Here is a 136,955-nt window from a genome sequence, read left to right as displayed (position 1 = left end):
GATTTTTTTTTTTAAGCTCATACCAATCTAAAGACAGATTTTTACGGATCAAAATCCCATACAATTTCAAATAAATTGTAGATTCTTAAATTACGAAATTTTGGCATCGCAAAAGTTTATTCTTCACTTTTTTACAACATAAAAAGCAAAAATCTGATGAAAAATATACTTATTTCTTAACTGTAACATGTTACATTTTTATGGGTATCATTTTTTAAGCGTTTCGATATTTAAAAAGGGCATAAATTTTGTAATTTTATCATGTTAATTTTTTAAAAAATTTGTAAGAAATTAAGATCCAATTTTAGTTAATTATATAACAGTTTATTAAAATTTTTTTTTTTTTTCCTTTTTGGGTCGAATTATAAGGTCAGCTGGGAGTATGTGTTACACGCGGAAAAGAACAAAAGATTCCAATTTCATTTTTCTTGGAACTTGGAAAGAAGTGCAGTAAATGCTTTTTCTCAAATCATAAGATACTTCTATGCTTTTGATGCATGTTTCCTTTTTTCTTTATTCTTTTTTTTTTTCTAAGAGAGAGAGGGAATTATAGTGGATTTGTATATTCCATGAAGAACAATCTCTGATCACCATGAGGACTTTAAGCATTTTATAAATTAAATTCATCACATGCAAATCCAAATTGTAGTTATTCGAAGCAAAGATTTGATGTGAATCCCTGCTATTTTGGTGTGCTAGCTACTTGGTAATTGTGCTTTTGTTGTTGGATTTTAGCAAAATCCTATTAATAAACTTAATTAAAAAAAAATTAATCAAGTTGTTGGCATCAATAGTATAAATGGTCAAATTAGTACTGCTGCTAGATATTTTACCATTTTTATTACTAGTTTTTCACTTGATGTAACAATCCATTTAATGTTTATCTTCTCGATCAATAAAAAAATTAAAAACTATGATGGTTTATTAAACAATTTAGTTGTTTAGTTATTGTTATTGATGAAGTTAAGTGTTATACCGACTCTCACGTCAATTATGAGTATTAGAATATTCATTATACGATTAGATCAATTATTTTTTATTAGTTTAAATTTTGAGGATAAATGATAATTTAAAAATAAGGAACTGAGAGCATCTCTGGCAGATACTTTAAAGTATTAGCTAATACGAGTCATTTTAGCTCTCTAACAGGTAGTAGATGCTTCAAAGAAAACTGTTTGCTACAATGAATTTATATTTTGAGCGAATATAACATTGAGGGCAATTGTTTATTCTATGTTTTTTTATTGGTTTTCTCTCGCACTTCTCCCTCCTTGTACCACATTGAAAAATAATAATTAAAGAAGATAAATAGTAGAATAGATAATTTGTTGAAGTTTGTATTGAAAAAAATAATAACTAAAATAGGAAAATGTGTAGTTTGACTTTTGAGTAGCTAAATAACCATTACAGCTGGAGATGCTAATAAAAGTTGTAGTACTCAATTTTCCTTCGTTAAATACAAATCTTTGCATGCATGAGTCAAAATTAGGAGTAAAATTCGCTAACCGCTTATAGCGGTTAATTGACTAATTGATTGAACTACCCTTGGAGACACATCTTGGCAATTTTTTTTTTTTTAAAAAAAAAAAAAAGCAATGTCTACATCGGCATGATCCTAGCTAGAATGGCCTAAAAAGAAAAACCAATTTATATATATATAATATTCTTATAGTATCAATTACAAATACAACATTTTTATAAGAATATTCTTATACTATATATATTCTTATATAAGAATATTGTAATGGTCGTATTAAAAATGACCACGTACATTTTAAACCAAATTATCCTTAAATCTCTATATATTAATCCAATAATATCGTCCCACGTGCATTGTTTTTTATGAACGCAAATTAAATTTTTGAGAGACCACCTTATAAAAAATATAAATTTGAAAATTTTAATAGGGCTTCCCTACTCATAATCAAACCCCAAATTCATACTATGATTTGAAAATATATATTAATTGCTTAATTTGGACAAAGGAGACTCTAAGAGCTTCTCAATCTTAATTAAGCAACAAATAAAATTAATCAACCATATATAGTTGACCCATCACATCACACCTAGAATCCCTTTGATTGATACGACTCCGTATTGCCCTATTTTGATCCATCAAGGAGTTAGCATCCGTACGTTTACTTGGTCTCAAATGGGTTTGAACACCATTAACAATTTCTTTAATATATATCACTAATAAACGGTCACGTGTATCCATATCAAGTGTGAAATATGGTGTTTAGAATATGAGAATTATATATGTATTTTTTTTTTCTTAATATCCAAGAAAGGTTAAGCTATATTATCGTTAAAGTATTTTTTAAGGGGTCCTACTACTTTTACTCTAAGTTTCTAACAAACTAACATGATAATTCACATGATACCTATCACAAGAGCCATTAATATGTAGACGGTCACGTGATAGTCCACATAATATTTACAAACTAACGTGACAATCCACATGATATTTATCACGTCAACTACAAAATTGTAGATTATCACTTCAATTTGTAAGAAATTTTAGTAAAAAATGTGCAAACTAAATATTTTCTGAGAAATCATTGTTTGTATGATGGCTCCATCCGCTCATTTTTGCAGAAATATCATTGGATCTGTGAGACCTATGTAGTACTGCAATCCGATGAATGTGAAAAAAAAACAAAAAAAAAGAGCAAGTGTGAAAAGATGTGACGAGTATCATGGAATGATCGAGATCAAGACCAAGTCCGGTTTACCCCACCATTCATGAAGTTTTCACTCGTCCTTTGTATTATCCATAAGGAGTCATGCCGGCTTCGAGTATGTTGATTGAAAAATAATACCCCTTTTTGTATGTTTCTTTTCGTTTTCGTTAGAAAAATAATGCCCGTGGAATATGAATTTACGTATGGTACCTTTCATGCACAGAAAAAAGAGGATCCGACCCTGCGGAATATGAATTTATGTACGAAACCTCTCATGCACCCAAAAAACATACGATCTGAAATTGTTTCACGTGCCTTAACTCTTGTGTTCTTGGCATTTTCTTTAGAAAACAAAAGAGAGATATTTTTATTCATCTTCGATCACACTAAAAATTGCTATTCGCTTGTTCTCTAACACACCCTTTTTTTTCTTTTTTTTTTGAGAAATGTATTTCGTATTCCTTTGTCATTTTTTCATCCTTCTTCGTTGAAGTGACAATGTTAATTCACTTTGACTTTTTTTTTTTTTTTTATTTAATATTGATCTAAGGATGGATTGATAATACCACTTCAGAGGAGAAGTATGGGAGGGCGTTTACGGTTATTGATTAAAATAGAGAAGTAGCATCTAAAAGTATGCCCATTACATACTCTTCATTTACTGTGTTTTTTTTTTTTTTTGGACATGTATGCACAAGAGGGGAGAGGGAGATTGGTTTATTTATTGTGTTGAAGAATGGTTATGGACAATCCACTATGGGCGCCTTGCATTTGAGGAATGCTTTTTTTCCTTCTCATGTCCAATTCCCTTCCAACTCCATCCATGTTATTATTATTTAAAAAAAATATATAAAAATAAAATAAAAAACCTAAAAAAACTACCATTAAATCTGTTGGACTAACACGTGATCATACAGATCCAATGATAAATTTAAAAAATAGCTGAATGAGAGATAGACAAGAGTTGAAAAAAAGGTTGGACAAGAGATGGACAAAAGTTGGAAGAATAGCAGGTCTTCTTGCCGAGGCATTAAAAAACTTGGAAGTAATAGAAATCATATTTTTGTCTCACAACTATCGCACAATACTAACTGGCAATCCCAACAAATTCTTGAATCAATTTTTTCTTTTTCTTTTTCTTTTTTTTTTAAAAAAAAAAAAAAAAACAAAGATTAATTGGGACTAACACATCAACATTTTAAAATAATTATAAAATAAAAATGTGGTTTCTAAGATTTCTCAAAAACTTAGCTCGTAACGTGAGTTATCTTTCTTAATTTGTTGAGTTATTGGAAAACATAATGGACTCAACCTAAGACTTGACATTCTCCCTATACATTTTGGAAGTGGTCATTAGCTTAATTTTCTTGAAGCATTCAAAACATTTTTCTTGTTTATATATATTCAAAAATGGTCTTATCATGTTAATTAATTCAATTGGATAATAAATAATGATAAACATAATCATGCATGAAACCTTCATCAATTGTGTCATCATTGAGTAAAATAATGAAAATAATTGCCATGGAAGATTTGAATGTGACATTTCAATCTTCTTTTATTTTTTTTATTTTTATGTTTTTATGTTTCCAAGATCTCATAATCAGGTGGTTGTCAAAATTGATGATGATTGAACGGTTGGTCCAAAGAACAGTTGCAAATTTTATGAACCGGCAGATATGGGCATTGAGATGAAAGTTTCAAAATGAAAGGGGTCACGTTGTCTGCCAACAACCATGCTAATCTTAATTGTTTAGCCCTTCACGCAATTTGCTTGATTCGAAATTGACTGAATAATTGACACACACAAACACTCAAAATTGAAAAAAAAAAAAAAAATTAAATTAAAAGAGATAAAAATTTTAAAATCTTTTTTTTTTTTTAATTTGCAAAATTTAAACACTTTGTTTTGTCTACAACAAGGAGAAAAGGTATATATATAAATGTTTTGTATTTTAAATTATTTGTTAGTGTATTCGTCTCGATAACATAAACAAACCCGCCCATATGCTTCGTAAGACCAAGTACTACATGTTTTTACCTTAAAACACTTGAGTGGTAAGAAAAAAAAAAAAAAAAAAAAAAAAAAGGAAAAGTTCATATACCCCCCTCAAATTATCACCTAATTGACAATGTCTTCTCAAACTACCAAAACATTGACCCCCCCCAAATGACAAAACTACCTTAGTAAAATAAAATTAAAAAAAAAAGAAAAAGAAAAAAAGAAGATCATTTTCTAGATCTTGTTTCCCTCACTAGATCTATGATTTCTGTAAGAAAAATGCTTTGATTTTTCCTGGTGTTCTCATGATGTTACATGGATATTGTTTTTTTTAAATAAAAAAAAAAGGGACAATGGGATAATTTTTTTGCTGCTTTTTTAGAAAAAAATATACAAGTAGGATCAAGAACACACCAAAAGAACACCAGGTAGAACAGTAACATTCCTCAGATGACATGTATTATACACCCTATAATATGTTAAAAAAAAAAAAGGAACAAATGAACAATTAAAAAAAAAAAATGCAGAGAATGGTTTAGAAAGAAGAGAATAAGATGAGAAGGATCAAATGAATGACAACAAACAAGTTCTTTCCACATTGTTGGCAAAGATGCCAATTGCCAAACATGTTGTAAAGACTAAAGAGACATTCATTTTTTATCACGTGTAGGCAATTTCATGGCCATCAGGAACAAAAATATAATAATAATTTGAAGAATCCAATGTTTAGAAACTATAGAAATTGGACATAACCTTGTGTTTGTTTTGGACCATATTGCTAAACTGTGATCGACAGGCAATCCAACCAAAAAAGTACCAAATCGGGGACTATAGAGGGGAACATTGTGTGCTATACGGTCGGAGAGTCCATAGTGAAAACAAATTGGCCGGTCATGATTGGTTTTGCTTGGAATCTTGACTGCTTCTCATGGGTGGCATGAGATTTTAAAACGTGGGATTATGAAACGCCATTTTTGAAAAATGCAATTAAACTTCTGGTAAAATTGTTTATTTTAAAAAAACGCGCTCTCTTGTTTAGGCAGATTTTTTTTTTTTTTTTTAAATGAACTCCAAAACGATACATTTTATGCGATTGGGTTTAAAATGTAGTTTCGGTTTGCGAAATTACAGTACTAAACAGACTAAAAATTAAGGTATTCTCTTTCATCATTTTGGACAAAACTTTTCTTCTAAAATAAGTTAGAGAAATTGACACAATCATTAAGATTATAAATTTCAACATATTTCATCATTTTGGACAAAGTTTTTCTCTAAACTGTATTGAAAAATAATTCTTATAACTCAGTCTATCAAACCTACATCTATCCTTGTAGCATGTGATTCTTAAGTGAATTTTTAATAGAGCATGGAGCATGCTCTATTAAAAATTCACATGAGAATGATATGATCTAAATATGCATGTTAGTTTAATAGATTAGGTTGGAAGAATTTTGAGGAAAACTTTGTCCCGTTATTCTTTCCTCTTAAACCCAAACTTATTAATTAAAAGGAAAAATTTACATTTTTGGTTCTTGTTGTTTAAGGTTTTAACAAATAGCTTACTAGGTTTAAAAAAATGATTAGTCACTCCCTAGGTATTTTATATATATATAACAACTAAAAGCGGAGGGAGTGTTTAAGCCAACCCTTTGGAGGAGGGTGACAAAACCACCCTTAATGGCTATAGGGGTGGTTCAACCACCCCCTCTAAGCATATCTGGAGGTGGTCGAACTATCCCTGGCTATTAGGAGTGGCTCGGCCATCCCCTTTTAACATTTTTTTTTCTTAGCCATTTGGATGGTTTCACTTAATCTTAATAGATTGTGCTCTATTAACTAGTAAAAATAAATGTTAGAATAATATGCTCTAAAGATTCAAGTTAAAGCATATATATATATATATATATATATATATATATAACATAATTTGGAGGAAAATTTTATTATATTATTCTTTTTGTCTCAAAACAAAATATATTTAATTTTACCATGTATACATTAGTAAGCATTGCTGAGGCACTATGTATGTAATAAAAATAAAAATAATTACATGGATACCATTTTTATGAACCGAACCAAATTTAATTTGCAGTCTAATGTATCAAGGAGCAGTAGACATGTCTTGCTATTTTTTGCATTAAACATTTCTCATTTGACTGAACTATGATTATCTCATTGTAAAACAATAGTGTTTTTATTTTTGGAAACAAAAACAATAATGTTAGTTTTATTGACGAAATGATTACATTACTGAAGCCAATGAAGTGATTCAGCCTCTATTCTAGTTGAGAGGAGAGTGACAATTAAGTAGCGTTGGCAGCAAGGGCAAGTCTTGGGTCAACTCAAAATTCAAAAAAGAAAAAAAAAATTATATATTATAAAAATTAAAAAAAATCTAAATTCTAAATTTTAGGTATTTTTATGAAATCGGCCCTCTAAAATTAATTTTTATATCCAAAATATTTTTCTTTTGGTTTTGTTCCCTTCTTAGGTAGTAGTTCGTGTTCATATGTCGAGTTCAAATTACATCAAGACATGAGTATAAAATTATGGTTGTGTTTGACATTGTGATTTCATAGATTAAAAGTGTAATTTTAATTTAAACCAAATCGCAACAAAATAGACTGCTTGGGATTGTATTTTTAAAAAATTGTGATTTAAATAGGTAGAAAATCTATATTTTCAAATCGCAGGTAATGATGTGCTTTTTTTAAAACACATTGAAAAAATGTTAGGTGTTCTTCTGGTCTCCTCCCAACTGTGATGTAACTTTTAAAATCACCGTTGAATTTGATATTATCATTATTGACTTTTAATTTATTGGTGATTTTAAAAGCCACATCACAGTTTGAAGAACACCAAAAAAACACCAGAAAAACACCTAGCATTTTCTTAATTTGAAAGGTTAAACTGCGATTTTGTCAGACGCTTAACTGTATTTTTAAAAATCATATTTTTAAATTATACATTTAATTAAACAAATTAGACCTCATAACCCACAAATTTTATATTAAATTCGTACTGACTCGTCAGTTAGTGTAACATGATATAATACTTCCAAGACCAAAACGTAACCCCAACGTCAAAATGACGTAGAAATGAAAATATTCACGACCGTGATGTTATTGTAACATGTTGTAATTTGTAAATATATTTATATATGTCTTCCAAATATCAAGGACGTGTACTGTATGTTGCACATGTAACATTGTTTTCAAGTGCACCCATCGTTCTCTTTCATCTACGCCATTGCAGGGAAAAATTTCAAAGTGTTTACCCCACCGCCATTAATACCACCACTTGCAAGATTTCTGACACTACCAAACAGAGAAGATGTAGGAGAAAACGAACGAATTTATTTCTGCACCTCTGCACCTCTGCCCTGCCCCATTGACACAAGAAGGGACGAGAGGTAAATGACAGCAAATGTGTGAGAGAGAGTTACAGGCAGGAAATTCCTGCCCGGATAGCGACTCTCTTGCTTGGACGGACAGAGAACTCTTGCCCGAACGGAAAATTTTTTATTTTCGGTTCGGACAACAACTCACCTGTTCAGACAAATAAACTCATGCTCGAACAGATACTATGCACGAAAATATAGGGGAGTCCTCCACATGGGGATCCCCATCCCACAGTAGGAGTTGGTGCAAGTTTTTTATCTTTTTTTTTAAGAGGTGTAAGTTGTTTGAGTTTAGGAAAATATGACGAAGGCATGATGGGAAGTTGATTTTGTGTGATGTTAGAGATCTCTCATCATGACGCAAACCATCCAAATGATGTATTAGGGAGACAAGAGTATAAGACAATCGTCTACTTGGACAGTTGGACGGTTGATTTCAAGATGAGAATTTGGTTAAAAATTGTATTTAGATTAAATTTTTTAAGAGTAATAGAAAGTATATATGTTTTTTTAGTGGGAATTTCAAGATTTCATTAATATCAAAATAACATAGCTTTCGATGCACATCATGAATAAAAGTTGGGTATTCTTCCATCAAAATTTGCTCTAGATATTACTGAGTCGCTCTTTTTGCTAACCTATGAGCAGCCATATTTGCATTTCTCTTTACGTCATGCTTTCGAACCAATGAAGTAACACATTTGCATTCTCAATCAATTGACCATAACGTACAACTTCAAGATTTTTCCTCCGTATGTAAAACATATGCAATCTCCAATCTCTATCGCATTTCTCTCCAACATTAAACTGATATGACGTGTTGTAAGTGAGGAATACCATTTAGTTATACGACTATCATATAACAGATATGACAGTCGTATAACAATCTAAATAGTATTACTTATTTTAAGTGACTTACACTTTTGCTTTTATTAAGTGATTGGCATTGTAAGCCACTTTAAACACACCATATGTCAGTCAGTGTAACATAAATATGATAAATTGGCATGAAGAGTATCATTATTAATTTTTATCTCCTAATTATTTCACAATGTTAACATGACAATCCTAACCAATCCTTGAACTGATCTTTGTTAAAAATAAAAATAAAAAACAATGACTGGTTGGTACTCTTACGTTAGATTGTGAGATAGTTGTGAAATAAAAATGTGATTTCTATAATTTACTTCTTCTTCTTTTTTTGGTTTTTTTTTTTAAAATAAATAAAAAAAATAAAAAATCTTGGTTAAGTCAACAAGAGAGTTGTTTTAAAAACTCATGTGAAATTTTCAACTTGAAATTTGTGAGCATTTTAAATTCTAAGATTAATATGCTATATATTGTAAGTTTTCTACCAAAGATTATTATTATTATCACCATTATTACTTTTTTTAATTAGTATCATTAGTATTGTTATAAGCACGATCACATTCATTTGCACCTTTACACTACTATTATTAGTATTGTTATATGTAATATCATCATCATTTATACTATTATTATTTATCATTGGCACAAGGAGAGTCGAGAGGGAAATGACATCAAATATGTGGGAGAGAGTTAGAGCAAGAGGGGGATTTTGTGAAGTAGGTCCCTTCTTCGGACAGAAAATTCCTGCCGGGTAGCGACTCTCTTGTTCGAGCAGAAAATTTCTGCTTTTCAATTTGGACAACGACTCATCTGTTCGAACAGATAAACTTTTGCTTGGACAGAGATTTTCTGCGCAAAGCCCCTCACACATTCCAAGGTTAATAGGAATTCCTCCACATGGGGGATCCCCATACCCCAGTAGGAGTTGGTGTAAGTTGTTTGAGTTTAGGGAAATATGACGAAGGCATGATGGGAAGTTGATTTTGTGTGATGTTAGGGAAGTCTCATCATGACGCAAACCATCCAAATGATATATTAGGGAGACAGTTGGACGGTTGATTTCAAGAAGAGAATTTTGTTAAAAATTGTATTTATAATTTTTTTTTTTTTTTTTAAAGAGTAATGCTACAAAATATATATGTTTTTTTAAGTGAAAAAGGTTGGGTACGTATTCTTATATCCAACTTTGCTTTAGAGAATGCTTAATTGCTCTCTTTGCTAGTTTATGAGCAGCCATATTTGCATTCTTTTTGACCTACCTCATGCTCCAAAATTCAAGCTAATGAAGTGTTATCTTTGTATTCTCGAACAATTGATTATAACGACTTCAAGATTTTCCCTTCATATGTAGAACATTTACAATCTCCATCACATTTCTCTCCAAAATTAAGCTAATATGACATGTTTTAAGTGAGTAATACCATTTACTATACGAATGTCATACAACTGAAATGACATAGCAGTAAAAATCAGCTTTTATTTTTTATTTTTTAATTCTATAATTGTTGATCCAATTGTTGACTTTCACTGTCATGTCATCCAATTGAATGACATCCATATAATAGTCTAATAAATAACATTGCTCATTTTAAGTGGCTTACACTTTTGTTTTTACTAAATGGTTAGCATTGTAAGCCACTTACACAATATATGTCAGTCGGTGTAACATAAATATGATAAATTGGTGTAAATAGTATCATTATTAATTTTTATCTCATAATTATTTCACAATGTTAACGTGATAATTCTAACCAATCCTTTGATCAATTTTTGTTATTAAAAAAAATAAAAAATAAAAAAGCAATGATTAGTTGGTATTGTTACGTCAGCATTGTAAGATAATTGTGAAATAAAAATGTGTTTTTTATAATTTATATTCTTTTTTGTTTATGGTTAGTTTTTTATTTTTTATTTTTTTCTTGGAAGTCAACAAGAGAGTTGTTTTAAAAATTCGTGTGAAATTTTCAACTTGAAATTTGTGAGCATTTTAAATTCTAAGATTAATATGCTATATATTGTAAGTTTTCTACCAAAGATCGATTATTATTATTATCACCATTATTACTTTTTTTTTTTAATTATTATCATTAGTATTGTTATAAGCATGATCACAATCATTTGTACCTTTACACTACTATTATTAGTATTGTTATATGTAATATCATCATCATTTGTACTATTATTCTTTATTAATGCCTTTGCCATCACCATCTATAATCGTCAACATTATCACCGCCAACATTTGCATTATTTTTTAAATTAATCATGAAAGCATAATTCAAGTGAGCATGAAAAGTATTCAATTTTCTATTACATGGATCAAGATTTCCTAGAATTTATAGGATATTCTACTCAATATATAGTTCTTTAAATCTAAATTATTGTTTTCAAATTAAATGATGAAAATTCTATGCATCTATATATCACTTTATTATTTATCACCTCATATTTACCATACCAAGTGATAAATTAGATAAATAATGAAGTGATAAATGCTGATAGATAACATAAATTTGAAAATAATAGATGAAATTTGAAGAAATTTACTCAGTATAATCCCCTGGTAAGCTATATTCGCGCATGATGCAGTCAAACATTACACATATGTATACTATATTATTATTCATATTCAGCAAACATTCTTTAAATTTTTATATTTCTCATACAATAAAATTCATAATTAGATGAAATCACAAATGAAAGTATATTTAACACCTGATGACGCACGCAGCCGTCAGCCGTGTGTCAATATAGAACACAAAAAAAGTACGAATATTGGTCAATATTCTGATGAATGCTGCAGCAATCAAAGAAATTGCAATAATGAAACGGAAGTAAGAACAAATTTGATGAAGCAATCAAACAACTGCAAACCACAAAATGCATGCATGGTCTTTCTCATTGAAGAAGGTGGATGCATTGGACCACCATTAACAGAATCTCAAACCTAGCCATAATCAAGATGCACGCATGTGGTATCCAAGCAATTCGAATCGAACCACCCTCTTGTGGGTCATCATGGGAGGAGACCCACGGTTAGCTAGGTCTCTTTCATGATAAGGGTGGGTGGTAAATTCGTGGTCATGTGATAGATTTGGGTTATATCGAAACACAAGTATATATTTCAAACATGGGTATTTTTTGATAATATGTAACAAAAAATTCTAACAGAATGCAGTAGTAATCGAAAGAAATTAAAAGTTTGATACTTTTAAAACACGTGGAAGTTCAAGAAAATTTTTAGGCCAAAAAATATATACTAAACTATGAATAAATTTTTTTATAAAAAAACAAAAAAAAATTCTTAGCTACATATAAATATTTACCCATAAATACATAAATATTTTAGTTATATATAAATTTGTAACTAGAAGGGGGAGGGGGCCATATATAGTCCTTACCGACCTTCCTCTCTATATATATATATATATTGTATTATTTTTGAAATGATATTATATATTGTATTATTCTTTGAAATGATATTGTAGATTTGATTGAAAATGATGAAATGCAACAAATCCTTAATTCTGCACATCTTGTTATAATCTTATAACTCATAAGATTAGGGTGGTGTGATTCGGTTGGTAGGATATGTTTGGCTTTGCATTTTGGATTTTTTTAATTATGTCATTATCATATATATCACTTCATAATTCATTTTCTATATTTAAATCCAAGATCTCTATACAATCAATGCTTCGTACAAACCCTAACTTTTTTATGCAACAAAACAAAGATCAAGAAAATCAAACCTTGTAACTATCTCCTGAATAATATGTTTTTAGTATAATGTTTCATACGCACTTGAAATGATGTTTCAACGTACATCTTTGTTTGGTTTGTTAATGTTTTTTCATTCTTTTTTTTTGTTTTTATTTTTAAAAACAAAAACAATAACAAACTACCTAAAATATAAAACACTCAACCTCAAGATGTAGCTCAATCGGTTGGGACCTCACTTAATGAAACGGAGGTCACTAGTTCAAATCCGGCCCCCTCCTCCCTCTTGTGTGGACGTGTCAAAAAAATAATAAAATATAAAATTATTTATGTGTCATATTAGAATACTTTTATATATATATATATTTAAAAAAAAAAGCAAGCGCCCTTTAAAAAATTTAACAAACGAAGTCGATCTTATGAGTTGGCGGATCTTTATATACAAACTGGCACCAACAAGAGATTTGGGCTTGATTTGTGTTTGAGCCCAACTTGTACCTACTTAATTTTCACAAGCACTTACATTTACATGTCTTATGTGGATACATAGGTAGTGGAAAGGAAAATATTTGGAATACTGTAATTTTTACTATAATTTTTTTTATAAATTGACATGATTGTTTGTAAATTTGTGAATTTTTTTTTTTTTTTTTTTTTTGAATAAATCATTAAGAGTGAATGGTTAGCAAGTCAACTACTAACTAATTAAATCGACAAATCAGATTTTTTTAAAAATCATTTTACTAGTTATAGACTATAACATTGGTTTGTAAATGATCTTATAATAAAAGTTGTAGTACTTCTAACAACATTTAACAAAAACCCATCTTTTGGGCTACAAGAAATTTGACCAAATTGAACTTTATTTTTTGTGAAAATAATGGTTAGATAGAAAATTAGAAATGCTCTTATATTATATGGCATAAGAAGTTTATGAAACAAGCATATTAGTTTGAAAATGAATCCAAACAAGTATGAATTGAAGAATAGCAGGCCCGAATAGGGGCCTTCTTTTGTCAAACCAAACCCACTCCATAATTCTATAAGGTAGAACAAAATGAACCCAGGCCCAGATTTTGCTTGAAAATTAGAAGAAGAAAAAAATTAAAAAAAAAATATTGACAAAATAAATTATTTTTCAAGAAATATTAATTATTTCTTTTATTTTTTAGGTTAGTATTAATGTGATATTAGAAATAATGGATTTGAATTTGAATATCATATCTTATGCTTTAAAGAAAGTAAAAGAGATGTTAGACAAAATTTTCAGATTTACTTTTCAGTTTTCAAATATCAAAATATACTTTCCAAAAAATAATGTTATACACTCTTAGATTTTGTCCATGTTCAAAATAGGTCATTTTGTCCCTAGTTAACGGTTTGTCAAATGACATACATATCTCATTCTCTTTCTTTCTTTCTATTTTTTTAAAGGGATTGAGCGATTTTTATAAATAGTAAAACAACATTAAGCACAACACTCTATAAAGATAATATCTAAAATACAATAGAGGCCTTCCTCAATAAGACCATGTTCCATGCTAAGAGATAACACTTCCTTCGCTAGGCGATGGGCTGCACCATTGAAATGTCATCTAATATGATTAACCTTTTATCTATGTAGACAATTTAAAACCCATTGTGCTTCCTCAATAAGGTGTCCATATCGGCTTCAACTTCTACTATCTTTCCTAAGTGCCTACACTACTTGGAGAGTGTCACCTTCCAAAACCACCTTATAGAAACGGTATATATTTAAAACCACCTTATAGGGTGGGTGGTAAATTTGTGTTCGTGTGACGGATTTGGGTTATATCAAAACACGAGTATATATTTAAAACGGTATTTTTTGATAATATGTAACAAAAAATTCTAACAGAATGCAGTAGTAATCGAAAGAAATTAAAAGTTTGATACTTTTAAAACACGTGGAAGTTCAAGAAAATTTTTAGGCCAAAAAATATATACTAAACTATGAATAAATTTTTTTATAAAAAAACAAAAAAAAATTCTTAGCTACATATAAATATTTACCCATAAATACATAAATATTTTAGTTATATATAAATTTGTAACTAGAAGGGGGAGGGGGCCATATATAGTCCTTACCGACCTTCCTCTCTATATATATATATATATTGTATTATTTTTGAAATGATATTATATATTGTATTATTCTTTGAAATGATATTGTAGATTTGATTGAAAATGATGAAATGCAACAAATCCTTAATTCTGCATATCTTTTTATAATCTTATAACTCATAAGATTAGGGTGGTGTGATTCGGTTGGTAGGATATGTTTGGCTTTGCATTTTGGATTTTTTTAATTATGTCATTATCATATATATCACTTCATAATTCATTTTCTATATTTAAATCCAAGATCTCTATACAATCAATGCTTCGTACAAACCCTAACTTTTTTATGCAACAAAACAAAGATCAAGAAAATCAAACCTTGTAACTATCTCCTGAATAATATGTTTTTAGTATAATGTTTCATACGCACTTGAAATGATGTTTCAACGTACATCTTTGTTTGGTTTGTTAATGTTTTTTCATTCTTTTTTTTGTTTTTATTTTTAAAAACAAAAACGATAACAAACTACCTAAAATATAGAACATTCATCCTCAAAATGTAGCTCAATCGGCTAGGACCACACTTAATGAAGCGGAGGTCACTAGTTCGAATCCGGCCTCCTCCCACCTCTTGTGCAGTCGTGTCAAAAAAAAAAATTTAAATTATTTCTATGTCATATTAGAATATATATATATATATATAAAGGAAAAAAAAAAAAAAAAAAGTGCCCTTTAAAAATTTTAACCAACAAAGTCGATCTTATGAGTTGGCGGATCTTTATATACAAACTGGCACCAACAAGAGATTTGGGCTTGGTTTGTGTTTGAGCCCAACTTGTACCTACTTAATTTTCACAAGCACTTACATTTACATGTCTTATGTGGATGCATAGGTAGTGGAAAGGAAAATAATCAAAATATTTGGAATACGGCAGTTTTTACTATAATTTTTTTATAAATTAACATGATTGTTTGTAAATTTGTGAAATAATTTTTTTTTTTAATAAATAATTAAGAGTGTATGGTTAGCAAGTCGGCTACTAACTAATTAAATCGATGAATCAGATTTTTTTTAAAATTATTTTACTAGTTATAGACTATAGCATTAGTTTGTAAATGATCTTATAATAAAAGTTGTAGTACTCCTACAATATTTAACAAAAACCTATCTTTCGGGCTACAAGAAATTTGACCAAATTAAACTTTATTTTTTGTGAAAATAATGGTTAGATAGAAAATTAGAAATGCTCTTATATTATATGGCATAAGAAGTTTATGAAAGAAGCATATTCGTTTGAAAATGAATCCAAACAAGTATATTAGTTTGAAAATCCAAACAAGTATGAATTGAAGAATAGCAGGCCCAAATAGGGGCCTTCTTTTGTCAAACCAAACCCACTCCATAATTCTATAAGGGAGAACAAAATAAACCCAGCCCAGATTTTGCCTGAAAATTAGAAGAAGAAGAAAAAAAAAAAAAAAAAAAGCTTGACAAAATAAATTATTTTTCTAGAAATATTAATTATTTCTTTTATTTTTTAGGTTAGTATTAATGTGATATTAGAAATAATGGATTTGAATTTGAATGTCATATCTTATGCTTTAAAGAAAGTAAAAGAGATGTTAGACAAAATTTTCAGATTTACTTTTCAGTTTTCAAATATCAAAATATACTTTCCAAAAAATAATTTTATACGCTCTTAGATTTTGTCCATGTTCAAAATAGGTCATTTTGTCCCTAGTTAACGGTTTGTCAAATGGATTTGGCTTACATGCTGTTATTTTAATAACAGCATGTATGCTGTAGTTTAATCAACGGTTTAGATTAAATCTTAAAGTTGACTTACCTTTAGAAGCATTTAATAAGAAAGAGAAAATGAAGAGATATTTTAAAAAATTCAATCTTGACCGTTGATTAAACTACAGCATACATGTTGTTATTTTAATAACAGCATGTAAGCCAGATCCCTTGTCAAATGACATACATATCTCATTCTCTTTCTTTCTTTCTTTTTTTTTTTAAAGGGATTGAGCGATTTTTATAAATAGTAAAACAACATTAAGCACAACACTCTATAAAGATAATATACAATAAAGGCCTTCCTCAATAAGACCATGTTCCATGCTAAGAGATAACACTTCATTCGCTAGGCGATGGGCTGCACCATTGAAATGTCATCTAATATGATTAACTTTTATCTATGTAGACAATTTAAAACCCATTGTGCTTCCTCAATAAGGTGTCCATATCGGCTTCAACTTCTACTATCTTTCCTAAGTGCCTACACCACTTGGAGAGAGTCACCTTCCAAAACCACCTTATAGAAAACGGTGAAACCCAGTTGATGAAAAAGATTAACGGCCTTCGACGAGGCAATGGCCTCCACAATATCCGGCTCGATGATGTGATATCTTGGTGCTGATAAGCCAGCACCTCTCCCATCTCATCTCTTACTACAACACTAGTACACATCTTCATTCTATTTTTATCTACGGCTACTGTTACCTGAATGATTTTTGCAAACAGGGGATAGATTATAAGTTGCGAGAAAATTTAGACCTTAGATTTTAAGGGAACCTATACCTTTTAAATTTTGAGGAAACCTAAAACTATTTTCAAACTCAAGATTTTGGATTAATTTTCTAATTTCTTTTTTTATTATTATTATTATATTAATGAGCTTGATGTTTTTAAATAAACAATTACAATGCATAGTGAAAGTAAAAGACTAAGTAAAATAAACTACTCTAATGATAATACTTATATCTAATATTTGAATTCTAATCCATATTATCCTAATGTATTTTAATCCTAAAATACCTCTATTATTAGACCCCCTAACAACCGCTTCCCAATTTACTTTAACAAAGTCGTTCTTAGGGGCTTTCTATCGGAGGTCATTTGTATTCACTCTTTCATTTAACACATCAAGAATACCCCAATGTAATGCCATGTCAACAAGTGCAAAGTCATTTATATATATATATATATATAAATTAAAAAAAAAAAAAAAACACAAAAAGCAATTGATCTTATAAGTAAAATTTAGAGAAACATAAAACCTAAAAACTCAAAAAGCAAACCCACAATAGTAAAAAATTTGGAATCCGATGATGTGCCATTGTATAGGGTGTTGAGATAAACGTTGACATATCAAATGAGACATATGTAATAAATAACAAAATGTTAACTTTGATGATAAAGCGATTAAGGATCGTATTCTTAAAATTGAAAATTCAATTACTAAATCCGAATCAGATAAAAATCTATGGACTAAAAATGATTTTTTTTTAAAAAAAAACTAATGTAGTAAACATTTAAAGGGCAAAAGAAAGAGAAAAAGAAAAGGACTATTGGACCAATTAGAAGAAGAGCGCAGGGGCGGCAAAAGAGGGCAGGCACCACTGGATTGATTCATATTGCTGGTCCCGCACGAGCGAAACGAAGGGAATCCCAAAACTCCGAGGAAGCTCGGATTCCTGCGTGTCCGTAGGGTTTTCAATTCGGATTACGTTATCTTCCTCTTCCCAATTCGGTTTCAATTTCCAAAAGCTTCCTCTTTTTCAATCTCAATAGACAAACAGAGAGAGAGAGAGAGAGAGAGAGATGGTTCTGACGCAGAAGCTTCACGAAGCGTTCAAAGGGACGGTGGAGAGGATCACAGGGCCACGTACGGTCTCAGCCTTCAAGGAGAAAGGCGTTCTCAGCGTATCCGAGTTCGTCATCGCCGGAGATAACCTCGTCTCCAAATGCCCCACCTGGTCCTGGTATCTCTTCTTCTCTCTCCCTCTTTTCTCCCAAGCTAATCACAAATTTGAAGAATTGGAGTGAATCTTCTATTTGGAAAGCTTAGGTTGTAGTTTTAGGAGCTTGCCAACCAACTTGCCTGAATTTAGGGTTGATAATATGGAGCTGTAGCTGATATCTTGTAAAATTTGGCCAGAAAATATAAAAAAAAAAAAATTATTATTATTATTATTATTATTATTTGATGCAGCTTCGGTAAAGTTTGCAATTTGCTGGTTTTCGATCTTTTGATTGCATGAATGAAAAGAAAAATGGTTTATGCGATTCTTTTGTTCTCCTTGTGTTTATGCTTTTCTGACCCCTTTCTTGTATGACTGGTCCTAGTGCTATGTGATATCCACTGCTGTCAGTGACTTACTGATAATGTCTATAATTCAATTTATGGTGTTTTTCGAACGTCTTGTTAAATTGTTTTCGTAATTATTTCATTTTGCAAATAAGATTTATAGGTGTTTTTTTATTTTTTATTTTTTTTTTATTTTTAAGTTTAATAAGATTGATTTTTTTTTAATGGATGTTATTATGTAAGGGAATCGGGCGAGCCAAGCAAGAGGAAGTCATACTTACCCACTGCAAAGCAGTTCTTAATTACTAGAAATGGTAAAACGCTTTTTACTTTGTCTTCTCCTTTTCCTCACTTTTTTTTTAAATCAGATGTCTTGTTCTTGGTAACAGCAATGATAATGGTTCTTTTGGAGTCATTTGACTATAATGATGACAGTAAGAGCAATGACATTGGCTGATGCTTTACACTTCCTTCTAAACTTTAGATAATAATAATAATAATGTTTTATCAACTCACTTTCTGGCCACAGTGAAAAGAAGAAGAAGAAGAGAAAACCCAAAAGAGATTTTCTTGGATCCCATGTTTTCTGCTTTCTAGCAAAAACAAAATAAAAAGTAAAAAAGGAAGTTAATTAAGCTGAATAGTTGTGTTAGACTCAGTGAGGAGGGATTTTTAGTTCCCCCAGGTCCTGATTGGCTTTCAAGAAATCATATCTGAAAGCTGACTATTTTAATTACCCTGTATTTTCTCTGCCACCAAACAGGTTGTAGTGATCTATTGATTGATGATTGAAGCAATGAAAAGAATAAAAAGAAAATAATGAAACAATACATATTAGGAGTGTTGCATGAAGAAATTTGGATGTGTCTAGGACACAATATATTATTTATTTTTTATTTTTTCCCTTTTGTTTGCATGCACATGCATTTTTTAAATGCAGTTGGGACATTTTCTTGGTAAATTGCAGATATTAGGAACAGCTTTGAAGCAGTATAAAACCGTATGCATACTAGGGAGATTAGAGTAAAAGCAATTTTATAAGAGAATGAAATTGCGTATTGAAATTGAATTAGTGAAAAATTTAGTATAAATTGACAATAAGCGGACAAGAATTTTTTGGATTATATAAATTAGCGTTGCTCTCAAGCCAACTGCAAACCTAGTTTTAATTATTTCTATTTCATGAAGCACTTGATGGCTGAAAATATTTTGCTGGACTAAAATTTTTTGTTTTCAAAACTCTTTTCCACTGGGCAGCTGCTCTAGATCTAAATGTGCTTAGTTTTTTTTTTTCAAAAAAAAAAAAAAAAATTCTTAACCTTCAGCTTAAATATTTGTCAATTATTCTTGAGTCGATATCTTTGTTTCATGCTTAAATGATTTGTTAAGGGGCCCAAGTTTTTGAAACAATCAGTTGGAATTATGCAAATTAGTGAGAAGCAAAAATTTCTTCTATTCTCTTTTATTGTGTGAAAAGTCTACTTCTAACTTCTTTGGAAGATAGCAAAATAATTATGAACTGCTCACTTCTTGTTCAGTCCCTTGTCTACGAAGGGCTGCATCCGTTGAAGAGGAATATGAAGCTGCTGGTGGGGAGATTCTTCTTGATAATGAAGAGAATGATGGCTGGTTGGCAACCCATGGGAAGCCAAAGGGTACGATACCTCTTGTAGTATATTATAATTTAAGTTCAATATATGTACTTATCCGTCTTCTTTCCTTTTTGAAGATAAAAGTGTTGAGGCAGAAGACTTGCCTTCTATGGAGACTTTAGAAATTAGCAAGAACAAGAATGTTAAGTCACTCCCCTCAGGCTTTGATGATCAAGATGAAGAAGATATTCCTGACATGGCCGATTATGAAGAACCTGACAACCTTATTGAAACAGATGCTGTAAGTTTTTATATTTTGCATTGTTCCAAATTGGTGCTTCTCTATTTATACATTGCTTGTGACGCCTTAATACTTAACTATACAAGCAAGCAATCGTGTTAAAGGATTAAAATCTCATGGCTGACCTTCATGTTTCTCTTCTTTTTCTGTTTGTATTATTATTATTATTATTATTATTATTATTTTAGAGGGGAGGGGGTAGCAGTCTGGTAAGTTAGCTAATATGCCAGTGTTTTGGAGCTAAATAGATTCAAAATGTTCATATTGTCATACTTTGCAAAACATCACACCTGAACAAGGATTTATTGCCCATGATACAGTCATACTGTCGTTGAATGTTGAGTACTAGTAGTTTGCAATGATTTAATACTTGATTTTACATACATGTATGGAAGACTAAAGTCAGCTATCAACGTACATTGGTTATGTGATGGTGCTATAGCCTTTTAGAATTTCATATTGGAATTTTATAGTTAAGTTTCATTCATGAGCTTACCCATTTTCTCTTTCTTCCTTTTGGTTGGAAGAAAAATGTGAGGGGCTTTTTTTTGTTGGTGGTCTGGCAATTGACTTAATATCTTAGTGGTGGGAGCTCAAGGGTTGCACGATAATATTCGTATCACTGTATTTAGTAAAGTACAACTTCATTTATTGATATTAAAACCATATCCTAGGTGATGCTAATTGTTGATAAGTGATAAAACTATGCTAGCATAAGACAACGCTCATTTGGTATAATCTACTACTTTGAACTACCTTCCATTTAGTCTCTAGCATTTACTAAATTATTATAATTAACTTAAGCTAAATTATATAGGCTAGGAATTGATTTTTCTGCTTCATCAGTTGTTGCATGAGCCATGAATTTATGTTGTTGTCTTGTACATGTGTGCTCTGCAGGCAACACTGCCATCTACATATCTTGTTGCTCAGGAACCCGATGATGACAATATTTTACGGACTCGAACCTATGATGTCAGCATTACGTAAGATATTTTATCTTCTGTTTAGTGCCATTTTTTTTCCCTTTAAGATCATGGAACCCCATGCCTCATTTTTGTTTTTGGTACATGTCTGACTTTGTGGTGATCGTTTCTTTGAATAGTTCGTCAGAAGGGAGTGGAATACTGGAAATGGAAATATATCATTCTTTATAATCCCCTAAAATTGATGTAGATTCTACACCCATGTCATGGCATTAATATCTTCACTCATTTTACCTGTTTTCCAGGTATGATAAATATTATCAAACTCCTCGTGTGTGGCTTACCGGATATGATGAGGTTCGTCTCAGTAATTACGTGTTTTTCCTTGTTTGTGGTTCCTCGGAATATTAAGATTTGCTGTTGGTTGCTGTATTGTTTGCTTTATTGCTAAGAGGTATTAAACAAAACTAGCAGCTTGGGCTATATTTTTTGAATTAAGACCCAGATAAGGTCTTCTGGCTGAGATACTAAAGAGCCAATTTCAAGTCTTGGTTTAGATTGGCATGAAATTTAGCCAAAGCTAAAATAGGTTTCAGTCTGTGACGCTGATCCCAAACTTGGCTCAGCATGGAATTAATATACTATTTATCTTGCTATTCTAAGGATCACAACCCTCCAATTATGATATGTGTTTCATACATGTCAAAGAAACTTATATCTTTGCTGATTAGAAGGCCATTATAGTTGTCAGTTGTCAGGGTCAGTGTATAAAACTGATTAATGTGTTTTTGCTATTGATAGTGAATATTAGTTAGGAAGCTACAATAGTTAAACTAGGGTGTCATTCATCATAACAAAGTGAAATAGAGAACAAAGTCAAAGTGAGTAGTCAAAATATATATAGAAGGACTTTCTTTGTTCTCTATTTCACTTTGTTATGATGAATGACACCCAAGTTTAACTATTGTATATATATATACATATATTTCCTTTTTTTCCTGATGTACGTAAGATAGAAATCCTGCTGATAAAGTACATTTGACATTGTATGTTATTCACAAATTATGATTTTTAAGTGCCTTTTTTTTTTTCTTTTTTTCATTTCATTCATTTATGATGTTAGATCTTTTCTCAAGCTCTTCTAAATTTTATAATGCGTGTTTAGCCTCTTTTGCAACGAGTGTTTGTCATTGGTTGTTGTCTTTGTGCTTTTTTAATGATATTTCGATTACTTATAAAATAAAAAGAGAAGATTATCTTGGGTTGAATCATTTTATCCATTTGACTATGTAAGTGTTCAGTTAACATATCCATTTATGTAACTTACTAAGATACCCTTTCCACTTGTGTTAGTCAAGGATGCTTTTGCAACCGGAGCTTGTACTTGAAGACGTTAGTCAAGATCATGCACGCAAAACAGTAAGTTTTTTCCTTTGAAATGGTATATTTACTACATGTATTTGCATCTCTCATCCATAAGCTGTATAAGACCCTCCTTGATGCAATGTCTACCTGACTCTTTCAATGGTGTCTGTTTTAATGTTATGACTGATGGATATTCCCACTTTGACAGTCTAGTATTAAAGATCCTTCGCAGGCTACAGTGATAATTAATGTTTCTAAAGGGTCAACATGGACGATACCAATTCATCTGTCTACATTTTCAGTTATCTGTTTAATTTCATGAGTTGGTCCTTTCAACTCAGAGATTGGTGAACTATTTTTTATCTTGTTTTGTATTTAATGAACATAGTTTCACCCTGAGATTATCTAATTCACCATCTTTTTTCCCTCCTCCTCATTATCTCTCTTTTACTTGCTTAACTTCAGCGCCTTTTCTTTTTATTCTTTCACTGGGGCAAAGATAAGTTGCAATTCAGTGCCATTTTTATTGCTCATCTGCTATTTTGGAATCTTTAGATGCCTGCTGTTCCATTTTTTCGTTGTTTCCAATTGCTTATTGGAGACATGAAATCATGTGTGAAACACACACATTGGTTACATTTGTCTTTAGGTGAATATATTACTATTAGCTGCAGAGATCCATTATAATTGACATTGTGATGCCTTTTACATCATGCAATTTCAACTTTAGACTCATGGTCTTTGTTGACTAGTCAGGTAGGCCTTTTACATGTGCTAAAGAAATATGATGGAGAGGTGATGAGAATGAGCATTGTGAGAGTCCATGAGCCAAATCTGCAAGTATCCAACAATCTAGTAGCATTACTAGAGAGTCATTCAAGCTTCAGTTCTAAATGAACAAATCCTTAGTTTTCCAAGAAGTCAAGTTGAATCTTTGCTGTCTTTGGCTCCAAAAGAAGTCTTGAATGTTCTAAGACACTGAAAATATGTCTTATAGTATGCTTTCAGGGTTAAGGAATGAAAATTCCGTTTAGGACCCTTGTTTAATCTTCAATTGCACTTAGTTTTGGGCTTTTGATTAGCTGTTTAGTCTTGATTGTTGTCTAGGGTTTAGGGTTGGAGACATCTAGGTGACAGCGAAGCTAATAAATATGGAGGGGAAGCCCAGTCCAATGCTTCATCTTGCACATCAATAAAGGGCCTTATTACACCAATGGTTCCTAAAATTGAGTTTGTCATTCCTCACAAATTCAATGGTCCTATTGGAGGATTAGATGTTTCATTAAGATCATTGATCCCTCCATTTATTAAAGAGAGAGATTTCAAGATTTTATCCCATGTGAAAGATGTAATTTCTGGAATTGTGAATCCTTGTATTTTAGCATGCTAAAACTGGAGGATGAGTTTTTGGTGCATGGATCACTGTTTCAGATTTTCATTACAGCGATCCAAAATTCTTCTAGTCAAACATTTCCTCGTCGGATCAGAGTTCTCTCCAATGGAGGAGAGTTGCTGGGTGTAAAAGCAGCTAATAAACGTAAATATAGTCCTTTGATAATGTTAATTCTTGGAGTATAAGAATCAAAGTCCACTAGTACCCAGTTGTCTAGTAGCATTAGTAAAGAGTCAATCATCGACTCAGTCAAAGAATCATCATTAAATTAGTGAAGGCATTAGAAGTTGAATCTTTACTGTCTTTAGTTCAAGGAGAAGTGTTGAATGTTCTAAGACTGCAATTATTCGTCTTTGTTTGCTTTTAGAGAAAATAAATTAAAATTGCAGTGTCTGATCTTTGTTTTCCAGAAAAAGAAAAATAAATAAACTTGTATTCCCTTCAGCAGCGCCAATACTAGATTTGAGCCAAAGTCTGTTTAAGGACGTGAACTCCTCTCACACTTCATTCCATCTGTAATATCTCACCCTTATAAACAACCAAAATTATTTTCTATTTTCCCAGTCTGGATCACAAGGTGTATGTCATGATTCTTTGTGAAAATAATATAGTTTTTATGTGTTCCTCTTGTACCACCCTGTTATGCAATTGTGCTTTAAATTTAATTTTCTGGGTACAGGTAACCATTGAGGATCATCCACACTTGCCTGGGAAGCATGCATCTGTGCATCCATGCCGACATGGGGCTGTGATGAAAAAGATCATCGATGTCCTAATGTCACGTGGAGTTGAACCAGAAGTTGACAAGTAATTTTCACTCTCTCAAATCATCCACTCAATAGTTGTATATAGAACTATGTTTACTTCCAAGAGCATAATATTTGACATCTTACATTTATCTTTCAAACAAAGGCGATTAGGATTGTTGCAATCATAGACAGCTACATTCAATTCATCATTATATGCGTAATTGTTCTGTTGTCTGCCCAATTCATTAAATTGTAATATCAGTGGCTTTGGCAGGAAACATTTTGCCACTATATTGAGGGAAAGTGCTTCTGTTAAACATTTAAGCTTGTTGCTTTTGCATTTTTCAAGCAAGGTATATTTGGAAAGAGAGGTGTAATAAATGTGGTATAACACTACTGAAATATTGCAATTAATATTTCATGCACATGGATGTCTGTTTATGTGTCAAATTTGTCTGACCTCTATATCTTGGGACATGGGGAACATGCCAAATTGTTGAATTGTATAACACTTGTTCTTCAATTCCCTAAGGTGATATAAAGTACATTTATTGACCTAATATGTAAAATACCAAAGTGGCTGACTTAACAGTTTGTCCAAAAATTTGCTTTTGGACAATGAGTTAGAGTGAATTTAACTTGGCATGTTTTGCATGGAGAGTGTATATTTTAGATTTAAAACAAAAAGTTGTCAAATCCTCCCTCTCTCTCTCTCTCTCTCTCTCTCATGCGCACACACGCACACACACATGCATGCAGACGCAGACGCAGACGCACACGAAGATGCATACTAAAGCAACTTCTTTTAAACATACATGGGATTTCTTTCTAACAATAAACTCTAGTACACGACCCTTCATCAGATAAGCCTTCATTCATCTTATGTTGTATCTTACACAGTTATTTAACGTACTTGAAAGTCTTTATAGAATAGCCTTTCCATATTGGTCTTATAAACATTTCCTATTTCTAATAATGAACTTAGTATTGTTGATTTTCTCTTCTTAATTACCAGCATATTTTTACCCATATGTTCAACATGCTTGCCTGTATCCTGCCATAACCCATCTAGTTATAAACACTTGCCTATCTACAACCTCCCAACTAAGGAACTAAGAAAAAAAGCCTTGTGCTCAAGTGCATAATATTGTGATACTAAAAGCAAGTGCATACACACTTGACTTGCAATTTTAGAAACTGCTGCTTTATGTCCATATAGTTTTTACATAATTCTGAGAAATGGTTTTCACTCCCTTATCAATTGTATTTCTATTTTTCAGGTACCTATTTCTATTTTTGAAATTCGTTGCCTCTGTAATTCCAACAATTGAATATGACTACACCATGGACTTTGATCTTGGCAGTTCCAGCAATTAATCCAAAGGTAAATTTAAAGTCAAGGTCCTTTCATTCCTTGCTTTAGGTCTATCTGAGTTTGGATGGATGCTTTTGAGTATATAACCTATTAAAGTTACCATGTAATTCCAACAACTGAAAATGACTACGCCATGGACTTTGATCTTGGCAGCTCCAGCAATTGCTCCAAAGGTAAATTAAAAGGCTAGGTCCTTTTAGTCCTTGCTTTAGGTGTTTGTGAGTTTGGATAGATGCTGTTGGGTCCATAATGTAATTATGTGTTGTAGAAATTAATTAGAATGAGTTTGAATGTACTAAGGAAATAAAATTACATCATTCCTTTTCTTGACCTTCAGTGGTTTATGTGTGGACATAAAATGGTCATTTTTAAAATTTAGGATCATCAAGTATGGATGGACATTGATTACATTTATTTATTTAAAATGATGCTGAAAACCAAATAAAGACGTTGCATCAAAATACACGATTACACGTTTCCATTTTTGTTGCTCATATAGATTATTCCTAATTGTTATAAGATTGATCCAGATGCAAGATGATAGTTAGTTTTGAGCTGATTTCGAGTGATCTATGGTTATGAAGTAAGAGGATGTATATCAGTGCTTTATTGACTCTGTTCACTGTTTAAACATTGCAGATACAAGCTACAACTTCAGCTTGAGATAGATTGGTATGAAAAGTTAAAATGGTGCTTTTCTTCCTCAATATATGCTTCCTCTTAACCCTGTAAATATAGTTTATAAATTATTTGATTAATGCTCTTCCAGAGAATGTGATATTTGGAGCCACTGTTCTATTTGTAGATGATGGTTTGATATACTCAAAGACATATCTATCTTATTCTTGTTAGAATTTATCACTCTTCCAAAACAATATACTGACACAGTAATTTATTGTTCTCTGGTTTCCTTCCTGTGGACTGATACTGTTTTACACGAATACTTTTGACTTAATTTCCCTTTGTTTTTGTTTTTCCAACCAAATAACCAAATTCTACATAAATGGATGCGCTGGTAAACAAAACATCAACGGGTCTAATTAATACAGACAGCCCAATGCGTCGTCCTGCGTGTCTATGTTTCAGCTGGGAAATGGATCTAGGCACGCTAATTTAGGGTCTGATTAGGATTGCGATTTCATTAAGTATAATTTTAAAAATTATGTATTTGAAATCGTTATTTTTTTGCAATCGCAAAGATGTTTAATAAAACATGTTAAAAAATATTTTTTTTATAAAGTACTTATTATGTGAAATTGTGATTTTGATTTAAATTCACATTTTTTCAAATGCACTTTTTAACCTACTTATAGAAATCGCAGATTTTTTTCTTATTTTAAATTAACTACTTTTTAAGAAGCAATGTCAAATGTCTTATATTTTACAATATTTTTAAAAAACGAAAATTATTCTTACAAAGCAATGTCAAACGTCTTATATTTTGTAATATCTTTTAAAAATACAGATTATTCTTACAAAATTGCAATCTCAAACTCATTCTTAAGTAAATCATACATAGGACTTAAAGTGAATATATTATCATCAGTTTGTTCACTCAGATTGTTCACCACATCAAAATAGAATGGAACGAACATCCAAAAATCTAGGTCCCTGCTTTGCAAGTTTTCTCTGCACAGTTATTACCTGAATGTTGAAACTAATATCCAGTGCTTCTATCAGAATTCACTATGACAACCAAGTTTTTACCGATAAGCTGAAAATTCCACTGCAAATAAACAATTTTTCTAAACTAATATGCTGTATACTTGAAACCCCATCTTCAGCATAGCTCAATATATCAACAGGACGATTGTTGGAACAAGTTGAAACCACCTCATTTGCCTTTACAAACCACCATTCCCAGCATCTTGCCTGCAAAGAAAACATCCTGCCTCCAAATAACCCTTTTCCTGCACATAACAAGAAGGTCACGCGATTTCTCTCTCTTCCTACCCTGATAAAGAGAAACAAAATCTGACTTTGATGGATACTTACAAGTTACAAAGCTTATGGGAACAACCAGACAACATAACACAATGTTGAGAAAAATGAGCTGCTTTGATATGAAGATCAGTTATACAGAATAGACTCTCTTTCTTTTACATCTCCTGTATAATGTTGAGTACAGTAAAAATTAAGGACGAAGGGTACAATTTGTGTATATATATATATATATATATATATATATATATAAACTAGTTCCAGAAACAAACAAAATTGGAACTAGCCTGTTCTAAGGTCTGACCAACATATATACTAAAAAATTGCTCTGCGAAACTTTCTGATATTGCCCCAGCTTTTTCAGCAGAAACAAGACGCTTGGACCCAAAAAAAAAATCCCATAAATAGCACAATACCCCAGCAATGCAGTAAGCACAGATGCTTCTATTAAACTTGGTATAATAAATTTTATTCATTTTATGATCATGCATCCTCCAAGGCCTCTGGGAATTAAGCATTGGGCTAATTCTGATTAATCTGCAATAAATTGAAAAATCCCAGGCGCTCCAAGCAGTTAAATGAGAAAACAAACATAATAAATACAATAACTCGAAGAAAAAAAAAATTGTAAAATCAACAATCTAGAACTAGAACCAGTAAAATTAAGATGATTTCCACTGGTTGCTAAAGGAGCAAGAGCTCGACTGGCTCCTGCCAATGTTATTTCTCTACAATTCTCTAATATAACAATACATGTGAACCTGTGGGTATCCACATATCAAGCCTTGGGTCATGTGCACCAGGTCATATGCACCTAAGGACAGCATTGTAGGCCTCCTCAAGAAGCAGAAAACGAAGTTTTCCTCAGTTTCCTGTCAGATGTAAACGGGTTTGACATCATTAGGCCCAAAACTTGTGGCACATGCTGGGCACTTGCGGTGACGACTTTCAGTAATTCTTTGTACACAGGGGTTGCAGAACAGGTGGTAGCATTTTGTAATAACCACCTGAAGGAGGAAAAAAAAAAAGCCTAAGAACAATTTTTAACAATAATTTGCTAAAAATGGCATAACTACTTCATACTGTATAAAGAATGAATTTCATTCCAAGCACTAACTTGAGTACTAGTGTACACTATAATTTCAAATCATCAACCAAAGCATGACTTCAACACAACCAAAACCCACTATTATAATAAACCATTGACATGGCCTTTATCCAAACTAATCATGACACTTCAGATTTATCTGACAAAATTATTAATACAGTTAAGCTAGACACTGATCCACAGGTAGTTGCCATCCATGGTTGGACCTACTGGTGTTGGCCGCTACCAACCAATCCCCAAACTACTCGTTCAGAGGGTGGGGGGCAACTACTAAACCATACAAACAGTCGGTGGTCAGTGAGTTCATGGATTTGTCGGTTTGAGTGGCACTGTCATGTAAAATCCATAGTTAGGGGCTTGAATGATATCGATCTGGTGTTTGGAATGTGAGCCAGCACCACTCAAACCACCAGCAGAATATGGTGTTTGAGGGCTGCTTTTTTTCAAGAGGGGGGTGACCGCTAAGGTTTGCAAATGCAAACCCTTGAAAAAAATTATCAACACAAACCAGTCTATTGGGTTGGTTTTCCGACACCCAAGACTTAGGTTTTGATCAGGTTGGTTGGCCAGGTCAAATTTTCGGGGTGAATCAGTGACCGCACATATTAATAACATAATATATGTGCAATAATAATTTATTGTTATTTGAGGATGAGTATCTAATGATCAATTTTGTCGATTTTCACACTGCATTTTATTGATTGATTAGCATTTAAGATTTGAATTGGTCTTTTGCGCACAGAAGAAATACAATGCACTATCCAAAATGGCATAATTGGATGCCGCATTGTATTTCTTCGGTGCTCTTTCCTGTTTTGGTGAATGGCACTCTTGATTTCTTCAACAGCTCTCACAGTTTGAAATAGGGTGATCCCTTCATCTCCTTTGCCATTTGTCATATTTATGGAGGCTCTGAGTAAAATGCTTTCCGCTACCGTAGATGGAGGCTTCCTCTCAGGCTTTTATGTGGGGTCTAGGAACTTTGATGTCATTCATATTGTCCATCTTTTGTTTGTGTATGACACCCTGCTTTTGCGAGGCAAGCCCAAAACTACTATGCTTTCTCGGTGCCTAATTCTTATGCTTTGAAGCTGTCTTCCGTTTGAAAATTAAATTCATCAAGTTAGAATTGGTTCATGTAGATAATGTTAATAATGTTGATGGCCTGGCAATATTCTAGGCTGCACAGTGTCTTCTTTGCCTATGAAGTATCTTGGCTTTCCATTGGGAGTTCCTCATAAGACCAACTGTATTTGGGATGGTGTTATTGAAAGCATTGAGCGTCGATCAGCTGGGTCGAAGATAATGTACTTGTCTAAGGGTGGAAGGATTACTTTAATAAAGGCCATTTTGTCCAATTTGCCCACGTATTTCTTGTCTCTTTTCCCTATTCTTATTTGTGTTTCCAGTCGCATAGATAGACTACAATGGGAGTTCTTATGGGGTGGGCTGGGTGATGAGTTCAAATTTCACCTTGCGAGCTAGTTCAAGGTTAGCTCTACACATTGTGAGGGAGGGTTGGGGGTCAAAAACTTGAGTCTTTTTAATCGTGCTCTTTTGGGGAAATGGTTTTGGAGCTACGTGCATGAGAGAGAGGCCTTGTGGACAGTTGTAGTGGATTCTAAAAATAGCAGCTTGTGGGACAGGTGGTGTTCTAATAAAGGTTCATGGGCTGTATGGGGTGAGTTGCGAAAAAATATTAGGAGGGGTTGGAAAGAGTTTTCTAGTCATAATAGATTTGAGTAGGGAGATGGCTCCAAAATTAGATCCTGGCATGACAAATGGTATGGGGATCAGGTTCGAAAGGACATTTTCTTGAATTTGTATAGTATTGCTTGTGTGAAGGATTCTTCCGTGGCAGATTACTTGGAATTATCCAATGATTCCCATTAGTGGAATGTAAGCTTTATCAAAGATGCTCATGATTGTGAAGTGGATGTCTCTGCAAGAGGGGGAAGTTTTAACGTTAGATCGTTCTATAACATCTTTTTACCTCACGGGGGGAAGTTTGATGTTCGATCATTCTATGACATCTTTGTACCTCATGATAGCACACCCTTTCCTTGGAAGAGAGAATTTGGCATAATAAGGTCCCCATAGAGAGCGGTGGTTTTTCCTTGAACCACCACGCTAGGAAAGATCTTAACCATGAATAAGTTAGAATAACCTTAGGAAACATGTTATTATGGTTGACTGGGGTTGTATGTGTAAGAGTGCGAAGTTTGTCAATTATCTCCTTCTCCATTGTGAGATTGCCACTGCTTTCTGGAATGCTACTGTCTCATCTTAGGGTCATGCCTAAGAGACTAGTAGACCTTTTTTTGCCTGTTTTAAAGGGTTTGGGAGGAAGTCTATAGAGCAGCACTATGGAAGATGTCCTGTCTTGCCTTTTATGGTGTCTATGGAGAGAGAAATTATAAAAGTTTTGAAGACAATGAGAGGACGGTGGCAGAACTTAAGTCTTTCTTGTTCAAAATTCTTTATCAATGGACAACTACTTTAGATTCTAATGTGCTTAATTTTCATGATTTTCTTCACTTGTTTTGTCTTTCTAGCTACGTGTATCTGTGTACTTGAGTAGTGCCTTCCTGCTTTTAATGATGTTTCGTTTATTTATCAAAAAAAAAACGGTCTTTTGCGAAGAACAATATAAAAATCAATCTAAATACAGTGAGATTTTTGGGATCAAAATCAATTATTTCCATGAGCACAACAAATGAACAAAGAACATATACTAAGAAATCCAAAAGAAAGGAATGCAAAAAAAAATGGCATCATTAGATGGAACTTTTGTTTGAACCAAGGAGAGGGGAAAAGAGGTAACTTTAATATTACTATGGTATTTTATAAAAAAAATTATAGGTAAGAGATGACAACATTAGAAACAGCAATCTAGTAGAAACTACGTCGTGTCATGGGATCTGAAGAACTGTAACCATATCTTTCCCCTAGCTTCGCGTGAATCCTGTCTTAATGCACAATGCTCTAGAGCCAAGAAGAAAGGGGAAAATGGAGCTTTCTTCCAAAAAAGGCTAGTCTTGCATAGGTAGATTCACCAAATGCATGATAAAGTGTAGCTGAAGCAATCAAAGTTCAATGTCGGTTTTATGAGGTTGAGCCCAATTAAAATTTATTTTCATCATGTTTTTTTCATTTCCAAGACCATCAAGGAAAAAGAAAAAAGCAAGGAAATGAAATTCAAAACTACCAAACTCTTCAATCATTCATATAGGATGAAAGTGCACAGCGAGCATTAACTCCAATAGTATATCTACTTCTTACAACTGGGAACCATAGCTCAATCATCACTACATACAATATAATCACAGAACAGCCCAAAAAATGTAGAATGGCAAGTGAAATATTTACCTCTTTTGTTCTCTCAAGGCAGATACTGCACTTCAGTATTTCCCGATATTCTCGGAGTTCCTCCTGAAGCTTTTCAACAACTGATGAGCCCTCTGTCTCTGCCCTAAGACGTGAAGCCCTTCTCTTTACTACCTCCAATTCCTCCTCTATTCTTTTCTTGTCAAACCTGATAAAGAATGAGAAATGGGTCAATGCCTGCCGCTTTGCAGAAATCAGAAGGGAAAGAAAGTACAATATTTTCTGTACCTTTCTCTCTCTAGTTCTATCTGCAGCCCTACAAGAGCTGCTCGACTTCTTTCAACCTTAGATTGTAATTCTTCCAGTGACTCCCTTGCTTGCTGAGACAATCTTTTCACATCCAATAATTTCTTTTGTGTATTTTCCAAAGAAAATGAACTATGAAGCTTATCATCTGCGAGCTTCTGAATTTGTTCTGAACAGAATTTCAACTGCAAAGCAAAAATATGGTTGACTCAAAATATTCACATTGTCCACTGCTATCAATTCGAATCCAAAAACATGGCTGGGAAATACCTGATCTTCGACTCTTGCAGCTCTCATGTCATAAAAACATAGAGATGCATTGGCTTGCTGAACCTCCCTCTCCATGGTCCGTTGGTCCATGAGTAGAGTATCCTGCTGCTGTCTCGCCCTAACAGCCTCTAAGACAAGCTAAAACAAAAATAGTAAAACCCATAAATTGACCTTCTAAAAGCAGAAAAACATACACACCCAATCCACAATGTAACATATAACATATCAAAATGTAAATCAGCAGACATCTTTACAGGTCTGAACAGCAAAAAATGCTATTGGTGTAAGCAATACACCAAAAAATCCCTCAACATATACAACTGTGCAATGTTGCAGATTAAACCCATTCCACTGAAGCCATAACATGCCAAAGTCTATTGTTATCTGACATTTGAGGCACCAGTCTATTGCCAGCAAACACATTGTGTCAGTTTTGTAATAATGAATCTTGGCAAAAGTTGCTGGGATAGACTTGATGAGCAGAAACTGTTGCACATTTTTGCCAAAAAATTGTTTGGCAATATCTTGTACAAGCAGCAACACTGAAATGCTTTGCCAACTGTTTGATAATCATTGTTATGTGTTGGGAATGTCTGAAATGGATATCATGCGATTATTGTAGAAAAATATAAAGGATTATCATGGGAATTTTGAAAAAAGAAATATGGACAATTTTGACCCCCCAACCTAGCAGCTTGCAACCCACACAGCAGCTTTAAAAGCAATCCAAATCACTGATTCCCAAATCTGTGGCAGGGCAGTAGTTGCCTCCCACAAATAATCTACTGTTTTCTTTACCAAACACATCGCAACTACTTTTCCCATATAAAAGCAGATGTAGAGGTACCAAAAGCTTTACAAAACAGGCATTAACACTAACATGTTTAGACTCTATTTCAAGCAAGATATATGTTTGTAAGCTGAAAGTAGTAGTAAGTCCAAGAAGTCCTTGACTAATAGCACCACAAAAGGTAAAGTTTGCGCCAATTTGAGATATGAGTAAGCAGGATATATGAAACACACAAACAGGTGCCCCAAGTGCTACAAGATATCAAAGCCACAACCCACCCCTTCAATTTTCTGTCTGTCACAAGTACAACAACACCTCTATAGCATGTCAACCAAATCTTGTTTGAGTAAAAAGTGAAAATTGATTTTAAATGTACAGATGCATTCAACACAAACACTTTTAACCCGATAGAGTGGGATAGTTTCTTTAGAATCATGCCTCATGAAGCATAGATCCATATGAAGAATAGTTTACAACTTCTGCAGTAAAGAAAATGACCATAGATGGGAAAATACTAGTATAAACAAAAGCAGCAAATCATTCCATGTTGCACTGTAACAATGAAGCACACACTAGAGCTCTTAATATCCATAAGTTAAAAGATCGCAAAAATTCAACAAGAAAGAAAAAGCCACTTCATATCAATTACAAGAAAATGGAGGGATAGATAATTACCTTAATGTTATAGTCATCTCTCTCAGTAATTTGCTGCAACAGATGTTGGTTTTGATTCTGCATATCATCATAAGCCTGTCCAATTGACTGAGGAAAAACCAGACCATGAATTAGAACAATTTCAAGATTGTTCATCAGATCCCATCCAAGTAAGATACCAAGAAAGTTACCTCTATTTCAGATAAGTATGCTTCATTTTCTTCGTTTTTGGATTTTAGGACAATAGAAAGTCTAGAAGTATCCCTGGAATAGCAGTAAACTTGACATTTAGTAAGAACTCCTTTAAAATAATTATTATGTTCAAACGATAGTAAGCTAATGGTAGAATATCAGCTTGTGCAGTTAACATAAATGCTACAGATCATCAGAACACTTAATGATAAAATGAAGCTTTTTTTGATCGGTAATGATAAAATGAAGCTTTGAAATCATCAAAGAGAATACAGAGCAGGTTCAGTTAATAAAATGAACCTCTCGTAATGATCTTTTGAATAATCTAACAGCTAATAGGTAACATTCTTTTCAAAGTGCCAAGGTGTAAATCACTAGTAAACTTAAAATATACAAGGGGACAATGAAAGAAGACACTTGACATAGTCATTCAGTCAAAAAGTTGTATTCAAAACATTATCTCAAAATTAGAAGCTTAATTTTGATCCCTGGTAACTCCAACAACCTCAAACATGCTAGTATCATCTCATGCCAAAAAGTCACATTACTTATTATATATAGCTACATCCAAATCATTCCACTTTACAACATCTCAACAACCACCCTGCACACCATCCTATATAACCGAAACAGGAGGAGACAAAAGATCTAATCGGAAAAGCTCCCTAGCAAAATTGATGGAGCAAAACAGGGTCTCTTATCTCTTCCACACAAACATCAATCAATAAAAACTTCTTAAGCATAATATAATTCTCCAGTTTCTTTCTTGAAAGCAGGTATCCACGCACCCAAAAATGAAAAACTTGCATACACTATTTATTTAGAAGATATTTTAATTGAAAATAAATAAATAAATAACGTAAAAAGAGGGTTCAACAGTAGCAGTAGCTTAAACTAAAATGTATCACTATCATTCTCATAGTAAATCAGACCTTTTAAAAGCTTCCAACTTCTGCCTCAGGTCACCAATCTCTGCTTCTCCTGCAGCAAGCCTTTGTTGGGATATGGCCTCAGCTTCATTTGCTGTCTTGACTCGCAATTCCAACTTGTGCTCATCAAGAGAGGATTTCAAAGTTTGAACATGAGTCCATGCCTTGTATTCCAAATCCCTGGCTTCCATGATATCCCTGCAGATATATAAACTTCTAAGAACAGTGACAGTATGACAATACGCATCAATTAATTATAACTCACATTATATGAGCAACCCATAACACGTAATTGAGCTGAATATGCAAAACTTAGCTTATGCAGAATTCAGTGCTTACAACATATTGACATTATAGAACCAGAACCAGTATTAAGTATGTTACATACGAGAAGATAACGCAATTAATTAAAAAAGAACCCCCTTACTCACTTAAGAAAATCATGGTAGATTTTGTTTCATTCCTATACACAATCACACGCATGCATACACCAGAAGATTGAATAAAGATTCCTCAGAACATTCAAAGTCAGCTTTGAATAAAGTTTTAGGCATTTAGCAAAGTATATCAAATCAGAAAAGTGAAGGAAAAAGAAAAATAGATCCATGCAGATTCTCTAACCTTGAATCAGTGGATTCACGTCTATACATTTCCAAAATCAACTTTAATTCCAGATCACTTTCCTTCAAATCTTGGACCTGCAAAAGAGAATAGGCAAACTTACTAAAGCCAAATCATTTACTTTTATGAAGAGCAGGTACACCCCCCTTGTAAAAACAACACTAATGATCAGACAACAAACAACTATATTCACAGCATGTATGTGCATGTAGAAGATTGCATCAGTACAAATAAAGCTACATATGGAAAACACAGTAATGAAACAAATCACCAGGCATAAGTTTTTTTTTTTTTTTTCCTTTTTCAAAAGAAAAAAAACAAAAACAAAAACAAAAAGTAGTTCTCATACATATAATCTCCCGTAATGGCTGCCCCCTTCAGTAACAGGGCGGCATCCTGATTTAAGATGTGTTTTCAAGGACCAGCACTATCATGCCTGATCCAGAAAACGGTGTTCAATGAGTCACAATGTCTTTGCTCCAAAACTCTACAAATAACCATCATAGCACACTATCAACCAGGTATGTCATGTTTACACAAGTATTACCTACAGAGAACTATTTTTTTCTCACATAAGTAGCAATTTACTCAAACCTGGTAATTACATGGCATAAATATACTTTAAAAAATGTATAGATGTCCATAAGTTGTACAATCCTTAACATGAGAACAGAAACGAATAAGAAATATTCACAACAATTGCACATCCTTATCCATATGATAGTTGGGGACCAAATACAAGTACCAAAAACATATCCTACCACAGCTTGTAACTTTTGCATCTCAGTAACTTGATCAGCAGATCTGGCAGACAAAGTTTCACATTCTTTCACCTGTCAAGGGAAAAAAGAGGAGCTTGAAGCCCTTGAACTACATCCAAGAATATCACTAAACAGAAAGAAAAAAAAAATCCCCACCTTCCTCTCCAGAATACTAGAAAGGGATTGTACATCAGCTCGAAGAGAATGAACATCTGAAGCAGCCTCTTTGTATTTACTTAATTCACTTTGCATAGTACTCATTTTCTCAGGAAATGAAGAAACCAAGGTTTTAAATTTTGCAATAATTTCTTTTCTTCCTGCAATGCAGAGTATCTTCATCACTATTGCAGCATAACCCTACAGTGATACCGAAGCATATGCTCAATGATCAAAGAAAAGCATCAGATTTCTTATAACCTGGTTCTCTTGATGCCTCTTTCAGCTTAGCTTCAATCATATTTCTTTCCTCAATTTGTCTCTGTATCACTATCTTCAGATCAGTCGCTCTGGAATCAGCAACTGCAGAAGATCTCCGAAAAACATCGACTATGTCATTTTTAATATTTAATTCTCTCTCCCTCCATGCAAGGTTGTCCTTCTCAACCTACAATTCCCAAGGAAAATTGATGTTCAGCATCAGAACCAAATCCTTGCAACAAAGATTATAGATGAAGGCATAAATGAAACTACCGACCAGTTACAACCTGTAGTTTTTCAAATAAGGCCTGATACTGCAAAACTTCTGATTTTGACATTTCTATTTGATCTCTCACTAAGAGGTAAGCATTGGAAGATGAAATACACTTCACGTTCTTCAATTTGTTCTGTCATGAAATATCTCCATTCAAATTATGTGACTGGATAAATAGAAATGTACTTGAATTGATCCTTTAGAAATAAATATTTCTAAGTATTACACCAATAGAGATATCAATGTTAAAGAAAACTAACCTGCAAACTAGATAACTGCTGTAATATTTTTATCCTTTCTTCATGAAGACCTTTCAGTTCCATTAGCCTGCACGAAGATTGGTCCTGTGGAGCTCAAAAAAATTAGCACGCTCATCTCTTCCAGTTTAAAAATTTTCAATTGTTGAACAAAGCTCAAACAAAGCCTGAAATGAAGGAATAAAAATAAGTCCCAAATCGAACAAATTACCATTAGTTCTTTGAGAGTGGACTCCATATCATGCAGATCTTTTTGTTTATCTTTGACCCTATCTCCAGCAATGTGCTTATTTCCTTGATTTAAGATAGGGAAAAATGCCCCTTTCGCAGCATCTCTCTGTGCTTTAAGAGATGCTAAATTGCAATTACTTTCTTCTAGTTCAGCCAGTGTAACCTCCAACTCCTCTTCAAAAACCAACGAAATTGAATATCATTCACTAACACTAATACGATTAACCAAGAAGAAAACCCTTTTTTTTAGACTTTTCATTTTTGCGGCCCCCACCCAGCTGCAGGGGATAGGAAATCTAGAATTCAAAATAGCAGAAGAATTCATTCAGATTTCATGTGTCTCATCATGTCGACTCAGTATAGTAGGCAATTCAAGGGATCAACCAATGTATAGGTACATATAGGTCTACATGTACGCGCTTATCTATCATTATTCTAGAGAGAGAAAGAAGAACGCAAAGGGGCAGCACTCAAGAATAAATGGTTGTGCTTGAGAGCTCAAATATTTAACTATTGCACTTGATGCTTGTTTATCGTTTATAACTAGCAAAAGTTATCTGGCATGCGGCTGCTTTTTGATATATACAACATTACTAATAAAAAAAAAAAAAAACTTGCAAAAGTAATAAGGTTTCAGTATTTCCGCCATGCAATGAACATTTGACTTTATTTTTTTGGATAAGCATGCCAAATACATTGACATTTATGAATGTAAAGCATAAAACTGCCTTTCAATATAAGTGATGTTAAGAAGCCTATATCTACTGTACTAAGTTCACATAACAAGACATTGACAAGAGGTACAAATCATTGCGAATTATTATGCCACGCATATCCAATTTCATCAAAGGATTTAATTCTAAAATTCTTTAATCTTTCACAAACATTCAATAAAATGTTCAGTTATTAGTAAATGGTAAACCGGTCAGATTTTCAAAGATTTGAATTATAGGTTATATAATAGGCATCTAACAAAAATTGTGACATGTAAAGCATAAAAGTGCCACTTGGATAATGATAATTGTAATGTACTTGGAGGACAGACAGTAGAAAACTCCTTTTTCTACTTCCTGAGTCAAGCTAAATGTGTTTCAAAGTTTGGACAAATCCAGCCTTGACACCCGCACCAAGGAAACTTAAGAAGGAATAAATGTGTTTCCTATATTCACACAAATCTATACATATGTATGCATCCAAGTACATAAGGGCACACATACAAATATTGAATTAAGAGTCTGTAAACCCCCAACCCCAAGTTGTGCCTTGAGCTTATTACAATAATGAAATATAAGTGAAAATGCCTTAACATGCCTTGCACAGCAATACCCAACTCCCTCTTTTTTAAAAAAAAAAAAAAACTTCTTTTTAGGGGTTGCTTCGACCCAGTTTTAAATGCTCACTTTCATCTTGAAACTGAGGCTACCCCACATTTAACACCCAACTCAATGAAATATATGAGAAGGGGTACACATATCATAACCCATAAATACTCAAGTTTCTCATTCAAGATTTGCTAATAAAATCAACAGTTTCAAAAGGTAAATGATCAATCATAAAACAAATAAGAAAGTTACCTTTTAAACGTTTAATCCCAGCTTTACTTTTTGCATCAATGTCTTGGTGTCTCCACAGTTCCCTTGCTAGTGATTTGTGCTTCAGATGAAGATCACTAAATTCCAATCTCAAGTTCTTAACTTCTTTCTCTAAGTCATGGGATGCGTTTTGCCTGCATGAGCCTAGAAAAAGGAGCAGAACATGCATAGATCTGAGGGATAACTCAAGAGGAAAAAATATCTCACAACAGGAAACATGTGAAATTTATCTATCCCGCTTAATTCTTACCATCTTCTGGAAGTTCCTTCGACACTGCAGCAGGTAATCCATCCTTCAGATACCACAAGTTATCAACAGCAGCAACTATATTGCGTAAAATGTCCCTAGTCTTCTCAAAGGCAGTTTCTTTATCTTCTTTCATATGATTTGTTGAATCATACGTAGAGGAATTTTCAGTTGCACCAGTTTCAACAAGTCGGCTAAGAAAAGCATCCTTAAATGTAGATGAAACCCCATCTGACAAGCAATTCAAACCTGCCTTGTCAGCAAGTACATTTGCACAATAACGCTTTCTTGACATTTGCTCGAAATACAAAATCTACAATTTTGCAGAGTATGAACCACAGCCCCCTCATATATAGAAAAGAGATATTGTGAAACCAGCTCAAAAATCAGACTTCAGTTCTATTCAAACAGAGAAAAATGAAGCAAGGAAATTATATACCGGAATAACAAATGGCAATGATTAAACTAAAATCTAGAAGAGGTAGAGCTTGCAATTATAAGAGAGCAGAAAATCATTACAGAACAATGCATCATCGCGTAAATAACATTTCAAGATAACCCCCCATGTAGTATAAAATTTATGCACCTGATCGAAAAAGAACTTGCACTTCGTATAAGAATCATCATCACATTGCAAATTGGTCATCTACACAAAAATCTTATTTTTCTCACGATTCATGCAGAGAAATGTTTAACAGGGTTGATGAATACAGGATAGATAAATGGATTTCATAGCCAAGTTCATTATATGCTGCACTTCCAAGAATTATAGGAACACTGCAAAGACAAATATAGGTCAAATGTCAATTCTCCACAAAGAAACCAGTTTTGCTAATCCCACCATCACTACCAGCCACTCTACAGAATTTCATTACTAACACCTCTCAACCTGCCTTTGGGTATAAAATGACAAGCACTGCTTGTTTATTGGAGAGCTCTGCTTGAGTTGCAAAAAAAATAATTTTTAAGTTTTTTTTTTTATGAGAAAATCAATTCATTGAAAGCGCAGAAAGGCACAATCCAAGTATACAGGAAGTATACAAGAGAAACCCCAAACTAGGAAGAAAAAGAAGAATACTTGGGGAAATGGTTATGGCATTTTTCCATCGAGAGGGAGGCTTTGCGAACATTGGTGGTAGAAACCAAATATGGTAACACAAGGGGAGGATGGTGTTCTAATGAGATGGTTAGGCCCTTTGGGAAGGGGATGTGAAAAAACACAAGGGGGCCTTTTCTAGATTTGTCAGATATGAGATGTGAGATGGGTCTAAAAGCATGTTTTGGCATGATTTGTGGTGTGGTCCCATGATATTTTTTTTTTGATAAGTAATAATGATATAAAGCAAAAGCGCAGAGCGGCGCAACCCACATACACGGGAAGTATAAAAAGAGAACGCCTAAGAGGGAGAGAAATGAAAGAGGAAGTCAGAAAAACTAATCACTAAAGGAGCAAGCCAAGCGGCCGTCCAAGAATAAAGAGTAAAGAAGAAAAGATGAGTAAGTTCCTCTACAGTCCTAGTGGAATTCTCAAAACATCTAACATTTATTTCGTTCCATATACACCACATAAGACAAAGAGGAATCATCTTTCACACTACCGCGCTTCGAGAACGTCCTCCCAACCACCAGCAATCAAACAAGTCCCTTACCCTGCAAGGGACCTTGTAGGGTAAACTACAATTGGGTTTTATACTAAACTACAACTGGGTTTTATAACAAACAAAGCCATTTTGATTATTAATATAATATTGAGAAAGCTCACTCAAAGCTCACTCAAAGATCACAAAATTAATTTCAAATTGCAACCATCTTTGCAGATTTGGAGTTCTAGGGATTCACTTAGAAAGATGGGAGATCTTCTAAGTTTAAAATTAAAAAACTTTCCCAGATATAAGGGATTCAAAAGCTTTGAGTACAAGGAGAAACAGTCACATAAACATACCCCACCATTATCAACTGAGTAAGTCATTAGTAAATGATGCATAAAAGGATTTCCAGAACTATATTCTTTTCTAATCAGTGAAGATCTCTGATCTGATCTTTGAAGAAATTTTTTTTTATGAATAATTATTTATTAGAAAAGGAGAAATTTTTTGATGAATAATAAACCCTTTGAAGAAATGAACTCTGGTTAGCCTCTATTTGCTTGTTTGAAGGTGTCCTCCACATCCTTTTATTGAACCAAAAGAAATATCATTAAACTAAACCACTTCTATATGAAAGTAGGTATCAGAAGAAAGGTCAAAACTGTTTAGCCAACCTCCTATTACATAACAAATTTCAACACTAAGATGCTATCAACAAACAAGAAAACTAATCCCAAGGCACAGAATAAATTAAGCATTTAATCAAATAGGAGTACCACCACAAAAGAAGCAACAAAACAACATCTAAGGCAGTTGATCCTCACCCTCCACACCTGGCAGATGTTCACCATCTAGTTCAATATTCGACTCTCTTGTACAGATGGAAGATGATTCCAAGTCATTAACCAGCTGATGTCAAAAATATGAGTCAAGCTACCATCAATCAATGTACAACTCTATATACAAAAAAGCCAAAAAGGAACTGCTGACGACTGTTAAAGAGCACAGGAATGTAGACATAAATTATTATTACCTTGTCCACGGACTTATTGATCACTGCTAATGTGGAATCATACGGTTGTTGCTTCTGCTTCAGTTGAGAGAATTTATTCTCAAGTGCAAAATACTCAACCTTCTGAGATTCTAACTTCTGTACAAGCCTTTGATTTTGATATTGTAGAACAGCAATATCAAGCTACATCATCGGAAACAGAAAACAGAAGTTAAAAAAACAAACGAGTTAATCTAGAAGACTACATTTTTTGCAACCCACTAGTAATATAAAAGTCGCTCAATGTGAAAAAAGTGCTTTTGTATTATCGTGCTATAAGTGAATGTTACTGCATAATGTTTAACTAGAAAAGTAGGAAGTTAATTCCAAAGAAGTGATCCAATTGTGGGTTCAAAATCCTAACAACTAAAGCCATTGCCTCCTAGTCAAAGAACTGAGTTTCAAACCTTTGTCAGGCTAAAAGCACAATGCTAAGAAAAGCATTATCACGATCTAACCAAATTCTAGATTCCAATAACGTTGAGCCGCGTAGACAACATTAATATCAAATTCAAGCATATAAAAGGCAATTGCTACCACCCAAGAAAATATTCATTCGAATTTCAGGTCATCCAATAGAGCATCCAACATTCATAACAAACACTATAAAGCTAACAACGGAAATTCTACGCTCCTGACAAGCTAACAACGCAAATCAACTCTAAATGCATGAACTTTTCAGATAAATTTAACAATCCAGATAAGCACAACAATAAAATTCATTTACCAAATACCCAGAACTTCAAAAACCAAAAACCCAAACAAACCCACAAAATTTCTTGACCCAAAGCACATAATTTTTGAGAAATTAGAAACAAAAGGAACGCGAAGATCCTACCTTTTTGTCTTCAGAAAGGGGCAAGAAGGGCTGCTTCTTGGCAGTAGCAGCCGCAGCCGCAGCAGCAGTAGCAGCCGTGGGTGACATGGAGCCAAAGTGACGCCGTTTCCGGTCTGGCTCACCAGTGCTCCCCATTGAACCCCTAGCACCCACCCACCACAAGCTCCACTCGCATTAGACAACACCAAAACTTGGCCACAAATCAAAACCCCCCCTTATGGAAATACCACATAAACAAACCCTAGACCAATCAATTCCTCAAAACCCTAATTCCCAATAGCCAACCCAATTTTTAATGTTCTTCTTTTGCTTCCAATCCCTAATCCCCCCAAACACTAATTCAAATCTCTCTCTCTCTCTCTCTCTTTCTCTCTCTCTCTGTGAGTACGGAGTTGAGGGTTTTCTGTCTCCCAAACGCTCACTTTGCCTGGCTATCTATCTGAAGTTCGAGGAGGAGAGAGAAAATGCGTGAGTTTTTATTTTTTTGGTGTGTTTTTTTTGTATAATAAAAATAGTGCTTGGAATTCTGTGAAAGTTAGGAGGGTAATTTCGGTAATTGGACGTGGCGGAGTTTGTGTACGTCCACCTGTTGGAGGAATCTAAGGGCGGTCATTACGTCAGGGCGAGTAGGGGGGAGGAAGTGAGTGACGTGGCGAAGCATCATTGATTGAGACTGTTGAAGGAGCGCTTGCGAGTTGGGACCTGCGTTTGACTTTGTTTCTATTGGCTGTTGCAGTAGGTCGAAGCTGCGCATGCTTCCACAGTGTTTTGCGGTTGGGATTGGGTGCAGGGGAAAAACCGCGTTCAGCTCTCCAAAAATATAAATATTTTAATATATATATATATATTATTTTTTAATGAATAAAGTCCCTCAAAATTAACATTTTACCCATCTAAAAAAATTATTATTTTTAAAATTTTTGTCTCCAAACTTAAATTTTTAATTCCATCCCTGGTTGGGTGGGTAAGTTTTGATATTTGTGTATTTATAGACCGACATCTGATAAATCACAATGCTTTTAAAAGCATTTTGGATCCATTTGTTTTTGTCTGTCCATTTATTGCCATAATCATTAAAGTTAATGTTATTTTTCTATTGAGTCGTTTTTGCTTAAAAAAAAAAAAAAAGGAAAGAAGACAATTAATATTGGCAATTTCGGATCAACCCAAAAGATTTCAATCAATTTTTCATTTGCAAACTCATGCTCAAGGTTAACATGTATTGAGAAAGTTGTATTTTTACTTTTATTTCAAGTGATCTATTTTATGCTCAGATTCTATTACCGCATAATAAATATACTGTTACATCATTTTAAATTTTAAATTTTTAAATGAGAAAACCTTGCATTCGAATGTGCTGTAAAACCCCAATTTTTACGGCCCTCAATAAACAGCTGACACGTAAGCCAAAAACATTACATAGAATACACATGAAACACACAAGATAGGATCTCAAAACCTATTGAAATTTTTTTGTTCAATGAGTTTGCAGAGTGACGCAGGAGAGGTAGGCGTCAGCGATGATGGGGAGGAAGTGGAGGGCGAGGAGATGGAGGTCTGAGCCAGTGAAAATTATGATCCAAGGCTGAGTCTGGCCAGAAACCCACGTAGGTCTGAACGCAACCCAAGTGGGTCACGATAGAGACCCGCCCAGGTCATGACCAAAAATCCACGCGAGTTTGGCCAAACCCCGTAGGCATGCTTACTCGTCTAGGTCTCTTTGTGACCTAGCCCGTGAGTCACCAGCGTGGCTATAAAGTTTCTAGCAACTTTCAATCTATGGTGGAAGTAGTTTAGGGGTTATTGATTGGTTCAGGGGTTAGAATGAAGAAGAAAGGGATGATGAGTAGGTTTGGTAGAAAAATCCAGTTTTTTTCAATCATATTCCATATAATGATTTTAGCTTATGTGTCAAATATATATTGGATGTTGCAAAAGTGGTATTTTACACAAAGACCAGATAGTAAGGGCTCTCTTTTTAAATAACGTAATACCATATACACCAATAAATACAACAAAATGTGAACCATAAAATAAATGTCCTCTATTTCACATAAAATAGAAAAGATCCTATCCCAGTGGACAAAGTTCTCTTGCTATTATTTATATTGCTGTCATTTTCATTTGTTTGCTTTCGTTATTGATTAGCCTCTTTACGTTTATTAGCTTATTTTCCCATCAAATTCACTTTATTAGAAAAAAAAGGAAAAAATTGCACCTCAACGGTTTCACCACAAAAATGAAAGCTCTTTCAGCTTGATTAGAGAAGAGAAACGTGTTTGATGATAACACGTTTGAGTTTCTAAAAGTTGACACGTGTAGTCCTAACCATTGTACAAAAATATCATCCTCAACTTAGGTGCATGATTTTTTATAGTTTTTTCAACGATTCAGATTTAATTTCACTATTTTTTTTTTTCTTAAAAAACTTGAAACTAAATCTAGACCATTGAAAAAACTATGTAATTTTTTTTAGAATGGAGAAGAGAAAGTAAAAACAATTAAGAAAAGAAAAAAGATAACATCATTACAATTTACAGCAACAACAACTTCATGACAATGAGATGGAAAGTGGAAACCAACCTCACTGCCCTCATTCATCTTTCATTGAAAGTTCATGCCTCCTCTTCTGCCCAGCCTCCACCAGTAACGTCAAAAGAGCCTCGCACACTTGGGAGGCGTCTGCTTCAGATGAGTCATCGTTCAATGATGAGTACACCATCCATGCATGGTCCAATTTTCGTTTCGGCCGCACGACAATGGATCCGGGGACTTCTGCGTCGCGGCACGTGACAAGGCCGTCGCTCTTCTCGCCGTACCTGGTTTGCAGCAGCTGGGCACACGCAGCCATTGCAGCACCAAGGGGAATTACCACTGGGAGTTTGGCAGGTTGTGCTGCAGATAGGGGAGCAACCACTGGGAGCTCAGCATGTGCAACGTGAGATAATGTGGCTAAAACGGCAGGAGAAATGCCAGCTTCTGTGTGGAATGAAACCACAGGGAGTTCTTTTGGCAATTGATGTTTTGTCAAAAATTGTCTCCTCTTCTCGTAAGTCAAATCTTCCAAAGCTTGCATGTCACCCTTCACAATAGCAGATGATATGTTACAACTCACAAATCATTAGTATATTACATATTAACCCAAAATACCATTAACAAAATTATTCATGTCTTAATATACACAATGCAAAGCAGACACATTGGAAGAGTGAATCAAACTCAAGTTAGATTCAAATTCAAAGACGCCACAGCTTGCCATGCCATTCTACCAATAGCATACAGAAAACTTTGATACGAATAAAGCACCAACTCACCTTAATCACTTTACAGATCAGAATCTCCATAAGTTTCCGTATATTAACATAATCGCCGAGCTGTCCTTCTCGCAAGATATCCGAAGCTATGGGGCTGCCACCATAAGGACTCTGTGCTAATGCTAATCCAGCAACCTTATCTTTCAAATCAGACCAATAAAGTGATAAAGCAGCAGCTGCATCTACTCCCCCTTTGCTATGTCCAAGAAGCAAAACGCGTTTTCTGGAACCCCAATAGATTTCCTCAATGTACTCTTTTATCTCTCTGGCATTTTTCTCAACTGAAGCCTGATTAGCAAATCCTCAATGTTTAGTAAAAGAATTAAAGTAACATGCAGGTGCAGACGAGTTAAACATAACCATTTACCTCGCTGTGAATCTTGGCAATATGACAGGCTAGACCCATCTTTGAGAAACTATTCTTTGTGTTAACAAAATATAGCGGTCCATGGTTGCTGAAAAGACCTGCCAATTGCGAAATCAGCCAAACTGATGAGCACAAGACTCATGCGGCCAAAAAAAAAGGGTACAAGAACCTCAAGAAAACATCAGAATCCCTCCACCATTAAATTCAACATGTAAATTGTATTTAGGTCCATGCATTGAATACTAAAACTGAAAGACGAGACCCTTATTTTTATTTTTGTGTCAGTAGTAGAAAATTAAATGTTATCAGCTCAGCTCACCAAAGTTATCTAATCTGATGTATTCTTGTATAAGTAATTTATCAAATAGATCACCAGAATGATCCATTCTCACTACATTGTGTAATTTTGTTACAGTGGTTTTGGATTCAATATGTTGAAGGTCAACACTTCAAAATCCCACATAAAAACTGTGTTGACAGATGATGAAGACTCCAAAATAGGAAGTTATGCTGTAGTAGAAGGACACTATGAAAATAATCCCTACTCCCTGCCACAGCTTAATTCCTGAGCTACCCTGCCAAAAACATGTCTTTTGGCCTGTAACAACCCATTTTCAAGATTCACCAGAGGTGGCCCCTAAATCTTCTAATGTCTACCACATCATGTAGGAAATAAAAAATGGCACAGCTTAAAATAAAAATAGGGGAAAATACACTAGGCCCCACAAACTACCACCCCTTTGGCACTTTTTTATAAAACCACCCCTTTTGCACTTCAACCACCAAATTTTAAAAAGTGACACTTGAGCTCCTCTAACTACCACACCATCACAAATTATACCCTTTATTAGCATCTAGTGATGAAATGTACGGAAAAAAGCCACATGATGTGCAAATGAATTTTTTTATTTGACTACCCAAATTACCCCTAAAAATTATTAAAAAAATATAAACAACAAAAAACTAAAGGGGGCAGCTGAAGCACCCCCATAGGCTGAGGGGGTGGTTTGGTCATCCCCAACTGGTCAAGGGTAGCCAAACCACCCCCCATGGCTGAGGGGTGGAACAGCCACCACTTCATTTTTTCAGTTTTTTTTTTTTTAATAATTTTTAAGGATAATTTGGGTAGTTCAAGTAAAAAAAATTCGCGTGTGCATTAAGTGTGGCATTTCTCTGTCCATTTCAATGTCATATGCTAACGGAGGGAGGGTGTAACTTGTAACAATATGGTGATTGGAGGAGGTCAAGTGTCATTTTTTAAAGTTTGGTGGTCTAAGTGCCAAAAGGGTGGTAGTACTAAGTGTATTTTCCCCACAAAAATAAGAGAACAATTGGAAATGCTACCTGGAACCAGCAAATACACCATTGAGTTTGGCAACTTGTGAAGACCATGCCTGACAGATGTTTGAAACAACTGATTTAACAACAGCATAAACATGCAATACAGATGTGGGCATGTGAAAATTGAAAAGCAGCAAACTCTACCGGACATTGTCAAGAATTTCCATGAATCTTCCGGTTCCATCTTCAACTGGTGGCATTCCTGAAGCACGTTGTAGCCAACCTATATCATCTGCAGACCCACGAACCGTCCGTCGTGCCCGGTCAATAAGGCTGAAATAAGCATCACCATTATTAATTAACCAATATCAAAAAGCCTCGAGTAGAATATCTCATGCATGTGCAAGGGAAAATCAATGGAATGTATATCACAGGAAGCAAGGAACTAAATAATCTTCCGCTATCTTACTGGTATCACAACCAGAAGAAGCTATTTCATGCATGAACTAAAGACAAGGTACTCCTCCCACCACCATCCCTTCTCTTCTCCCCCCCTCTTCTGCATTCCAATTGAGTAACAATAAGCTTTCTTATCACAAATTTAGTTATCCCATATTTACATGTTTTCAAGTAACCCCTACTAAAAATATTAAAAAAGGTCATTGGGATTCAGTATTGACGAGAAATGCCAAAAATTGTTTTGGATCAAATCAAGTAGACCATTACCAACTAATAAAATTGAAAAAATTGTTCATGCATATGAAACTTTCCAAGATGAAAGAAGTAATCCTTTAAGTTCAAGGTCTGTTAAAGCAGATGTACTCAATATATAAATTACATTGTAATTTTTCTTAAATTAACGTAAGGATTAAAGATCTTCATACTTGGTATGTAAAGAATTCATACCTTTTAAACATTGAAATTCCATTTTGTCCAGTATGATTTACATCTCCACTAGCATCTTGAGAAGACTCTCCCGCTGAGGTGCTTGCTATTTCACTATTTAGAGGAGCAGCAGCTGCAGCATTAGTGGTAACCACAGACCCCATAGTTTCTCCAGAAGAAAACGTTATTAATTCCTGTGCATGTACAATGGAATTCCCAGAATCTCTATAGGAGGGTTCTACTGCAAAAATGGCAGAAGTATGTAAGTCAGGAAATCCAAATCCAATGCCTATTAAGGGAAATGATACAAGTATCATATAATTGCAACAGCTGATAGTTAAAAAGAAAAACAATTGCAATCAGGCAGCTGAAGTACCTGAGCAAAGTGAATATATATATATGATGCATTTTGAATTCTTTACAGAAATGAGATTATGAACATTGTTCAAAGGATTCGTTCCATTAAATTGTTCGACTCAACCTATATCATATTCAAATCCAACATCAAACAGAATAGAAACATTGAAGGAAGATGTCTAACTAATAAGTTCAAACCTTAAATTCATTTCTGCCATCTTCTAATAAACTTATATATTGATCAATCAGCCTATGTGTCTACCTAAAAAGTTCAGTCCTAAAATTCTAAATATATATTCAAATCAACTCGATTAGTGTGACAAATAATAGGACTGCAATGTCCATTGCATTACATTTTTTGGGTTTTTTTTTTTTAAGGGGTGATGGGAGAAATCTTTTTTCCTCTCGTTATGGAAATTTCTTTATAATTTCAAAATAAAAATGTAATGAAAGGAGATGATAAATATGCATGCGGGAGGAAGCTTACCAGAATAATCAGAGAAACATCCAGTAAACAAAGAAGTTGTTTGTGCAAGATAAGAGGCAGCTTCATTGAGTGATGGTACAGAGGTAAATAGCTGGGGAATGAGACCATTATTTCTCAAACCGTCATTTGGCACCTGAAAGATGAAAGCCATTATAGACACCATTATATGATTGTAAAGCTACCAAGTGACTATATATTGAATATAAAAAAATCCTTATAGCAATATCTGAATAATCTGATGACGAGAGGAAACTTATTAGTTACAGCTACAATAGGATCTTTTCTTTTATTTACCAAAATATACGCCACAAAAATGACAGAAGCAATAAGAATTATAAATATTCTAATTTTGCTGCATCATCTCAATGAATATGAAGCAAAGAACTAACATCATCCCTGATTATTAGAGGATATATGGACAAGTGAGATTGTCAACCCCTAGGTCGGCTCCAAAATGGAACAGTAATAAAGGCTGTGAAACCCATGGGTTCTGTCATGGCATGCATTATAGTATTAAAGATGCAGAATTTGGTGTGGAATAAGTTGAAACCAGTATGTGATGTTCAATAAACCAAGTTTGCAAAAACATTCACATGCTCCTCCATTATTCTAAGAACAAATGTTTTTCTTTAAAATGCAGACACTTAATTCTAAAACAAAATTCTAACATCACTACTGTAAGCAGAGCCATCTTTCACAAATTCTCCATCAAGACCGGCCAAACCAAAAAATTAAATACCCAATTCTCATAAAAGGCAGCCAAGTCACCCAGCTTACTAAAATATAAGTAATTGACCCCAAGTGGAGGAAAAATGAGAGACTCGAACTAGTGACCCCCGCTTCATTAGACGTGGTCTTCAGCCAATTGAGCTACCCTTGGGACCTAAACATGATTTCCCACTACTTAAACCCTTCGGTGACACCTTATTCTCAAATCTAACAAATAGCGAACACATTTTTACTCAACCCAATTCACCTAGCTACAACTTTGGTGAAAAGCAAAGCAATATCGACAGTTCCTGAAGAACCAAGGGTTCACTTCAAGAAACACCCACATCAATGAAGTAACAGGGTATGATTCAGTGCATTGGCAAACAAGAAAAATGATATTTACTCAACCCGATTCACCTAGCTACAACTTCGGCGAAAAGCAAAGCAATATCGACGGTTCCTGAAGAACCAAGGGTTCACTTCAAGAAACACCCACATCAATGAAGTAACAAGGTATGCTGCAGTGCATTGGCAAACAAGAAAAATGCCAAATTAACAAACTTTTCTGCATAACTCTGAAACCACGAACATTTGCAAAGTAACACTAAAAGAATTGAAAATGACTGCTACGAAAAATAAATTCCAAGGAATTAAAAAATCCCGATTTCAAGGCCTATTTTCCAAGATTTCCACGTAAGGTCCCCTCACAATTCCATCTTAATCCAAAATCCAAAGCACAATTCAACACGACCAAACGGCAAACACAGATCCTAAATTACATCCAAATATTAATACTATTACAAGAAATTTACAAAAATTCTTGAAACTAACGACCGTCAAGAAAAGTTTGAGACGGTTATACTTACAACCAACGGTACGCTTGGCTCTCCCCGTTCACCGTTGATGGCTTCCTTCATTGGAACCAAATTCTAAAAATTCGATAACAAAAACAACATCAAAAAAAAAAAAAAATTAGGATAAACATTCCATATTTACAAACAATTAGCAATAACGCACTCAATTTTGGAGAATTTATAGATAGTAATACGGTAATACCTGAAAAAGAATATACCCAATTGCGCATCAAAGAAATGGGACAATTTTAGAGAGAATGATCGATTGCTTTATTCATTCCAAGAGAGAGGGGGGTTTCTTAACAGCAAAGGAATAACGACAACACCGAAACGTGTCGGTAAACGGCGTCGCGTCGTACGACTTTTTCCGGTCTTTTGTACGGTGGATTTTGGTTTGAGGTGATGATAGATTGTGTTGATTTCAGGCGAGGCCAGGTGTTTGTACGTCTTTTTCTTAAAAAAATAAAAATATTTATTTACAATGAGTTTGCATTTCCATTAAAGAGTTTGTAGTTCCATTTTTGTTTCTAGGCAATTCCAAAATGAGAAATGCTTTTTTTTTTTTTCATTTTCATTTTCATTTTGCCCTTTTGTGTCTATTTCGGATATATTTTTGTTGAGATGGCATGGTCGTTCGGTATTGATAATTTTTTTCTTTTTAATTATAGGCGAATGAAGAATGTCAACTCAGCGAAAATATACACAAAATGGACGCCAGAATACAAAAAAAACATTTCTCTTCCAAAATTATTCATTCAGTATTGTGAATGAGATAACTTATCATCAGGAGTTTGATAAAGGGTATGTCGTGTAATTTAAAAATAATTTATTTGGAAACACAATATTAAAAAATATATAGTTATGTGTTTGGTAAAATTACAGTTTGACCTTTAAAATTTTAGTTTAACCTTTAAAATCTCCTGTTTTTAAAAACAAATTATTTTCCTATGATTTGTAAACGAGCGTTTTTTACATTTTCAAATTGCAATTTTGTAAAACCCTACTCACAACCGATACATTTTATATTATTTGATTTAAAATATAGTATATTTTAGGAAACATTTCACATATTCCTCTTAAACTGTCACTCAATTGACTATGTTCACCCCAAACTACCAAAATTGTCAATGTCCCCTAATGATGAAAATACATTTACTAAAATAAAATAAAAATTCAAAAAAAAAAACCTAAAACTAATTTTTTTTTTAAAGAAAAACAAAAAAAAAAAAAGTTTGGAAATTTAAATAATTCTTGAATAATTTAAATGAATAAATAAATAAAAAGCTAAACAAATTTTTATTTGATTTTTGTCCTAAAAGAAAAGGCCAAAACACACATTTAAAAACATATGATTGCCATAGAGTTAAGATGATGTGACAATGAAAATTTACCTTTGAATCAACAAGGGCTTATAAAGAGCAAAATTAGCTAATTTTCACTGCAATATTATCATAATTGTATGATATACTAAGGCTCATTTTGTTTCGCCGTAAAATGATTTACTAAAAATGTTTTTCGTATTTTCAAATATTTGGTGCAAGATAAAATAATAATCAACGGAAAATATTTTTCCTTTACCCGAAAATTCTTCTTTAATTTTCTGACTTTAGCATCTGATTCTCAAATCGACGGACCCTGTCAAGACCTGCCCAGGACCTTGTAGGGACTTGACCAGGGCTTGCCTGAGACCCGCCCAGGACCCCGACGGGACCTGCTCGGGACACACCCGAGACCCAACTGAACTCGCCTGAGACCCGCACCGAGATCTGACCGGGACTTACTTAGGACTTGACTGAGACCTAACCGGACTTGCCCGGGACCCCGCTAAGACCTACTCTGGACTCACTCGGGACTCGACCAAGACTCGTCTGGGACTTGACCGGGACCCAACCGGACCTGCCCAGGACCCCGCCTGAGACTCGCCCAAGGCCCACCCGGGACCTGCCCGGGACTTAACCGAGACTCTCCCAAGACCCGCTCATGACTCATCGAAAAATATTTTCGGCGGAAAACATTTTTCTTAACAATGATTTCTTAAAAAACATTTTCCGGTATTTGGCATGTACAGAAAATCAAGCGGGTCCCGGTCGGGTCACCAACATCGGAAAATGTTTTCACTGCAAAACATTTTTCGGTAGTTGGTGTGTACGCAAAATCATATTAAAAACACTAAATTATTGTTAGTTAATTTGTATATTTTAATTAAACATAATTTTTAGTTTTATTTTTTAAAATTATTGTATATTAGTATTTTTATGTTGGGAATAAAAATTACATTTTATAGGTTAATATGATTAAATGAAAATATAAAAAATATTTGTGATTTTCCGTGCGCCGAAAAATGTTTTCATCGTAAAATAACTTCTTTAAAAATATTTTATGCCCAAACAAATGGAGCCTAAATAACATTTCCCTTTTAAAAAAGTTAGAAAATAACAATGGAAATTGAAAAAAAACGAAGGATTGAATTAATTCTGAAATGGAAATTATACAGAAATTCGAGATAATTATTCTCCTAAAAAGAAGTCTCAACAAAACTTCCACAACTCCCCACTAACTCCCTTTTTTTTTTTTTTTTTTAAATGAATCAATTCAATTTCATTCATTAATAAACGGGCATAAAGCTTAAATAATACAGAACAAAAGCTCTGAAGCAATCATAGTCGAAGCTACAAGGTTACAAGTATCAAAGATGACGTATTACATTCTAGACTCAAACAAAATCTGTTAACTTATGACTAATTTTCAAATTAAATAGAAAATCTGCGCCAAACAAACTCAAACCAATGTATAGGTAGCTCTTATTCTTCGGCATTGAAGGTAAAGAACCCCAAACCAAAGCTCACCATTCTCAACCCGAAAGCCAGGATAACGTTCACATCCACAACCCAAAGGTCTGGACCAAAGCAACAAACCCGAAGTGCATCATGCGGGCAGATCGAGAGAGATGACCAAGCATTATTACAAGCAAAAACAAAAACGACTACAAGAAAACAAAACAAGACAGAAAGAACAAAAAAAAAAAAGTCAAACAAAATTACAAGAAAATAAACAACATGAAAAGCACACCAAGAGGATGATAGCAGCCGGAAAGAAGAGCTGATCGCGCGCTTGTCGGAAACCAGAAACGGAAGGGGCGTTGGAAGCTCATAGCGGTGGGGACGCGAGAAAAGCCCAGCAGAGGACGGTGGGCGGCGGAGCACGCGGAGGAGATTGGCGGCACACTCAAATAGAGGGGGAAGTTTGAGTGAAACCCCAAGAGCATCACCAACAAAGTGTATCTAAACAAGCAGAAAAAACAATAAAAGCAAATACAAAAAGAAGCAAAAACAACTAGGACCAAAGGAAGGGGAAGAGGCAGAGAAGAAAGGGAAAGGAAAAAAATCACCCAAAGAGATAGGCGCATTAAGTAAATAGGCTAACTCACTAAGCGAAAGAGGGTGATGGGAGGGGAGGAGGGAGGCAAAAGAGGGAGAGGGGAGGAGGGCTAGAGGGGGAGAACAAAGGTTCTCCCCCTCCAACGACTGCTAGAGATAAAACCCTAGCTGAGAGAGGGGGTACCCTAATTCTGATTGTCCACAGTGACCATTAAACATCACTAACCGCCTATTAATATGATGGAAAATGCTAGACATCCAAAGACTTCCTTCCCAAAAGTTGGTTTCCAAATGATATGTCACCATCCCATGAGTTGGTGACACACTTCCCAAAATAATAAATCTCATGAGATTATGACACATTATTTGGGAACTAACTTTTTAGAGGAAAATTTGGGATGTGTAGTACTCCTCTAACATGATAACTCCCCTAAGAAAAAACAGATAGTCACATGCTGGTCACGTAACAATTGTGTGGACGGATGAACAAACAGATAACAAAGAATCATTACACACAAACATCAAAATTTCGACCAATAATCATTGACGATGAACAAACAGATGACCTAGCTTTTCGTTCGTTCTCTCGACAACCAAATAGGCCGCTTAGCGGAATAAAAAAGTTAGACCATTGCCGTCCTTGCCGGCGTCTTACTATTTTTGTAAATACCCAAAATAACGGGACCCGAACCCGAACCCAGAAAAACAAAATCCATCTTTTCCTGAACCGGTCTCTTCTTGGGTTTCCTCACCGACTTCTTATCGGTGATGGCGATGAAATCTCTTACAATCTCATCGTTCGGTAAAGCAATCAAACCTCTTTGTTTTATCTTTGAGACTATTGGCGCTGGCGCCACTCATATATTTTAAATAATATATATTATGGAGTAGGGTATATTGTCTAATCGGATGCTGACACATATATTTTAAACTCTCAAGAGGAAACCCAACTGAAATTAGGATTTAGAGATCTTCATCCATTAGATTAGATTTAGCAATAATTAATAAGAGGTTTGATACGGACACAACACAAACCCAACTCATGGCCAACTTCTCTCCTACGTGTAAAAAAAATTTGAATTTTAAACCAAATAAATCCAACTTATGGCTAACTTCTCTCCTACGTGTCATTTTTTTTTAAAAAAAAAAAATTGATAGAGAGGATTTTGAGATTCTGAAAATTTGGGAAAAAAAACAATTTATTTGGTTTAAAATTCAAATTTTTTTTACACGTAGGAGAGAAGTTGGTCATGAGTTGAGTTTGTGTTGTGTCCGTATCAAACCTCATTAATAAATATGTATCATATATATCTTAAGGATTAATTGAAAATTTCAAATCTAGCGAACCCATAAATATGTAAAGCTTTTATAGTTATGTTATTTTGCTTTCGTTACATCTAAATTAATTATAGGTAGCAAATTCTTTTGTGAAACAACATTTAAAATATGTGGTATATGGGACACGTGGCAATTAAGATTTTGGATAGAATATGGACGTAGGGGCAGCATCCATAGTAAACTAAATAGCCAAAAACTATTTTTCTCTATTTTAAATAATAACTAACATCACAATTTTAGCTATTTATTTTTATTATTACATTTAAATATTATCTTTTCAATGATTTCTTTATTCTTTCTCAAAATATTTATATTTTTGAATATTTGTCTTTCCCTTATCGTCATATTTTTGAATGATTGTCTTTAATTTTCTTATTGTCATATTTTTAAATATTTATCTTAACCTACCGGTTATATTTTTAAAACTTTGTCTTTTCTTAAGAGACATATTTTTTAAAAATAGTGAAGTACAATGTTGTAATCTACTTGTCTTGCATGTGGTAATATGAAAATAAGGTGTAATAATAATAATAATAATAATAATAATAATACTTTATGCGTTAATAAGCCTTTCCATCATATGATTTTTAACTATTAAACAGTACAAATATGCAATGCAAATTTATGATCATGTAATTTGCGTTGTGTTACATATATGCTAACAACAATACAATAAAAGGGACGTACGGTTTTTTCTGGTATTTTTTTGGTTCTACGTAGATAATTTTTTTTTTGAGGAACCGATAAGGTAAGTTTTTTTTTTTTTTTTTTTTTTTTTTTTTACTTTTTTAGAAAACAATATTCACGTATGATAAATTCTTTTGTAAACACAGCATTGATGTTATTAAGTATTAGAAAAATAATAGAACAAGAAATTGAAATTGCTCATAAATATTATGTAGTTTCACTTTCTGGGCTCTGATGCTTAGTGTCAAGTGTGTCATTAGCACCCTACTACGCACACACGTGCGATGCTTCACCCCGTACTAGAGTTTACGCACAAATGTATATACCTAAGCATTGTTTTAAGAAAAATGCTAGGTGTTCTCTGTGTAAGACCAAGTCAACATTAGAAAAATATCTTGCATTTCTCTTGTTTTGAAGCAATTGCTTTAAGAGTGTAGGGCTTTGTAAATGTCAAGTTGACTTTTCCTTTTTTCATGTATGACTTTCTCCATTCACTGCTCTTCCACACATTTCATTTAAAACATTCTCTAACCACAATATATATATATAATAATAATTTTGAAAATTATCAACATTTGTTTTATTTGTATCCTTTACTGCAAGTAAAAATGTAGTATATTTTACGTTTGCAGCATCTATGTAGGTTGATAATGAAGCAGTAGACTTTATTGAACAAAATTGGAAAATTTTACGTTCCTTTTTAATATTGATATTTAAATAAGCAAAAAAAGAAAAAAAATGATTAGGAGTATAGATAATATATTTAAATCCCAATACTTTAGAATTCCTAATTTCAAATGCAACATAAGAGTCCTAATATAAGCAAACTCATAATAAAGATTAGATAAAAAAAAATGTCTACAATATATAATATAATTCATTCTATTTTTAACCATTTTCGTAATAAATGGAAGAATCTATTATTAAATTTGTGTGCAGCTACTTGACTGCAAGATGTGTATTGGTGTCATAGTCCCTGACTGCAAGGGTGAGGTATAGGCTATTTTAGCTGCGCCAGAGGACTACGTAATTAACCTTGTAATCGTGGAAGCCACGTGCTCTTAGCATGATGCTCTTCAAGTGGTGCAGGCTTCGTGAAAAGAAGCTAAATATGACCATCTAATTGAGGCTCGAGATTTAACGTTTACAAATCATTCACATCCTCAACAATTTGTAGATAGTGGGATCGATTGTCTTGCAAAAGTGGCGCTATTTCTTAATGATGAAAAAGAAAGTTTCCCGTTGTATTCGTGATGTAATTCTCTATCAAGCAATGTGCTTGTTTCATTAATAATATTCTGCTCATTCCCTTCAAAAAAAAAAAAAAAGAGTTTCAAGATGCCATATTACTTGAAAATTTTAAATGACTTGCATGATAATATATACATCAATAAATTAATAAAATTTAATCATATACATAAAAGGATGAGTAAATGCTCTATAGTAAATTTATAAAGAGAAATGATAGAAATACTAAATTTTTTTACCAAAATAATGTTGAACTTATTAATTGAAGATGATCAAAATAACTAATAATGAAAAATACTATTGACAGCAATGAATAAGCTACAGATCAATTTAATCATTTCGATACCTATTTTTTAGTAAAAGATTTAGTACTTATAACATTTGTTAATTATAAATACTCATATTACTAGGCTAATGTGGCAATGTCATAATTAAGAAGATGGTGATCTCAAGCCTATTTAAGTAGATAAAACAATCCCTTCCTCATTCTATTAAAAAAAAAAAAAAAAGCTTTCAATTTTGCATTTGCATAGATGGATGAAGAAACACATAACAAAAGTAGAATATATATATATATAATCACTACACACAAACATAGAATTTCGGCTACTAATCACAAACATTGACGATGAGAAAATCTTTCCTCCGTTTTCTCGACAATCAAACAGACTGCACAGCAAAATTTAGAAAAAGAAAAAGAAAAAAAAATTATACCACTGCCGTCGTCTTACTATCTTTTGTAGAGACTCATAATAATAGGACCCAAACCCGAACCCGGAAAAAGATAATCGAGCTTTTTCTGAACGACCTTCTTTCTCTTCTGAGGTTTCCTCACCGGCCTCTTTCCGGTGATGGCGACGAAATCCTTTACAATCTCATCGTTCGGTAGAGCAATCGGAACTCTCTGTTTTTTCACTGAGACTCTCGGCGCCGCCGGTCGTACACGCTTGCTATGTTTTCTCTCTGGCTTCTTCACCACCATCGGCATATCCTCTTCATTAGATCCACCGCCGGTATTCGGAGCAGCAGTCTCCGGTGTCTCCTTCTCGTCCGGTATCCCGTAATCCTGATAGAACAGCGACGGCCAAGAAACCGAGCTCTTCCTGAAACGCCGGCGGCAGGCGTGGTGGCGGGTGGCCCACCCAGGGCCGGGCAAACAAAAGTTACGAAGACGCTGAGACAGGGCAACGGTATCCATTGCCCCACTTCCTCTCTCCACCAGAGAAAACCGATCGATCGATCGATGATTTCAAGAAGAAGAAGAAGAAATACAGCGCAGGTGATGGGGAACGAAAAAAAGGAGTATATTTTGGAAACTTCGGTTCTACAGAGAAAGTGAAGAGGCTGTTGCACAAAGAAGAGACATATATTATGAGTATGGGTTTATATTGTCCAATCTGATGCTGACACATATACTTTCAACTCTCAAGTCAACCCGAGAGATTAGGATTTAATTAGAGACCTTCATCCATTAGAGATCTATTTGATTTTGATCTTTTTGATTTGAGATAGAATCTAGTAAAAACTCTATATTTTGTCCTAAAAGTCAATGTGGCATGCCACATCATCTTTTTTTTTTTTTCACAAAAAATATGATGTGGCATCTTGCCACATGGACTTTTATGAGCAAAATGTGGAGTTTTTATTAGATTCTAGCATTTTCCTATTGATTTACCAATTTATGAGTTAATTAAATAAATATGCATCGTAGTTAATAAATAAATAAATAAATGACTCACGAGGCAACATCGCCTGATTTGCCATGTGAAAAGGGAAGCTAGCGGTGCAGCTCATAGTCTAGCTACAAGAGCTTTACAAAACGTTACGAATCAAGTTTGGATAGAAGAAATCCCGGCCCTCATTGCTACAAGCTCTCTTTTAAAGTTTGGTAGTAAATCCAATATTGATCATTTCAAAAGAGAACGGAAACGAAGCCGTAAAACGAACATATAGAGGTTACTATCATGAGTGTAACTTAAAAAAAATACAACATGTTATCAACTATGTGATTTGATCATAAATAAAACTTGTAAATTTTTTGATATGGTGATATGTTAGTTTAAGAAACTTTCAAGGAAAGAAACATCAAATTGCATGTTATTCCATACTTCCATAAATCTGAGAAATTAACTTCAAAGTTGAGAAGAAAAAGTCTGTAAGAGATAAGATTACAGGCTACGGATGAGAATGCCCTCAAAGGTAATGCCTGGTCCAAATGCTAAGGCAAGCCCCCATTCTTCCCTTCCTCTCTTCAACTCCTCTCTCATGTAGTCCATGACATAGAAAATGGTATTACTGCTGACATTCCCATAATCCATCAATGCCCTTCTACTGCACTCAAGCTTATCAGATGTTAATTTCAAGGTGTTCTGTAGCCGATTGAGAATTGCTGGTCCTCCGGGATGAACTGCCCAGAACAAATCATTGAACTCTTTCAAATCAGCCTTCAACATCAGCTTCTTGCAGAACTCCTCAATGTTTTCCTCAATCTTCTGTGGAAGGTCTCTTCCAAGCTTGAAGTTTATGCCCTCTTCGGAAAGCTTGCCGTCGATCACGTTATGCGTCCCCGGCAAGAATTGTTGGACAGCATAGTTTAGCTCCATGAAAGGAGACTCTTGGCCCGTTAAAGGGTTGGATCCAATAATCACAGCAGCAGCTCCGTCGCCAAAAAGTGCAGCCCCAACAAGATCATAAGGGCGTTCCTTGTTAGGAGGGCGAAAACCGAGTATAGTTGTCTCTGAAGTGGTTAACAAAATCCGGCTTCCCGGATTGTTTTCAGCGATATCCTTGGCAACCCTAAGGCCGGTGACGCCGCCGTAGCAGCCGAGGAAGTATAGCATTATGCGGCCAACATCGCTCTTCAGGCCGAGCTGACTGGAGAGGTGAAGATCACCACCCGGTAAGCGGATTTCGCTCGATGAAACATAGACGATGTGGGTGATGTCTTGGGCTGGCCTTCCCCATTCTTTGATGCAGGCAAGGCTGGCTTCCTTTGCCATCTCTAGGACTGCCGGGTTTGCAATTTCAAGCCTTTGTTTGATCGTTGGTGAGCCCTCAGTTGCAAGTTCAGGGTACTTTTCTAGGATCTCCTTGGACATTACTGTGTATCTTGTCTTCACAGTGGTGGTTTTACCTAACAAAACAGAAAAATTAAACAGAAATGCATGATGAGTCTAGGGGCATCATGAACCATTTTTAAGGGGTGCTTTTTTTCTTTCTTTCTTTCTTTTTTTTTAAGGAAAGTTTGGTAATGTTTTGATTTTTTTTTTTTGGTAAGAAAAAGAACCAATTATTTCCCAAAAAGGAAAAAAAAAAAAGCGAAGGTGAAATGTTCAGTTTTCTATACTACTGTTCTAGCTAGCCTCTAGTGCTTTGATCATTACAATTCCATTTAGGGTTATCAATTTTTGTCACCACTCGCGAACTCAACACAAAATTAGTAGGTTACGATCGAAAGGTTTGACCCATTTAATTAAATGAGTCATATTAGGATTGACCTATATAGTCTCATGTTAATGTCTTGACATGACGCGAACTCGATATACGATATAAAGACTGACAATTCTTGACATGACTCACTAGCCTGACATAAACTTAACATGAAATTCGTAGGTTATGATTGAGGAGCTTGACTTATATAGTCTTATATCTATACCAAAACATGATCCGAACCTAACATACGAACACAATTCGCATGCAACCCCTACAATTCACGTTCAACCATAAAGCACATATTTGCAAAGATGTCAAAACTAAGCCAGGACAGGTTAGAAACCAACAAATAAAACAAGAGATCTCCATGAACTATTGAAGTAATTTTTGCTTACACAGGCGCTCCAGCTTCTCTTTGATGGAGGAGTCAACACATTTTGTGTCTCGAATGTAGCCCTCCACCAAGCACTCCTGAGGAATGAGTTGGCTGGGGAAGGCCTTCCCCAAAGCAAGGATTGTTGCCTTCCCTGGGGAAGGAAGCCGTCTGGTTTGTGCTGCATGATATAATCTGTCAGGATCGCCATTGCCATTAATCCTTGACATGTTTGTGAGGAGGTGTAGGAGGAAGAAGAAGAAAATATCAAAGATGGGTTTGATGAGAAAAACTTAGGCAGATTTTTGTGAAATAGAGTGGAGAGTATAAATGGGGGAGCTTGGTTTATGATTTGGAGAGAAGTTGGTGCCAAGAATGAAGAGCATGAAAAGAGAGGAAATGATTTGTTTATTGGGTTTTGGCTGAGTTTCGGGTTATGGGGCAGGAAGTGTGAGAGTAGATAATAAGGTAACGATCTTTTTTCTTACTTTCGGTTGAGCACTCAACCCGATCTTAACTTACCACATGCATCATGATCATCCCCTTTTGCTTATTACAGGTATGAAAAGGCAAACGTGAAAAAGATAAATGCAATTGGTAGTTTTTTTTTTTTTTTTTTTTTGTTAATAATTGAATAAGGAAATGGTTATTGGGGAAGGGGAGATCATTTCCACTTCTGATCCGAAAAGAAGAAGTGAGTGATCCTAAAAATGAAAATGGGATGAGCTCCCCAAAACCAAACCTAAAACAAACTAAAAATGCAATTAGTAGTAGGTGTTAAAGTATTGATTAACTGATTAGATTTATATATATATATTTTTTATCAGTTTAAGTTTTTGAGATAATTGGTGATTTTACATGATATGAGTGCTAAAGATTCCGAGTTTGCACCCCACATTTAAATTAAATATTTCGCGTGTTGCCTCGCATGATTAAATTTAACTCTTCTTATCAGTTTAAACTTTTGGGATAAATGGTGATTTAACAGTTGGTACGTGACATCGACATGTAGGCATGGCTTTAATCGACCCAAGCCAAGTCGGGTATTAATTGTTAAAGTTTGGTTTGTTTAAATTTTTTTAACACGAGCAGAGCTCAAGTTTATCACCAAACAGATATATATATATATAGTAGGTACCATATTCTGAATTTTTCTATTTCCATCCCATTTTTCTGACTTAAGAAATCTTCCAAACAAATTGTGCCAGTTTCAGTTGATGCATAACCCAATTAAAAATAAGAAATACCCAGAATCCGGGATGTGAATTAAGTAAGCCATCTGATTTTAGGACAATTAGGATAAACACCTCTTCTGAAATAACAAAAAATATTTGCAACCAGTGGCTAGCTCTCCAATCAAATTAACAAGTTATTATTAAGCCAATTTTTCAAGCTCATAAGTTTTCTTGTGTTCCCAACCCGGTAAGAGCATCCCCAAATCTGGCTGAACCACATTTCTATCTAAAATTGCTAATTAAGAGCTACTTTATTTATTTTTAGCTAATGGCTTTTAAAATGCATCATTCATATAATTATTATTTTTTTTTTCTCAAACAGCCATTTTTCTAAGAGTCATATTTTTCATATGATTGCATTGTGTTATGTTAGTTTTCATTATTATGTCAATGAAACTATAAATCATATTTTTACCACCAACATTTAAAGGGCTTTCCCTTATAAAAAGACCAAAAGCAGCAGCTTTGAGAGTGAACTTGAAATATATGCACTTATAAACATGAGAATGCCATTGAAGAGTTGAAAACAGGGAGCTTCATATGAGTGATATGAGTCATTCACTTAAAACAATGGTACATAGAGTTTTACTTCCATATTTCATATGTTTTAGTAACATGACAAAAGGAACCGAAATAAAATTACTCACAGTAAAGTGCAGCAAAAAGTTTGGAGGCCCCAGGAACTCATTACTAGAATTTTTGGGACATTGAATAATTCCCTTGAGAAGCTTCTCAGTGCTTCAAAACAAGAAAAGAGATATGGGTGTTGGGAATTTGGTGCCTAGGGTTATACAATGGCATAACAGCAAAAGTCATACAGGGCTGAAAATCATATCCACACTCTATCCAGCATGACCTTCTGCACAGGAACACATGGGTTGTAATTCCAGATTTTGTGATATAGTTTCAACAATAAAACAGAGGAAATAAATTACTCACTGGAACTTAAAGTTCAGTCAGGCGTCTATCCACCAAATCACTTCAATTCCTTGGGAAAGTTACCCAAAATGGGTTACATGCTCAAACATTGAGCTTGGGTTCTCTCTGCAATCTCCCACTATCAACAATGGGCTAAATCAAAGAGTCCTGATGTTAGGAGCTGACATTCCATGCAGGGATTCCTGCTCTATTCTTGTGCCCTTCTAGGCTCCTAGCCTGTGAAATAGATTAAATAATTGTATCCTTCAGACACACCAACAGTTATAGTTCATTCTGTATGAATTCATGCAAAAGGGAACAAAGAAGATTAAAGATAAAACACTTACACACACACACACAGGACTTGGAACTGTTGAGTTTTCGACTTCTCAGAGCTAAACTTTGGAGCTGGTGTACCAAATGTTCACTGTCTTGGCATCCTCTTAGATACAAACCCAGCTTCATTTGATCTTCCCCCAGCGTCTAGGGCAGTTTTCAAATCATATTGGCAGGTCAACTGTTGATGGACTCCTTTCTCTGCCAATTCATAGTACAAACCAAATGCTTCTGAAAGTTTCTTCATTTTACAAAGGCCCATTATAACTGTGTTGCAAATTTTGATGTCAATATTTTGATTCTTATCCAAGCTAAATAGCAACATTTCACGTGCCTCTAACAGCTTTCTTCCCTGGCAAAGGAAACCAACCAAGTCTTCCATCATAACTGTGTACCCATTTTCATAAATCAAGCCAACAATCTGGAATGCTTTATCTTGCAGTCCACTACCAAAAAGTAACCTTATACAATTTGTTGAGAGATTAATATTTTGTCTAATTTTTCTCTCTAACATCAACATTATAACACTGGCAGATTCATGGGCACAGCCCTTTTCAATAAGTTCTGCAAGTATAGAATGGAAAGTGGACGTTTTCGGGAGATGAGAGCTTTTCAGCATCTTCTCTAGAGTCTGCTGAGCAAGAAGAGGTTTTCCCTTCTGCAGGAAACCACCAATCAAGGATTCATAGATCTCAAAATCAGGCACAAAATATCTTCTTAACATCCAGACCAAGAGTTCATATCCAGCTTCATATGTACCTTCCCTACAGTGCCCCATGATCAAAGTTTTGTATGATGGAGGGTCTTGGGTTCCCCTTTTCATTAGCTGCCTAAATATTCCCTCAGCTTTATTAGTTTTCCCACTTCCACACAAATACTCAAACATGGGGTTATATGCAGCAACAAGAGGCTTACACCCAACATCCCTGAACAGGATTTCCTTCTCTGATAGCTCATCAAACAACTTCTCTGCTCTAGCATAATCCCCAATCTGACACAAGCTACGAATTAAAACACTATATGTAGCTGAATCTGGTTGGACCTGAAACTCCGAAATCTTCCCATACACATTCAATGCTTCATCCAAGTTTCCAGAACTGCAATGGGCCTGGATTATTGTGTTGAATGTACATGTATCGGGAGTAAATCCTCCAACTTCCTTCATTCCCTCCAAAATCTCTTTTATCTTATCCAGCTTCGATGCCTCACAAAGCCCCTTAATTAGAGTATTATAGGTAATTATATTCGGTTTCAACCCGCGACTAGCCATCTCTTCGAGAACAACCAAAGCTTCATCAATCTCTTGTTTCATACAGTACCCTCTAATCAAAGTTGTATAAGTAACAACATTAGGATTCAAATCCATGCGTTTTTTCCCCATACCCTTCACCACATTATGCGCAATCCTAGCCTTCCCAACCCTACACAACCCATCAACAAGCGTGTTATATGATACAACATCCGGTTCACAATTAAAACGTGACATTTCCTTAAAAAACCGAAACCCTTCATCAACCAATGAGTTCTTACAAAACCCTCTAATCAAAATATTAAACGTATATGTATCCGGGGTAACACCATATGTACTAAGCATTTCATCATACACATTCTTTGCCATATTAGTTCGACCCCGTTTAAGCAAAATCGTCAAAAGACTGTTGAATGAAACAACAGAAGGTGAAACACCAAGCGACTTCATCGTCGTAAAAAGCTTTATAGACTCTTGGAACAACCCGGCTCCACCGTAGCTCCTAATCAAGCTATTAAAGAACCGATCCTCGAGCTTAACAGCTCCATTAGACCTCTTTTCGATCGAAAACAGCAAATTTCGTGCTACATTGAGATTTCTATTACGACCCAAGATTTCTAGCATCATGAAATACGACTGGTCAGTGTGAGAGAAACCCATTTTCTGCACCCAGTTGAAGAACTGAAAGGCTTTGGATGGGGCTGTGATAAGGCGGAGAGTCTGGAGCACAGAGGTTTTGGACAGTGAGGGCGAGAGTGAAGAGATAGAAGACTCAAGATCATTTGACCAGGGCTTGCAGTTGATGAGTCGAGCCATGGCTCGAGCCCTTCTGGTCTTGGTGGGCGGTTTGGGTTTAACACTCTGGTCCTGGTCCACTTCTTCGTCGTCATTGTCATCGTTCTCACTGTGGGTATAGGTCTGTTGAGACGAACAATACCTGGGTTTTGAAAATTAGTTTAAAAGAAAATATAAAGAAGTGTAAAGAGGTGTAATGCTACATTTTCTCACAACGTGTTTGGTTGGTGAGAAAATGTAGGAAAGAAAAAGAAAAGAGAAGGATTAAAAAGGGGTACCTGGGAGTTGAATGAGGCTGAAAACTGGACTTGAAGAATTGCTTTCTAAAGAGTGTAAATAATCGACTGTGGAAATTGGGAACGACGGCCATGAAACAAAATACGGGTTTTGGAGTTCAATTCTTTTCCAGTTTTCCTCCTCGAGAAGAAGACACACCTAGTTGGGTGTTTTATTTCCACGTATGTCAGATCATCAAACTTTGCTAAATTAGTGCTTTTAATTACGGTGACAAGACTATATAATTTATTTATTTTTGTCTTGGAGAATAAATAACTTAATTATATTTCAACCTTTTTATTTTTATTTTAAATGAATTATCTCGTATAACAATCAAATGGGGCAAAATGATCCATATAATGCCAAAGATACAGTCTCCAAGAAGTAGCTCAATCGGCTGTGAACCACGCCTCATGAAGCGGAGGTTACTAGTTCGAATCCCCCCTCCCCCTTCCCTTGTGTGGATATGTCAAAAAAAAAAAAAATGTCAAAGATGCAATTTGAAATCTTTATAACTCAAACATTACTTATTTGAAATCTTTGCTAAACAATATTTAACCTCAACCACCATTAGGGGTGGTTTCGGCCACCCCCTAGGCTCCATGGGCCACCCCCAATACCCACTGGGAGTGGTTTCGGCCACCCCCTTGGAGCCAAGGGGGTGGCCGAGCCACCCCCATCCGACCAGATGGGGGTGGCCATGGCCAAAGGCCACCCCCAAATGGCTAAGAGTCATCCCCAATTTTATTTTTTTAAAAAAAATTAAATGGGTACCACTTGTCAACATTTGATTGGTCCACGTGAAATTTCGTTAAGTTAACTGACAGAATGACTAATTTGGTCTATTATCAAAACCACATGGACCTCCTATAATAAAAATGAAACCTTATAGGGGAAAAAATAAAGTTATGAAACTCTAGAGGTATTTAGTATTTAACAAAAAAAAAAAAAAAATGCACGTGGAGGAGAGAGAGCCTTAAACTAGAGAGAGAGAAAAATTTAGTCTAAAAGTTGGGACAAAGAAATGACATGGCAGCCACATAGACTTTTATGGGCAAAATATGGTTTTTTTATTGAGAGAAATGCTAGGGGTCATAAGTTCTCAATATTTGGCTCATATTTTCTTATAATAGATCAACTATTAACTTATGTGGAATTCACATAAGTTTATAAATTTAATAATTGATTATAAGAAAATATGGGCCATGAGAAAAATATTGACCTCTAACATTGCCCTTTTATTGACGCCAAGACTTTTCCTACAATTTGTGTCTAATGACGTGGTGGGGCTGACATGGAGCCCTTGTTACAATTTTTGAGACTAGTCGCAAATTTTATATAAAATTAACATGAAATTAATAAGTTAATTAAATGGTTAAGTTAAAGGTTTATATGTGAGCGGAACCGAAGTATTAAGTTAGATATATTTGAAGAGTATTTTTGTCTTTTTATTTTTTGATGGGACAAAAATATTTCTCCAATAAAACTAATTGTATATTCTTGTCCCATCAAAAAAATAAAAAGATAAAAATATCCCAATAAAACTAACTGGATATTCTTGTCCCATCAAAAAGTAAAAAAATAAAAATATCCCAATAAAACTAATTAGATATTCTCCCGTTGAAATGAAACGATCATAATTCTGCAGCTTTCTCATCCAACTCCTTATTTTGGAGAAATTCCTATTTTTAAAGAGCCAAATTACTTATTTTTAATTTCCATCAGGCTCTTTGTTTTGGTAAAAAAAAAAAAAAAATTGGGGAGCATTGAAGCATTGTTCATTGCTCAAATCATAAAAGAACATTAAAAGTCGAGCACTGATTGGGAGCACGCGGCGTGCGTGGCACGCCCACGCACGCCAGTGCAAAATTATTATTTTTTTATTTTTTTAATTTTTGCACGCGACGTGCCATGTTTTGTTTTACCCTTAAAAGTCGGACATTAATAATTTTTTTAAAAAAATATATTTAAATAGAAAAGTGGCCAGTGGCCACACTAAAAAAGATAAAAAAGGTGTGAGTGAAAGTGAATTTCTAATTTGGGACTTTGAGTAGCTGGACAGCCTGGACATAAATACTTTGAAAAAGTGAATAGTTAAATAAAAAAAAAGTGTATTTTTTTTTTTTTAGCTAAAATATGAAATAAATTTAGCAAGCGATTGAATTCTTTTACTCATACTTCGATACAAACTAAATCTAACACAAGTCCAACATAAAGTTATTGAATTAAGGTTAAAGAGTCGACCTTATTTAATAAAATAAGTCGAATTATGCCGCCAAGCCCTAGAAAAACCCGCCTTCTTTCTCCTTCCCTCTTTTCCCTCATTTTTCTCGTCTCTACTGTAGATCAACCAAGGTATATGTGTCAATGGTCCTCAGGATGCTTTCTAGCCGCAAGTGGTTGGTCGGCGGTGGAGCGTGGAACGCATGAAGGTGTGTTGGATTTTTGTTATTGTATTTTTCTTGTTTTTAAATAAAAATATATTATCTCTAAATATGTTTTTAGTAGCGATCTATGAGGTGAAGTTTTATTCTCCTTTTTAAGTTTTGTTTTTACGAATAACAAAATTAGTTTCCAGTTGGTCTTTTGTTTTCTTATGGTTCATTTTCTAGAAGCAAGTCATAGACAGATGATGGATGAATTATCAAGCATAAAGAATAAGAATAATTGTCATTATGGTAGAGACATCAAAGGGGATTGTGATTGATAAAACACTAGTAGCGGAAATTTAAAAAAAAAAAAGAAAAAAAAAGCCAAGGAATCAATTACCTAGCCTTAGATAAAGACGTGATTCATCGGAATTTGGTTAAGTCAACTAACGGTCAACTAATAGAATGACTGATTTGGTCTATTATTAAAATTACAGGGACCTCCTGTGATAAAAATGAAACCCTTAAAAGAAAAAAATAAAGTTATGAAACCCGGAGGGTATTTAGTATTTCACCCTTTTTTTTTTTTTTTTTTTTTTTTTTTTTTTGTAAGTTAGGAGAAAAATTGAAACAAAATTGAGTTTAAGTTGCGAATTTATAATTTTCCATTCTTTTGGCGCTCTCTCTCTCTCTCTTCCTCTCATACGGACACCACTCTCTCCCTCTCAGACGCCCCTTCTCTCCCTCTCTGAGCATTCCCAATCTCTGGTTTGGGTCCTGCGGAAATCAACGGCGTTTGGGTAGTTTCGGTCCGGCGGAACTCACCGGCGTTTGGGTGGTTTCGGTCAGGTGGAACTCACCTTTTTCTAGAGCCGACTGTGACGGCTTCATCACTGTAAGGGCCCTTCGAAATCAAGGTGAGCCAAAATCCTAATTTTCTAAATTTCTCTCTGATCCGTTATTTCAACCATCGACATCCTGCAATTTTCGGAGGGAAAATAGGGATTTTTTTGGTCGACACGGAAACTAGTCTAACATTTTTTGTTTAATCAAAGAATTTTGGTATTTTTGAGTTTAACGAGAAATTAACTTCTTATTTATTTATTTATTTTTTTATGCTTTAAAATGCCGGATATTGGGAAACGGCTGAGAGCCTGAGACTGCCTGGTCTTTTCTGAATGTGTGGTTTTGCAGCGTGGCTGAATTTGGAATTGTGTGGGCAAATTTTGTGGTCATTGAGTAATTTGAGTGGAATGATGTTTGTGGACGTATGTGTGTTTATGTAATTCTTTCATAATTTTTTGGATTTTAATTACCTTCTACATTTTTTTTTTCTTTTTATTTGTGTGGAGACAGGTAAATTTATTAAATTAATGGTTTTGGAAGGGTTGAGAATTGAGATGATGATGAATTTTGGTAAGAAGGAAAGTTAAGTTTCACATTTTTATGGAAAGGCATATATTCTCATGGGAAATACTGAAATTAAATAAAGTTTTAGACTTGCATCAGGGAAACTTCCCTGTGCTTTCTGGTATACTGTTTAAATTTTGGTCAAGGGTTGAATATCATGTATAGTCGAATGCCAATGATTATCTAGAATGTATTGTTTAATTGTTCTTCCTTTGTGGGGATGGAGAATGGGTAAAAGTGATTGGTTTTGACTTAGCTGCTCTTAAAATAAAAAACTAATATATATATATTGTTTAAGCCTCTGCTTTTGTTGCTCAAGTATGCAACCTTAATTATCTGGTCTTAGACTCTAATTTGAGTAGAATGTAGTTCCAGGAAGAATCAGTTTGGTTCTTTGTTTTCAACATATGTGAAATTTTCCATTCAACTATCAAGGCACTGTAAATAATTACAAAGACCATAAATTAATCATCAATTTTAATTTGGTCATATATACTTTTCTTATGGCAGCTTCCTGGAAATGCACATTGATGGCAGTAACACCAGAAATGAACATGAACATCAAACTGTAAAGGAATATGACTAATGGTTTTGGTAAGGTCTTCATAGTTGTGAAATGAACATCAGCAATTTTATTTTTACTATATTTAAGCAATGAAAGCTAGCAGTGTGCATTTCTTTCTCTGTGTTCAAAAAACTTTTATGCTGTTCAGCTCTGTTTAGACTGTCATTTATGTTACTTCAAGTGCTGGGATTATATGGATTATCTAATTTATAGAGCATTCATGTCTGGTTGCTGTGTCCTTGAGCTGATAGATAGGTTAGTTTTTGTACTTGTAGTCCTCATATTGGGGCACTTTCCTTACTGTTGAAAATAATATTCTTTGTATATTTTCACACCTTACTTATCAAAAAAAATATTTTCACACTTTTATTTATTTATTTATTTTTTTCTTTTGTAAATAATTTCAAAAGTTTAAGAAGTAGATTTTAATCTCAGTGGTCTTTCCAATTTCAAAATGTTGATTGACTTGGTTGTCTTGAAAGCTTGGGGTAGTGGATTGGCTGTTGTAGAAGTGTGATGATATGCTTCTTGGTACGGTTGTTTACATTTTAAGGTAATTTTAAATTTTAATTTTGATTGGTTTTATTTTCAATTTGATAATTTGTGAAACTTCATATTTATTTGTCATGTAGACATCTGTTGATTGTCGGTTTTTTGAGGGGGCTGATCACGAAATGTCCACTTCTGAAGAAAAAAAAATGTTTGCACGGATTAAGGACATAGAACAAGTAACGCGGGCTGAAATTGCTAGTTTGGAAACGGAACTAACAAAATACAAGGAGAAGGTGGAGAACCACTTTTTGGGAGCTGAAATGGCTAGATTGGAAATGGAACTAACAAAATACAAAGAGAAGGTGGATTCAGGTAATGTAAAGCATTTGGTTTCTTTTTTTCCCCCTCGATAACATGATTTCATATGCACTTTTTGTATGGATTCATTCTATAAAATAATCTGAGCATGTGGTTGTTCCCATTTTGACAGTTTCTCCCACGTAATCAACATTTCCCAGTTAAAAAAGTTTATTTTTTTATGCACTTCGTCGGTTGTTCACTGGGACCCAAAAGGCTGATTAAAGCATGCATTTTTATTTTAACCCTGTCTGATGTTCTGCTGTGATACAAACTGAAACTATGACAGTAAAAAGTAAGCAATTATTATTATTATTATTATTATTTATTTATTTATTTTTAATTATGTTAAGCTTGAATGATATTATGGGATATTGACCTTTGATTTCAATTTTTTTCTGGACTTTTGTCTCAATTTTAAATTATGTTATTACTTGGAAGAAGAAAATCGATTTCAGAAAATTCAAATCTAAGTTTAATATAATAGAAAAGTAACCAAAACTTCAAACTAAGTCAAGAGCAATGAATTAGGAAAAACTAATTGTAATAGTTGAACTGATTGGGATTAAAAATAATTGGAATGAATTAAGCATATATTGTGCGTGTTGAAGTTTCAAAGGCAAAAGCCATATTTATACATTTTAATCTACATGGGGGTTCCTTTATCTACATGAGTACTTGGCCTTCATTTTCATTAGTTTCCCTACATTTTGACAGATTTTGGTATTTCTAATGAGAAATGTCATTGTATACATTTTGGTTCACGATTATTATTTTTGTTTTTGTGGTTGGTTGTATTGTAGATATGTTGATGATTTTACTATATCATGGGGGTTCTCTGCTTGGACCACATATGGCCTATATTGGGGGGAAGGTCCACAACATGGGAGATGTTGATCCGGACCATTTGACCCTAATTGATATTGTTAGTGCTCTTACAAAATTGGGGTGTAAAGACACCAGTAACTTGTACTGCAAGCTTGATGAGGAGGACATTTGTAGGTTGAGCAAGGATGCAGATATCAAAAAAATGCTTGGAAAGATCATGAAGGAGCCAAAAAATGTGTTGCATGTTTATGCGGAACATGGGGTGGATGAACAATATAAACTCACCAAGGAATATGTAGAGGCAATATTGAAATGGAATCCTGGTAGCTCTGCATTTCTGAAGAAGGAGGGAAGTTTCTTTCAACGCATGTATGTATGTTTGGATGCTTGTAAGAAGGGGCTCCTAGCTGGATGTAGGCCCATCATCTCTGTGGGTGCATGCTTTTTAAAGGGTGAGTTTGGTGGACATTTGTTAGCTGCCATTGGTAGGGATGGGAATGATGACATGTTTCCCATAGCATATGCAGTGTGTGAGTCTGAATGTAGAGATACATGGACATGGTTTTTGAGTATCCTTTTAGAAGATATTAGGAGTGACAATGTGCGTGGCTGGACATTTATGTTATATATATATATATATATATATTTTTTTTTTTGATAAGTGATTATAATGCACATATCCTTTGATTTTAAAAGCACTGGCAAAAATAAGCGATTAATGTGTTACTGTGTGTGTAGGGGCTTGCGGAGACATTTGATTCATTGATGCCGGGTGTTGAGCATAGATTCTGTGTGAGATACTTGCATGCGAATTTCAAGGGTCAAGGATACAAGAGTAAAGCGTTCAAGGATGCATTGTGGGCTGCAGCTCAAGCAACAGATGCGCCGCAATTTCAGCACCACATGGGTGTGATAAAGTCCATGAACAGCAAGGCATTTGATTATTTGGATAAAATCGACCCAAGGATGTGGTCAAGACATGCATTTAGCACCAATAGCAAAAGTAACATGTTGTTGAACAACCTTCCCATGCCATTTAATGCATGGGTGAAGGAAGCAAGGGAAAAGCCCATACTAACTATGATGGAGACCATAAGGAGACACTTGATGACGCGCTTTCAAGCAAAGAGAGATGGAGCTCGAATGGCCAACTTTGTCATTTGTCCTAAAATTGTGAAAAAATTGGAGAGATCAAAAGCAGATGCCAGAAATCATATAGCTCCATGCAGGAACAAACTCGAGTTTGAAATTGACCATAGCCACGATCGAATAATTTTATTCAACTTTGGTACATGTTATTGTGGTAGATGGCATCCAAGAAGGATAGTCAACTTGAGCACAAGGACATGTAGTTGTGGTAGTTGGCAATTGAATGGGATTCCATGTGCTCATGCTTGTTGTGCTATCTATGCAAACAAGGAGTTGCCCGAAGATTATGTGCACGAGTGGTACCAAATGGAGACTTATATTAAGGCATATTCCCCTGAAATTCATGCAATGCCTGGACCTCAAGAGTGTCCCAACTTGAGAAACAATACTATCCTTTCTCCTCTACTAACGAATCAGCATGATAGGCCTAGAAAGTTAAGAAGAAGAGCACCAGAAGAAAATGAGCCTAACCCTAACAAGGATAGTGTTGACAGAAAGGCCACAATGCTAGACGATGCTCACAATCAGAAAATCCAAATAAGAAGTGGCCAATCACAATCAGATGTTGGTTAAACCAAGCTTATGTTTTTAATGTGTTTTTGTTTTATGTGATGTTTTTATGTTTCTTTAGAGATTCTCGTATTGTGCATTTAATGTGTTTCTTGTTATTATGATGGTGCAAAATGGATGCTTAGTGCCAGCATCAATATCATCACTAATCTAGTTGTATGTGGATATGGTTTTTGTAATGCACAGTAACTGATAGCTAATCTTCTATTTGGTGTGTGTATTGGACTTTGAGTTAGATGTACAGATATGGCTTGGACTTTGATGCTTGTTCATGAATTGCAAAGACATAGTGTAACACCCCGGTCCCATATTGGGAAGATGAGAAGAAACTCACATAAAGTGGGTGGCTTATAATAATAAGATTTTAGATTATATGCATGAATTATCTAAAACCTTATTATAAAAAAACATGCATAGGATAAACGGGTACTTGCTAAGTATCTGTTTTGCCAACCCTTATAAAGATAGTCATGGGTGCTAAGTCTCTCATTGCCTAGCTACTAGGTAAAACTAGGCTTTATAATAAATTATAAGGAAGCTACAAATTGACTAGTCCTTTTAGTGTAATAGCACAGATGTGGTTAGGGCTTTTTTCTGGGTCGTTACAAATAATATCGAAGCCACCTAGTAACACCAGGTCATGTGGTACTGGAGCATTGCATGACGTGGCCCTGACGAGGACGTCAAGAATTTAAGAGGAGTTTGTAACACACCGGTCCCATATTGAGAAGATGAGAAGAAGTCCACATATAATGAGTGGTTTATAAAAATAGTTATGGATGTTAAGTTCCACATTACCTAGTTACTAGGTGAATTTGGCTTTACAATGAATTCTAAGAAAATTCCAAATTGACTAGTCCTTTTGGGGTAATAGCGCAAATGTGGCTATTGATTTGTTTGATGAGTGAGGAATTGATGTGTGAAAGAGTTTGAATTATAATTAAAGTAAAATAGTTACAAGGATTTCATTGATGGTAAATTTCTTTTTTATTTTATTTTTATTTTTGATGCTCATTTATTTTTATTAATTCAATCGGAATATCTAAATAATAAGAACTTGATTTCATGAGACATAATTTCTAACCGATTAAGCTATCTCTTAAAGACTAAAATCCACATAATTGACTGTATTTATATTGATTAAATGCTTATTAATCAAATTGTGGATGCTATTTATGAAAAGCCATCACATTCACGCAGGATTGGAATTATATCATGGTCAATTTTTTTTTTTTTTTTTTTTGGGTACTTTAATGATGTACATGGTGTATATATTCACAATGAGAAATATATATACTAATCTTGATCATGAAAAACTCTTCTACAATTTACTTGAAATTGAGAGAATCTTACCCCCGTAATATAATTTCCTTGGGGTATTGCCTATTGGGGGGCCTAACCATGAATAATGTTAGCTATGTTGCCGAAGTACAACAATCAAGATCCTTTCTCTTTACAAGAAAACTTTGTAACATAAACCAAATTTAAGAGATGTGTGCATTTCACTATTCAGGACTATCAAGTCCTCGTAATACAAAAGAAAGGGTTAACCTAAAAAGGACAAAGTCAATATATTTCAAACACAAGTCAAGTCTCAGGTAGATCGGCGGTAATAATACCTGCAAAAAATTGTAAGGAATTAGTTTGCTATGCACGCGCAGGGGGAGACAGAGAGGAGAGGAGAGGAGAGGAGAGTCTGGGGAACATACACAAAAACTTTTATGCCATATATGGAACCATATTTTCGTAGAAGCCGTTCCACCGTGTACCAATCTGAACGATCTGATCCATCTTGATACCCAATACGTGGCATGTGGATTGACGCTTTTGGCAAAACAAAATAAATATAACATAAGATAGTTTTGTAACAGTGGGAAAGAAAAAAAAAGAAGAAGAGTGTTTCATATTGTTAATTGTGATGGGAATGTGCAGGAAATGTAAGAGAAATAGGGGAGAATCTCCCTACTGCCTTCATTCCATTCTTCCAAATATATGGCAAAGGTGGTTACACAATACAGCTTATGAATTGACGGCTGCCCTAGGGAAAATCCTCACAAAGCGGCATGTCATTGTGGTGGATTGGTATTGAATGTGTAAGAGATCTGAAGAGTCTGCAGATCATCATTTTTTACACTTGAAATTGCTGGTGTCTTATAGAGTGCTATATTTAGTTGTGCTGGTCTTACTTGGGTAATGCCTAGGAGAGTGGTTGACCTTTTCGATTGTTGAAGAGGGTTTGGTGACAATTCCCATAGTGCACTAGTGTGGAAGATGATTATGTCCTGTCTTTTTGGTCTATTTGGAGGAAAATAAATAATAAATTTTGAAGACCGCAAGGGACAGTCTATGTTGTGACCTGCATGGGCCATTCTATGTTTTACCCTTAAAAAGCTTTGTTTACATGCTTCTCTATGAAGCTTATAGAAGTTTAGTTTTCCTTCCTACTTTTAGAACAAAACGAAATGAGATATTATAATAGTACAAGTGATCAAAAGGGAGCTTTTGAACTTAGAACACTCCATAAATAGGCTATAAGTTTATTAGCTTTTTTTCTCTCTTCTCTCTCATCCTCTCCCACCTTGTGTCGGAGCGTGGGTGGCGCGTGAGAGGGGACTAGGGTCAGTGTTGGCTGTAACATGGCAGAATCGAGAAGGTGGTTGGTGGAATCCAAGGAGTTTGAAGTGCTGATTAAGGTAGGGGCATCAGGGGTGAGGATTTTTGAGAGGAGCAAAAGACTACAAAGGTCCATCTTCTTGAAGAAAGATGAGCTAGCGTGGGTGGTGCGAATTGTGAAGGATTTGATTGCAGTGGAGAATTTAGAAGTCTTCTGGGATCAGTCTAGAGCTGGGTATCCGAGAATCATTGCTCAGAAATGTGCTAATAGGCATGGTTGTTTTCTAACGGTGGAGGAATTCGATGGACGAAGAAGGTGTGGCTCGATCATCATTCCAGAAGGTAGGCGTGGAATTGGCTGGGATCGTTTCAGTGAGGAGATGAGAGTGGCAAACTCCTCTCTACGGGAATCTCTTGTGATCAGTGAGCATGGCGTGCTCAGGGGAGAAAAAAGCTATAAGGAGGTCAAGGGATGCAGGAGCTACGCGGAGGCAGTGGGTCTATCGTCGAAGCAAACTAAGGAGGGCTGTAACTCCGGGCAGGAACAGTTCGCTAAGGTACAGAGAAGGCCGAATAGTGCTTCTGGACATATGGGACAGAAAACCCACGAATTTGGCAGGAAAGGCTTGGTTTCGACAAAGACTTTTTACTCGGAGAGGGCCAACGGCGATCCTGGGGTGATTCCGACGAGGATTTTACGTCGGGCAAAGAACGATCATGAAACTGCAGAGTCTGGAAGACGAGGCGTGATGATTGATGGTGGTTTGGGGTGCTCGTTTAGAGCTTCGGCGAGTAATTCACAATCGCCGGCGACATCACAGGTCTCGATGACTGTGGCTGATCGCATGATGGGACAAGAAGGAAAGGGGCACCATGCTGCTGGGCAAACCTACTCCGCAGTAAGTATCGAGCTCCTCAAAGTCAGAGAGCTGTTGAAGCGTCTGAAACAAGACTGTGACGTAGGGATGGCGCAGGTCGATAGGGCGCTCAAGGCTATGGAGGGAAATGGGCTTGGGCTTGGGCTGGGGCATGCTTCGAAAAGGTTAGAGGCGTCTGGGCTGAAAAGGAAGCTTATGAAACCTAAAAAATGGTGGAGGGTGAAGAAGACTTCGGTCTTTAAACCTAAAGCAGGGTCGGTTTCGGGTATGGGCTTGAGTAACCCAGGACAGGATGGCCCATTACGAGAAGGCTGCTCAGCAGAAAAGGCTTTGACGGAAAAGGAGAAGTTTATGTTTGGTGGGTGTCCTAACTCAGATAGGGCGGCAATCCCATCGCCGATGTCTTCAGAGGTCAAGGGGGTTGGGTCAGTGGCTAAAGAGCTTTCTAAGGGGACCGACGACACTGGTGACAAGGTTTCTATAAGTCAGGCGAGAGAGGCACAGTCCACCGGGAAAGAAAAAGCGGTGGTGACTTATAGGAGGAGGAAACGCGGGCCGCAGAGGTGGAAAACTGCGTTGGTGGGCTCGCTAGAAGCCTCTTCGTCGGTTTCTGGGCAGGCGAAAGGCATTCTAGGGTCGTGGCCGGGAAGTATCCAGAAGGTGCCGGAAACCCCTTTCTTGTCGGAGAAGTCACAGAGTGCGCCGGAGCGCCGCTTGGAGCTTGGAGATGCAGGAGGGGAGTTGCCGGAGCGTTCTGAGGAGAGAGGAGGCGCAGGTGAGGCCATGGGCTCTGACCCAGTTCAGTCTCCGGTGGTTTTTGCACCTCATCGGTGTTCTGGGATGGCGACAGGGGTATGCAGGGGGGAGACTTCGAACCTGTTGCAATCAGCTGTTAGTGGACAGAATGGAATTGGGACTGGGTCAAATAGGGAGGAGGACAGTATCCCAGCAACTATCGGTTTGGAGGAATTCGAATCTGAAAAGTGTTCTCCTAATTGGGTAGTAGAAAGCTGTATCAATTTCTGCCCAAAAATAGGTGTTTCAGATGAGGGGAAGAAGGAGGAGTTGGCAGCCCTGTTTAAGTCTATTGAAGATGCCAGGAAGCAGTTTGACTCTGACTTGGGGGATTTTTCAGGGAGTGCAATTCTTGTAAACAGAAATCAGACGAGCTCTATGCAAGGCAGGGGTTGTGGGAAGGGTCAAAGTGGTGGATCATGAAGCTTAACATCATCGCATGGAACGTGAGAGGGTTGAATGCCCTCAAAAAAAGGTTGCGTATTAGGGGTCTTCTGAGAGAATGGAAAGCAGATATAGTTTGTTTGATTGAGACGAAGATGGAGACTATCTCCCGGGAAGTGGTTCACAGTCTTTGGGGTGGCCAACATGTGGGGTGGAAGTATAAAAGGTCTAATGGTTTGTCGGGGGGGTTGTTAATGATGTGGGATAGGAGGGTGGTGGAGTGTAAGGAGGAGTGTGTGGGGCAGTTCACCTTGGCATGCTCTTTTCAAAATGTGGAGGACAACTGGGTGTGGGCTTTTGGAGGGGTTTATGGTCCGAATGATGATGTGGAGAGGAGGATCCTTTGGGAAGAGTAGGCTGGTTTGTTGAATGTGTGGGAGGTTCCTTGGTGTTTTGGTGGGGATTTTAATATTGTTCGCTTCCCTAGTGAGCGCTCTAGTGATTCGTATTACTCTGCGGGCATGATGGATTTCTCAGACTTCATCTCGGAGAATAATTTGATGGACTTTCCGATGGTGGGGGGACAATTTACTTGGTCCAATAATCAAGAAAACGAGACCTGGTCCAGAATAGATCGGTTCTTGCTCTCCTCGGATTGGGAAGATCATTTCCCTACAGTGTCTCAAAAAAGACTGCAGCGCATGTTCTCCGATCATTTCCCTATTGCTTTGGATTGTGGGGCTCATTGTGGAGGTAAAAAATATTTCAAATTTGAGAACATGTGGCTCAAAGCCGAAGGTTTTCTTGACAAGGTTAGCTCTTGGTGGGGATCTTATTCTTTCGAGGGTCTTCCGAGTTATGTGTTAGCTAATAAATTGAAATCCCTCAAAATGGATTTGAAAAAATGGAATGAGGAGGAGTTTGGCGATATTGGGAGGAAAAAAAAGGAGTTGATGGGAGATATTCAAAAGTTGGATGAATTGGCAGAGTCGAGAGGGTTAGATCAAGAGGAGAAATCTCGAAAGGCAGATTTGTTGAAAGATTTGGAGAACACTTTGTTGTGTGAAGAGATTTATTGGCGCCAAAAATCTAGAACTTTGTGGCTCAAGGAAGGGGACCGAAATACTCGCTTCTTTCACAAGATGGCAAATTCTTATCGCAGGTACAATCGTGTGGAAATGCTTCGTATTAATGGAGAATTATCTGATGATCCAGTTGTGGTTAAAGATCACATGGTGCAGTATTATCAACAATTATACTCGGAGCAAAGTTCATGGCGGCCTAGAATGGACAACCAGCCATTCCTGTCTATTGATGAGGAGGATTGTAGGTGGTTGGAAAGAGAGTTTGAGGAAAAGGAGGTTTGGGAGGTGATAAAAGGTATGGATGGTGATAAGGCACCGGGTCCAGATGGTTTCTCCATGGCTTTTTTTCAAGCTTGTTGGGGTGTTGTTAAACAAGATGTTATGGCGGTTTTTGATGAGTTCCACCGCAGACAGAAGTTGGTGAAGAGCTTGAATGCTACTTTCATATCTTTGATTCCTAAAAAGGCGGATGCGGTAGAGATGAAGGATTTCCGGCCCATAAGTTTGGTGGGAGGGGTGTACAAAATTGTTTCTAAGGTTCTCGCCTCCAGATTGAGAACTGTCTTGGGCAAGGTTATTTCCTACTCTCAAAATGCTTTCATAGGGGGACGACAAATCCTAGATTCGGTTCTTATTGCAAATGAGTGTGTGGATAGTCGCATGAAGCAAGGGGTGCCAGGTGTTATTTGTAAGTTGGACCTGGAGAAGGCGTATGATCATGTAAATTGGGACTTTGTTTTGTACTTGCTGCATAGGTGTGGTTTTGGGGAAAGGTGGAAGGCTTGGATAGAATGGTGTATTACTTCGGTAAGATTTTCCATTCTAGTGAATGGCTCTCCGGAAGGGTTCTTTAGCAGTTCGAGGGGAATTCGGCAAGGGGATCCCCTTTCTCCGTTACTTTTTGTGCTTGTCATGGAGGCGTTGAGTAAGATGGTGAATGCAACGGTTGACCAAGGTCTTTTGACAGGTTTCTCGGTGGGAGATAGGGTGGTCTCGGATTTGGAGGTTTCTCACTCCTTATTTGCGGATGACACCTTGATTTTTTGTGAAGCTTCTCTCGATCAAATCCGGTATGTGCGCCTCATTCTTTTATGTTTTGAAGCTGTGTCGGGTTTGAGAGTTAATCTTGGAAAGTCTAAGATTGTGGCTATTGGAGAGGTGGAGAACATTGGGGTGTTAGCTAATATCTTGGGGTGTAGTGTTGCCGATTTACCCATGAAGTATTTGGGTCTCCCCCTGGGGCGCCATATAAGGACACGATTATGTGGAATGATGTAATTGAGAAGATGGAGCGTCAAATGGCAGGTTGGAAGAGGATGTACCTCTCTAAAGGAGGACGTCTAACTCTTATTAAGAGTACGTTGTCTAATCTTCCGACTTACTTCTTGTCTTTGTTTCCGATTCCCATGAGTGTAGCTAAAAGGCTTGAGAAGGTCCAAAGAGATTTCTTGTGGGGAGGAATGGGAGATGAGGCTAAGTTGCATCTTGTAAAGTGGGATCAAGTTTGCCGTCCCTTATATTACGGTGGTCTTGGTATCCGAAAATTGCATCAGTTTAACCAAGCTCTCTTGGGGAAATGGCTTTGGAGATATGCGAACGAGAGTGAGGCTCTTTGGTGCAAGGTTATCAAAGCCAAATACGAAGAACAGGAAGGCGGGTGGTGCACGAAGGAGGTTTCGGGTTCTCATGGCGTGAGTGTATGGAAGCATATTCGTCAAGGTTGGAGTTCCTTTGCCAAAGGGTGTAGGTTTGAGGTGGGGGCGGGTTCGAAAGTTCGTTTCTGGCATGATACTTGGTGTGGGGAAACTCCTTTGAAGCAAGTTTTCCCTTCTCTGTTCAGCATTGCAAGACACAAAGAAGCTTGGGTGAAGGACAATTTAACTTGGAGGAGTGGGGTTATAGAGTGGAATGTCACTTTTGTGCGACATGTTCAAGATTGGGAGATGGAGTTGGTTGCTCCTTTTTTTGAGCGATTGTACTCGTGCAAGATCTCTGTAGGTACGGTGGATCGTATTTGCTGGGCCTCGTCTAGGAAAGGTAATTTCGAGGTTAATTCGCTCTTCAAGGCCTTGTCGAATTTTGGCCATGAGATGTTTCCTTGGAAGAGTATTTGGCGTTCTAAGGTGCCTTTGAGAGTGGCTTTTTTTGGGTGGTCCGCGGCCCTTGGCAAAATTTTGACTCATGATAATCTGCGGAAGAGGAACCTTGTGGTGGTGGAGTGGTGTTGTATGTGCAAAAAGTCAGGAGAGTCAGTAGATCATCTTCTCCTCCATTGTGAAACCGCAAGAGCTCTTTGGCACACTATTTTCAGTCGGTTTGGGTTGCATTGGGTTATGCCTGGCAGAGTAAGGGACTTGTTCTCTTGTTGGTGGTCGGGAGGCCGTGCTAGAAGTGCGGTAGTGTGGAAGATGGTTCCTCTTTGTCTTATGTGGTGTATATGGATTGAAAGAAATGCTAGATGTTTTGAGAACTCTACTAGGATTATAGAGGAACTGATTCATTTTTTCTTCTTTACTCTTTACTCTTGGACAGCCGCTTGGCTAGCTCCTTTAGTAATTAACTTCTCTGATTTCCTCTTTCATTTCTCCTCTTCTTAGGCGCTCTCTTGTATACTTCCCGTGTATATGGGTTGCGCCCCTCTGCGCTTTTGATATATATTTTTACTTATCAAAAAAAAAAAAAAGACCGCAAGGGACAGTCGTGGATTTAAAGTCCTCTTTCATTACACTTTTCCAATGGGCAGCTGCTTTAGACTTTTTTTATGCGCTTTCTTTTCATGCTCTTTTTTTTTTTACTTCCTCTTTCTAGTTAGGTATTCCTCTTGTATACTTCATGTACATTTGACTACTTGAGTGCACCTTTTGCGCTTTTTAATGATATTAAAAAGAATTCTACACCCTAGAATCTTGCTACTATGTTAACTGTGACGGGAATATGCAAATGTAAGAGAAAATGGGATAAATCTCCCTACTGCCTCTATTCCATTCTTTCAAATATATAGGCAAGGTGGTTACACAGTATTCACCTCATGAATTGACAGCTAGCGAGGACACCTCACCACAGACAACTGGTGGGGAGGCCTCACCCATAACTTTTAGAAGGAAACTCCTATCATTCTCAACACACATTATCAGTTGAGACTCTATGAAATTTCTAGTAAACGTTTTATGCTATAATAAACAAAAGAGGATTTGTGCCTGATGATGACATGCAATCAAATAACCACTACAGTTAACTAGGCATAAACATTCACACAATATATCATATCTGCCTCGAAGCATTGACAATGAACACTAATCTTAGTAGATCTATTAGGTCCAACAATAACACAACAAAACTTGGTTATATATATCAAGTACAATTTTAAAGAACCAATAGAGTGGAAGTGCTATGCAAGAATCTCAAGTTCTACACTAAATTAAGCCAAATGTGTGGAGACCTTACCAGAATTTTGAGCTGCTGAGAATGATGCCTTTGATAAGCAACATTCCAGGTCCGAAAGAGAGATCTTGCTGCGGGGGACTTTACGCCTAGAATTGTAAGACTGTACAACAGCCAAAGCCACCCATTGAGGAGGACAACCACCCGTATTCTGTTCATCTGACTCCTCTGAATAGCAAAAAATGGGTTGAGATTAAATAAATATATGAAAGAAAGAAACTTAAAAAAGGAAAAAAAAAATCTGAATGCTAAAGTAGGGGATATGACATATGGACTAGTGTCTTGTGAAGGACAAAAACAATGGAAATTGGTCCACCGAACAAATTACTGCCAATTCTCAGAGGAAAGCAAATTAAAAACATTTTGCTGGTGACTGGGTTTTGGGTTTTAGGGCTGCCTGTGCTGGGTTGTCTTGATTGGGTTTTGTCCGGTGTTGGGTTGTTTGGGTCTTTCTTTTGCTCGTTCTAGTTAGGTGTTCCTGCTGTATACTGTCTGTGTACGCAGAGGCGCCTTACGCTTTTATTTTTATTTTTATATAGCTTTCTATTACTTATAAAAGAAAAACAGATTTTGCTAATAATTTTCTTCAATCTTTCTCACAGAAGAAAAAGACTTCCAACAAACCAGTCATTTATATCAGTGACTCGCAGTCAAAACAGAGTTAAGTTATTGTATACATTATCTGCATATGTTAGCAGCCCAACTGATGCTGCATGGTGTCCCTAATAAATCCTCCTATTTCTTGTAGGATAGTCCGTAGTGAGGTTACATATTCTTGCATGGGGATATTATAAAAATAGTACCTAATAGTGATATGCTTCTTCATCAAGTCATTAAGGGCAAATTGGCAACATGCTATTTAAGTTTTTTTTTAATTTTTATTTTTTTTTCATGAGTAAGGAACTTAAATTTTAATCAGAGGGAACGAGCTGCAGGCAAGGAAACATGAGATTTGCCAGGATATCCTCCCTAAAGAACCTTGTACATAGTTGAGGATGAGGCCATCAGTGGAAGCTTGCTACCTCTAAAGAGATACTTACATTTAGATGGAATTCTTAAGTTGAGAAACATGATAACAAGGGAGATGTGAAATGACCTTGACCTAAAACCTATATTCAACCAGAACAATTTGCTACTAATCCTAATATCCTATAGGTACCATGACTTGCTTTTTGGTCTAAACAATTAATATTTGCCCGTTAGGCCTCTGGGTAGAACCCATAACAACTTCCTGTAATCGATACCTGAACAACTTATAAAATAAACTTGTGGTTTTTTTTTTTAAACAATCCGAAGCATATTAGGTAATAAACAATCAAAAATAAGGTAGAGAGTGCACAGAAGCTGACCATTAATTCTTATAAGATGCAGATCACCAAGATGCAGGTCCCTGAATTCAGAAGCTCGTTGATATGCATCAGGGATACTCGCAGAAAGTTTGGCCAGTGCATCAAACATTCCTCCATTGCCCCAGTTTCCGGAGTCATCAACACAACTGCAAAACAAACATATAAATTTTCTTTTGAGATATTACTGTAATCACCAAAAAAAACAAAAAAAAAAAACTCAGTAAAGCATCTTCAAATTGCCAATATGATGACAAATGATAGTGCAAACTTGTTTCACATCCCATATAAACGAAATGAACTCCTTTCAAATGCTATGTAAAATGGCGTGTGTTGATTTCATCAGCATTGGACATTCAAGGACAAATAATTTATTCCATTCTATCATAATTTCAATTTGGCAATAGTAACGGATTTCTCATGGGTATGTTTGCCTTCTCTCAAGTGATAAATGGGCTGTTTATCTCTAAAAGGATACTATTTGTTATTCATATGCAATAACAACAAACACATTGACAATTTTTTTTTTCCTTTTCTTTTCTTTTGATAAGTATTACTTTCACTGAAAAATGCCAAGACGGCCAAATTGCTGAAGTTAACAACTAGTTATTTTAAGAAGAATGCCAAGAAGGCTTTTGGCTTATACAGCTAATGGAAAACTGGTGGTAGATATAAAATTTCCCCACAAAATTGTTACCAGATATGACTTCTAGCATTTCAGTAATTAAGATGCATAAAACCTACTTTAAGTCAACCAAACTCAATGTAGGGAGCATCTAAAGCTACAATCAGTATACAAGCAGGATGTGGCATTGTTAATTATAAATGACAAATAATTTCCGCTTTCACCATCTTTGAGCATTAGAGCATTGGTCAACTAAATGAGCATGTTGATACCCTAGAATATCCTAAATTGAAAACTGGTAATCATTTTGATTTACCATCTTATATAAAACAAAAAATGACACTCTTGTTGAATAAACCTACAGGATCTTCTTTGGAAACATAAATCCACGATTTCTCATACTTTCCTAGAGAGCAAGATTTTACTTACTGATTAATTCACCAACAAGGCTGTAGTAAACTGGCTAAAGAACTCCTGATTATGGATTATTATTATTTTCTCCTATTGATAAGCAACTTTCTGGAGATAAATCATGTACTTAAGACAATAGGACATGTAGAAGCTGATGACAAAATTTATGTACTTGTTTTCTTTTCTATTTCTCTTCACTTCCATTCTAGCCCTCTTGGGGCTTGATAATGTGATCTCAACCTCCAAAGTTAAGAAATGACATTAGAGAGGCATAAAATGGAATTGTAATTTTATAATAATCTCAAAAAGCAAGACAATGGCCCAGTAGGAACAAAACTAAGCATGCTGATCAGAGACCAACAATGCTTTAGGATGTTAGCAATAAATGTCTATAGTCAAAAGAGCCAAACAACGGATAAATGGTGCACATAGTGATTGATGATGCAAAATGAAACAGAAATTTTAGAGAGATAGAACTGAACCAAAAGTATTACATCAGTAAACATGGATGGCTAGCATCCAGAAAATTTTCCTACCAATTTTTCCATTTTTTTAGAAAGAAAATCCACCTGTTCATGAAAATGCATAGCACTGCCATTTCAAATGACGCATCTATACAATCAGAATATACTTTTTTTTGATAAGTAAATACAATCAGAATATACTTAAAGTTTGATTTTGTAAGAGAAAATGGAAAACATATGTGCACTTTCAAGGTAGTCAGTTTTATGACATCATGCTCATATTTGAAAAGAAACAAGCATCAACACATGAAGAAATGAGAAGCATGAACAAGTTGAAAAAACAAAAACATGCCAAGAAAGAGGAGACAAGTACATAGGAGAAACAACTGCAGACCACCACCACTCTTGTTATAGTAATGAGAAAGCTAACATGAGGGGCACTTCCAAAACAATGAACTTACCTGAAGATAACAGTTGGCTCAGACGGAGAAACTTTTGATGGATGCGTACAATCTCCATAAACAAAATGAAGAGAACCTGAATCTGCCATCACATCACCAGTCACAGGGCTGATAGGTTCTTTTACTGATAATGACCGGTATCCAAGGGCTTCCCACTTAGACAACTTCTTCTCCTCTGCCTTCTTCCTTGCATCCTCAAGTTTTAGATACTCTTTCTCAGGGGCTTTCCTTCTAATCCCTGACTCCATTATTGGGTGACTACCTGATTGTGATGCCTGCTTGAGTTTTTCAACCCAGGAGAGATAAGAAGCCTCATCAAGACCAGGATCTAAACTGATAGAGGTGGAACCTCCTCCCACAACAATATCAGATCCACTTGATAGATCTAACGGATTGACCTCAAATTTCCTATCATCCTTGCCTGCAATTTGTTTGCAGCGCTTTGCAAGTACCTTATCAACCATAGCATTCATTTCAGAAATCCGCAACTCATCCGAATTCTCAGGGCTGACGTCAGTAGGATCAAAAATATGTAACCCAAATATGATAGACCGCAAATCACCAGTTTCAACTCCTGCCATTTCCTTGCCTTCCCAGTCCATATCATCCCCTACAACATTGTGGCTAAGCTGCAACTTCCTCTCTGCTCTCCGCATAATAACCTACATCAACACACATGTGACACAACAGACAATACACTAAGGCCTTCAATATTATAGACTGATATATAAATCTCACCTCCTCTATAGTATGTCTGCTAACTAGGTTTATTGACAAAACATGATTCATTTGACCAATCCGGTGTGCCCTCTGCAAAGCCTGCTTGTCCACTTGAGGATTCCAATCTTGCTCATAGAATATAACCTACAATGTGGATTGAAATCAACAAAGTTTTGACAAACAACAATATATCAAGAATACAAAGAGGTGCTCTGAGCCACAAATATATAACCTACAATGTGGATTGAAATCAACTCATATGATACAAGTTGAAGTTTATTGAGGTAAGTGACACAGGGGTAGCAATTTATTGAGACAAAGTGTAATTTACCCAATTTAGAATAAGGGAAAATTATAGTTTACCTCCTCAAAGTTGACAGCGTTTTTCAATTCGAACACCAAAATTTCAATTTTTGCAATCCACTCCCACAAAGTTCCAATTTTTTTCAATTCGAGCAATATTATCCCAAAATTCCCATACTGCCCCTAATTTTTTTTTAAATTTTTTATAAAAAAAATAAAAATAAAAATTAGGGGCAATATAGGAAGTTTTGGATACAATTGGTCAAATTGCAAAAATTTGGAACTTTGGGAGGGTGGATTGCAAAAATTGAAACTTTGATGTTCGAATTGAAAAACGCTGTCAACTTTGGGGGGGGGTAAACTGTAATTTTCCCTTAGAATAATTAAAATTAAGGTAGGAAAGATTTAAGACATCTGGCCAAAGACATTTCCTTTTGAACCAAATAAATGTATTAATGAGTTCAAACATTGATATAAGCAATCGCAAAACTACAAGTGCAAGTTCCAGGTTTCAATTTAAGCAATAATGATAAGGGCACTGTTGGTTGAGATTGAAGCTCACAGTATCAGCAGCGACCAGATTCAGCCCAACTCCCCCAGCTCTTGTGGATATCATAAAAACAAAAGAGCCTTTTTGTTCAGATTCTGAATTCAAGATCCCTTTAGCTGATTGTCCACTGAAACTTCTTATTGCAGAGAAGCGCTCCTCAGCACGAACTGATCCATCAAGACGCTCATAGGAATATTTTCTTAACTCCAGAAAGTCCTAAATTGCATATAGCAAGACTTTTTAAATAAACAGCACACTGGCATATCCAATAAAGTTTAAGAGATTAGTTATTCTTTTGATAAAGGACAAGAAACCTGTAAAATGTCAAGTGTATGTGTCATCTGAGCAAAGAGAAGGACACGGTGTCCAGAATCATGTAGCTTCTGGAGTAGTTGGTCCAAAATCATTAGTTTACCACTGGCCTGATCAGGAAGTCACAAAGAATAGGGATACAGGAAACTTCATGAGAGAGAACAAGACAGATCTAATGCACTTGAATCCAGATAAAGAGCAAAACGTATTTCCATTTTGAGCGACAACAACACAGCAAAGCAAGCTTTGTCCCTCTTTCTTTATTTTTCATACTTCTGCAGATAATAGAGGCTGAAACCACACAACATGGTTCAGACTACACATTATTATCCATGGTTATATCACATTAACTTAACAGAGCAGGGCTACCTGAACCAGGTGTTCACCTTCTTCAAACGGTTCAGGCTCAATACCAGGAAAGAGGTAAGGATGACTACATGCTTTTCTTAGCTGCATTACCTGCACACCAGTTCCATTCAAATGATCAAAGACTTTATAAGCATTACATTCACCTACAAATACAAGTGAAAACCACAGCATGAATTGCAAAAGAAAAAAAATTAAGGTAAACAGTACTATATTAGGACTTAAATAGGCCTTAAAAACTACAGCACCAATATCATATTTTGGATTGTTAAGCTTTCTATGCTATTCATTAACAGTATCGACTTCTACTAAGAGTTCATATTCTATGCCTCTCATGCCCAAACAAATTGCAACAAATACATATATATTACGGAGCAGATTATATACAAGGTAACTTTAGGATCTTTCAAGGCAGTCAATGCTGATGAAACCTTATAGGTCAATTGCACTGCCTTGCCTAGTAAATACTTGCCCTTTTCCTGTATTTCGTACCAATTTTGATGTTACTTCTCATCTCTCATGCAGTAGCAATCAGATTGATTAAAATAGCCCCTAAATCCAGTTTAAAATGACCCAACTTTCCATCAGTCAATAACCAGGTTGTACTATAACATTAGTTTGGATTGATTCAAAGTCATCAGTACTATTCTTTCCATTGTGGCAAGAATATTACGTAGCAGTTGAGGTGGATGCCAACAGGGGTCACCGATTCCATCTCACCTCTTCTTTAAGTGGCAAGCCAGTGGACTTGGTTCATGAGTGTCAATGAGTGATCTTTTGTCTAATTCTTTTTCTTTCTTGTCTTACAAGGAGTGTAAGCAGCCAAATACATGAACAGTTCTAGGTGACCAGAAGCACCAATTATGAGGATGGTCATGGCAGAGGGATCAGCAATCCATGACCCTACCATAATTTTCAGATTGTAAACATCAGAAAACAATTCCCAAGCCCAAACCAGCCAGAGTTGTAACCAATATGTGAAGGATAATCTGTCAAGTAATCCATCAGTCCCCACAGTAGACTTCAAAAAATCCTATGAGATAGCACACATTAGCAGCCCTAGTATCAAAATTCATGCAAACCACTTCCACACCAAGAAAATAAGATTACTACATCTGAATTATGTAATGTTTGGTCAACCTAAAATCTACAATATATAAAATAATTCTTCCAATGTGGATTTCTAGAAGTTAAAGAACAAGGGAATTTGCTGTACTGTGCAAAGATATAGATGGAATGAAAAAGAAGAGGTGCTAAGTTCATAAACTGACATACAATATTCTGTAAGGATTGATGATTTGAAGCTCCCGAAGATATAGCAAGTAGTTTAGGAAGCTCCTTTCTTAATATTGACATGTAAACCTTCTTTTGCAGGCTGACGAGTGGCACTATTCTGTTAAAAAAAGTCATCTTAGCACCAAAAAATGTAAATAAGCTTACAAACTCAGCTGGCAAAGTAAAAGAGGGCAAAAGACATACGTGGTTATCTCAGTAAGAGGAGGTAGCACTAGATTTCCACACGCAATAAGCCTTGATTTTGTTCGTCGAAGCATGAAGGCTCCCAATATATATTTTAAGCTTTTAAACTGCTCCTTTACTTCAGCTGCATCATGACCTGTTCACAAATAACGTGTAACATTTACAAAATCATGTCTCTCATTTTCCAAAAACTCACTCTCATTAAAAACCACAAAAGGCAAGAAAAACACAGAAGTAGAAAGAAAGGAAGCTCATCTTGTCCATTTACACTTGTTATTTGTAATTGAGAAAGTTGTGTATATGACTGGAAAGGAAAAAAAGGCTTAGTCCTAATGGGGCTTTTATTTCCCCTTTCAATTTTTTTGTTTTCTAATGAATAATAATTTTATTGAAAGAAAAGGGCAAAGCCCTCATACATGAAAAGTGTAATATCCCAACCTTAGTTAGAGCCTATTTGGGATTTGCATTAAGGAGTTTAGATGATTTTAAAGAAAGCAAATTGGACTCCCAGTCCTCAAAAGACACCGATTCCTATCTCTTCAAATGCTCCACATTAAGAAAGTAGGAATAACTTTTCAGGTGGCATCTTTGGAATGTCCCCGCCTTTGGATCTTCCAACAATGAAGTAGTTCTAGGATGTTACTAGGCATAGCCCATGAAATCCCAAATAAGTTGAAAAAAGTGCCAAAAATCACCAGTGTACTTATAATGAATGAGAAGGTGATTTACAGTCTCCTCATTTATTATTTTTATTATTTTTGCATAAACAACACTAGTTTACAATAGTGAAACCCCGCCTTCTAAGGTTATCAACTGTGAGGATTCTACCCACGGTTGCCGCCCATAAGAAGAAAGCATTGTGGCATGGGGCCTTAACCTTCCAAATACTTTTCCAGCGGAACGAAAAATGCTCTCCCATCTGTAAATTTGGGATGTACCCTCAAATTTAAGGGAAAGACATGTAAAAACTGGGTATTAAAGATTAATGTTACAGGTTTAGGCACCCAGTCAATGTTTCAAAACGTAAACTGGGTGAACAGTTATACTATTAAGACCTTCAGCATCTTAGGAGGCATTACGTTTCTGATAAGTGGTGATCCCAACTATACTTATACCAAAAATTTTACACTGATGTATTGATACTCTTGTACCAATGAACTCATGTTTTCCATAATTTTATATACTTCTATAATGATTGTATCACCAGCCATTTGGCTTTGCTAAACAACCTTTCAACTTATGACCTCCTTTCATTTAAAACTTGGGTAAGAATTTGAATTAAAACACACCACACTTGATTGCAGCAGAAGTAGACACTTAGATTTGTATGATCACATGGCATAGTTTTAGGAGAGTCAAAACTACTGAACGGCTTACTAATGTTAGGTTTTCAGCCAAGGAAAAAAAAAAAACTGATGGCAAGTATGAAGATAACCTGATGAAGGATCTTCAGCTTCCTTGAATGTGGAAAGAAATTGATCTAGTGTCCCAAAGATTGAAGGCATACAAAAATGCATCAAAGCCCAGAGTTCAGTAAGATTGTTTTGGACAGGTGTGCCAGTCATCAACAACCTTCTTGGCATAAGAAAACGCTCTTTGAGAAGCTTATAAAGAACCTGATAAGGTTTAAGCATTTAATTGTCTGCAATACGAAAGGAAAACTCCTCTAAATTAAAACATGTTTTTAATCTACTTAAAATTGAGACTAGTAGTCACCTAATATTGTTGCATATTTCAAATCTTTCAAATATAGATTAGATGAAAAAATTCCAGCTTGTCATTTTTTGTCTTGGCCTAAAATTTTTCATTTTCCATAGAAATAGTATATAAATGACCACTATTAATGGAAAGAACTCAACCTACTGAAAGCTGGGTTTTTAGAGCTTATTAGAGACTCAATAAACATGTCTACATTACGATTATGATGTAACTCATAATCACTACTATAACCACATAGAATTAACTCATCATCAACTAACAAACCCACAATACTTGAATATATGAGTGATATTTCAAGGTATCTCCAACATACACTGGAAGGATTTTTAAGTCTTTGAGCTTCGTCAATTACTGCATACTGCCATGGTATTTGAGAAAGAAAATCTTGATCCATCAATGCGATGTCATATGTTGTCAACAGTACATCAAAAGGTAATGACATGCCCTGTCAAGGATTCAACTAGAAAACTGTCAGCACATACAAAGTGCCGAGAAAAAAGTATATTTCAAACAAAACCCCAACAATGAATTAATAGTACCCAATAATAGAAATAATTAAAACTTTGTGGAGCTCTGAATTAACAGTACCCAATAATACCAAAAATTTAAAAATAATTACACTCATAGCATGTTCTAGTCACCAAAGCTATAAACTTACGTTGTATGATGAGGACTGTCCTTTTACATGCTCATACATTGCCCTGCGTAGACTGCGGCGATGTTCTTTCTCACCAACATACTGAAGAACTTTTAGGTTTGGGGAAAATTTTACTATCTCGGATACCCAACCATCTGTTACGCTCAGAGGGCACAATACAACTACAAATAATTGAATGAAAATAAGAAAGCCACAAAATGTATGCATCCAAACCAATACCAAAATTAATCACTCCAAGATTTTCAGAATAAAATAAAAGATATCTTTAACTTACAAAATGGCCCAGAAGACATCACGTGAACCTTCAAATAGCTCAAGAAAGAGATAGCTTGCAATGTCTTGCCTAGTCCCATCTGCCAAAGATTCCATTAGATACAGAGCACACTGAATAAAATCATGCATTGATTTTGGCACTTTAAAGGCGTTCAGAAAATTAAATAGTGGGCTTATATAATTTTCTCCAGCGCTAATATTGTTAAGTAATTCAATCTTATTAGAAAGCGCAAAGAGACACAACCTAAGTACAAATGAAGTATACAAGAGATACCCCCAACTTTGATTATGTTTATTATTTATAAGAGAAATACAATTCAAGATAATGATAAATATAACATACCTAAACAAACTAAACCACCACCAAACCTACATAACAATAAATACCACTAAACTTAGATAAGGTCCAATAGTAACTGTGCACGTTGTAGGCAAACTCATATCCTTGAAGAAGGATCATGGAAAAGGAAAGATCAAGGTCTAAAGTCCCTTCTAATCTGGTAATACCATTACCATTTTGTCAGAAAAAAGAACATGAAGCAAAGATTGTTAATATTAAATGTCCTAAGATTGCGAAGAATGAGCACTAGGATGTGCAGAGCCTCACATATTCAAATATTCTACTCAGCTGATATGCTTAACATGAAGCATGTGAGGGAAATCCACTGTATATAGCAACAATTAACTCAGAAATCACCTTCTTGTTCAGTGCATCTAACATGATTTGAAGTTAATGGGACCACCGACCACTTATAAAGTTGTAACCACTAAGAAATTTAACAAGAACAGCTATTTTCACTTTCTAGAAATATTTAAATTTGATAGAAGTATAAAATGCATTGTGAAATTCTAAAGCAGTTGGCCGGAGTTAAGTGAGAGAAGTTTCATACAATGTTTGGACATCTATGAAAAAAAGAAAAAAAGAAAAAAGAAGGTTTGGATATTTGCAAAGAAGAGTTGTACGAACCAGCGCCAGAGTGGCATGACCCAGAAGGTGATGCAAGAATGAAACAAAACATAAACTGTTATAGCAGGTTAGGGAGCAAAGAATGTTGGCAAGTAAACAAGCTGAGTCAGGCCAAGTGTTGGATAATTCAAGCTACAGGCTTAAGGTGTTTAACTTGTGCCCTCAGCACTGCAAGCTAGCCTGGCCAACTTCACAAAGCCCACAAATGTTCCCAGGCTCTATGCGAGCTCAAGCTTGGTAAGCCCGTTAAACCCTGATTCAAAATTTTCGTTGGCCAACGCCAATCTCAAGCATAGCTCATCTTTCCTCACAAACTGAAGTCAGAACAAAGAAAAAAAAATCACAAGGATCAAACTCATAAGGAAAAAATTCATGAACCAGCTCCATAATCACTTCAACTCTTTTTTATCAACTTACTTAATAAAAAACAAATCTCTGGTCATAAACGAATTCAAGAAACTTTGAACTTCCTCTACAAACAATTAGAATTCATACCTCATCTCCTGCAAATCCAACAAGAGAATGAAATCATCAAAATGTACATTCCAATTTAAACGTCATAAAAATGAAAATAAATTGCATCAGCGTAATGAACTCCGTTTAGTTGCTAAGAAAGTCACGAAATCTATTCGGTTCAATCGGTCAGTCATATCGAGCAAAAAGACTTAAAGTTTTCAGAAATTCGTCGATTTTAAATTGTTTCACATCATTTTCCTTCACTTTCTTCAAGTTTTCTCGGCAACCAAACATAGGGAAAGAAAAAGTTGGACCATAACCGTACCGAGAACCACGTTGACGCCGAGAGTGTATCGCCGAATGAGCCACGAAACTCCTTCGACTTGGTAAGGCTTCAGCGTCGCCGTAACCCCAAACTTCGAGACGTCCAATGGCGCGTCCGCGGCGCGTGAATCGGCCGCGAGTATAATTTCCGCTGCGGCTTTGAGTCTCTTCTCGTAATTCATCTTCTCCCTGTCGTTCAAACGAACGAGTCACTGGAGGAGAGAACAGAGAAATTGATGTTGCTTTGAATAAACGCTTGGGAGGGAAGAGAGAGCTTGTTGACACGAAACTAACCTTAGTGGAGTTCTGAATTTATCGAAGTTGCCACCACATAGGCAACGTTATTATGGTGGTTGTGTTTTAAAGGATGGGGTGTTCGGGTCATTCGGGGATTCCACGCGGCGCATATACTTCAATTGTGCGAAGAGAAAACGCGGTTTTATTTTGAAAAGCTCCGACTCCGATAAAAGCACGAAATGAAAAACGAACTAGAAACGTATCTAAACGTAGCGGACCAGCGGTTGTAGCACAACAGACTGAAACCACGACTTTAACCGCTTTTTTGTTTTTTTTCTTTATTTATTCTCCCAAAACTTTCGAGCAATTTGCAAAGAGTAATGCTTGAGACCATGGTTTTTTTTTTTTTTTTTTTATCCTTTTAAAGATGATGTACCTTTTAAAATTACCATTGAATCAAAATTTAAGAATTATTCATATAAAATTTAATGGTGATTTTAAAAACCACATCAGTTTTAAGAAGATAAAAAGATAATCCCTAACATTATTCATTTGCAAAAGTCTTCCAACTTTAATTTGTGTAATGTTCCTCTCAAATTATCATTAGGGTTGTAATGTCCCTTTTTACACAAAAAATGACAAAAATAAATCATTTTTTTTTCTAAATTTTTGTCTTTTATATATTTTTTTTTCTGAATTTTGTATTTTTTTTTTCTAAATTTTTATAAGGGGTAGTTTTGTCATTTTCTCACAAAAAGAGAACATTTCAACTTTAATGGTAGTTTGAGGCATAAATTTTTTTAAGAAAATCATACATTACGAATTGTTTTGTAGTTAGAGAAGAGTAAATATATTTTTCCTTTGCATTTTGTGTGTGCGCGCATTTCACTTATAGTGTGTCTAATTTAACCTCAAACCTTAACAGTAGGAGTAACATTACAAACTTTTTAAAGTTGTTGGATTCATTAAATTGAGAGTTTTTAAAGTTTAAAAGAATTGTTGCAAAGTGCTGAAACTTTAGGGGGAGGAGGGTGATGCAGGAGAAAATCGACAGAACTGTTATTTTAATTATGCATGTATGCTTTAATTTTTCTTTTTAATAAGGATTGACTTTTCCCATTTCCATTATGATTATGTTTTTTCCTTTTCTATTAGAATTAGGTATTCCTTTTTCAATTAGGATTTGTTTTCATTTTCCTTGTTAAATTAGGAGGTGTCTAGCCTATATAAAGGATATAGTCTTTATAATTTTTCAATTCAATTTGAAGTATGAATTAAATTTAAGTCTTTCAACGTTATTTCTCTATTTGCTTATTTGGGCAATTAGGGTCTTTCTCTTCCCTATTTGTTATTTTATCTCCTTCTGAATTTCATTTTCCATCTTCAATTCTTAGTTTTTACTGCTATCATATATATCGTCAGAACAATCGTCCCTTGCTGTGCGGCACTAGCTAGGGTTTTTTGTTGTCAAAATTATTTCTCTTCACTTTTATATTGAAAGTAATTGAAGTCATACAAGTATTAAATATTGCCTTGAACCTTTTGCAATAACTAATAGTCACTTTGATATAGACAAGTCGTACTATTAAAAATAAGAACAACTAAACAATACCTTTTTTGTGTGAATAAAATTACTTTACAATTAACAAGTTAATTCATTACAATTAAAACTTTTGCTCAAACCAAAAGTCACTTTAATTGCATATAAATGTAATTGCTTAAGCCTAAATTATCATTTTGAATTTAACATAAAATAAGGAAGTTTCTACAGCCTAAGAAAAATCAATGGTTAGTAAATGTGTTAGAAAAGTTATGTTAGTGGTGATGGAATTGCTTATTCTTATTCTCCTTAGCGTGCAAGTCAATGACCTTGCCTATATTTCATCATCTCCATCTTCATCTCCCGTCCCGGCTCCTTATTCCTCAGAACTTGATGATCATGGAGACTTGCACCTTTGCCTTACACTTGGAATTTCTCATTTTCAAAACACATGGCCGCTCGTATATGAATCTTGTATTGCTGCTACTTTTGAACGTTGCTTTACAGATATTCAGAGTTACGAAGACCCAAATATGTATCCTGTCATTAGAAATTGCGTCGAAACCAATTGCGAGCCGTTACTGACAATTAAGGACATTTTTCTTAGAGCAGCCCATCATTCGCGTTGTTTGTTGGAATGTTTTTATAAGCATGTCGCGAGCCCCAATGATGTCATTTACCTATATAATCCTTGAGTTTTTATCATATTGGTATTTTTAAAATATATATATATATATAATAAACACAAATGATAAATGTTGAGTTTATAAAGGTGATAAATGTTGATATGGCAAGCTATTTGATTTGAAAATATTTGTTGAAATTTGAAGAAAGTTACATGAAAAAAGAGAAATGATTAGTATCAATATTTTGTTCATATTTATCATATTCATCTATAAATTTTTATATTCCCCTATTAATTTAATAGATCAACAATTAGATTTATGCGGATCAACAATTAACCTAAGCCTCAGATTAAAACAATTTCGGTCTCTTGTAGTATATTTAAAACCATCACAGCCACATACATAATTCTTCACGGAATCCGTAATATAAAACAACTAAAAGGAAAATCATGATAAATTTCTCCCCCGCTGGATGTAGTAGAGAGAGAGAGAGAGAGGATTTTGAGCCAAAAATGTAGTAGAGAGAGAGGGGTTCAAATTTGGGTCAAATTTTGAGACAAATTTTCCCCCCGTTGGATGAAGTAGAGCATCTCGATTTTTTTTTTTTTTAAAAAAAAAAAAAAAAAAATTAGAGACGTGGCATATGCCATGTAGGCAAGATGATGGGGAGAATGCGCTATAGCATTTCTCAAAACAAAATAGCCCTTGAACTACTGGCCAAAAGAGAAATGCTATAGTGCAATAAAAAGACTATTTTTTGTTTATAAAAGTCCTAGATGGTAAGAGGCTATAGGCCCCATTAGTGGATAGGGCCACAATGACTATGGATGAGACTTATAGCCTCTTGCCACTTAAGATTTTTATAGGCAAAAAATAATATTTTATTGCACTATAGCATTTCTCTTTTTAAAAAATGTCTCATAAACTAATAGGTATGACACTTGAATATATCAAGCTACCATTTTTATGACAAAAAATGCAAATAAATTAACGTGGGCTGTTAGAATTGATGAAAAACCAAAATTTGACGAGCCCGTGAGGGTGATTCGTAAGCCACCCCAAGCCTCTAGGTAGAGGTGGCAAAACGGGTCGGCAGATTGACCCGTTTACAACCTGTAATAACACGCGACCCGTTTAGGGTAAACCCAAACACAATCTAGTTTACCCGTTTAGCTTAGAAAGTGATTTTTTTTTTTTTGGTTGAAGAACGTAAGTGATAAGTCAGGTCATAAATGGGTTAAGGATAAACCAAAAAATAGAAAAAAATTAAAAAAAAAAAAAAAAAAAAAAAAAAAACAGGTCACCCGTTAAGAGCAAAATAAACGGGTCGACCCATTTATAACTCAAACTCAATCCTTGGTGTGACATTAGTATTGTTGTGTTTTTCCTTGTTACATTCCATATTGCGTCGTGTGTTCTGCATTAGAAAGTATGGTCAGGTAAACCGGTTGATTATTCTATGTTGAGAATATTTGGTTGTTCGATATATGTTCATGTGCAAAGTGGAGAACAGTCGAAATTATATTCAAAGTCAAGAAAATGTATTTGTCTTGGTCGAAATTAGTTTAAAAAAAAAAAAGCCTTATAAACTAACAGGTATGACACCGGGATACATCAAACTACCATTTTATGACAAAAAAATATACATCCAATGAATTTGACGAGCTCGTTGTGGTGGAATACAAGCCACCCCGAACCCTCTAGGGGTGGCCCGCAAGCCACCCCTTTTAAAATGTTTGAAAGTTTTCATGATTTATAAATCGACAATTATTTTAAAATTAATTTTCACGTAATTATGCAAGGTGTTACAACAAACATTGGCGCCTTGTGAGCTAGGTTATAGGCTTTCAGCAGTAGCATATCATCTTTGTTGTAAGTCTCCAACAATAGCACCTCAAATGTTGTGTAACATCCTCAGCCCGTTAGGGTTAAGTTTGCCACTTTTCTTCTTTTACAATAATTTTTTTTGCAAAGATCTATAAGGTTAATTAGAGTGCTTATGACAAATTATTGGATAATATATTTCCACCCCCATTCCGGCCTTGTATTCCAGCCTGCTCCTTACCTAAGAACAAGAAATAAAACTGAATGAGCCCAAAGGGGGCCTAGTAAGCAAAATCCACAGCCGTAAATAGTTTTACTCCTTGTCTCCAGTTTTGAAAAATGTTTTTATAAATAAATATACAATCAGTTATAACAATATATATACGTACAATTGCATCTCCCGTAGTATATACATACTATTACATCTAGCAATACATCATCGTCGTAATTCATCATTATAAAAAATCATCATAATTCATCATTATAAATCATCAATTCATTTATCTTTAGTCATTATCTCATAATAGGGCCCATATATACTGTTACCCTTGTGTACGAGGGTTGTGGGTCCTTGTGATCATGGCAATGAACTGTGGCCTCAGTCATGCCTGACCGTCAATTAACTCTTATTGGTGCACTCAACGGTCATGTTGATGAAATACCACCTTCTTGCATAGCCTCCTTCAATGGTTTCGCCCCCATCTGAGTATCGGTATGGAACTCCTCTCATTCTGACTTATCTTGGGGCCAAAAATACTCCCCTCTATACATGTGCCTTCATTTTATAAATATTTATCTTATATCTTGTACTTCTCTTGATGCATCTTAGGGCAACATGTAGGAGGGTTTACCATCATTCTTATTTTTTAATTTTTTTTTTAAAAAAAATTTTATAATCATCATCATTTCTCAAATTTCTTTTCTTAAAATAGAAACTTTTCCAAATATAAACTTACTGTATTTAGAAAGTATTTAAAAGAAATAGAAGTTTTCTAAATAATTCATTTATAAATTTTTCATGCATGCAACATATCCCCATGATGGTAAATAAAATAATTATTTACAGTTTAATACAAGAATATATAAATAACATGACATGAAGTAATTTTAGAAGAATTTACTTACCTCACTGAAGCTATGAGCAGTCTTTAAATTGCTAATTAATCATCTTAAAAAAAAAATCTTGTTGTTCCATTCTGTTTATTTACAACTAAATTAATAACAATTCATGAAAATCAATTAACTCCTCATTGCCCAACAGTCAACTAAGAGCAAGACTTTAAACATCAAACCCCCAAAATACCACTCACGGGTTCTTCCAAAAATTGACACCCAGCAATCGAGAATAACCCATTCGGCTAAGCCTCAAGAAATCTAACCAGGAATTACCAAAATCAAAAAACTCTAGTCTACTTCTTTATGGAAGTTAACTCATTAAAATTCAACCCAAAACATCTTATAACTCAGCCCAAAAATAGAGAATCAACTCCCAAAACTAATTCAAAATTCTCAAGAATGAAACCTCCCAATATCATCCTAATTAAATCAAAAGGTTCTCATCTAAGACTCATTACTCAACTTAAAATTAATTACCTATAGCTAAAGGAAGAAGAATTTTACCTTTGAAGAACCCATTTTTATTATTCTGCAAATCTCTCTCTTGGCCATCTTCTCAATCTCTGTTTCTCCCCCTCAGCATCTCACCCTCTTTCTCTTTCTCATGCTTCTGTGTCCATCTCTCACTCTATTGCAACATCTCTCTCCCCCTGTCTTCTCTTTCTTACATCCGTAAGGCTCCCTCTCTCTATCTTCTCTATCTTCTCATTTCTTGCTCTCTGTTAGATAATAAAGCAATGAAAGTAGGTGAAGTCAAGAAAATGAAAAAAAAGTCCAAGCCGCGCGGTAAAAGAAGGAATGAAGAAAAATGAAAGGAGTAATGAGTGGTAGTAAGTGACGTTGGGGAAAGTGGGGGAAGAGACACTACAAAAAATCGGTCATTTTCTGACATGGCAAATAGTGTCTATTTTTTGCCACGTCAGTAAATGCTGATGTGCTAAAATTGGCACGTCAACAAATTTTTTACTGACATGTCAAAAGTAACACGTCAGGATTTACTGACGTGTTAAATATGACACGTCAGAATTTTCTGACGTGTCAACTTTTGACACGTCAGTAAATTTTAATTCAATTTAATTTTTAAATAACTTTAAATTTTATAATTTACTGACGTGTCAAACTTTGACACGTCAGAAAATTATTGACGTGTCTCTTTGACACGTCAGTATATTTCATCATTTTTTTTTAAAATATATTTGCATGATTCCTGACGTGCTAAAAATAGCACGTTAGGAATTTAAAAAAAAAAAAAAATGATGAAATATACAGAATCTACTATTCTGATATATTTATTTATTTATTCATTAATGAAGATTGGGAGCCTAGCCTACTAAGAAGAATTCCATTTTCTAACTTTCACAACGGAAGAAAATCATGCATTCAGGTTTCATCTTTTTTTACATAGTCGACAGTTTTACATTGACACTTCCTACAAGATTAGCTGAATGAGAAACATTATCTGACAATGTTTTTTGTATATATATATAAACAGATATAATTAAGTAGATTTTTTTTTTTTATTTAGGAGACTTTTCTGACGTGCCATGTGTGGCACGTCAGGAAATTTTATGCAGGCCAGACTCACCATGGGCAGGATTTTGAAAATTTTTCCCCAACTTTTTTCCTCTTTTTATTCTTCCCTCTTCTTATTTTGAAATTCCCCACACTCTCTCTCTCTCCTCTCTCAATCTCCCTGATCTGGTACGAAGCTCCTCTCTAGAGGAAGAAGAAAAAGAAAAGGTGAAGATAAAAAGAAGAGAAGCAGCAGATTGAAGAAAAGCAAAAGAAGAAGAAGAAAAAGGAAAGAAGAACAGAAGCAGAAGAAAAAAAAATAAAAGGAGAAGAGAAGAAGAAGAAGAAGAGAAGATAAGAAGATTTTTTGGGTTTTTGAAAATTTGTTGGGTTTTGAGGTTTGAGTTTTTTATTTGGATTTTTGATTTTTTAAAAACTTTTTTCGGTTTGGGTTTTTGTAAATAGAGAAAAGAAGAGAGAGACAGTACTGAGAAAATGGAGAGCATGGAGGCATGATCTAAGCAGATCTGCAGAAACAAATTGAAGAGAAAAAAAAAGGAGAAAATGATCTTTTATTTTCTCTGCAGATTTGCAGAGAAAAGAAAAGAGAAATTGGTGAGGGAGCTGCACCAATTTGAAATCTCTGCACGTGAGGGAGCCGTGCAGAGATTTCAGATAAAATAATAAATTTTTTAATTGAAAAAAAAAATTCAGAAAAAAAAAATTTAATTAATTTTTTAAATTTCTTGACGTGTCAATTTTGACACGTCAGGAAATTTCTGACGGGTCACAAATTGACATGTCAGAAATTATTCTGACGTGTCAAATTTGATCCATCAGAAATTTCTGACGTGTCGAATTTAAAACGTTAGAAAATAATTTCTGACGTGTCAAATTTAAAACGTCAGAAAATAATTTATGACGTGTTAATTATAACACGTCAGAAATTTCTGACGGGTTAAAACTTGACACGTCAGAAATTTTCCATTTCTGACACCTATAATGCTCACGCGTGAAACACGTCAGAAAGGCCCCGTCAGGGACGTTTTCTGATGTGTCAGACTACCTGACACGTCAGAAAACGTCTGTCAGAAAAAATTTAATTTTTTGTAGTGAGAGGGGTTGGTGTGTTGGTAGAAAAATAAGAAAGGAAGAAAAGACAGTGGGTGGGGGCTTCATGGAAAAAAAGAGGGGAGTGTGGAAATAGAGGAATAAATAAAAGAAAAGAAAGAAAATGGTATGGATTATGCATAAAGGGGTCCGGTTCTATATAATAAGAGATGAGCATTATTAACAATACTTTGGGCCCAATCCTTATTAAAATCATATTTAATCTTATCTAAAAATTTTACACCCTTCTTCGTTTACTAACACCAAATCAGTTATCCCTCAAAACTAACTTTCCTTCAAATTTATAATATGTATCATTATACTATCATATTTCTCTTCTTTTTTTCTTTTCTTTTTTTTTTTCTTTTTTTTGAGACAAATATCTTTCATTTTCATTAATAAAAAAACATCAAGTATCAAGAGCAGAAAGCTCAGATACAATAATCGATTGAATACATTCTGGTGGGTCATTAAACCACACTCTATCCATTTCCTGTTTTATTGCTAAACGTGCCATCTCATGGGCTATGGGCAGCTTGGTTAGCTGCTCTTCGAACAAACCCCATTTTCCAACATGGAACACTCTGCAACGCCAGGAAAATATCATCGACCAGATGTCCCCATCGATTCCAGACTGGTTCCCTGGCATTCACAGCTTCAACTACAACCTTTGCATCGCCCTCCAGTAAAACCTGTTGGAGCCCCATCTCGTAGCACATCTGAGCAGCCAACAAAGCAGCCAAAGCTTCAGCAACTACGGGTTCAACGAAGCCACGCCTGGTAAGGCTCTTTAAGGCACTCAACTGCCCCGTATGGTCCCGAGTAACCACTCCCAACCCCATTCGTCCATTGGTTTTATCCACGGCCGCATCCCAGTTCACCTTGTACCAGCCCTGGGGGTGACCTCCATTTAGCCATGCATTCAGCCCCACCTGGGATGCAATCACGTGAAACCCCACTTTGAGCTTGATGAAAATCCCTCAAGGAATTGGAAGCTTTTATGACTTATGACTACTTCATTTGGATGTAAGAACACACCCTCATGATCAATAAAATCATTTCGCCTTAACCAAATTTTCCTTGCAATACTCATAGAAAGCTGGAAATCATATGACTCGCACTTACTCACTATCATATCTCTTAAAGTCACCAATTAAATTATTAAGCTATAATCTATCATAAACCTTAAGATGTAATGATCTCAAATAAAAATTCATTCTTATAATACTCATATAATCCATAAATTCTTCAAGAACAAATCTCATTACTTAATATAAATATTAAAATAATACTATCTTCAAATTAATATCTTTAAATGGGGATTTAAAATCTAGGGTGCTACATGTTGGCTCTTCACAGGCCTTTTTGTTGATACTTTGAGCTGAGACTGTTGCATCATTCGAATTGAGCCAATTGTAAAAAAAATCACCCTTGAACACATGCTAAACTATCATAGTACTAATAATAACAATAATAATAATAATAAATCAGCCTTGAACACATTAAATCAAAAGAAATGCAATTATTTTTCTTTTATATAACCAAATTTAATTGAGAGTGGAACATCCCCATTTCTCATGGAGATAATATATATCAAGAAAAGCTACAAATAAAACACTGATGTAGAAATTAAAAACTGTAAAATGTAATAGTGGAAGCAAAGATAAAAATAAATGAATAAAAAAAAGATATACATAATTTTTGGAGTAGTTCGGCCTTAAAGGTCTACGTCCAGTCGTCCACCCTTAAGCAGTATTCTATAGGACTATGTCTTGATCTTATTGACCTGATCTATTTGTGTTATAGATGACTCTAGTTATAATGTTAGGTGGTTTGAGCTAAGGAAGGTAATCAAGTCTCATTTATGGTAAATGCTTAAATAGGGAAAAATAACATCAACACATATATAGAAAATATCTTATATTCTAACAACTGAAAAAAAAAAAAAAAAAAAAGGAGAGAAAGAGAGATGATTTGGGTAAATAAGTCTAAAGAAAAGGAAATAGAAGAGAGCTAGTACAGATAAGTGGTCCAAAAATGTCAAAATTATAAGGTATGGGTGAAAAGGCGGGCGGTTAATAACCGCTCGCTAACCGCTAACGGCTTAGGCGGTTACGGTTAGCGGTTTTAGGTTTTGAAAAAATCGCTAACCACTATATATATAGAAGCGAAGTCGTATGTAGTAGGGTATTACTGTATTACCATAGAAAACAGAGTTTTTTTTTTTTTTTTTTTTAAGGAAAAAAAAAAAAAGGTTAATGGTTATTAGGGTAATTAATCGCTAACTACCAGTTAGCTGTCTAGGCGGTTAGTGAATTTTATTAACCGCATTTTCACCCATATCATAAAGGGTTCGTTTAGCAAACCATTTTGCCTTAGATATTGTAGTTGACATGGATTGACGTGGTATAAAGTTTTGAATTTTTTGTGTTGAAAAGTGAAAAAAAATTTTGTTTTGTAGTAATTTTTATTTTATTTTAATAGTAATAAAAAGTGAATTATGTGATATAAAAAGTGAAATAAAATAAAATAAAATAAATGATTTGCCAAATGGACCCAAAGACTTCTATTGTTTTTTATTTTTTTTGTTGGTATTCTTATGGCGTTTAGCAAAATTCAAAAGAGAAATTTTGAAGAAAAAACAAAGTTCATGTATTACATGATTCTTTTGTCTTCATTTGTTTTTTCAAAATGAAATGGTTGTCACATTCTCAATCGATTCAACCAAATATTAATTGTTCTAATCCCACAAATGAACCCACCACCATTTTACCAACTATAATTTGGTCAATATGGGTCAGCATAGAGTTGTATTGCCAGACAAAAGCATGCATTGGTGAGATTAAAAAATGGTTGTCACACTCATTCGATTCAACCATAAATTTATATGTTAGTTGGAGTGCCACAGTCCAACCCACCACCGCCATCTGATCAAATAATGTCCCAATAAAAATCAATTTTTGAATCAATATTTATAAAAAAAATTAATAGTTAATTTTCACTGTTAGTCTATCACACCATTTTAATTATATGACAACAGTATAACAGTCTATTAAACATTAGACAAAATATGTAATTAGTGAAATTTAAATTTGAAAATTACTACCCAATAGGGTTGGTTGAGGATGAGTTAAAAAAATATGGTCTCAAAAGAAAGAATTAATGACTAATTTTTGCTATAAAACATCGTAATTATATAACAGTGATATAACAGTCTTACTGAACCGATGACAAAACATTTTCTTAGTGGAGTATAAATTTGGCAATTACTACCCAAAGGGGGCTAGTTGAAGATGAGCTAACAAGATTCCTCTATAGACGGCTGAAGGTGAAATGTGTCCCATCCCTCTTGTCCTACTACGGCAGAATCACACCAACAACACTACTTAGTATCAAACTCCTAATCATTACTTTATTTGCTCTTTTTTGTTTTACTCTCTTTCTTCTATGATTTTGGCCTGCACATTCCTTAGACAAAATTGGGTGAAGTTTGTCTCAATCAAATTAATTTTGAGAAAAAAAAAAAAAGTCTCTGAAATCATCAATATGATCTGCCCATTCAAGAAATGGAGAAAGAAATTTGGATTTTTATTCAAATTTGAGCATAATAAGAGGCATAATCTACAAATTTGATCTTCTTATTACTTTTTTTTTTCTTCTCGTCTTAGTGAATTTGAAAATTAACTTGTCAGCCACCATCTCATAAAGTTAATTACCACAATTTTAATATGGTCGTGCTCCAATAGGTTTATTAAGAGTCAACTTCAAACTCCAAATAAGTGAAGAACAACTCCAACTCCTAGAGATTTAATAATCCAATGCGTTTGCTTGAGGCGGAGGAGCATTCGGTGCACCTTGTCCTCGGTGTTGCATAGATCTTGATGAAAATATATGCTTTTGGACAAGTAAGACACAAGAGGGATACGAAAAAGATATTTAACATTACTCATTTTCGACGCCTTTACATTACACACGCCATCACCTCCTTTTTCCTGTTGTTACAAGTGGCACCTAGTACATTATAATTAGTGCTAATATGACATATTAACGAATTTCGTCAATTTTCTAACGGCAGGGACCAATTTGTTTTCTACGGTTACCCTATAAAGTGATTCATTACTTTTTTTAAACCAAATCATAAGAACAAAAAATGCATTTATCCCTAAAAAAAAAAAAAAAAATTATGTAAAATAACAAATGGCCAGTCTATATTCAACTCTGACTCCGTTATTATTTTTAAGCTAAACGACATCGTATAGGATTGAGAAAACAAAGAATTTGAGTTGCTTGACGGCGTTTTACGGGGGAAGAAAAGAAACACCCTCCGGCAAGAGTGAAACTACATGGCCCCTTGGGACCATGTAGTACCCAAAAATTATATATATATAAAAGTCCTTCAAATTTTACCCCTAATTTTATTTTTTATTTTTTTATTTTACACCTCAAACTCCATTTATTCCTAAATTTTTTTAATTTTACTCCCAAAACTTCAAATTCTAGTTTCGCTCCTCCCCTCCTTGCGACTCTCCCGTGTCTATGAGAAGTGAACATTGGCTTCAATTTGCCTCTAAAATTCCCACCTGAAAATTATTATTGGCATTTGGATAAAGTCAAATCTTCCCCCTTGAAATTGCACTACAAAGCGAGCTAGTGAAAGTGGGATTGGAATTCCCAGCAATAGCTCGGAAATTGCTTATCAATTTTTTTAAAAATTTTGGCTGTTAAATCTTATCCAAAGGTCTACAAACTGTCACGTGTCCTATTAATTAAAAAATAATATTTTATTATTTAACTTTTAAAAAGAAAATATAAAACAAAATAATAAAAAATATATTGGGTGGCCAGCCACCTCATTTTTGCCTTAAGGAATGTCAGTCACCCCATATTTTTTTTTTTAAAAAAAATTTGATTTTATATATATTTTTTTAAAATTTAAATAATAAAATAATATTTTTTAATTAGTGGGACAAGTGGTAGTTGTATACCATTAAATGAGATTCAATATCCAAAATTTCAAAAAAAAACTGATAGCAATTCCCTAGCTGGGATCCGGATCGGTGAAAGTGAGTCTCATTGTCAGCGATCTGTCGACCACCAGCGATCCTAAGGCTATCACGTGGATTCTGACGAACTGATCAGATCATCAAAGGATCCAATGGCTGAGAACCTAAGTGAAGCACCGACGCCAATGGCTACCCGTCTATTGTGATCCCCCAATCTAATTGTGTCCTTTTTTATTTTAATATATATTTATTTAAGTTTATAGTACCTTTCAAATTATCATCATAAACTCCAAATTATCTTAAACTTATCAATGTCACTATCCTTAATAAAATAAAATAAAAGGAATAAAACTATTTTTTTATTTTTTTTATAAAAAAAAACAAGGGTGTAAAAGTTTTAATTTTTTTTTTTTTTGAATTTATTGGAGAGTATTTTTGTCTTATTAAAAAAAAATTAGGGTCATTTTTGTCTTTTTGCTTGCCTTAGGTGGCTTTGCAATTTTTATTTTTATTTTTTTTTTGGGAAAAGTCTACGTTCTTATTACGATCTAATTAACAATGTCCCCCAAAGTTTCAATTGGAAAAACTACAAAAAAAATTGATAATGCTCCCCAATACCAGCAAAAAGACAATAATAATCCTGATTTTTTTTTTTTCAATAATACAAAAATACTCCAATAAATTTATAAATTTCCAATAAATTAAGAAAAAAATGAAAATTTTGTAAATTATTTCCACACCTTGGTTTTTATTTTTATTTTTTAAAAAATTATTATTTTGCTTGAGAGACAAACGCAACATGGAAAATATCTGAAGCACAAAGACAAAGCAATTAAGTCCTCTCAAACAAAGAAAGGACAAGAAACTTAAAAATAAAATAACATATAATGCGGTAAATATCTTGCCCAAATGTTTTTTTTTTTTTTAATGGATTTCGTACCTTTTTTTATTGGTGCATATGGCTTCAGACTCTTCGCCATAAGATTAAACAACAAAAAGAAATAAAAAAGCACAAAAAAAACTCAAGCATTATATATATATGTCTGCCACATTCTTCTCCATATTTCTTCATGTCTGATTGTCTTCCACGATGTGTATATGCCACATATATATACCCCACCATGCACAGTAAAAAAATCATATGCCACAAGTAGGGGTGGACCTACAACAAAGATGACAAATCTTTAACTATTTAAACCAAGTAACCATGCCGCCTTCGTACAAAAATTATTGTCCAAAGATGCTAGCAAAAACCCACCACATCATTCTAACAAGTTTCCCTTCCCCGGCGAAGCTAACTCCGGCCGCAGTGCACCGGTTATGGCCGTCATCAGTAAAACTGTCAAGGCCGCATGCTATACCCGTCACCGCGTCAAATAATCTTGTGCTCGATGATTCCGTGGCTGCATTTTGGGACTACCAATTTCTGTTTGTGTCGCAACGCTCGGAGACAGTGAAACCGGTTACTCTTTCTGTTGTCGACGGTGCAATACCTCACGACTTTCCTGCCGGCACGTATTATTTGGTTGGACCGGGGCTTTTTGCTGATGACCATGGCTCGACTGTGCACCCGCTGGATGGCCACGGGTACCTTCGGGCCTTTACGTTTGATGAGGTGTCTAGGGAGGTGACGTTCATGGCTAGGTACGTGAAGACCCATGCTCAGGTGGAGGAGCACGACCCCGTGACCGACACGTGGCGGTTCACCCACCGGGGCCCATTTTCGGTGTTGAAAGGGGGACACAAGGTTGGTAATACCAAGGTGATGAAAAATGTGGCTAATACCAGTGTGTTGAGGTGGGGAGGGAGGGTGTTGTGTTTGTGGGAAGGTGGGGAGCCGTATGAGATTGAATCTGGGACGTTGGATACGGTTGGGAGGTTTGATGTGATCGACGGTTGTGATCCGTTGCCGGACAGAGGAAAGAATAGTGGTGATATATGGGACGTAGCTGCCGGCCTGTTGAAGCCAATTTTGTATGGTATGTATATGAATTATTAATTAAATAGATTAGCATTTTGTAAAAAACAACAAAAACAAAAACAAAAAATTATGAATTAAGCATGTGGTGAAGCTAAGTCACATGCAGGTTGCATTCATTTTGTAAAATGACATGCAACTACTACTCATAAAATTTGGAATTAATAACATTTTTATCACAGAAAAATATTAAATAATGCTACTTTTCACGCTTAATTATTATACTCATTTTATACCATTTGACGTGTTTTAAGTATATTTCATTTTCTTATTTTTGTATTTTTTAAGTGATTGACATAAAAAACCACTTAATACATATCAATAAAGTCCCGTTAGTTGAAATGGGTGTGAAGAATATTATTAAAAAAAAAATGTTAGGTTTATAATTATTTTACAACTTACTGGCACGGGTAAAAAAAGTAAATGGAATAGAGAAGTGCTAGAGAGCCAAACAAATGAACCCAAAAAAATTTCTAAACTGATGTGGCAAAGGTTTCTAAATTAAAAAAAAAAATGCAATTTCTTCTTTTTTATCTGCCACTCACGGTATGCCACGTCAATTTGAAAATTTTTTTGAGTTTATTTGTTTGGCTCACTAACACCCCAATAGAATATGCATTAATTTATGTATGATTTTATTGGATTTATTTATGTTTTTGGTTAACTTTTACAGGAGTATTTAAAATGCCTCCAAAACGACTGTTGTCTCATTATAAGATCGATGCTCGCATGAATAGACTTCTTACAGCCTCATGCAATGCAGAGGACATGCTACTACCACGCAGTTCTTTTACATTTTATGGTAATTAAACACCTCCATAATGCATGCTTTACTATCTTTTTATTTCATATATATAGGAAACATTTATGGTCGGTTTGGATTGCGAATTCAATAAATGTGATTTTAAAAATTGCGTTTGGAAATCACTAATTTTTAAAATCACAATGGCGTTTGGTAAACATGTTAATAAAAACATTTTATCAAATATTTGTTTCGCGAAATTATAATTTTGGTTTAAATTCGCGCATTTTCAAATAAGCATCTCTTAGCATGTTTATAGAAATCGCAGATTTTTTTTCCTATTTTAGATTAAATATTTTTTAAATCGCAATGTTAAACACCTTACGTTTTGCGATATCTCTTAAAAACCGCAGATTATTTTTGCGAAATCGATCCCAAATGCACCCTTAATCTCCATGAACTTTTATCACATTTGCAAATTATTCTCCTAAACTTTAAAAGCTCTTAATTTGGTGTATCCATCTTGTAAATTTTTTTTTTTTTTTTCAATTTCACCCATCTGTTAGGATTAACAGAACGGTGTTAAAATTTCTAAAATACCAATCAATTTTTTTTTTTTTTTAAGAAAAAAAGAAAAACAATTGCAAGGATTTAGGCGTATTGAATTTACAAAAACACCCATGCCTAAATCTTTAGATTTTTTATACATATTTTTTTAAAAAATACAATGGTATTTTAGAAATTTTGAAATGATTTAATGAAAAATCCTAATGGAATGGTGAAATTAAAAAAAAAAAAAAAAAAAAAAAAGAAAAAGAAAAAGAAAAATGAATACATTAAATTGAGAGTTTTTTTAAGTTTAAGAGGTTCATTTCGAAAGGGGGTTAATTGGAGTTTTCCACCATAAAAAGTGTAAATTTAATTTTATGGTATAATTGGGCTGTGCAGAATTTGACTCAGACTTCAAGCTGTTGAAGAAGCAAGAGTTCAACATCCCTGATCACATAATGATCCATGATTGGGCCTTCACCGACACTCATTATATACTATTTGCCAATCGCATTAAGCTTGATGTTGTAGGTAATAAAATCCACACAAAAAGTTATGAATACAAACATCAAAAAAAAAAAAAAAAAATACAATATTTAATAATTGTTTTGTCTCCGCTTAGGACGGGATAAAATATCAGCTTTTATTATTAAATTCTTAACATAACCTAGCTCTCCGTCCATTTTATAGTTAAATTATCTGTTGTCCTAAAAGTTTAATCGATAAAAAAATAATAATTAATTAATTAATTAATCATTTAAATTAATGGGAGTGTAAAATGATTTGAATTGGTCGAAAAACATTATTGGTTCATAAGTGGGGGAGGAATAAAAGACTTGAAATTAAGTTAGCAAAAAGCCAAAAGAAAATGATAGATTACAACTTTTTTTTAGGATTTTTTTTTCTTTTTTCTTTTTTTTTAATCATTATTGGTTCATAAGTGGGGGAGGAATAAAAGACTTGAAATTAAGTTAGCAAAAGCCAAAAGAAAATGATAGATTACAACTTTTTTTTAGGATTTTTTTTTTTTTTTAAAAAAAAAAAAAAGCAAAAAAGTAAAAGCATTAACAAATAAAAAACTCAAAATTGCTTTTATTTTTACGCCACATCACAACGATAAAGTTAAAAGGAAAATGCCCACATATTTCTTCTTAAACTACCACTCAATTAACAATATCTCCCAGTAATAAAAATACTCTTAATAAAAAAAATTAAAACTATTTTTTTGTCTTATTGAAAAATTTATGGTCATTTTTTTTTTTTTTTTTTTGGTAATGTAGTGGAAAACTAAGTAACAACAATCAAAAGCGTTTATATCTTCTGACCAAAAGATGAAACAAACCCGTAGGCTAAAAGAACCATAAACTCCGCAAAGTGCTAGAGAAAAATTTTTCAATTTGATAATAATTCAATTAATCAGTACTTTTACATTATAGAAGATTTTGGGGGAAAAAAAGAAGAAGAAAAATATGATATATAAAATGCAAGTGCAGGTTCAATGGCAGCAGTGGGTGGGATCTCCCCAATGATATCAGCAATATCAGTGAACCCAAGTAAACCAACATCTCCCATATATTTGCTTCCTCGATTTCCTGACAAATTTGGTCGAGATTGGAGAGTTCCTGTTGAAGCTCCTTCACAGTTTTGGTTGCTTCATGTTGGCAATGCTTTTGAGTCTAAGGATCTCCATGGCAATTTACACATCCAAATTCATGCTGCCACTTGCTCTTACCAATGGTTCAACTTTCATAAAGTTTTTGGTACGTTTTATTTTTCTCAATAACTTTAGTTTTTTGGCTTTCTGGGGGTGTTAAAGGATTTTTTTTTTTTTTTTTCTTTGGGAAGGGGGTGTCTTTGGACAAAAGAATTAACAAGCTGTTTGGTTATCATCAATGGTGGTGATTTAGTGGTCTTAAGGAAGTTTTTTAAGTGGTAAGACATGTACTAGGGTGATAATTCAACTCTAGAAATAGAAATTCTCAATACTAATCTTAGCCACTTTGAGTTCCACTAATATTACCCTAATGGGATTGATCAGTTATACTATATGCAATCGGCCTTGAGGGAATGCATGTGATTTCCATCGTCTAAGCTTCTCTTGTGAAGCTCCCAACAAGCAGGTGTTACTTAATTTGGTCACACCTAAATAGCTATAGATGGTCTCCACTGCCTACCTTTTCAATTAAAAAAAAAAAAAAAAAAATCGTTTGGTTGGTTATAATCCTTTAGGATTTTTGAGAATTTTAAAAAATTACCCCGTTTTTTATTTTTTTCGTGTTTAAGTCAAGAGAAAGTACAACTACTATCACAATCTTCCTAAATGGGAAAATAAAGTGATATTTACGAATTGATTTGACTTAAGTGCTATAAAAAAAATATTGTAGAAGATCTCGTATAGTTTTATAAACAATCCAAATTTAGTTTCACTCTCTCTTTTTCTCATGAAAAACTTGAAATTAAATCTACAAATTACAAATATTTTTGCCTACCCCTTAGCCAAATCCTTTAAGAACACCACGAGAAAGAGTTTATAATTTGAAAATTTTTGGACAGGATATAATTGGCAAAGCGGTAAGCTAGACCCTTCATCTATGAACGTCAATGAAGGTGAAAATGATCAGCTGCTGCCTCATCTTTCTCAGGTTCTCTCTCTCTCTCTCTCTCTATATATATATATATATTACATTACATTACATATATACTTTGCTGAGAGGCGATTTTAACACCCTTTTTTTTTTGTTCTTTCACTCACACACGTGACACGTATACTCAGCAATCTCTACATTACATGAAAGTCTTTAGTGATCTAAAGTTACATCAACTACTCTTCCCTAGTGAATTTAGCTTCCAACCCATACTGTGCTACTAGCATTTTAAGATTGGACTTTTGTTTTTCTCGTTTTCCTTTGTTAATTGCCTTATTTTTAGTGCATTGTATTGTGCACTTAATATGGTTTGATGGGCCACTTCCAACTTTGTGTCCGAAAACATTCTCGACTAATCTTCCATTTTCTTTTCCTTTCGAATCAAAAATGGGAAAAACCCTCTCACTTGTAACATTTTCCTCATTCGATTGAAAAAAAGAAACAAAAACAAAAACAAAAAACTACTTTTCTGGTTGTGTTTAACATCGAACCACCCGAAAATCTCAAATCGTTACGATTATAATTGTGTATATAATGCAGATATAGTTTAGAATGACTTATCTTATCTTATCTTTTAGTCTTTTATTAGGTTTCTTCGTTAGTTTGTTATTCTATCTTATCTGTCTGTCTTTCATTTTGAATTAGGTTCTTTGTTAGTCTTTTATTTGGTTTAGTCTTCTTTCATAGACTTCTAAACCAACTTTATTTCATTGTTATTTTAGGGTTAGGAGTCTTGGGCTATAAACATATGCTTATAGCCTTTAACAATTCAGTTTATGATTATTATTGAGTTTGTTTAATAAGAATTACTCAGAGTTGAGTTTCTTTGTGTTTTTCCTTAAACCATAGAGAGAATCTATAGTTTTTAAGAAGATTTATTTGATTCTTGTGATAGTCTCACAATCTTAGAAATATTTATCCCTTCTACTTGCTGTTTTTCTTGTTCACCACAATCCTACGCTGCATCAGTTGGTATCAGAGCTTCAGTTTTCTTTCCATGGCACCGCCAAACACAAGAAGAAGGGGCAACCGCTTTGCAAATTTGGAGGACGTGTATGAACGTGAAGAAGTAGTAGGTGAAACACGCACGGAGGAGCAGTGGCAACTCATGGTGGAAATGGTCGCTTATTTGAAGGCCCAACTTGCAGCCTCCAATGCTCGAGCAGCCAATCCGGAGGGGCGCCACGAGCGCCGTCGACAACCCTCACCGACCAGCTCGGAGGAGAAAGACGAACAACGTACGGAGAATGAAGCCCAGAATCCTTTTGCAAGGCACGGAGTACAAGGGAATCAACCCCACGTCCAAGCCCAAGCCAATCAATGGGAAAGTGGTTTCAAACTCGATATTCCAGAATTTCAAGGGGGTCTCCAACCCGAAGAATTCTTGGATTGGGTAGCGGCCGTTGAAGAAATTCTTGATTTCAAAGGGGTGCCCGACGATCGACAAGTTTCTTTAGTCGCAACCAAATTTCGGGGAAGAGCAGCTGCATGGTGGCAGCAATTGAAGCAATCCCGAGGGCGGCAAGGCAAGACGAAGATCAACAAGTGGGAGAAACTGTTGAAGCATATGAGGCAAGCCTTTTTACCCTATAATTATACTCAAACTATGTATCAAAAGCTGCAAAACTTGAGCCAAGGGTCAAAGTCCATGGACGAATACACGGAAGAATTTTACAAGTATCTAACACGTGTTGATCTAGTCGAAACCGACGATCAATTAGTGTCACGATACATTGGGGGTTTACGTCACCAAATTCAGGACTCGTTAAACCTCTTTGACCCAAAGAATGGGTCGGAAGCCCATCAAAGAGCACTCTTGCTTGAGAAAACGGCCTTACGAGGGTCCTATAGAATTTTTGGCCGTGGAACCGGGGGAAGCACAAACCGATCAAGCGGGCCATTCACGGCTCGAAGCCCCACGCAAACCCCAACTCAAAACCGGATCCCAACCACAACGGGTCCATCCAACCGAGGGGCAACTACGAGTGGCCCTAAATGCTTTCGATGTGGAGAATCGGGCCATCGAATGGAGGATTGCCGAAAATGGGACAAATACGGTAAGGGTTTACTTATTGAGTCGGGAGATACCTTCGATGAACAAGGTGCGGATGAGGAGTATGACACCACCATTGAGGACCATGGGAACGATGACGGAGAATTCGTATCCGGAGATGACGGTCCTCTTTTGATGATACGGCGAATATGCTTAACACCTCGTAAGGAGGAAGGTGATGATGGGCAGCGCCACAATCTTTTTCACTCCACATGCACCATAGGGGGAAAAGTATGCAAACTTATAATCGACGGAGGCAGTTGTGAAAACGTGGTGGCGGAAGAAGCGGTCCAAAAATTAGCCCTTGAAATAGAAAAACATCCTACACCATACCGCTTGGAGTGGCTCAAGAAGGGAAACGAGGTAATAGTATCCAAACGTTGCCTTGTAACTTTTTCAATTGGATCAAGATATAAAGACAAAACTTGGTGTGACGTGGTGGCCATGGATGCATGCCACTTATTGCTCGGAAGGCCTTGGCAGTATGATAGGAATGCTCATCATGATGGAAGGAAGAACACCTATAGTTTTTGGTTGATAATGTAAAACTCACTCTTTTGCCTAACCCGGGAGACAAACCTAAACCTTCTAAGAGGGCGGGCCAAAATCTCTTAGCTAAGAGGGAATTCATTAAGGAGATGCGTGATTCCAATCAAGTATATGTCATAGTTGGGAAGGAATGCACTCCCACGGAGGAGGAGGTCCCGGTTACAATCAAGGGATTAGTGGAGGAGTTTGCCGATGTGTTCCCTAAAGAATTACCCGAAGAGCTGCCGCCTCTTCGCGACATTCAACACCAAATCGACTTGGTGCCCGGTTCTAATCTCCCTAACCGACCACACTACCGCATGAGTCCCAAGGAACATGAAGAGCTGAGCCGACAAGTGGAAGAGTTACTAACCAAGGGACATATCCGGGAAAGCTTGAGCCCATGTGCAGTTCCAGCTTTGCTTACACCTAAGAAAGATGGATCATGGAGAATGTGTGTCGATAGCCACGCTATCAATAAGATCACAGTAAGGTACAGATTTCCTATTCCTAGATTAGATGACTTACTAGATCAATTGAGTGGGGCAACAATATTTACGAAGTTAGACTTGAAGAGTGGGTACCATCAAATTCGGGTACGGGTTGGTGACGAATGGAAGACCGCGTTCAAGACACGTGAAGGACTCTACGAATGGTTAGTAATGCCGTTTGGCTTATCTAACGCTCCTAGTACCTTTATGAGAGTTATGAATCAGGCATTCCGCCCATTCATTGGAAAGTTTGTAGTCGTCTACTTCGACGATATCCTCATATATAGCTCTACCATTGAGGAGCACCTTCAACATGTAAGGGAGGTACTAAGTGTCTTGCGCAAGGAGAAATTTTACGCAGCCCCAGCAAAATGCAATTTCATGACAGAATCCGTTCTTTTTCTTGGGTATGTGGTGTCCAAGGACGGGTTAGCGGTGGATGAGTCAAAGATAGCAGCAGTTCGGGATTGGCCTCTCCCCACTACACTACATGAGGTCCGCAGTTTTCATGGGTTAGTATCTTTTTATTGGCGCTTTATTTACAACTTTAGTACCATCTTAGCACCGATTACGGAATGCATGAAGGCAGGTAAATTCTCGTGGAGTGAAGCAGCCACCACCGCCTTCGAGTTGATCAAGGTGAAATTGACCACCGCTCCCTTACTAGTTCTTCCAGATTTCGACCTACCTTTTGAGTTGCATTGTGATGCATCAAAAGTAGGAATTGGAGCGGTACTCAGCCAAAAAGGCAAACCGGTGGCCTATTTTAGTGAGAAGTTAAAGTGCGCCCAACTCAATTATAGCACTTATGATATTGAGTTATACGCATTAGTACAAGCACTGAAACATTGGAGCTCATACCTCGCCTACAACAACTTCATTTTGTACTCGGACCATGAAGCACTTAAACATCTCAGCAGTCAACATAAATTGTCATCTCGGCATGCTAAATGGGCCGCTTTTGTCCAACAATTCAACTTCACAATCAAGCACAAGTCCGGAGCATTGAACAAAGTGGCAGATGCCCTCAGACGGAAATCATCACTATTAATCACCATGAAAACGGAGGTACTCGGTTTTGAATTATTAAAAGATTCTTTGTCTAGTGACCCGTTTTTTGGTCCTATTATTGAGGAGGTGTCATCGGGCGAGCGAAAAGACTTCAATTTGTGTAATGGGTTCCTATTCAAAGGTACTCAATTATGCATTCCTGAAGGTAGTCTAAGGTTGAAAATCATCCATGAGCGCCATTATGAAGGTCACATGGGAAGGGATAAAACATTACAACTGGTGGCGGACCAGTTCTATTGGCCGAGTATGCGGAAAGAAGTGGACAAATTTGTGAAGAGCTGCAGAATATGTCAAGTGTCCAAGGGGTCGGCTACTAATGCCGGGTTATATATGCCCCTTTCTATTCCGGAAGGGCCATGGACCAACGTGAGCATGGACTTCGTGCTAGGCTTACCTAAAACCCAAAAAGGTAATGATTCAATCTTTGTCGTTGTTGATAGATTTTAAAAAATGGTGCATTTCATTGCGTGCAAGAAGACCGCCGATGCGGTGAATGTCGCCCAATTGTATTTCAGAGAGGTCTACCGCCTCCATGGCTTGCCATTGTCTATCGTATCCGACCGCGACACAAGGTTTCTTAGCCACTTCTGGCGTTGTTTGTGGAGGTTATCCCATACTAGGCTTGATTTCAGCAGTGCATATCATCCACAGACGGACGGACAAACAGAGGTCGTTAGCCGATCATTGGGAGCCTTACTTCGAAGCTTGGTGGGGGAGAATATCAAATCATGGGATCAAAAATTGTTCCAAGCCGAGTTCGCCTACAACCGTTCCACTAACCGGAGCACTGGCCTTAGCCCATTTACCATCATTTATGGGAGTAATCCTCGTGCCCCATTGGATTTGGTTCCTCTTCCCGATTTGAAGCGGCCACATGCTACAGCTGAGGACTTAATAGCTCAGATACACGCAGGTCACCAGTTCACCATCCAAAATTTACAACAATCTACCGCAAAGTATAAGGAGGATGCGGATAAAAAGCGCCGTGCCGTTGAGTTTGAGGAAGGGGATTTTGTGTGGGCTGTGTTAACTAAAGATAGGTTTTCTGTTGGTGAGTATAACAAGTTGGCTGCTCGCAAGATTGGTCCAGTAGAGATTATAGAGAAGATCAATTCAAATGCATACCGGTTGAACCTACCTAGTCATATCAAGACATCTGACGTTTTCAATGTCAAACACCTTGTACCATTCACTGGTGATTCGCCGAATGAGGATTCGAATTCGAGGTCGAATTCTGTTCAACCTGGGGAGAATAATGCAGATATAGTTTAGAATGGCTTATCTTATCTTATCTTATCTTTTAGTCTTTTATTAGGTTTCTTCGTTAGTTTGTTATTCTATCTTATCTTTCAGTCTTTCATTTTGAATTAGGTTCTTTGTTAGTCTTTTATTTGGTTTAGTCTTCTTTCATAGACTTCTAAACCAACTTTATTTCATTGTTATTTTAGGACTAGGAGTCTTGGGCTATAAATATATGCTTATAGCCTTTAACAATGCAGTTTATGATTATTATTGAGTTTGTTTAATAAGAATTACTCAGAGTTGAGTTTCTTTGTGTTTTTCCTTAAACCATAGATAGAATCTATAGTTTTTAAGAAGATTTCTTTGATTCTTGTGATAGTCTCACAATCTTAGAAATATTTATCTCTTCTACTTGCTGTTTTTCTTGTTCACCACAATCCTACGTTGCATCAGTATACTAAATATATCATCATGCATGCAGGTGTGTATTCAATTAGACGCTGATGGGAACAGCCAAAAATGTAGTGTGGAGCCCTTGAATGAATGGAAAAGGCCATCAGATTTTCCTGTAATTAACCCAGCCTTCTCTGGCACCAAAAACACATACATTTATGCAGCAACTTCTTCCGGCTCTCGCCCAACATTACCACATTTTCCCTTTGATAGTGTGGTGAAGCTGGATTTGTTAGACACTTCTGTCCATACATGGTCGGCCAGTCACCGGAAATTTATCGGCGAGCCGATTTTTGTTCCCAAAGGGGATGGAGAAGACGATGGATACCTTCTTGTGGTTGAGGTGAGCAAATTAAATGTCCTGATCATTTTTAGAATAAAAAAGTCAAAAAAACACTCTTGAAATTTTTTACCAAACAAGTCAGTTTTTGTTTGGCACGGCTTTTTAAGTACTAAAAGTAATTTTTAAGCTCTCTAACGGAATCACAAACAGGCCCTTAGTCATACTTAGGGTTTGTGCGATCTAAAAACACGATTTTCATAAAGGTAATTAAACATTTAGTAAAATTGTAGTTTGACCTTTAAAATTGTAATTTTACCTTTAAATCATTCATTTTTAGAAACACACCACTTTGCCAGCGATTTGAAAACATAAATTTTTATGTTTTTAGATACAATTTTTTAAAAATTACTCACAAATGATACATTTTCTGCGATTTGAATTAAAATTGCACTTTTTGTCTTAAAATTTGCAATGTCGAGCACAAAAGATGAATATTTAGAGAGTTTTTAAGCATATTAAAATAACATATTTGACTCCACCTTAATCTAAAGGATAAATTGCTTTTCTTTTTTTTTTTGGCAGTATGCGGTTTCAATACAGAGGTGCTATCTTGTGGTTCTGGATCCTAAGAGGGTTGGAGAAGACGATGCACTTGTAGCAAGACTTGAAGTCCCCAAGCACCTGAATTTTCCTCTTGGCTTTCATGGCTTTTGGTCCTCTGACATGTAATTTTGCTTTCCAAAACTAAAAATCCTTCTGTTGACCCGAGTAATTATAGAAGATTCTTTTGTGTCACTCAATGGTTTTTAAAATTACTATTTAATCAAAATCTAATAATGATTAATCATAAGCCGACTGATGATTTTAAAGCCACATTATTCTTAGAGTGACACAAGAAGGACTTTTAGCATTACTCGTTGGCCCCCGAATGCATGAAGGAGCAAGTAAGGGTGAAAATGCGGTTACAATTAGCAGTTATTGGTTAAAATACGATTAGAAGTTTTTCCTAACCACCCTAAATAACAATTAGTAGCTGCTCGCCTTTTCACCCCTAGGAGCTAAGGCTAGTATGTGGCCATGTAGCAATGTTTTTTTTAATAGATATGTCTGAATATTTTTGTGTTAATATCAAATTTTTTCTTTCTTTGGTCTCAATTTTATATTGCTTTAGGGTTTAGGCGAATGAATTCAGAAGAAAGATGAAGAAACACTGGAAAAAAAAAAAAGAAAAAAAAAAGAAAAAAAAAAGAAAAGAACAAAAAAAGGCTATATAATCATATAAAAAAAATGTTAGGTTTACTAACAAATTTTACAAAAAAAAAAAAAACCCTTTACAACATGATGTGGCACAATATGATTGAGTTTCTTAAAAGTTAAATTTATCTCATTTCCAATCATGTTGTGCCACATCATGTTATAAAAGTTTTTTTTGTAAAATTTTGTTTGTAAACCTACCATTCCTCAATCATATAATATAAATGTACCCTCTTCTTACTGTTGTCATAGGCGGATGCCCCGATAGGCAGGGATGGAACTAAAAAGTTAATTTTAGGGCGGTCAGATTGTAGTAAAAAACATTTTAGGAGGCAGCGTACAAAAACATGACCTAAAAATGTTGTTTTTATAACAAATTTAAAAGTTAAAAAGTACTTTTAATCAAAATAAAAAAATTACTAGAAGGGGCCTGGAAGTGGGCCATGACCCACACTGGCCCCCCTCTAACAGTAGCTCCCCTCTAACTCCGTCATTGCCGATAGAGATGTGCATCAGAGATGGCGGAGTTTCAAAACTTCATATCCTTTCATTTTATAGGTAGAACTTACCCATTTCCAGATTTCATGGGTTATTAAAATCTTGTCAAACAAAGGTGATTTCATGTGTTAACAAATTATAAAATAGTAGCCTTGTAGGTCTAATAATTTTTTTTTTCTTTTTGAATAAAATGATTTCATGATTAATAGAATCAATAATCAATTGCAAAATTATAGGAGGAAGCATGATGCAGAGAAGTCCTGCTATGCGGCTGCCTAGCGTCGGACATATATTAAAAAAAAATAATAAAAAAAAAATTTGTCTTTTTTTTTTGTTAGTTAAATTTCTATGAGTTAATATTTAATTTTTAATGCCTCATAACTTGTTTTTAAAATTTAGGGGAAGAAGGTTAACCTTTTAGGGATTGTATCACCCAAAAGGGATTCGATCATCCTAAATTTGGTGCTAATGCCTAAAATCTGGTGCTAATACCTCAAATTTAGTGCTAATACTTTAAGTTTTGATTTTCCTTTAATATCTCTCTTCTTCAATTTTTATTTTTTATTTTTTTTTTAAAAGAGCAAAATATCTGACATTATTATTATTATTTTTTTAAAAAAAAATCTTGGTCACGTCAGACTTTGGCAAATGTTAGGATGACCCCAGGTTACCGAAAATCTATACCCGATGCAGAGAAGTAACTGGAAAAACCATAACCAAAAGATTGGTAATTTGGCTTAGCAGAAAAGGAAAAAAGAAAAAAGAAGATAAATAAAGAAGATAAATAATATTTGGAGTTAAATTTCAAATTAAAAAAATGATATTCTGCATTCTCACATGTTTATCTCTCAACATTTTTATTTACGTGACACATTTACATTCACTTGTTTTTAAGACCGGCTTAATTGGGATTTCCCAACGTAAGGACCGTTTGGGTTTATGGTTTCAAAAAATGCCATTTTAAAAAAGCAATTAAGTATTTAAAAAAATCATAGTTTGATCTTTACAATTGCAGAAAAGTATCACAATGTTAGCACCTACTCCTCCCTCTTTAGTTGTTATCGTCAAAAACCACACATGACGCATCACTACTAATTGAAGAGTTGCTCATATTATTTCTTATGAGAAATAATAAAGGCACAATTTTGGATCAACTTTTTTTTTTTTATGTGGTCATTTAAAAAAAATAAAATAAATTTTTAAAGCAATAACATCTTATGTGATCCTTTTTTTTTTGGTTTTTTTTTTTTAATTTAAAAAAAAAATGGTCTTTTTCTTCATAATAATGACCTTTTTTTGTTTTTTTTTTTTTAAAAAAAAGGACCACATATGATGTTATTGCTTTAGAATTTATTTTATTTTATTTTATTTTTTTAAAAAAATAAAAAATAAGAAAAAAATTTGATCAAAGTTGTACGAAAAAATTGTGCCTTTATCGTGACTCATTTCTTATACTCTTGGTCTCCTTAACTCTTTTGCCAGCTGGACTGTCACTACAATCGATAAGAGTGTAAGAACTTATTTGTAATTGCGTTTGAGAGACCTAAAAGTGTTTTTAATACTCAAAAAAATTTATTTTTTTTTAAAAAGTACTTGTTTAGTAAAAAAATTAAAAGTGTTTTTAAGGGTCCAAAAAGCCTAAAAATGGCTAAAACGTACTTTTGACAAAAATTTAAAAATGAAGATTTTATCTGAAAGCTCTTTTTGACTTAAAAACTCTATTTTTCAAACATAATCTCAAATAGATTCTAAATCGTCATACACACAACAAAACTCAAGAGGTCGCTACCACCTGCTCTTCTTTTAGCTTTTCCTCATATACTTTCCCAATGTTAGATACTCCACGTGATAGTGGTAAAGATCTCCTTTGGTAGACTTTTGTGTGCCCTTTGTTTGACAAGCCGTGTATCTTTTCTTTTAATTGTATTATCATTTGTAGGATTTGAATATGTTTTTATTTGTTGTTTTGGTATATATATATATATATATATATATATGTTTTTATTTTTTTGAAATCGTCTCATAAACTTTAGGCGATAAAAAGTAATGAGAGTGAGAGCAAAAATTAGCAATAGCTTTTTTTTTTTTTTTTTCTTAAGTTTAGAGCACAAAATTATTTTTTATTTTCCTATGAAAATATATTTTACAATGGTTTCCCTTACATTTTCCTATATCATTAAAATATTATTTCTTTACAAAATACAAGCTTTATGCCTACCTTAACTTTTTTCACAAAATCTTAACACAATCTTCAATTAAAGACAAAAGGATGAAAGAAGAGAGAGAAAAAATAAATATTTATATTAAAATAATGTATAGGAAACCACTTTTGGTTTTCTACACATTGAAAAATACTGTAGCAATCATTGAAGGTTGGTTAAATATAAAGAATCTGAAGTGAGTGGAGTTTTGTGTTTTGTGTTTTTTTTTTTTTGGTTGAAATTTTTCCTAAATATAATGAAGAGAATGACATATAAGATATCTGTGGCTAGTGCTCTTAATAGATGTTTGTGATTGCGTTTGAGAAATAGAGCTTTTAAGTTAAAAAATATTTTTTGGCTTGAAACTTTTGCCAAAAATGTGTTTTTGACTATTTTTAGGTTTTTTGAACCCTTAAAAGCACTTCTAATTTTTTTATCAAATGAATATATTTTTTTTCAAACAAATTTTTTTAGTGTTAAAAGCTTTTTAGGACATTTCAAACGCAATGCCAAACATGCCTTTAGTAGTGTCAAATCAACCTAAAAGGAAAGAAAAAAGTTGAGGAGAGTGGCCTTCCCAAACAAGCTTTTTCCCAAACAAGCTTACTAGTCTATGCTGCTGAGAGACCGCTTTACCCTCCGAAAACCCTCCAGTCATTCGTACAGACCCGCGAGAAGCGAGCTAGAGAGAAACCATGTCGGGCTTCTCATTTGGATCTTCATCGGGTTCTTCTTCTTCACTATCCACGCCCGCATTCTCCCTCTCGAACTCGCCCTCCTCCGGATTATCATTCGGATCCTCCGCCCCCCGATTCGGATCCGCCACCGCCACCTCTTCTTCCCCATTCGGGTTCGGATCCTCTACTTCCACTTCCTCTTCTTCTTCAGCTCCTTCCTTCTCCTTCCCCTTCAATTCCGCTTCGACCCCCGCTTCCTCCTTGTTCGGAGCTGCACCGTCTTCTTCCTCTGCAACTTCCGCTTCCCCCCTGTTTGGGACAATCTCATCAACCTCAGTTTCGTCCCTATTCGGTTCAGCTAATTCTGGGTTTTCCTTGTTCGGGACCGCCTCATCTGCTACTACTTCGGTCTCCGCCGCGGCAGGTTCTGGTTCGTCCTTGTTCGGAACGACGTCGTCCTCCGCTCCCAAGTCTAGTTCCCTCCTGTTCGGAACGACGTCGCCCTCCGCGGCACCAACCTCTGGTTCACCTCTGTTCGGAACGACGCCGTCCTCTGCGGCGCCAACTTCTGGTTCGCCTCTGTTCGGAACGACGTCGTCCTCCGCGGCTCCAACCTCAGGTTCGTCATTTTTCAACTGTGTTTGAGATCCTTGATCATTACCGTTTGTAATAGGATAATGGTTATGGTGTTTATATTGACAGCTATGTCTTTCTCTCTGCTTTTGGGAATTTTCAGTCAATTTGATAATCGATTAACTGAGATGAAAATAGATTCTCTCTGGGAATCTTAATGCTGAGCTATTCAAATTCGTGTAGGTGATGGAGGGGACGAGGGTGAGGTAGTAAAGAAACCCATGTGTCCAAATTCTGTAGAGGAGGCTAAGAATGATTCTGCTGCTGCAGCTTCTAAGGCTTTCGGTGCAGTAGATGAAGAAGAAAGTGCTGAAACTTCCCCTTTATCATCTCTCTGCGTAGAAGTAGACAGACATGTCCCTTCTCCTCACAATGTCCCAATAATCAAACGTATTTTGCAGAAACATGGGGACATAACAAACGGCAGCATATTGAGGAGTTTGGAAGCAAAGTTGGCTTTCCTGGACTTGATTGGTGATGTAGTGAATCGGCTTTGCACCCATACATTGGAGACCCTTTGTTCCCATGAACTTCAACTCATGGAGACAAATGTAGCCGATGCAGTTGCTGTTGGGTTCAAGGTGGAATGGTTGCAGCAAAGGGTGGATGAAATCAAGACAGCTAAATACCAGGCATGTTCTAAAGAGTTGGATGAGTTGGACAAACAAATAGAGGCTGCAAAAACATCTTTGATGGAGATGGAGCTACGACGGGACGATTTGGCAAGGGATGTTGCTGCCATAAAAAAAGCTAAAATTGAAGGAAATGGTTTTTTGGGTTGTACCCTTAGTGAAGGGCTGCTGTGATTAGTTTCTTCTAGAATCGGTGCAGGCCGGAGTAATGCTATATACCTAATAAGTATCCACATTCCATTTCCTTTCCTAAAGTTGATGTGATTTGATCCGTTATAGCATTTGGTGGATGAAAATGAAATTTTTGGTTGGACCATGCTACATCAACTTTTGACAAATAGAAGATGAATACTTGTCCGGTATATGACACTATTAATGCGGGGTGTGATGGTTGTTTGGAATATAAAAATGGGTTTTGTACATAGCTTCCTCATCCTCTTCTTTTGTTGTGGCTAAAAACCCATGAGGCTAGTAGTAAACAGCAGTAGATGGTGTTCTTCTTCTTTCTTTTTGTTGTGGTGTTCTCATGTCTCCTCATAATGGCATGGCCCGTATCTACTGTAAATAGTTTTAGGGAGGAATTTGATGCAAACATCAGGTAGAATTGGCTTGTTAGGAGATGGTGTCTAATAGCTTGTATATACATATTAAGATTGCACTTAAACCATGTGAAATACTTATGATTGTAACATATTACCACGCTTCTGAATCCGGCGTCCATGCTATGGTGGCCCATGCTATTCTATAGGTTTGCCCTTAATGTGACTCGAACCGACGTGGAGATATCAATGCACCATGCACAAGAGAAAATAATGCATATGCATTACACTACAAACTCATTTTTTGAATTTTTGCGAAGTGCATTGAGATCCCTTGCTATCTGAATTTCAAATTCAGGCCGTTCAAGGAGTAGTTACGAGATTTATTTGTTTAGGACAAATGAGTTCTACAATTTACATTCTAAACTATCTAAAATAGGTGAATCCTATAATTTCCTCTCTTAAAGTACCTAAATTTCTCTAAAACTCACACAACATCATAATTGAAGATCATGCAAGATGCACAAAATTTATTTATTTTTACATTTATTTTTTGTAGTCTACAATGCAGTGTACATTCCTATAAGATAGGCACACCCAATGCACATAATTTTTCAAATGGTCACTTTTCTATTTTTTCTTTTCCAACAACAGTCATATTTTTCAAATGGTCATATTTTCTAACAGTTAAGTTCTTCAATGGTCATATTTACTCAATATAAATAGAACAATTTCCTCTAGTTACACAATCTAAATACAACTATTTCCTCTCTAATTTTCACCTGCTACAACCCAATTTTATTTATTTTTTCCATTCATTATTTGCATTCCATCTATGGATTAGGTTTGGCAATGCATGTTGGCGTATTGGGTCAACTCACAGGTCAATATGATATGAATTCACCTGAACTGTGACGTCCCACATTGTTTGGACATGGAAAAGATGATGTGTTTATATGAAATATACTTTCTCTAAATGATATGAGGCCTTTTGGGGGTAAACCCAATAATAAAACCGTGCGGGCTTGGCCCAAAGCGGACAATATCATATTACTTGGAACAGGGATGTCATACCACTTGGAGCAAAGATGTTACGTGAACACAACCCATTTAGTTAAACAATTCAAATTCCTCAACTTTAACACGCATAACCTGTTTAATTAACTGTTATGACTTCCCTGAAGTTTTAGGAATTTTTCAATTTTAACCAAAAAGTTCAAAAATTGGCAATTTAAACCTTCCGTTTAATTTTTCTGTTAAATTGGACGGAAATTTTTTGTAAAAAGCCTGAGGGTAATGATGTAGTTTCATAGATTTCCGTCTATTTTGACGGAAAAATTAAATGGAAGGTTTAAATTGCCAAATTTTAAAACTTCAGGGGGGTAGATTGTCAATTTTTGAACTTTGGGGTTAAAATTGAAAAACCTATAAAACTTCAAGGGGGTAAACTACATTTTTCCCAATAAATAAGTTGTATAGAGTTGACCTAAATACAACTGGTTAACTTGTATATGAATTAAAATGCAAAAAAAAAAAAAAAAAAATCTTAATTTATACGGATTGCATATGAATTTTAACCTTAGGGTTTTGTTTTTTAATTGTGAAAAAAATCTAATTTATTTAGTACTGGTTATGTGGGTAATGGAGAGGTAAAATTGAAAGAGAAAATTGTTAGGATATTGACATTAAAATGTTTAAACCTTGTATGATTGTAGAAGTGTCTATGCTTAGGAATAAGTGAAATTTTTCCAAAAATTATAGACAGCGTTTAGTGGAGCAAACGACAGAAGGCTGGTCGTTTAAAGGAAAGAGTCATTTTGAAAAAGGAAAAAAAAAAAAAACAAAGAAAGAGGAGAGAAAAAGAAAGAAGAAGAAGAAGGCCGGCTTAGAGACAGCTTTACCCCCCAAAACCCTCAATTTCAAAACCCCGCAATCTCTCGCACGCAACCACCAGAGGCGAGAGAAACCATGTCGGGCTTCTCATTTGGATCTTCATCGGCTTCTTCTTCTTCACTATCCACGCCCGCATTCTCCCTCTCGAACCCGCCCTCCTCCGGATTATCATTCGGATCCTCCGCTCCCCCATTCGGATCCGCCACCGCCACCTCTTCTTCCCCATTCGGGTTCGGATCCTCCACTTCCACTTCCTCTTCTTCTCCAGCTCCTTCCTTCTCCTTCCCCTTCAATTCCGCTTCGACCCCCGCTGCCTCCTTGTTCGGAACTGCACCGTCTTCGTCCTCTGCAACTTCCGCTCCCTCCCCGTTTGGGACAATCTCATCAGCCGCGCCCACCTCAGGTTCGTCCCCATTCGGTTCAGCTAATTCAGGGTTTTCCTTGTTCGGGACCGCCTCATCTGCTACTACTTCGGTCTCCGCCGCGGCAGGTTCCGGTTCGTCCTTGTTCGGAACGACGTCGTCCTCCGCTCCCAAGTCTAGTTCCCTCCTGTTCGGAACGACGTCGTCCTCCGTGGCACCAACCTCTGGTTCACCTCTGTTCGGAACGACGCCGTCCTCTGCGACGCCAACTTCTGGTTCGCCTCTGTTCGGAACGACGTCGTCCTCCGCGGCTCCAACTTCTGGTTCACCTCTATTCGTAACGACGTCGTCCGTTGCGGCGCCAACTTCTGGTTCGCCTCTGTTTGGAACGACGTCGTCTGTTGCGGCGCCAACTTCTGGTTCTTCTCTGTTCGGAGCGACGTCGTCCTCCGCGGCTCCAACTTCTGGTTCAACTCTATTCGGAACGACGTCGTCCTCCGCGCTACCAACCTCAGGTTCCTCTCTGTTCGGAACGACGTCGTCCGCTGCGGCGACTTCTGGTTTTGGTTCCACCCTGTTTGGAACAACAGCCTCATCAGCGAATACAGGTTTATCCCCATTCGGAGCTTCATCATCCGCTTCTCCATTTTCAACTTCGACCACCGTCTTTCCCTCTTCTTCTTCTTCTTCTTTGTCTTCTGCTTCAACCACTCCTGCATTCCCATTCGCTTCAAGCTCAGCTCCAAGTTCAACCACAACCTCGCCTTTCTCTGCTACCGCTGGGATTTCATTCTCAAATTCTTCAGCTTTTTCAAAACCCACGACACCCTCCGCTGCTGTATCTTCCTCTTCAACTACAACAACGACTACGACAACCTCTTCTGCCTTCTCATTCGTCCCACCCTCTTCCTCAGCTTCTCAGCCTTCATTTGGGTACACAGCCTCTTCGGCCGCCGCTGCTGTTTCCACCACACCTGCAACAAAGGGTTCTTCTCTGTCCTTTGGAACATCTACGGCTCCGTTGTTCTCGACGGTCACCACCACGACTGCTTCCACTCCAGCTGCTACTACTACTAGTAGTACTACTACCGCTGCTACACAAGCTTCATTTTCTTTGCCCGCATTTGGTGTGAGTTCTTCGGCTGCAACTAGTGCTTCAACAGCAGCAGCAGCAGCCAGCTCCGCCTTTTCTTCGGGCAATGTAGGAGCTTTTACGGGCTTTGCGTTTAGCAAACCGTCGACGCCTGCTTCGTCCTTGCAATCACATTCGACTACTGCTGCGCCTACTTTTGGTGAGTTTGGCATTTTTAATTGTGTTTCAGATGTTATTGTTTTTCAGCTGTAGGAGGTGGTTATGATGTTTGTGTTAACTGCATTATCTTTGTTTATGCTGGTGGGACTGTATGGCTCATCACCTTTCTAATTTATATGCATCTGCGTATCGCGTTATATTGTGTCATAGATTCTTAAGCTATTAACTTGTGATATCCTCTTCCATTAACAACTTGTTTAAATGCTGAAGTGCCTAGATCAAGCAGCAGTACCTTCTGTTTGATGTTCAAATATCCTTTGATTGTTCAAATTGATTTTGTAGGTGTCTCTTCAACTTCTGCAGCTGCAACAACTCCCAGTTTGAGCACTACTGGTGCGCAGACATCATCATCTCTTATTGTGTCCTCCAGTAGTGGGTATGTGTGCTTACTCTTAATAGTAAACTTGTTCACTTTTTTTTTTCCTGGAATCTAGATTACCTATTTACTTTTCATTTTTTAATTTTTTTTTGGTAGGTTACTGCTTTATCTTGCTTTCTTGGCAGTTTATTTGCTCTCCGTGTCCTCATAACTTCCCTTGACATGGGACATATTAGGGTCTGTCTGCATGTGCTTGTCATGGACGCTAGGATAGGAAAAATTATGATCTTGTAGTTTGTTATGGAGAGGAAAAGACTTTTAGGGTTTGTATATGGAATTAGGGTTTGGAAAGATTGAATGTTGGTTGTTGAAAGAGGCTGGGAATCAGGAATCTGCTTGCTGGAAACTCTGGACAATGCGATCAGGATTTTTGGGTTGTTTCAATAGGTTATTCGGTGACAAATAATAAGGAAATGTAGGTAGGCTTTTAGGATTTCAATAAGGAAGGGAGAGGATTTGGTTTGGTAGAGAAGAAAAGAGGAATTTTCTTGATGTGAACGTGAACACTAATCATTGCATCAATTGTAGGCCAAACATAATTAAAAAATAATTCGAAAAATAAAATTATGTGCAGAATTTTATAAGATTTCAGGTCCGCCTGTGCACTATGCCCATAACTCATAAACTAGTAACTTAATTTAAAAACTATTTTGACCCTTAGATGTTTATATTTTAAGCTTCGAAATCATATAGGTCTTGCTTAGTCAGACGTTGTATGTTGGTCCTGCCTATGAAAGGTTCTTAAGCTGCCAAAACTGAAAATCATTCCGAACACAACAATTTGAGCTTTATTCAATTGTTTATTTTACTTCTTCGTCTCATATTGTTTGTCCAGTATTACATTTTGGAATGTCCGAAAAATTGTCTAGTTTGGAAAGTTGATCAGTAAAAACTTTATCCTAAATGCACTTTGATTTGTTGAAAGTTCAATGGTTTGAATTATTTTAATAAGTTTCCTTGACCATTTTATGGAGGTAGTATTTGAAATTTCTTCCATTTTATTTGAAAAACAAAGCACTAAATGACGTCCAGTTGGATTTTGTGAAGTGGACAAGCAATATGAGAGGAGAAAGAGCATTTCCCAAATCTGATTCAATGCTGTCTTCTTCGAGATCATTTTCCCATTTTGCTTGACAGTGGGGGCATAGCTAGAGGACCACACTTGTTTAAATTTGAAAACATGTGGATTAAAGCTGAGGGTTTTGTAGACTTGGTGAAGCAGTGGTGGGATTCATATAAGTTCTTAGGCACTCCATGTTTTGTCTTAACTAGTAAGCTAAAATGAGCCAAAAATTGATTTAAAGCGCTGGAATAAGGAGGTCATGATCCTAATTTGGATTTGGCTTTAATCAATGTTCCTAATTTCACCTCTTCTATCTTTTAGATCTAGTTAACTTTTTGGATTTTCGACACCTATAGGGTGGTTCTATCTCTTGTATACTCTTTGTGTACGAGGGCTTTGCCTTTTATTTCAATAAATTATTATTCATAAAAAAATATCGTGGAGGAATATATATATATTTTCAAAGTCTCTCAAATCTATATACCATTGAGAGCATAGATGATAATAATTGATTATATTTTAATCCCAAGAGGTTGGCCCAAGTGGTGGAGGCCTTGGTCTTGAGGTATTATCCCTTCAAGGTCCAAGGTTCAACACCTCATGGGTGCAAACAATTTCTTGGGGCCACACCCCCTGATGAAAAGCTAGTGATTTAACCAGTTCCGTGTAGGGAAACTTCCGAGGGTGCGGTGCATGGAACCGAGGTTTACTTTACAGGGGTGGGTCCGAAGGGCCCTGCCTTGGAGAGGTTCCCCGACATAAAATATATATATATATATATATATATATTAAGGTTTTCCAAGAAATATGAATTTGCTGCTTATAGTCTTCTGTTCTGTTTTGTCCTATAGGACAACTTCAAGTGTCAGCACTACAGTATCTACTGCACCAAAATTACCGTCTGAGATCACAGGGAAGACTGTTGAAGAGGTATTTCATGTCTTGTCGTTTTTACATTGCGATATTATAGATGAAATACCAGTTTGGTTTAGTTTTGCTTTATATGGAAAGAAGAATCTTGGACAATGGTACTTCTAGAGATATAGTCTTGGTGGGCAGTAACCTTGCGAGAGGAAAGTGGGATACTAAACTGTACACTACTTTTTTTTCTTTTTCCTTTCTTTAATCCTTTGGTGTTTTTTGTCTTTGAACTGAGGGAATAAGGAAACTGGTTTTTTAAAGAGAGAGTCTAGATGTGGAAAATAAAAAAGGAAAAGGAAGATTAATCTGTAATACATATGAATTTAAAACTAGGTTAAATAGTTGCTTCCTTCTGTCCATAACATTGGCCTATACATAGCTTTTATCAAAAGCTACTTTTATTTTGTAAGCAGAAAGGTGAGAGATTTATTTCAGCAAACCTGGGTCACCATTTTCATCAGACTTATTTCTAATTTTTTCCTGTTGTTCTCGCTCTTTCTATTCCACGAAAGGGTGTGATTTTATTTTATTTTTATTTTCTGGTTTCTTTTATTTGAAGATCATCAAGGAGTGGAATTCTGAACTACAAGAGCGTACTGGAAAGTTCCGAAAGCAGGCTAACGCGATAGCTGAGTGGGACCGGAGAATTTTGCAGAATCGTGATGTACTTCTTAGGCTCGAGGTAATTGATTTTCCGTTATCAAAAGAATAGTGTACTGTAGATTAATGTGAAATATATGAACTTCACAAAGCCATTTTTTCTATTTTATGTTGTAAGATCATTTATGAGATTTTATTGGAAGTTATTTGCCCTCAATGTCAATGGGTTGACAATTTTACTGAGATGGTGTATCATATGCCTTATTGATATTGAAACACAAGTTCTATTGCTTACTTACATTGGCAAGAAGATGACTTTTCTTCCCTCTCCCCCCCCCCCCCTCCCCCCAACACTCGCTTGCGCACAAAAAAAAAAGAAGGTGGGGGGGAAAAATTGATGGTGTTATCTTCACATTTTCGTTGTGGAATAGTGTTTTATGATTAGCAAATGGTTTGATTTACATCATTGACGGCTACTCATTTTGTTTTGCCATTAATCTGTACTTTAGATTGAAGTGGCAAAAGTGGTTGAGACCCAAACTAACTTGGAGCGGCAACTGGAGTTAATTGAGACTCATCAACAAGAGGTATTTTAGTAAGGTCTTTTGTCTATGTTGGTCTAGTTGCCAAAATGTAGCAGTAAGAACATTGTCCATAAGTCATTATCGGAGGCATTCTTAGGAATGTGTAAATCCTTTCTTTGGCCATATTCGAAAAGCAAAATCTCTTGTATAAATGTTGGTGTTTAATTGTTTTTTGAGGCATATATACTAGTGAGTTTTTAGAAATGTAGAGATTAGTCTTTGAACATTTATAACTTCGGTATTTTATTGCCCCCAAATATGCATATGTCTAGACATAATTTTGTGTGATATACAGTAAATGAGTATAATTCTCTTTTCTTTTTTTAGGTTGATATGGCTTTGCAAAGTATGGAAGAAGAAGCTGAGCGTATTTACAAGGATGAGCGTGGATTGCTTCTTGATGATGAAGCTGCTTCCACAAGAGATGCAATGTGAGTACTCAGTTCTTTGATTTGGTTTGAGTTGATCTGATGGACCCAAGTACATGACTGGGCTGTACCACTGCTGCATATAGCTCTGTTGTACGCCCGGTTTATAAATGGGTTAGATTCAGGTTGCCATTATATGTTTGCAGAAGTTACACATTGTTTTGAGGAAAATTTTCTGGATTCTGCTAATATATTGATGTCACCTTTGTTCTTCTTTTTTTTTCCGGGGTGCTGGATACAGGTACGAGCAGTCTGAATTTATAGAGAGGGAATTAGAGCAGATGACAGAACAGATCAAATCAATTATTCAGACCCTAAATTCCAACCAGGTAAATGCTCTAATTTAATGTTTCCACTCCTAAACAAGGTTTTTTCCCAACAGATGCCAACAGTTGAAACCTACTTTATTGTTTCCTTAGGGAGGAGAACTTGATGCAATTGATGGGATGACACCACTAGATGTAGTAGTCCGGATTTTAAACAATCAACTAAGTTCTTTAATGTGGATTGATGAGAAGGTTAGTATTATGCATTTTTTTTTGTTGTTGTTAAGTTTCTCACTCAGTTGACAGATCTCAATGCTGCTTAGAAAATTTCATGACATGTAGATTAGCTCTTATCTGTGTGTGTTTGCGTAATTCAGTAATTCCCATGTTTGGAATACTATGACCATGACGTTTACTAATGGTTTCATAAATTCAAAGACTTCAAAGTGCACTCAATTTTCAAATAAACCCTGACCCTTCTTTTCTAAAATGAAAAAGATTACTAATATTTTTGCATATATCTTTTAACTTATTGTTTACTGTTTGCTCTCGTAAATAAGAAACATTATGGCTTCGTTTGATAAAAACTATTTCCTTCTCTCTTAACAAACATTTAAAATTTCTTTCACTTTTATATTACGGAACACATTTTCAAACAAAAGAACAAAAAGCACCCCCTATAATCTTTTCAAGGCATTCTCGCAGTACTTCGGCAAGTCCTTGTGGTGGGAGCAACAATTGTTCTGCTTTAATTGTACTTTTCACATAAAATTGAGACACTGCTAACATTTTGTAAACCCTACTATACCAATGGTCCAAGGCATTCTCATTCCCTCAGTGCCCAAGGGGGAAAAAAATAATAATGAAGTAAGAAAATGAAAAAATACGAAGGTACAATGTGGTGGATACATCCATTTTTCACATTAATTTTTCATTACTCTATGGAATATGTGCATACAACTTTAATTCATCGCCAGACCACTCACTGTCTTCAATGTCATCAGGCAGGGGAATTTTCTTCTCGCATTCAGAAACTCGCCAGCCAAGGTTCGACCGCAGATCGTGAATTGATGGGTCCAAAGTTGTGGAGGTCCTAACCTCCAGAATTGTAAACTACCTCAATATTTTAGAAACCTGCTTCTACCAGGTAAGGATTGGTTATTGCAGAGGAAAAGGTTTCGTTACACAACTCATTCGGTTTTTTAGGCAATAGCCTGCATTTGCAGTGCCTATGAATGTTGTTATTTGTAAGAACTGATATTCTGTCTCTAATAACATTTTTGGGATGTTTTTAGCAGTGGAATTCTGTAGAAAAAGGTAGAGTGTCTGTAGCCATCTGTTGAAATATTCCCCTGTTTGAATCTGCCAGTAAAAAATGCAGATTATTCTAACATGAACCCTACCCTCATTAAATGGACGACCATGACTATTGTTTCATGTGTAAATGTATATGTTTCTTTGAATTATTTCTCTTATTATTTTTTGATTATATCAATGGATTATAAACCTTCAAGCTCTATAGTTTGGGCATTTGGGCATGGACATTAGTTATGTGAAAATGTACTGTATATTGAACTTCTTGACACTTTTTGCAAACGTATTTTTTTTCCCCACTTGAATAAATGGTGCCTTTAGAAAATGTCAGAGACAAGGATCTCTCTGGAGGAACTATCCTTAAATGGTGAAGATTTTATTTTGTTGGATCTAATGGTATACATAATGCCATATTATTTAAATTTTTAAATGATGTGGTAACATATTTACCATTTCATCATATATACATTGTTAAAGCATGTCCAGCAATAGTAGCTAAAAATATATAGTGAAAAAGCGCAACTCTCTATTTTATCTACTTTTTTTTATACACTGTAATAG

At 35.4% G+C, this 136,955-nt stretch overlaps 10 protein-coding genes and 1 long non-coding RNA gene across 18 annotated transcripts; 5 read left to right on the top strand and 6 right to left on the bottom strand.

The window, feature by feature from the left end:
- The first annotated feature begins 18,167 nt into the window (after positions 1 to 18,167).
- Positions 18,168 to 27,454, top strand: LOC132168091 (autophagy-related protein 3-like). Of its 2 annotated transcripts, XM_059579166.1 has the most exons (10): positions 18,168 to 18,526; positions 19,096 to 19,166; positions 20,391 to 20,507; positions 20,582 to 20,745; positions 21,646 to 21,731; positions 21,977 to 22,028; positions 23,025 to 23,090; positions 25,109 to 25,236; positions 26,459 to 26,562; positions 27,193 to 27,454. In XM_059579166.1, exons 1-9 carry the CDS (start codon positions 18,366 to 18,368, stop codon positions 26,553 to 26,555), a joined length of 942 nt encoding a protein of 313 aa, XP_059435149.1. In that variant the 5' UTR covers positions 18,168 to 18,365; the 3' UTR covers positions 26,556 to 26,562; positions 27,193 to 27,454. The 2 variants fall into 2 exon arrangements, with proteins under 2 accessions (XP_059435149.1, XP_059435150.1); XM_059579167.1 differs by lacking the exon at positions 19,096 to 19,166 and having other exon boundaries at positions 18,443 to 18,526.
- Positions 27,455 to 28,075: 621 nt separating this feature from the next.
- Positions 28,076 to 28,711, bottom strand: LOC132182068 (uncharacterized). Its single transcript, XR_009440276.1, has 2 exons — positions 28,549 to 28,711; positions 28,076 to 28,463 (listed from the first exon to the last, which is right to left on the bottom strand). It is a non-coding gene; the product is annotated as an uncharacterized LOC132182068 (long non-coding RNA).
- Positions 28,712 to 28,936: 225 nt separating this feature from the next.
- Positions 28,937 to 44,405, bottom strand: LOC132182053 (E3 ubiquitin-protein ligase BRE1-like 1). Of its 2 annotated transcripts, none has more exons than XM_059595264.1 (19): positions 43,946 to 44,405; positions 43,090 to 43,251; positions 42,881 to 42,965; positions 40,474 to 40,701; positions 40,206 to 40,367; positions 38,612 to 38,805; positions 38,404 to 38,487; positions 38,157 to 38,276; positions 37,870 to 38,056; positions 37,609 to 37,769; positions 37,453 to 37,524; positions 36,692 to 36,768; positions 36,074 to 36,268; positions 35,141 to 35,213; positions 34,971 to 35,057; positions 33,506 to 33,643; positions 33,218 to 33,420; positions 32,972 to 33,137; positions 28,937 to 29,501 (listed from the first exon to the last, which is right to left on the bottom strand). In XM_059595264.1, the coding sequence occupies exons 1-19, from the start codon at positions 44,078 to 44,080 to the stop codon at positions 29,370 to 29,372; spliced, it is 2,661 nt and encodes an 886-aa protein (XP_059451247.1). In that variant the 5' UTR covers positions 44,081 to 44,405; the 3' UTR covers positions 28,937 to 29,369. The 2 variants fall into 2 exon arrangements, with proteins under 2 accessions (XP_059451247.1, XP_059451253.1); XM_059595270.1 differs by having other exon boundaries at positions 42,890 to 42,965.
- A 1,766-nt stretch (positions 44,406 to 46,171) lies between these two features.
- LOC132187289 (uncharacterized) lies at positions 46,172 to 52,655 on the bottom strand. Its single transcript, XM_059601557.1, has 9 exons — positions 52,404 to 52,655; positions 52,214 to 52,276; positions 50,637 to 50,769; positions 49,814 to 50,033; positions 49,112 to 49,240; positions 48,971 to 49,020; positions 47,627 to 47,724; positions 47,260 to 47,547; positions 46,172 to 47,027 (listed from the first exon to the last, which is right to left on the bottom strand). The coding sequence occupies exons 2-9, from the start codon at positions 52,262 to 52,264 to the stop codon at positions 46,539 to 46,541; spliced, it is 1,458 nt and encodes a 485-aa protein (XP_059457540.1). The 5' UTR covers positions 52,265 to 52,276; positions 52,404 to 52,655; the 3' UTR covers positions 46,172 to 46,538.
- A 6,926-nt stretch (positions 52,656 to 59,581) lies between these two features.
- On the bottom strand, positions 59,582 to 60,049 carry LOC132172221 (uncharacterized). Its single transcript, XM_059583687.1, has one exon. The coding sequence runs from the start codon at positions 60,047 to 60,049 to the stop codon at positions 59,582 to 59,584; it is 468 nt and encodes a 155-aa protein (XP_059439670.1).
- A 970-nt stretch (positions 60,050 to 61,019) lies between these two features.
- On the bottom strand, positions 61,020 to 67,587 carry LOC132172211 (pentatricopeptide repeat-containing protein At1g02060, chloroplastic-like). Its single transcript, XM_059583676.1, has 5 exons — positions 67,468 to 67,587; positions 65,238 to 67,331; positions 65,090 to 65,103; positions 62,679 to 62,948; positions 61,020 to 61,984 (listed from the first exon to the last, which is right to left on the bottom strand). Exons 1-5 carry the CDS (start codon positions 67,557 to 67,559, stop codon positions 61,020 to 61,022), a joined length of 3,435 nt encoding a protein of 1,144 aa, XP_059439659.1. The 5' UTR covers positions 67,560 to 67,587.
- A 2,924-nt stretch (positions 67,588 to 70,511) lies between these two features.
- LOC132168118 (uncharacterized) lies at positions 70,512 to 75,465 on the top strand. Of its 4 annotated transcripts, none has more exons than XM_059579203.1 (5): positions 70,512 to 70,751; positions 71,755 to 71,838; positions 72,442 to 72,673; positions 73,462 to 73,938; positions 74,225 to 75,465. In XM_059579203.1, the coding sequence occupies exon 5, from the start codon at positions 74,252 to 74,254 to the stop codon at positions 75,206 to 75,208; it is 957 nt and encodes a 318-aa protein (XP_059435186.1). In that variant the 5' UTR covers positions 70,512 to 70,751; positions 71,755 to 71,838; positions 72,442 to 72,673; positions 73,462 to 73,938; positions 74,225 to 74,251; the 3' UTR covers positions 75,209 to 75,465. The 4 variants fall into 3 exon arrangements, with proteins under 4 accessions (XP_059435186.1, XP_059435189.1, XP_059435187.1 ...); XM_059579204.1 differs by lacking the exon at positions 71,755 to 71,838; XM_059579205.1 differs by lacking the exon at positions 73,462 to 73,938.
- A 1,083-nt stretch (positions 75,466 to 76,548) lies between these two features.
- Positions 76,549 to 96,254, bottom strand: LOC132188517 (probable helicase CHR10). 3 transcript variants are annotated; one of them, XM_059603018.1, is made up of 17 exons: positions 95,837 to 96,254; positions 95,551 to 95,558; positions 94,090 to 94,168; positions 93,816 to 93,976; positions 93,471 to 93,602; positions 92,874 to 93,054; positions 91,439 to 91,574; positions 91,235 to 91,352; positions 89,963 to 90,052; positions 89,596 to 89,703; positions 89,294 to 89,497; positions 88,447 to 88,572; positions 87,709 to 88,370; positions 85,751 to 85,896; positions 84,405 to 84,569; positions 76,915 to 77,029; positions 76,549 to 76,824 (listed from the first exon to the last, which is right to left on the bottom strand). In XM_059603018.1, exons 1-17 carry the CDS (start codon positions 96,015 to 96,017, stop codon positions 76,800 to 76,802), a joined length of 2,637 nt encoding a protein of 878 aa, XP_059459001.1. In that variant the 5' UTR covers positions 96,018 to 96,254; the 3' UTR covers positions 76,549 to 76,799. The 3 variants fall into 3 exon arrangements, with proteins under 3 accessions (XP_059459001.1, XP_059458984.1, XP_059458993.1); XM_059603001.1 differs by lacking the exon at positions 95,837 to 96,254 and adding an exon at positions 95,056 to 95,369 and having other exon boundaries at positions 95,473 to 95,554; XM_059603010.1 differs by lacking the exon at positions 95,551 to 95,558 and having other exon boundaries at positions 95,837 to 95,914.
- A 13,789-nt stretch (positions 96,255 to 110,043) lies between these two features.
- Positions 110,044 to 121,567, top strand: LOC132175033 (carotenoid cleavage dioxygenase 7, chloroplastic). The gene is made up of 7 exons (XM_059590435.1): positions 110,044 to 110,782; positions 111,455 to 111,583; positions 112,472 to 112,603; positions 113,566 to 113,832; positions 114,626 to 114,714; positions 120,584 to 120,898; positions 121,421 to 121,567. The coding sequence occupies exons 1-7, from the start codon at positions 110,044 to 110,046 to the stop codon at positions 121,565 to 121,567; spliced, it is 1,818 nt and encodes a 605-aa protein (XP_059446418.1).
- Positions 121,568 to 125,375: 3,808 nt separating this feature from the next.
- LOC132177619 (nuclear pore complex protein NUP62-like) lies at positions 125,376 to 127,442 on the top strand. The gene is made up of 2 exons (XM_059590017.1): positions 125,376 to 126,087; positions 126,285 to 127,442. The coding sequence occupies exons 1-2, from the start codon at positions 125,487 to 125,489 to the stop codon at positions 126,905 to 126,907; spliced, it is 1,224 nt and encodes a 407-aa protein (XP_059446000.1). The 5' UTR covers positions 125,376 to 125,486; the 3' UTR covers positions 126,908 to 127,442.
- Positions 127,443 to 129,148: 1,706 nt separating this feature from the next.
- LOC132177611 (nuclear pore complex protein NUP62) lies at positions 129,149 to 136,546 on the top strand. The gene is made up of 9 exons (XM_059590004.1): positions 129,149 to 130,819; positions 131,122 to 131,215; positions 133,133 to 133,211; positions 133,762 to 133,884; positions 134,312 to 134,389; positions 134,714 to 134,817; positions 135,056 to 135,143; positions 135,234 to 135,332; positions 136,085 to 136,546. The coding sequence occupies exons 1-9, from the start codon at positions 129,241 to 129,243 to the stop codon at positions 136,175 to 136,177; spliced, it is 2,337 nt and encodes a 778-aa protein (XP_059445987.1). The 5' UTR covers positions 129,149 to 129,240; the 3' UTR covers positions 136,178 to 136,546.
- Positions 136,547 to 136,955: the final 409 nt, after the last annotated feature.

Source organism: Corylus avellana, chromosome ca1 (assembly GCF_901000735.1).
Source record: "Corylus avellana chromosome ca1, CavTom2PMs-1.0".
In the NCBI taxonomy this organism is placed as follows: Eukaryota; Viridiplantae; Streptophyta; class Magnoliopsida; order Fagales; family Betulaceae; genus Corylus; species Corylus avellana.
This window is presented reverse-complemented; position numbering and strand designations above follow the sequence as displayed.

Bases quoted from the DNA above. Each gene is read 5' to 3' on its own strand.
- LOC132168091 (XM_059579166.1), top strand. From the start codon at position 18,366: ATGGTTCTGACGCAGAAGCTTCACGAAGCGTTCAAAGGGACGGTGGAG. The intron at 18,527-19,095 runs GTATCTCTTCTT...TTATTATGTAAG, and splicing joins AAATGCCCCACCTGGTCCTG to GGAATCGGGCGAGCCAAGCA. The intron at 20,508-20,581 runs GTACGATACCTC...TCCTTTTTGAAG, and splicing joins AACCCATGGGAAGCCAAAGG to ATAAAAGTGTTGAGGCAGAA.
- LOC132182053 (XM_059595264.1), bottom strand. From the start codon at position 44,080: ATGGGGAGCACTGGTGAGCCAGACCGGAAACGGCGTCACTTTGGCTCC. The intron at 36,269-36,691 runs GTTAGAGAATCT...ATATATCTGCAG, and splicing joins CGTGAATCCACTGATTCAAG to GGATATCATGGAAGCCAGGG. The intron at 35,214-36,073 runs GTCTGATTTACT...CTGCTATTCCAG, and splicing joins AAGTTGGAAGCTTTTAAAAG to GGATACTTCTAGACTTTCTA.
- LOC132187289 (XM_059601557.1), bottom strand. From the start codon at position 52,264: ATGAAGGAAGCCATCAACGGTGAACGGGGAGAGCCAAGCGTACCGTTG. The intron at 50,770-52,213 runs GTAAGTATAACC...TTCATCTTTCAG, and splicing joins AGCCAAGCGTACCGTTGGTT to GTGCCAAATGACGGTTTGAG. The intron at 49,241-49,813 runs GTATGAATTCTT...TGCTTATTTCAG, and splicing joins GGAATTTCAATGTTTAAAAG to CCTTATTGACCGGGCACGAC.
- LOC132172221 (XM_059583687.1), bottom strand. From the start codon at position 60,049: ATGGATACCGTTGCCCTGTCTCAGCGTCTTCGTAACTTTTGTTTGCCC.
- LOC132172211 (XM_059583676.1), bottom strand. From the start codon at position 67,559: ATGGCCGTCGTTCCCAATTTCCACAGTCGATTATTTACACTCTTTAGA. The intron at 67,332-67,467 runs GTACCCCTTTTT...TTCAAAACCCAG, and splicing joins CAGCCTCATTCAACTCCCAG to GTATTGTTCGTCTCAACAGA. The intron at 61,985-62,678 runs GTAAGCAAAAAT...CTGTTTTGTTAG, and splicing joins AGAGAAGCTGGAGCGCCTGT to GTAAAACCACCACTGTGAAG.
- LOC132168118 (XM_059579204.1), top strand. From the start codon at position 74,252: ATGCCGGGTGTTGAGCATAGATTCTGTGTGAGATACTTGCATGCGAAT.
- LOC132188517 (XM_059603018.1), bottom strand. From the start codon at position 96,017: ATGAATTACGAGAAGAGACTCAAAGCCGCAGCGGAAATTATACTCGCG. The intron at 89,498-89,595 runs GTTTCTTGTCCT...TATGCAATTTAG, and splicing joins ATACACTTGACATTTTACAG to GACTTTCTGGAGTTAAGAAA. The intron at 88,573-89,293 runs GTGAGCTTCAAT...TCCACATTGTAG, and splicing joins ATCTGGTCGCTGCTGATACT to GTTATATTCTATGAGCAAGA.
- LOC132175033 (XM_059590435.1), top strand. From the start codon at position 110,044: ATGCTAGCAAAAACCCACCACATCATTCTAACAAGTTTCCCTTCCCCG. The intron at 111,584-112,471 runs GTAATTAAACAC...TGGGCTGTGCAG, and splicing joins CAGTTCTTTTACATTTTATG to AATTTGACTCAGACTTCAAG. The intron at 113,833-114,625 runs GTACGTTTTATT...ATTTTTGGACAG, and splicing joins CAACTTTCATAAAGTTTTTG to GATATAATTGGCAAAGCGGT.
- LOC132177619 (XM_059590017.1), top strand. From the start codon at position 125,487: ATGTCGGGCTTCTCATTTGGATCTTCATCGGGTTCTTCTTCTTCACTA. The intron at 126,088-126,284 runs GTTCGTCATTTT...AAATTCGTGTAG, and splicing joins CTCCGCGGCTCCAACCTCAG to GTGATGGAGGGGACGAGGGT.
- LOC132177611 (XM_059590004.1), top strand. From the start codon at position 129,241: ATGTCGGGCTTCTCATTTGGATCTTCATCGGCTTCTTCTTCTTCACTA. The intron at 130,820-131,121 runs GTGAGTTTGGCA...TTGATTTTGTAG, and splicing joins TACTGCTGCGCCTACTTTTG to GTGTCTCTTCAACTTCTGCA. The intron at 133,885-134,311 runs GTAATTGATTTT...TCTGTACTTTAG, and splicing joins ATGTACTTCTTAGGCTCGAG to ATTGAAGTGGCAAAAGTGGT.